At 38.7% G+C, this 135089-nt stretch overlaps 2 protein-coding genes across 5 annotated transcripts; one reads left to right on the forward strand and one right to left on the reverse strand.

Annotated features, from left to right (window-relative positions):
* Positions 1–28664: 28664 nt before the first annotated feature.
* On the reverse strand, positions 28665–87940 carry NHLRC2 (NHL repeat containing 2). 2 transcript variants are annotated; one of them, XM_028121802.2, is made up of 12 exons: positions 87515–87940; positions 84485–84637; positions 66795–67250; positions 64697–64818; positions 56503–56632; positions 45161–45260; positions 42441–42672; positions 41747–41869; positions 40427–40633; positions 39079–39298; positions 35978–36090; positions 28665–31910 (listed from the first exon to the last, which is right to left on the reverse strand). In XM_028121802.2, the coding sequence occupies exons 1-12, from the start codon at positions 87690–87692 to the stop codon at positions 31881–31883; spliced, it is 2064 nt and encodes a 687-aa protein (XP_027977603.2). In that variant the 5' UTR covers positions 87693–87940; the 3' UTR covers positions 28665–31880. The 2 variants fall into 2 exon arrangements, with proteins under 2 accessions (XP_027977603.2, XP_027977602.2); XM_028121801.2 differs by lacking the exon at positions 28665–31910 and having other exon boundaries at positions 35690–36090.
* Positions 87941–88181: 241 nt separating this feature from the next.
* Positions 88182–108048, forward strand: DCLRE1A (DNA cross-link repair 1A). Of its 3 annotated transcripts, none has more exons than XM_088019901.1 (10): positions 88182–88219; positions 88759–89874; positions 91857–93551; positions 95187–95320; positions 96422–96540; positions 99855–99995; positions 101507–101652; positions 102442–102596; positions 106273–106414; positions 107456–108048. In XM_088019901.1, exons 2-10 carry the CDS (start codon positions 89409–89411, stop codon positions 107614–107616), a joined length of 3159 nt encoding a protein of 1052 aa, XP_087876027.1. In that variant the 5' UTR covers positions 88182–88219; positions 88759–89408; the 3' UTR covers positions 107617–108048. The 3 variants fall into 3 exon arrangements, with proteins under 3 accessions (XP_087876027.1, XP_087876029.1, XP_087876028.1); XM_088019903.1 differs by lacking the exon at positions 88182–88219 and adding an exon at positions 88365–88429; XM_088019902.1 differs by lacking the exon at positions 88182–88219 and having other exon boundaries at positions 88447–89874.
* Positions 108049–135089: the final 27041 nt, after the last annotated feature.

Consider the following 135089-nt stretch of genomic DNA (forward strand, 5'->3'; position numbering starts at 1 on the left):
TAGATCCAAACCCTTGGTAAAAATATATTGCCATTTCCATGGTGCTGGGCTGGGGTGGGGGGTGCGGCGAGTGGAGAAGGAGTGTTAGGGGCTGGGGTGTGGCAGAAACAGAAGAGCAGCCACACAGGGAGGCCAGGAGCCAGAATGGAAGTAGGAGAGATGGTGAGAATGTGAGCCCCTGCAGTGCTGGGAAGTCTAGAGATGGTGCTGCATTTCACACCGGGAGGAGGATGTTATTTAAGGACAGGGTGGCTCAGAAAGGATAAAGGGGACACTGTTCCTGCCCCTAAAGCTGGCAACAACCTAGGTACGGGGAGAAGGCGTGGGTGCATGCACATGCGTACACACACACACACACACACACACACACACACACACGAAATGTACCTGGTAACTAAGGCAGCAAATAGTAAATGCCCGTTCATTGAGCAGGAAAGATAGGAAGCACTATGAGAGTTTAGAATTCAGAGGGATTACTTTGGCTGGAATCGGTGGTACTGCTGGTAAATGTTTAACCACCAGCTCCCGGGGAAGAAAATAGAAGCTTTACTTTATAGTATTTGCCACTTTCCACGGTGTAAATACGGTAATTCTACCCTGGTTAATTTCAAGTCACCAAGCTGATTTCACGAAGTGTGGTGCACAGGAGAACACCATTATAGAGTAGTTCCGCCACAAAGGTACAGTGGATGCAAAGATACTCAAGCATAGATTATTATCAAGTGTATGATAGTAATTCCGAGTTGATGAGTTCTGAGCATTTACTGCCTTTGTCTTTAATTTCTTTCATTGTAAATTTACATGATGTAATTTTTAATAGTGCCCATGTTCAATAACTGGCTTGCAAAATTCCTAAAAAATTACCAGTTAACTTTCGTGAGCTGATATGAGCCAGCTCTGAGACACTACTGGCTCAGGACAGGCTTTCTGGAGAAGGTGGGACTTAAGCTGGGCTTTGGAGGGCAAATAGGAGTTTGATAGGCCTGGCAGAAGGCATTCTAAGCATGGCAAAAGATGTGGCAAAGGTGTGGCCAGTAAAGCAGGTGGCATGAGTGATAATAATAGGGTTTCTCTTGGTTCTATAATGTTTCAAGGTTAAGACGTTACTTTTTTAGCAAATAAAAAATGATGGAAACACCCAGGAGGCATTGAACATTCATAATACACATAAAGCATACAAGGCACCAAATATTCATGGTATACTAAATATAGTCAGACCAGATACTGAATATTTATAAGGTCTTTTTGGTGTTACCCATTCTGGTCCCTTACGTTCCCTGCCAGATGAAATTCACAGCAGCGCAACAGGCTAATCAACAAGCTACAGCTGTGTGGGGCGCCTGGGTGGCTCAGTCGTTAAGCGTCTGCCTTCGGCTCAGGTCGTGATCCCAGGGTCCTGGGATCAAGCCCCACATCGGGCTTCCTGCTCGGCTGGAAGCCTGATTCTCCCTCTCCCATTCCCCTTGCTTGTGTTCCCTCTCTCGCTGTCTCTCTCTCCATCAAATAAATAAATAAAATCTTTACAAAAAAAAAAAAAAACAGGCTACAGCTGTGGCCGTGAGCACTTGCCCCTGCATTTCCCCCACGGAGCAAATGCGTTGTTATTGGCCCAGGTACCTTCTGCCCGTGGGTCCCTTTTGCTCAAACCTCAACTCTGGTCTTCTTAGTGAAACCATCAGTGGGGAAGGTTAATGTGGCCAAGAGAGACCAGAGAGCAAATACTGCATAATCCGGGCTCAGGTAGTGTGGTCCTTCACTTCTACACTACCCCAACTCTTTCCCCTTGTTTCTTGATTTTTAAATTGATTTAAACAACTGTATTAGTGTCTTAGTGAGGGCTGCTATTGCAGAATACCACAGATTGGGTGGGTCATAAACAACAGAAATTTATTCCTCCCAGTTTTGAATAGCTGGGAAGTCCAAGATCAAGGAGTTGCCACATTTGGTGTCTGGCCACATCCTGGTTCATAGATGGCTGTCATCTCTCTGTGCTCACCCCCCATGGTAGAAGGGGAGAGGAAGCTCTAAGGGGTCTCCTCTCTCTATAAGGGTACTAATCTCATTCATGAAGGCTCCACTCTTATGACGCAATCACCTCCCCAAAGCCCCACCTCCTAATATCCTCACACTGAGGATTAAGTTTCAACCTAAGGAGTGGGGTGGGGGAGTATCACACTCAGTCTATAGCAATTAGTCCTCTATGACTGTGTAAAAAACTATCCCACAACTAGAGGCTTAGAATAACAAACATTTATTCTCCTGATTTCTGTGGGTCAGGAATCTGGATGGGATCTTCTGGTCAGGGTCTCTTGCTGGCTATAATTAGGGCGTTGGCTGGGCTGTAGCCCTCTCAAGGTCCACTGGGGGTGGCTCTGCTTTTAAGCTGCTTAAGTGGTATTGGCAGGATCCTCCCGTTTCTTTGGGCTGTTGGTCAGAGGCCTCACTTCCTTGCCACGTGGGCCTCTCTACAGGGCAGTTACAGCATGCTGGCCATCACAGCGAGGGGGTGAGAATGCGAGGGAGGGTGAGTTCAGAGAGAAGTTGGAGTCTCGGGAGGGACAGCCCATCCCTTTTGCCGGATTCATTAGACCGTAAGTCACTAGGTGTCCAGTCAATACTCAAGGGGAAAGGATTATACAAGGATGTGGCTATCAGGACACAGGGATCATTGGGGGCCATCAGAGGCTGCCTGTCGCATACCGTTCTGTGACTTACAGCTTAGCCAGCCCAGTGGTGGACTTGGGGGCTGGCGTTGCATCAAAGTAATTCTCTACCCCAGTTGCCCAGGTTCTCACCCCTGTCTCACAGCAACCTTGAGATGTCGGTGGTGGTGGTCCCATTTTATAGCAAAGATACTGAGAGTTTAATGACTCAGTTGTGTCCACATAAGTAAGTAAAAGAGCCAGACCTTGAACCCAGGTCTCCTGAGTTCTAGGCTGCAGCCTTCACCCTTTGCTGTATGGCAGTAGAGTGACTAGGGTCCCCTCCCCATCCCTCACCCCCTCCAAAATCATGTCTACCCAGAACCTCAGAATGTGATCTGATCTGGAACTAGGGTCTTTGCAGATGCATTTAATTAAGATGAGGTCACACTGAATTTGGGTGGGCCCTAAGTCTAATGATGGTGTCTATAAGCAGGCCACGTGAAGACACAGAGACGCGGGGGTTGGGGGGAGGATGCCATATAAAGATGGAGGCAGAGACTGGAGTGATGTAGCTATAAGCCAAGGAAGGGCAAGGATTAGCAGCAGCCATCCGAAGCTGGGAAGAGGCAAGGAAGGATTCTTTCTTAGAGCCTACAGAGGCCCTTTCAACCCACCAACGCCTTCATTTCAGATTTCTAACCACCAGAACTGTGGGAGACTAAATGTGTTGTTTGAAGCTACCCAGGTGGCGGTCATCTGTTCTGGCAGGCCCCGGGAAAATCAATACGTGTATTGTCTCCTTCGGAAAAGATTCTAGCCACAAACTTCCCAATGTCTACAGCTTGTTGAGAGGGTTTGTTGATAGTGGTTCACAAAGCACAACTACTCTGGATTAACCTCCATCTAGAATTCATTCTCCTAGTTCCCTTCCTGGCCGGCATATCCTGTCTTCTAAGCCAGCAGCCGTAACCCAGGACGGGGCGGGGGGGGGTGAGGGGGGTGGAGAAAAGGGACACAGTATGTAGATTCACTGCCTGTGATCTAAGATGATAAACATTACAGGACAGAAGCGAGGGTATGTGAGAATTTCTTCTTCTGTGTGACAGGCCAAAGATTAGAATCCGTCTGCCCTTCTCCCCCTCATTCCTTTGAACTTGAAGGCCCTTGGAGCAATTGGCTCACGATAGCTGTGTGTGTGTGTATGGAGTTGCCGGTAGTCTCTGTTGCATTGTATGTGCTGACTTAGAATAAGAAGCAGAGGTCAGGGTTCAGCTGGAAAAGGGGTGGGTGTGGCAGGATGGCTGTGGGACACATACTCCTGTGCATCACGTAGGTTCACACAGAGGAACCAGCAGCCTTGGATCAAAGGAGAGGGAGGCTCAAAGGATGTTCTTCGGACTCAGTGCTAAGGCAAGGGGCTCCTGCTCCTTGTTTGCAGCTTTTGAAATGCAAGAATTTCCTCTTGTACGAGGAAAAATAGCTCATCATGTGAATTGTGATTAAGGTTTAAGGATTATCCTTAAAATAGCGCTAAAAAAAAAAAAAATGCCTGCCACCTTCCTGCTGACCTTCTGATGAAAGCAACTGTCCCACTTGTATTCTGCAGGGTCCAGTGACTAGTGACTCACAGTTTGTGATCCAAAAGCATCTCAGACTGGAAGCGACCTTAGAGATGGTCTAAACCTACTCCTTTGGCAGAAAGAGAAGCAAAGGCACAGGGACGCTCTCCAGCGCACCCAGAAGCTTCCTCATCCCACCGAGAGCCCAGCTGGACCAAGGGCTCTGCCCTCCATTTGTCTCCCTACTTGCGTTCTGGTGTCTTCTTCTTCTTTATTTATTTGAGAGAGAGAGGGAATGAGAGATAGAGAGCACGAGAGGGAAGAGGGTCAGAGGGAGAAGCAGACTCCTTGCTGAGCAGGGATCCTGATGTGGGACTCGATCCCGGGACTCCAGGATCATGACCTGAGCTGAAGGCAGTCGCTTAACCAACTGAGCGACCCAGGCGCCCTTGGTGTCTTCTTCTGACCTCCATATCTGCCTGTACAGCCTCTGTACCTACAGCATTTGTAGTTTACGTGGTGGGCTCCAGCAGGGTGTAGCCCTCCATTCATTCGTCCATCTACCCATCACATATTTATTGAGAAAATTGCTATGGGTCCACCACTATGTACTGTGGATATAGAGATTATTATGGCAAGATCCTTGCTGTCAAGGAGCTTACTGTCTAATCAGAGAGCAAACACTTGTACACAAGTAACTAGACCTCAAACCAGACTCCTCCAAGGGAGTATAGACTAGTTCCCATTTAGCAAACCATTTGAAGAATTGGAAAGTAATTGTCAGTAGTGGCCATAGTCTCACATCAACTGGCCTATATATTTTGAGAAGTTAGTGGAACATAACATCCCTACAGTGGCAACCCTACATCCTGAATTTTTCAAAATAGCTCCAATGTCAGATACTCTCTTTTCAGTTCATGTGTCCTAACTGTTGGTCAGGAAGAGCTGGATGTCACACAGTCAGGGTTTTCTGTATCCAATCCAACTTCTCTACCTCCTTCCTACTTTGCCTCTGACAGATTCATTCTTTGGTTCACAATCTTATAACGTATCTATTCTTAGAAGAGTAACACCCTAAGCCATAGATCAGCTATGTCTTCAGCTAGCACATGAAGCCCCACTTTGGACAGGGCACTGCTCATGTGATATAGACGTGCTTAAGCATATCCAGGAGCACTGGGCTGTTGAGCTGAATGAGATGGAATCTTGTGAATATCACGAAACAGGCATCAACAGGATGCTTAGGGGATATTATCAATGGGCCTTGGGGTAAGTATTCAGGGTGAATGGGTAGAACATGAGAGAAGGTCCTGGGCAGTGGGAGAGAATCTGATTCTTCCAGCCATTTTACCACTTTACCCAGGGCCAGTCCTGTTGGACAGGAGCTCACTGGCTGGGGGCCTGGAGATGCCAACCATAGCAAGCAGGAAGAGATTTAAAATCTTTGCATTTCAGTTTTATAGGCAAAGAAGACCAGCTCTTTCTTTTCCCAACAGCTTAGAGAGAAAATAAGTCAACATTGCTTTCTGGATTAGTGTGAATGCCTTTTCTCTCTGTATAAGGACAAATGGTTCCCCGTGAGGCAGATCTTCATTCAATCATGGATGACTTTAACCAGAAATTAGGGAGCATTCAGGGCTTCATCCACCCTGGTAGCCACATGTTCCTATGCTGTCACAGATGTCCTAATTCCTCCCAATGACTTTGTCTTGCTGGCGTTTCAACAACAATTATCAAGGAAATTAAGAGTATATTATATGATATGCATATTTGAAATAGGTATGTAAGTTTAGAATAGATTTGCTCTATTTTCCTTTGGTAAAACTTATTTTATTCATCCAAATATGTTTTAAGCACCAACTGAATACCAAACATGAATGGGACTGAAAAGGGAAGAGTCCCCGGGGTATGGCAAGGGGTAAAGTTTTCCCTCCTCCCTGCTGGGGAGTTTCCTCTTTAGCCCCGAAACCTGCTCCCCAAGCCAGGTCACGGTCATGAGCCTCACTGTGAGCTCCCTTACATCCCATGGCCCGGAACTCGAAGGCACTGTCCCAATGCTCTTCTTGATGGATTTTTGTCTGGAATACATTTCAGAAAACCTCTGTTTCACGAATGTTTTGACTTCAGTCATTTTGACCTATTGCTTTTTTGCAGTACTGCCTCAAGCACTTGGTGGGCTTATGTTGTCCCAGTCCTCAATCTTGTCTATGGATTACAGGAAAGACCTTGGAGCAAGGCCCAAAGAAGTTCAGGGACCTCTTCCAGGTTGGACAGTGAGTTAGGATGCCTGAACACAGCTCCCAACTTAACTCCAGTTTACCACGTGATGGGCTTACACCATCTTGGGCTGAGAAAGATCTTTGATGTCTATCTTGTGTCAGGACCCTCATCTTTCGGATAAGGAAACCGAGCCCCAGAGTGGGTCACTGGTTGTCCACAGCCAGGGATTCACAGACTCCTAGAGCTGGAAGGCACCTTGGGCCTTTTGTTATCTAGTTTCATTGCGAGGCCAAAGGAGCAACACTTTCCATACACTCTTTGCCAGTTGATTACCCAGGCTCTGCTTGAACGCTTCTGGAAACTGGGAGTGCATGATCTTTTCTAACCATTCCACTTACAGTCATGTCTCATTGTTGTCAAGCTCTTCTCTGTAATCAGAGGGAATCTGGTTTCCTGCCGTATCCACTGACAGCTAGTTGCAAAGCTATCACAACAAAGCCTCCAGCTTCTGTGTCCTGGGAGAGTTGTCCCCCAACTGGACCATTTCAGCTCACACTGCCTCAGTTTCCCGGCCCAGACTGCCTCTTTTTAGCATGTCTTAGTTCAGAATGTTTATTTATTTTGCTTTTATTTATTAGTGGTAACCACTACCTTCTGTAAGTCCCACCCATCTCCCCCTTTTCTGAGATGCAGAAGGCTCTCATTAGAACATCAGTGAGTTCACTGCATGCTTTAAAATCAGGACAACAACAAAAAACTTGAGTGTGCTTCCCCTGACAAGCCTCCTTAAATATAATCATAGATCTGTCACAAAATCTGCGGGCTTATGAGGGGTTGTCAAAGTCTTTCTTGAAGTGGAAGATGTTTAAGGGAAAAAAATTTCTTTTACATTAACTGAAAAGGAACAAAGTAGAAAAAAAAAAAACAAGGACCAAATGATTTTGTGAAGGTTTTACATAGCTACAATGTTGCAAGTTGCCTTGATTAATGATAATGCGGCAGATTCCAAAAAGAGAAAGATGGGGTTCTAAGCTGGAATTGTAATTCTGAGCATGTAATTGGTCTTGACATTTCTATTCTATGAAATAGAATCTTTAACTGAGTGAGGAAGCAGGTGAGGTAAAAGCAGTGAAGTCTTCTTTCCAGTCATCAGGTTCCCACCTCTGACTCTGATGGGGAGTAGACCAAAAGGCACCATAAATGCTCCGTTTTCTCTAAGCAACGTCCTGCTTAGTGATTCCCGTTATTAAGTTGCAGCCACACCATAACTCTGGAGGAAATGTTTAGGGACTCCAAAGCATTTGCCATTTTTAAAAAATTTCTTTTTTAAAGCCATTTGGCTTTATAGCCTAACACCAAGGAGAATTCAGATGTGTCTGGGTTCTACAGATGCGATCAGTGGAAGGTAGTTCTGGTTTTCTCTGTTTCTTGGGGCAGCCTCTGGAGGTCTGGTGGACATCTGCTTGTGCCACGGGTTCCTGAATGAATTCCTCACTGGCCTAAGCATCTGGTTGCCTCAAGGGCCAGCATAGATGTGTCCCCACAGTGCATGGCATTGGAGGAGTAATTACAAGGACAAACAATAAAGAGATCTGGTGCCCTGGCTCCTCGGGGACTCTCCAGCCATGATGTCTCTGTCCTCATCTGATGCCAAATCTCCCAAGCGGTGCAGGGATTTCTAAGCCTTCAGCAATTACTCAGCATAATAAGATTTTAGAGCTCTCCGTGGCTTAAAATGAGCTTTCCATTTTCTCACCAGCCCACTCCCCTCCCCCGGCCTTGCCCTGAATTAGAAGTACATCAGCAGAAAGATTCACAGCCCCCTGAGCTGCCCAGTGGCATATTTCTGTCTTCCATTTCTCCTGTGAGCATCTCCTTGCCCCTTCTCCTTTGCACACCGGGCTGGACGAGAGCATTACATCCAGACACACCTACAGTGCCCTGCCTGGAAGTAGGGCATTGTGAAAATCAGCTTTGCCTTTCCTCCAAATGAGAAAGCCATCCCCCCCACTTCTAAATTCCCAGTCATTGTGATGAGGATTATGACCAAGCACTGCAGAGATCAGTTTTCAAATGAAATGTAAGAATCCTTTCAAGTGCCTAACCCTAATTGTAGACTTTCAGCTGGAGTTGGTTTTGAAAACCACATTGATGATGCCCGAAATTAAGTTATGATGCACCTGCACACGCAAAGGAAGAGACATCAAAGGAAGACTCAATGCGGACGGTGAACAGAAACCAATGCCAGGCGCAGACATTGAAGACAGCTGGCTTTTCTGGAGCCTAATGTTTGTTTCTCAGGCAAGGACAATTAGTGACTTTAACGAGAGCTGGGTGTGGCTTTGTTCTGCCCTCAAACCTTACTGTGAGTCCATTTCTGAAGCTGCCTTATTTCCAGGCAGAAAGGATGTGTCGATTGTCTTCCTTGTTACTCTTTAAAACTTTTCCTTGCATGTTAATAAAGAAATGTAATCTTTTAGGTGAGAAGTCCATGTCGACCTGAACACGTGCAAAGTCAGGTTCAGGCTGTTGTAAAGGAAATGCAGCTTGCTTTCCCTCAACCTAGAGAAACAGCGCATTGCTTGGGAGACGGAGGTCTTCGGGAGATGTGCTGAGATGGAAAAATAACAAATATTTTTAATTAATGTCACTTGTCTTTTTTTATGGACGTTGACGCGTTTCAAATTTATTTTTTGCATGCAATTTTAACACTATCTCCTAAGATCTTTTTATACTTTATCTCTGAAATGTGTCAGATTCCAAACTGACACCATTTTAATAGAAAGGAAGTGGCGTTGGTGGCTCTCGAGTTGCGTGGGCCGGGGTTTGAATCCTGGGTGGGCAGCACGATCTGGGTGCCTCTGGGCATGTCGTTAACCTCAGGGGACGAGGACTGTCCCCGCTTCCTGGTGGCACGGTGGAGATGAGATGACCCCATCAATGGGCCTCGCCACTCACAGCAGGGCTGGGCACGGAAGGTGAAGAACGCTAGCCGATACCCGGGGGTTTCTGAGAACGGCATTGGGGATTTCGGATTCATCGGGCAAAGGCTGCATCTGCAAACGTCCCTGCTCCCCACCAGCCTTCCCAGGAGGGAGCCAGGCAGCCCCACCGCTCCCGCGGTGCCCAGGCTTAAGCCCTGAGCAAATAACAGATTTAATCTCAGGGGAAGCAAGTGCATTTTGTTATGGGTACGGAAACATTTTATCAGTCTTCAGACAAAGTAAACAGTAGATGAAAGAGCGTCATCTTCCCAGTTTTTCTGACGTGTGGGTGAGGAAACAGCAGCGTGAGCAGCTCGGCAGCCTTAGAGGCACCTGTTATTACAAATAAAACTGTGCTGTGGGCTAAGTGCCAAGTCAGGGCCCCACCCGGGCGTTTCTGGACGCCTGGCTTCTCCCGCCCGTTCTGCCGCTGTGTCCCAGGCACCAGCTCCGTGGGCCTGGCTCCTCCCGAGGCTACCATGGCTCCACCAGCTTGTCCCCCACGATTCTCTGACCTCCCCAGGCCTCTGACCAGCTCTCTCAGGCTGTCTTTACCCACTGCGGGCTGTTGGATCCCGGCAGTGATACAATCCCATCTAATAATACCGACCTTGCACAAAGGCCCCCAGGCAGGATGTGTTTGTCCTGCCAGATATCCATGTCCCCGGGGAAAGACACCCCCTCCCCACATACACACACCCGGCCGTCTCTGGGGCGACCCCAGGCAGGCCAGCCTGCCCCTGTCACGGGGATCCAGGCACTAGGGCCGATGTTATTTTCGGGGCCACCGCCCACTCTCAGGTGGATGGGCACTGGGCTTTCATGGGGGCTGCTCTGGAGAAGAAACACGTTTAACTAGAGCCTGTGGTGGTGATCCAGATGGCCGAGAAAACGTACCCAGTGCCCCATCCCGGGATGGAAGGTCTTTACAGGGAGTAGTCCCCAGCCGGCTGGCTCTCAGCGGGAGTGCTCGCTGCTGTGGGCTTACCTGACACGGTCGTGCTTGCTCCGTTGGAAAGCAGTGTTCACTCGCTCCAGCCAGAAGCACCTAGAAATCAGATGCGGGTCTCTGTTGCTCTCAGAGGACGAAGCTGCGTCCTGCTGGAAAATGGGCCGCCAGTTCAACTCCGGGCCTTGTAGTGGTCCAAGTAGAGAGATTCTTTCAAAATGCCACCACCGAGGCAGAATAAAAGCTTGGAAGCAAACCGCGAGAATGAACACGAAGAGTGCTTTATTTGCCAATAAGGTGCTCCCCAAGGAAGCCATTTCCCTTTCCTTAGCTCGCCGGTGACCGTGACATTGTGGTCAGGACACTGTGAAGTCCCAGGATTTGTTGTCGTGGTGGGCTTGCTTTCCACAAAATGAGTGACGCTCTTGCTATTTTCTTAATTGCTCTTATTTTTACTCTCTGACACTTGGGTTTATAGGAAGAAGGCCTTATTTAACCCCTTTTTTTTCTTTTTTTAAGCAAAGCCTGTTCTTGAGACCGAGTTGAATGTGTGGCTATGAGTGGTACACTTAGACACTGGGAGAGGGTGAATCTAGGATGGTGGTAAAAAAAAAAAAAAAATCAGTGAGCTTGGGAAACAGTGAAAAACCATCCATCAGTCAATGAGTACCTTCTGCCAGGCTTGGTGCCCTGGTGTGGAGCATATGGTCTGGCCTTTGGATTCCCCTTCCTGGCCTTTCCAAGGAGAGCCATTTTATACAGTAGGTTGATTTAAGCCACCAACACCTTTGCCGGGCTGAGACAGCAGAGGCTCTGGGGTCTGCTTTTCTTTTTTCTTTTTTTTCCTTCTCCCATTCCTCTTCCTCTTCTTTTTCAAAAATCACAACTTCCAACTTGTATTAGTTTTCGATGCAATGTTGTGACAAATGGCCACAAACCTAGTTTGTGGTTATTGTCTAACAGTTTATTGTCTTAACAGTTCTAGAGGTCAGAAGTCCAAAATGTCTCAGCGAGCAAAAAGCATGACTGCTTTCCTTCTGGAGGCTCTAGGAAAGATTGTTTCCTTGTCTTTTCCAGCTTGTGGAGGCTGCCCGCATTCCTTGGTGACAAAGTGACAGGTTCTGGGGACCAGGATGTGGGTACCTTTGGGCCATCGGTCTGCCCACCACACAACCAGATTCATGGAGCGCAGCGGCGGGGGCGGAGAGGGAGCGAGGTGCCTGCTCACGACAGGGATGCTCACGTCAGACTTGATTAGCTTCCTGAGTAAGCCAGGAGTCCAGAGCCTCTGGGATGGATTTAAATCAAGCCTATCATTCAGCATTCTTTCTTATAAAACCACAGAGCTCACTGTGCATTTTATCAAAACATTAACTCGACTTGTCAGTTATACACAGAGACCTGTGTAAATAGATAGAGAAGAGATTATCTATTATATTTTATAAGTCATCAGGCAGTGAGGAGGCAAATGGAAAAGAAGGATTTTTTTTGTTGAATGTTGAATGATTCAAGATTCTGAATCTTTTAGGTATAAGTTTAGGGAGGGAGACTGCCTGTAGTAGAAGACAGGAAAAATTCCAGAGTGTTTTGAAGGGAGTAAAGGGAGTTTTCACCAAACTACTGCATTTACTTAGGTCCTGCCTGTGTTCACCACTGTCTGTACCTATTCTTACCCTAAAGTAAATAAAATCTGAGAGCTTTCTTAAGCAGAGACTATTGCTGCGCTTCCCTCCAAAAAACAAATAACCACCACTGCTACCAAAAATAAGAGCAACAGAGATATACCTATGCCTTTGAGACAAGCCACAGTTTTATTTTATTTTATTTATTTTATTTTTTAATTTTATTTATTTTTCTTTTTTTTAAATTTTATTTTGTTGTGTTAGTCACCATACAGTACATCATTAGTTTTTGATGTAGTGTTCCATGATTCATTGTTTTTGTGTAAAACCCAGTGCTCCATGCAGTACGTGCCCTCCTTAATACCCATCACCGGGCTAACCCATCCCCCCTCCCCCCTCTCTCCAAAACCCTGTTTGTTTCTCCGAGTCCATAGTCTCTCATGGTTCATCTCTCCCTCCAGTCCACCCCCCCTTCATTTTTCCCTTCCTTCTCCTAATGTCCTCCATGCTCTTCCTTATGTTGCACAAATAAGTGAAACCATATGATAATTGACTTTCTCTGCTTGACTTATTTCACTTAGCATAATCTCCTCCAGTCCCATCCATGTTGATGTAAAAGTTGGGTATTCATCCTTTCTGATGGCTGAGTCATATTCCATTGTATATATGGGCCACATCTTCTTTATCCATTCATCTGTTGAAGGGCATCTCGGCTCTTTCCACAGTTTGGCTATTGTGGACATTGCTGCTATGAACATTGGGGTGCATATGGCCCTTCTTTTCACTACATCTGTGTCTTTGGGGTAAATACCCAGGAGTGCAATTGCTGGGTCATAGGGTAGCTCTATTTTTAAATTTTTGAGGAACCTCCACACTGTTTTCCAAAGTGGCTGCACCAGCTTGCATTCCCACCAACAGTGAATGAGGGTTCCCCTTTCTCCACAACCTCTCCAACATTTGTTGTTTCTTGCCCTGTCCATTTTTGCCATTCTAACTGGTGTAAGGTGGTATCTCAATGTGGTTTTGATTTGAATTTCCCTGATGGCTAATGATGAACATTTTTTCATGTGTCTGTTAGCCATTTGTATGTCTTCTTCAGAGAAGTGTCTTTTCATATCTTCTGCCCACTTTTTGACTTGATTATTTGTTTTTTGGGTGTTGAGTTTGAGAAGTTCTTTATAGATCTTGGATACCAGCCCTTTATCTGTGTGTCATTTGCAAATATCCTCTCCCATTCTGTGGGCTGCCTCTTTGTTTTGTTGACTGTTTCCTTTGCTGTGCAGAAGCTTTTTATCTTGATGAAGTCCCAAAAGTTCATTTTTGCTTTTGTTTCACTAGCTTTTGGAGATGTATCTTGAAAGAAATTGCTGTGGGCGATGTCAAAGAGGTTACTGCCTATGTTCTCCTCTAGGATTTTGATGGATTCCTGTCTCACACTGAGGTCTTTCATCCACTTTGAGTTTATCTTTGTGAATGGTGTTAGAGAATGGTCGAGTTTCATTCTTCTGCATGTGGCTGTCCAATTTTCCCAGCACCATTTATTGAAGAGACTGTCTTTTTTCCATCACATGTTTTTTCCTGCTTTGTCAAAGATTATTTGACCATAGAGTTGAGGGTTCATATCTGGGTTCTCTATTCTGTCCCATTGGTCTATATGTCTGTTTTTGTGCCAGTACCATGCCGTCTTGGTGATCACAGCTTTGTAATATAGCTTGAAATCGGGCAACGTGATGCCCCCAGCTTTGTTTTTCTTTTCAACATTTCCTTGGCGATTCAGGGTCTTTTCTGATTCCATACAAATTTTAGGCTTGTTTGTTCCAGCACTTTGAAAAACGTCATTGGAATTTTGATCAGGATGGCATTGAAGGTATAGTTTGCTCTGGGTAGCATAGACATTTTAACAACGTTTATTCTTCCGATCCATGAGCATGAAATATTTTTCCATCTTTTTGTGTCTTCTTCAATTTCTTTCATGAGTGTCTGTAGTTCCTAGAGTATAGATCCTTTACCTCTTTGGTTAGGTTTATTCCGAGGTATCTTATGGTTTTTGGTGCTATTGTAAATGGAATCGTTTCTCTAATTTCTCTTTCTACAGTTGCGTTGTTAGTGTATAAGAAAGCAACTGATTTCTGTGCATTGATTTTGTATCCTGCCACATTACTGAATTGCTGTATGAGTTCTAGTAATTTGGGGGTGGAGTCTTTTGGGTTTTCCACATAAAGTATTACTGAATTGCTGTATGAGTTCTAGTAATTTGGGGGTGGAGTCTTTTGGGTTTTCCACATAAAGTATCATGTCGTCTGGGAAAAGAGAGAGTTTGACTTCTTTGCAAATTTGAATACCTTTTATTTCTTTTTGTTGTCTGATTGCTGTTGCTAGGACTTCTAGTACTATGTTGAACAACAGTGGCGAGAGTGGGCATCCTTGACGTGTTCCTGATCTTAGGGGAAAGACTCTTGGCTTTTCCCCATTGAGGATGATATTCGCTGTGGGTTTTTCATAGATGGATTTTACGAACTTGAGGAATGTTCCCTCTATCCCTATACTCTGAAGAGTTTTAATCAGGAAAGGATGTTGTATTTTGTCAAATGCTTTTTCTGCGTCAATTGAGAGGACCATATCGCTTTCCTCCCTCCTCTTATTGTGTTCTATCACATTGATTGATTTGCGAATGTTGAACCACCCTTGCATCCCGGGGATAAATCCCACTTGGTCGTGGTGGATGATCCTTTTAATGTATTTTTTTTTTTTTAAAGATTTTATTTATTTGAGCACGAGAGGAAAGAGGGTCAGAGGGAGAAGCAGACTCCCCGCTGAGCAGGGAGCCCTATGTGGGACTCGATCCCGGGACTCCAGGATCATGACCTGAGGCGAAGGCAGTCGCTTAACCAACTGAGACACCCAGGCACCCGATCCTTTTAATGTATTGTTGGATCCTATTAGCTAGGATTTTGTTGAGGATTTTGGAATCCATATTCATTAGGGATATCGGTCTGAAATTCTCCTTTTTGATGGGGGTCTTTGCCTGGTTTGGGGATTAAGGTAATGCTGGCCTCACAGAATGGGTTTGGAAGTTTTCCTTCTGTTTCTATTTTTTGAAACAGCTTCAGTAGAATAGGTATTATTTCTTCTTTGAATGTTTGGTAGAATTCCCCAGGGAATCCATCAGGCCCTGGACTCTTGTTTTTTGGGAGGTTTTTGATCACTGCTTCAATCTCATTACTGGTTATTGGCCTATTCAGGTTGTCAATTTCTTCCTGTTTCAGTCTTGGCAGCTTATAGGTTTCCAGGAAGGCCTCCATTTCATCCAGATTGCTCAGTTTATTGTCATATAGTTGTTGATAATAATTTCTAATAATTGTTTCTATTTCCTTAGTGTTAGTCGTGATCTCTCTCCTTTCATTCATAATTTTATTAATTTGGGTCCTTTCTCTTTTCTTTTGGATAAGTCTGGCCATTGGTTTATCGATCTTATTCTTTCAAAGAACCAACTTCTAGTTTCGTTGATCTGATCTACTGTGTTTCTGGTTTCTAATTCATTGATTTCTGCTCTAATTTTAATTATTTCTCTTCTAATGCATGGCTTAGGCATCATTTGTTGCTTTTTCTCTAGTTCTTTAAGGTGTAGAGTTAGTTGGTGAATTCCGGATTTTTCTATTTTTTTGAATGAGGCTTAGATGGCTATGTATTTCCCCCTTAGGACCGCCTTTGCAGTATCCCATAGGTTTTGGACCGATGTGTTTTCGTTCTCATTGATTTCCATGAATTGTTTAAGTTCTTCTTTGATTTCCTGGTTGACCCAAACATTCTTGAGCAGAGTGGTCTTTAGCTTCCAAGTGTTTGAATTTCTGCCAAATTTTTTCTTGTGATTGAGTTCCAGTTTTAAAGCACTGTGGTCTGAGAATATGCAGGGAATAATCTCAATCTTTTGGTATTGGTTGAGACCTGATTTGTGACCCAGTATGTGGTCTAGTCTGGAGAAAGTTCCATGTGCGCTCGAGAAGAATGAGTATTCTGTTGTTTTAGGGTGAAATGTTCTGTAAATATCTATGAGGTCCATCTGGTCCAGTGTATCATTCAAAGCTCTCGTTTCCTTGTTGATTTTCTGCTTAGATGATCTGTCCATTGCTGAGAGTGGAGTATTGAGGTCTCCTACAGTTAATGTATTGTTATCAGTATGACTTCTTATTTTGGTGAAGAGTTGGCTTATGTAGATGGCTGCTCCCAGGCTGGGGGCATAGATATTTACAATTGTTAGATCTTCTTGTTGGATAGACCCTTTAAGAATGAAATAGTGTCCTTCTGTGTCTCTAATTACAGACTTTAGTTTAAAATCTAATTTGTCTGATATAAGAATTGCTACCCCAGCTTTCTTTTGAGGTCCGCTGGCATGGAAGATGGATCTCCTTCCCTTCACTTTCAGTCTGGATGTATCTTTAGGTTCAAAATGAGTCTCTTGTAAGGCCACAGTTTTAAAGAAAATCTTTTCCTTTGGGGGCCTAATGTGATCTTTAAAGGCTTCCTTCCCTTTCGGTCCCCCTTTCCCCCCAACAGAATCACAATCTCCAAAGGAAGATCTTTTTAAAAGGAGGTAGGCTCAATAAATGCTCAGGAAGCTTCCTTGCAGGTCAGTAGCCTGCTGTGGGTCACGAGATTCATTTGTGATAGTGTGAGGCTAGGAAAAGGCAAGCTAATAGTCCTTTGACAAAGACCAAGTCTCTGTCCCCATTTTAATCTTTAGTCTGGTTACCATATGTTGTTTCTGAAGGATTAGTTAATTAAAAGACCTTATTTTCAGAACAAGTTGAACTGGCAATATGCCAGAAAATAAGGAAAAAAAATTAAGTAAATTTGTCGACTGCAGAAATGTCTCAAAAAATGCTTCATAAGTTTTTGATAAAAATTTTGAAAAATTATTCTGGAATGGGAAGACAATATAGATTTTACTCCAAATTCATGAGCACTTAACTCCCAAGAAACGAATACTCACAATTCTTTCAGAGATCATACTTAAAGATCTACTGGTAATAATGAAGTCAGTGCCTGTGAGTTGGTCACCTCTAAATCCACTATATTTTGTTTAGGCAAAAGTTAAAACAGTAAGTGCATACTACCCAGTTAGAATTCAGTATTGCTTTGCTGGTATTTTTTTTTAAACAATAGTAAAATACTTGCAGAGTTTATTTCGATAGTTACTGCATAAATTTCCCAAGGGTGCTGTAGCAAAGTACCACAAACTTGGTGGCTTGAAATGACAGAAATATTTTCTCTCCCAGTTCTGGAGGCTGTAAGTCCAAGCTCACAGTGTTGACAGGGCCAAGCTCTCTCTGAGGGTCCAGAGAAGGAGCTGTTCTGTTCCTCTCTCCCTAACTCTGGAAATCCTTGATAGTCCCTGGCTTGTAGATGCATGACTGCATCTCTGACTCTGTCATTACATAGCCTTCTCCTTGTGCATCTCGTGGTCTCTGTGTCTTCACGTGGCCTTCCCTCTCTCCTGTGTCTGTGTCCAAATTTCCTTGTTTTATAAAAGTACTGGTCTTCGGATTAAGACCACTTTAACACATTATGACCTCATCTAAACTAACTGTATCGCAAAGATGCTATTTCCAAATTAGGTTATAATCTGAGGTTCCAGGTGGATGTTCCACTCTTCAAACTGGTATAGTTCCCATCTCCTTGGATCAGCTGCTCTGTCCATAAAATGGGGATACTGTTGCTTGTTCATGTTTGGTTTTAGTGTAATAAATATAAGACTCAGTCTTTTGAGTCTTACTCCTGAGATCTAGTGAGATCGGAAGCCAAACATCCTCTGGAATTATTTTTATGTAACCTAAAAATTACTAGGCGAGGATTTTTTTTCCTTCATGTCATCTAGCATTTCCCAGAACATACCGTGGGAAACATTAATGTCAAGTAGAAATAATACAACTAGAGCTGTAAGTAGTGTGATCTGAATGTTTGTGTTCTTTCCACCCCTTAAATTCATATGTTGAAATCCTAATCCCCAAGGTGATGCCTGGGAAGGTGCTTAGGTCGTAGGACAGTAAGTAAAACTCTTGCCTTCAAGTCCTAGTTCTCTCTCTCTCTCTCTCTCTCTCTCTCACACACACACACACACACACACGCATGCACACACACGCACACACCCCTACTTCAAACCCTTGAATGCCAGGTGAGATTTTGGCTTCAGGAGGCCTGTTTTGGAATTTCTGCTAGTGCAGCTTAACATTTTCATTAGTGGTTGGATGAAAGCCTTAGGCTTTGACATTAGATGATGCACGATGGCTTTGGAGATGGCTAACATCGAAGTCATGAAGGAAGAGTCTCATGAATGCAAGGCAGGGAATGATGGTTCTTGCCCAGAGGACAGCACATGAGGATATGGGAGAGAAGACTGATTTCTGGAATGACAGTGTGTGGAACTCTGCTGATCAGCTCCCCAGTGAAACTGGCAAAAATGCTTGAAAAAACCCCCCAAAACCATTTAAAGCCTCTGGAAATGGTCCTAAGTTCAAACAGTAAATGAAGAAATATCTGTTGAGAAAATCTATGCAAACTTGGTAAAATGTTGAGAGTCTGGCGTATCTGAAACAAGACTGCCCTCTCCCTTATCCCGCCAGCTCAGCAAAGTGAAGACCCCCACTCTGGACAGCTGTGGCCATGAACATGGGCTGCCTGGCCCCCAGCTCCCACGTGGAGGGCTCTCTTCCTGGGAGGAGCAGGAAATCAGTGTTTCCAACTCCCCAGCTACCAGTTGCTGAGGCTTTGTCTTGGCAAGTATGGTCAAAAGGTGGGGGCTTTCTTGTTTGGCCCAGCCCCTGTTTGGGGAATAGAGACTGGACCTTGGGAAAGGTGATTGATGAGAACACTGGAATCCGGACTGTCCTTATCCCTGCTCTTGAGGCCGTGGTCCCATGCCAGAAGAGGCAAGCCGAGAGAACCTCAGGCTGCTGCTGCCCCACCCCCCCATCCCTTGCAGGGAGTGCTCGGTCCCTCGAGCCAAAATGTCACTGAGAAAGCAGCTTGCCATCCTGGCATTCCCAGTTCCAGGGCCCTGGCTCTGAGGTTTTGCCCAGGGGAGAGAGGGGAGCAGCAATTGTAAAAACAGCTCATCTCTTCCCGGAGGAACTGATTTCATTTACAACAGAGAGTGAAAAAGTTCAAATATAAAGGCACTTTCAAGAGCAGTGGAGGTTGTGGTTAAAGGCAATTGACCCGTGATTCATCAATTTCATGAACAGCTAGACTACAGGCTGGCTAGTTTGCGGGACAGAACAGAGGAATATGAGCTCGGGAGGAGCCCTTCTGGGGTCCGAACAAACACCAAACACTGACCTCAGAAACTGTTCCTTCAAAGGAGCCACAATTTGACTGAGTTCATTTGTGCAGCAATTTACGCCCCAGTAAACTGTTGAAAACAATAGAGCAGTCAGCTGGAAATTGGAAGAGTTTAACAGCTGGGTGTGGTCAGTGAAAGAGAGGAAGGGGTCCCTAGAGATACTACAGTCACCCCAGGGTGACTGTAGTCCAGCCAGTCACTAAAACAGGCAAGTAACAATAACAACTGGGGGGCCCGTATCCAGAGTGGCTGCAGTACGTTATCTAAAGTGTTCACTTTCCAACAAAAAAAAAATTACGAGGCAAGCAATGAAACAGGAAAGTATGACCCACACAGCAGAAAAAAAGCAGGCGACAGAAGCTGCCTGTGAGAGACAAGATGTTGGATTTAACAGAAAGAGACTTCAAAATAGCCACTATAAATATGTCCACAAAACTAAAGGAAAGCGTGATTATCAAAGTAAAGGAAGGTATGACGACAGTGTTGCATTACATAGAGAACATAAGTGAGGAGATAAAAATTGTAAAAAAGTGAATGGAAGTCTTGGAGTTTAAAAATATAACTGAGGAATTCACTAAAGAGAATGAGAAGACAAGTCACAGACTGACATTCTGATAAAGGACAATTATCTAAGAAGTCAACAATAAGAAAATGAGAAATCTGATTTTTAAAAGGACCAAAGATGTGAACAGACACCTCACCAAAGAAGATATACTGATGGCAAATGAGTATATGAAAAGATGCTCATCATCACATGTCATGAGGGAAAGGCAAATTAAAGAAACGAGAGATACCGCTGCACCCCTATTAGAATGGCCAAAATCTAGCATGCCAACACCAAATGGTGATGGAGACATGGAGCCACAGGAACTCTCATTCATAGCTGGTGGGAATGCAAAGTGGTACAGCCACTTTGGAAGACAGTTTGGCAATTTCTTAGAAAACTAACCATATGTGTGTGTGTGTGTGTGTGTGTGTGTGTATTTTATCACATCCAGCAATTGTACTCCTTGGTATTTACCCAAATGAGTTGAAACCTTATGTCCACACAAAAGTCTGCACACAGATGTTTATATAGTAGCTTTATTCATAGTTGCCAGAACTTGGAAGCAACCAGGATGTCCTTCCAGTTAGATGAATGGATAAATAAACTGCGATACATCTAGATAATGGAATATTATTTGGCCCTAAAAGAAATGAGGTGTCAAGCCATGACACGATATGGTGGAATCTTAAATGCATACTACCTATTTGGGAGAAAGAAACCTAGCTGGAAAGGCTACATATTCTGATTCCGACCATATGACATTCTAGAAAAGGGAAAACCATGGAGATGGGGAAAAAATCTGTAGATGTCAAGGGATAGGTGGGATGGAAGGGTGAATAGGCAGAGGATATTTAGGGCAGTGAAACTATTCTATATGATACTATAATGGTGGATACGTATCACTATACATTTGTCAAACTATAGAATATATAACAGCAAGAGTGAAGCCTAGTGGAAGATATGGGCTTTGGGTAATAATGATGTATCAATGCAGATTCATCAATTATAACAAATGTACCACTCTAGTGTAGGATATTGTTAGTGGGGAAGGCTGTGCATGTGTGTGAGGGGTAGCAGATATATGGGAAATCTCTGTACTTTCTGCTCAATTTTGCTGTAAACCTAAAACTGCTGTAAAAAATCAAGTCCATTAAATTTGCCAGAGGCTCGACAGCATATTTGAACTAGCAGAAGAAAGAAGTTAGTGAACTTGAAGATAAATCAATAGAAATGATGCCAGCAGAAGAACAGAGAGCAAAAGGAATGAATAGAAATGAACAGTACCTCAGGGAAATGGGGACACCGTCAAGCACATCAACAGGATAACTGGAAAGAGAAGAGAGAGAAAGGAACAGAAAAATTATCAAAGAAATAAAAAATGTCCCAAATTTGTTGAAAAATAATATCCTGCACATCCAAGAGATTAAGCTCAAAATAGGATAGAAACAGAGGTGTATGAATAGATACATCATGGTAAAAATTATGAAAGTCAAAGATGACAGAAAAATCTTGAAAGCAGTAAGAGAAAAATAATGTGTTACATGCAAGAGAATCCCAATAAGCTTAGCAGAAAAGATAGAGGCCAGAGGCAAGGAGAATAACATATTCAAAGTGCTCAAAGACAAAAACTGTCAACCAAATAGAGTTAGTATAGAGCCCACAAGTTAAAGCTTTAGTAAAGCATTAGTAAAGGTCCACAACAAGACTGATCTCATGTCAGATCGACTTGCTACAAGCCTGGGAGTTTCCCATGAACTCCATGAGTTCACCAGAACAATTCACAGACCTCAGGAAAATATCTGAATGAAGAGACATGTAGGGTGAGGTCTGGGAGGATCCCAAACATAGGGCTTCTTTGCCTTCTCCCCATGGAATCAGCGTCTCTCACCCTCTTGGCACATTGATGTGTTCACCAACTAGGAGACTCCACCAGTTGTGTCCAGAGTTTTTATTAGGATTACATTACATAGGCATGATTTACTGAACATTGACCATGTGCTTGAACTCTAGCTCCAGCCCTGCCTTCTCCTCCTCGGAGGTCAGGAAATCAGATTGATGTCATGTAGCTCAAAGCTTCAACCCTCTAATCACATGGCTAGTCCTTCAAACTGTGATCAGCCCCCATCCTGAAGCTACCCAGGGGCTCACCAGGAGTCATCCTTAGCATAAACTTAGACATGACCCAAGAGGCTCATAAACAACAAAGACACTTCATCACTCAGGAGATTCCAAGGGTTTTAGAAGCTCCATGCCAGGAACCTTAGGCAATGTCCAGGCAAATTCTTTATTATACAACAGTCATGGCATGCCATTCTTTTGTTTTTTTAATTTTTTATTGTTATGTTAATATGCCATTCTTTTTATATGTTGCTAAATTCAGTGTGTTAGATTTTTTTTTCCAGTTAGATTTATTTTGTTGAGGATTTGTACATCTGTATTCATAAGAGATACTGGTTTGTAGTTTTCTTGTGACGTGTTTCTCTTGTTTGGGTACCAGCCTCATAGAATGAGTTGGGGAGTGTTTTGCTACTTTTTGGAAGAGTTTTGTGAAGAATTAGTATTCATCTTGAAACACTTAGCAGAATTTACCAGTGAAGCTATCTGTTCTTGGGAATATTTTTGTGGGAAGTTTTTAAATTACTAATTCAATCTATTAACTTGTATAGATCTTTGAATGTTTTCTATTTCTTCTTGAGTCAGTTTCAGTCAATGTCTTTGTGGGAATATGCTCATTTTATTAAAGTTATTAATATTTTTCATTTGTAATCCTTTGTACTTCTGTAAGATTGGTGGTAATGTTCCCCCTTTCATTTCTGCTGCTCTGTATCACTGTTCTGGAGATGGGAGTGGGGATAGAGGCCTGCTTTGGGGGAGTGACACCCGGGCTTTGTGAGGAGGGCACTGGGTGGGGTGATAGCCTCTGGTCTTTCTGGTTTGCATCTGGCGTGGAACCTCTGCCCTAAGTGAGGTGGGCTGAGAGTGTCCAGGGTCCCAGTATTCTTGGCTTGCCATGCCTAGAGTAGAGCCTCCACTATAGGAGTGGCCATGGGTGAAGGAAGGGAGACCCTGATTTCTTGCATGCACCTGGAATTTAGCTTTTTCAACACCCAGGTTGGGGAGATGAGAATATTGGCAGCCTGCCTTCCTGGGGGATCCTCTGCAGCCCTCTCCTGGGAACCAGGGAAGAGGGAGTCTGAACTTCTTGGTCACACCCACTGGGGTGGAGGTTCTGTCATACTGATCTGGGGAGGGGGGCGGGAGTGGGTCATGGCTCTAGTGTCACAGATTCTCAAGCTTTTTACCTAGATTTAGATTTTCTTGTATAAGTGTTTCTTCATTTGCTCTATGCCCTTGGAACAATTTATAGGAATTTTAGATGGTTATTTATAAACAATTTTTACCAGTTACGGTCGTTCAATGGAGAGAGGGTCCTCAGAACTCCTCATGTGATGTTCTGGAAGTATGCCTAATCTCTACTATTAGCTGTTCTTTTCATAGAATGCCCTGCTTAATTCTTGACTTATGGCTTCAGGTGGCCGTGAATGGCTCAGAGAGGTCTGACAGAAAACAGAAGGCTGAGGAAGAGAACCTAGGAGGCATATATGTGGGGAATTAGTATTGATTTGAAGACAATGCTAAAATATGAAATGATTAACTTTGAAAGGAGAAGGTTAAGGGTATGAAGAGCTAGTATATATGTTCATTGAGCAACAAACAAGTGGAATGCTTTATAATGCAGAGCAAGGTACTTAGACACAAGAAATCCTCTCCTTGCAAGGTTGTTAAATAATAGAATGTACTACCCATAAAGGTTGCAGAATTGCATTTTAAAACAGGCTAGACCCTTGTTTTTAGATCTCATGAGTGACTAAAATGCAACTTTTCTATCACCTCATTCATTACGATAAAATCTGACAGAGGCACTTTATTAACACAAATTATCAAAATAACTTTGGTGTTGTACCTCTCACCTACCACTCTGAACCACAGCGAAACACCCAAGAATATCTTACAGTTTGTAATAGCAAGGTGCAAGTAAACCAAATAAGGTTCTGGGCCACGTGGGTGATTATTTTTTCTTCCTCCAGGAAGTTAAACAAATAAAAGCAGCTGTCTTTTCTACTTGCTTCCCTGCAAGGCTGACTTAGGTGTGTTGCTGCCCAAAGACTGGGGGCACAGAGTAAACAGCCTCGTTAGATCCCTTGCAATGCTTGGATTCTTAGGTCATGTCAGCTTCCTGAACTTGGGTAAGCTATTGTTTTTTTTCCCCTCTCCAGGAATGGGGAGATAAACTACACTTCAAATATTTACCCTCCTTATCTTTCTTGTTCTAATAAGGGACTCGGTTGTGCTGCCGTTTCCAACGAAATGCCTAATATAGAACTAGTTGAATTTAAAGAGGTAGCTGTTATTTAACGAGATGATGCTTTTCAAATTAAAATCTTAAAAATATTAGGGTCAATGAATGCTCTCTTGTGTTGGCAGGATTGTGGAACTTGACCTTTCCACTCTAAGGGCAAATCAGTGTTTTCTTCAATAAGAGGAAGAACAAACAACAGACACAGTGATAATGTCTAGCAGTTTCTCTTAGCAATAAAATGAAATTAAAATATGCGGGGCATAGATTTAAATTGTAATTTGCAAAGTTTAACTTAACTACTTATTAAAGTTGTGCTCTAAGCTTGCCTGGAACTTGAGTTTGGGGTCAAAAAAGGGGACACTACAACTGGCCCAATATACACACCCACAAATGATACACACTAAATTATGTATGTAGGCCACAATTATATATATGTATATATATATTTATTTATATTATACATATATATCCATACATACACACACACACATATAGATAGTGATATATCCATAGTTATTATAACTAAACCATACCTAGATCTAGATAGATCTATATCAAGGAACTCGAATAACTGAAATGACAAGGAGATATATTTCCCAAGTTTGGCAAGCTGAACCTTGTCTTTTGGCACTGGGAGTAAGCCCTCGTCAGAATCCAGTGATGTGGCAGTGCTGCTGATTTGTGTTCAAGAAGGGGAGAAGCCCCTCAAGATAAAGAAACAGGATTGTTTCAAATCAGTTTTAAAATCATCAGGTGTTAGTGAAACTAGGATGAGAATTTTTTTTTCACATTAATGAATATTATAAAGTGCTAAGGCATAAGCATGGTTTGAAGGTCATGGGAAATGTCTTTAAGCTAAAAGTGAAACCCTACCTGAACATAAAAGAGGTCACTTAAAGTGCTTTGGCAAAGAGCAAAATGAAGTACAGTGTGCGTTCCTGTGAAAAATTGATGTCTTATCTTAGTTTCACTAAAACCTGATGATTGAAAAACTGATTTGAAGCAATCTGTTGATTTACTTTGAGGGGCTCACTGCCCTCCTGGACAGCAATCAGCCGCACTGACACGTCACTGGATGCCAATGAGGCTTGCTCTCTAGATGGACAGGCAATTTCAGACTGTGGGAGTTTGGAGATACATTTGCTTATCATGCCGGTCATCCAAGTTCCTTGATTCCTTAACAGCTGACAAGATAAGAATTGAGCACAAAATATCCTCAATGTCTAGATGTACTCCCTGTGTCATGAAAAAAAATCACGTAATAAAGAGCAATTTATTTTTTGGAAAGCTGTTAAGTTCAAGGTCATGAATCTGTAAAATAGCACAATGACTGTATGTTGGATAACCCATGATTTTTTAAATAAACCTCCATTTAAACAAATTTTAAAAATATTCTAAATGAGGTTTTATATACATAAAGAGTATTTCAAATATTTTTGTGGCATATTCATTAAGAAAAAAAAAGGGGATGAATATCCAATTTTCCCCCCCTTAAGATTCTTTTAAGTCTGGGTAATTTCTTACCCAGTTAGGAGTTCAAAAAACAATTGAATTAGCTAGAGAATGGAGTTGCACAACGTTATTTACACTAACAAGGTTGCCTTTGGTGAGATAAAAGTGTTCTGAATAATTTTCTCAGTCCTATTAAAACTCTGTGTATTTTTAAATGTACGAAAATTTATTTTTAAATAAACGAGTTGGTTTATAGGGATGGGTTTCACCCTAAAAAAATAAAGTCCCAGGGTGTCAATAACAAACTATTATTTTGAAGTAAAGCTAAACAAGCAGATTTTCCCCTGTGTATTCCAAACTGCATAATCTTCAAATGGCTCAGAACCGAAGTCTTTGGGTTGAGTTCCCCACGTAGGAAAAACACATCAACTGTCTTTGAGTCTCTATCTGAAGACAGACCTCTCTTCACGGGTGGAAAGGTCCATGTTCTCCATGGCACGAATGACTCCATGGAGTCATTGGAGTATTCACTGGTTGTGAGTCACTGGGCTAAGTGCTTTTCTAATGTTATACAATGATTCCGTGAGGTAATAATATCTGGTTTAACAGATGAGGAAACAATGTCAGTGGAGAGGAAGTAACTTGCTCATGATCATTCTGTGATTAAGTGATGGTGTGAGGTCAGCTGGTACAAGGTTGGTGTGTTCTAGACAAAATAATAAACCTTGTGACAGGTTTACTCTCGTTTGCATGATTTCTCTTCACAGAGTCTAAAATAACCAGTATAGGCTTTTTTCCCCCTCCCACAAATATTTCTGTATTCAATCCTGTTTCTCATATTACTCTTCATTACCCTTCTGCTTACATTTTTCAGGATGCACACACAGCAAGCAATGTGATTGTGGGAAACACAAGTAATCCTTTTCTCACTTCAGTTTACTTGAAAAACTTGTAATATTGTAAAATTCCAAACAGTAAAAAAAATATATAGGGTAAATAAATACGAATCCTTCCCTATCCCCCATATTCAACTCTATGCAGTTATTAGGGTTTGTCGTATCCTTCCATTTATCTATTCCTTTTTTTTTTTTTAAATCCCTATACATATGCAGGCAGTTCTTGCTCCAAATAATTCTGACGTGCCCAGCTTCAGTTCCAACAGTTTCAATAACACCACTCCCTCAAGAACACTGTTCTAATTTCAGCTGCAGGGATTATTGACTATAGTCATCTAAGTACAAACTTCACTGTTAGCTCTTCAGTCCACAAATCACTGTGTAATAACAGATGTGTCCCATGATCAGTGACCAATAAATGTCACTTCTTCTAAAGTCTGTTGGTGACTGGTCGCTGTGTGTGATTGATTGTACACAGACAGCAAAGCGTGTAGTTGTGGTGACTTCTTGTCGGATAACCAAAAGAGGGATTTGGCCATCAAGACAGGAAGTCCAGCAAAGAAACGAAACACGTACACACTGGAAGTGACATTTGAGTTGAATGTAGGTGGAGTGAGAGCTGGCCTTGGGAATGCTGTTGTTATCTGATAGACTCGATGTGTACCCAGGGACACTGATGGAGGGTGACTTGAAGTCCATGAGGAAGTAGCTGTGATGAGAAGGCTGATGTCCCAGAAGAAGTGATGATGGAAAAAAGCTTCACATTAAGGAAACCGTGGGAGATAGAGCACAGCATTGAAAACACGGATGAAAATTTTGGAAGCTGATCCAACCTTAGAAAGGCAAAAGATGATTTGCCTTTGAGAAAAATACTTGCTATTACAAATTTTATGATGAGGAGGAAGCAGGCACTGTTCAAATACTTTTGGTAAGTTTTCTTACAAAGAAAAGTTTAATTCTCAACATTCGTAAAGTACAGCGTGATAATATTAGCTTTATTTTTTCATTTTCTCATACTTTCATAATTCAGTGGGAGGCCTTTACTCTTATTTACCTTGTTTCAGCAATTACCCTTTTGGTTTATTTATTCATTCTTATCTCTCCTTTCAAGTACAATGCAAGCTCTATAGCAAGGACCTTGTCTGATGTGTTCATCACTGGACCTAGCGACATAAGAAATGCTCAGTAAATAGCTGAATGGATGGATTTGCATTTGATTTAGTGAAGTGAGCATCTTCTCATTGCTTTCTTTTATGAGCTGTATGCTCACATTCTCTGCCTATTTTCTAACGGGGGTATGTTTCATAGGATATATGATCTTCTGTTAACACACACACACTTGAAATATATATATAGTTCATATGAGCTCCTCATATGATTAATTTTATGTCCAATCTTATGTTTTGCAATACTTTTTCATTTTAACTTTTCATTTGTTCTCATTTGTTATACAGATGCCTAAAACTTTTATGTAGTCATACATATCAATCTTTCCCATTATTGCTTTTGGGTTTTAGGTCATACTTAGAAATGCCCTCCTCACCCCGACACTATATTCTCTTTCATTTCTTCTGGCATTTTGTATTCTTAAATTTATTGTCATTAATTCCTTTCAAATTCTGTAAATAGTGTTAAATGGAGATTTTTTTAAAAGATTTATTTATTTGAGAGACAGAGTGAGTAGAGGGACAAGGAGAGAATCTCAAGCAGACTCCCCACTGAGTGTGGAGCCTGATGTAGGGCTCAGTCTCACAACGCTGAGATCGTGACCTGAAATGAAATCAAGAGTTGGATGCTTAACCACCTGAGCCACTCAGGTGTCCCTAGAGATCTTTTTTCTTTTCAAATGTTCCCAAAACCATTTACTGAATAGATCGCCTTTCCTAAATGCAGTTTTTATACTTATGATTTTAATTACTGTAATTATGATTGCATGATTTTATTTGCTTGCAGGGTTTTTTTTTTTTAATTAAGTACCTACACTCATTTCCCCAAAAGTTCAAATACTAAATTGTGACTTAGATTTGTAAGCAGTAAAATTATCTCATGGTATATTTAAAACAGAAAGCATATTAAAAACAGAAACATGGCTTTAGAGAGAAAATATTTAATCTATTTCATGAAATAGTGCAAAGTTTTAGAAAAGAGGCATTAGGCATTAGTGTACAGTATAAATACATTCTTTTATAATCACACGTATTACACTTCTTTTGAGTTGGTAATGAAGGCTGGTGCACACATTCATTCTATATGATCTTCTGTTAACACATGTACTTGAAAAAGTCACTGAAAATAGTCTTGAAATATATGCAGAAATAGTGTTGTAAAAATATAGTAATCTGTCTACATGAAACACTTAAATATGCAGACCACATTAATTTTTAGAATTAGAGCATGAATGGAAATACCAGTATATGAAATTATAAATTGGATTTCATTGCATTTTTTTATCTTTGGAGGAAAAAATAAATGTAATCAAACCTTTGGAATGACAGATATGAAGTCAGCACAGCAGACCAACTCTATTCTCAAAAATAAATCAACTTTATCCACACAAAAGACAGCAGAGTCTGAGTCTCTAAATTTCACAAATTTATGAAATGTTACAATTTGGGAGTGTATTATACATACAGATCTCAAGCGCACAGAAAACTCTGATTTGTCTATAAACCACATGTAAAGTGATCACAGCAACGAAAACATTTCTAAGTTGGTTCTCAATGCGCCCTAACGGAACGTCAAATCTTTAAAAAAAATACTAACCTAAATATTCCTAAAATATTAGGAAGGTATATTGCAAATTAGAGAGAAATTAATCTTTAAATCACATGGAGTACTGTTCTCCTCTGGAAACTGAGATCTCATTAGGAAGTCTAGAAAAAAAATGTACTGCAACAAAACCATCTGCTCTGTTATTTGTGAAACCATAGTTCCTCACTGAAACTTCTACAGAAACTACTGTTGTTTTTAAAGAAAGGGAAGTCTAAGGTGTGGAGAGGAAGTGGTAATGTATGTTTTACAGGTAAATTTGGATGATGAATATCATAGGCATGCATGAACAGCACATTTCAACCCTATACAAGCAAAAACTCGTTAGTTTTGAATGGTATAATGAATGGCGCAGGCAGCCCATCCTGTAGATGCTCACAGCACGATTGTAATGACCACAAATTCTAACAAAAGATTGTTACATGGCAGAGTCCTTCTACATTTTCAGATAGGAACATGTCTATTTTTACCCTTCATTACCATACTTTATCAAACTGTTTTGCCCTGTATACTTTAGCATATATTTCTCATGAGCATAGCACGGTAGATAATCATAAAAAGACTGTCTAAACTGGGCATATTTAAATCTGAAGGCCGATTTTTTTTCCTACTTCTCAGCATTGAGGTCTCATGTCACTGTATTTCAAATCTTAGTATGTAACCAAGTATATTAAAACCAAAGGCAATAAATTGTCCATGTCATTCAGTCTCAAGTTTCAACATTAACAGATTTTGCTTCACTCTGTATTACTAAGAAACACCAGCTCTGTCAGTTGCTACTAAAAGAAGGAATTCGTACCATGCCCTGACAGTCACAAAAAGGCCTCAGTTTATGTTCGTTTAGTGTCTTTTAGGACACAGTTGCTGGTACAGGCAGGGAGGCCTATTTGGAAATACCTGTGATTCTTTCCTTTTGGTTGGGGGCTCTCAACACAACAAAACACCCCTTGGTGTACTTGAGAGCGACATGCCTCGAAGAGGGACACACCGGACAGTGGAGAACTCTAGGCAAACATTCCACAGCAAGGATGTAGAGTTCTCACTTTCCAGCTCTAACCTTTGAAAACAATTAAACCAAATCAGCACACGGAAAAATGGAAGGGTTGCAATCAGAAAAGCTGCCTAGCGCGGCCTCCTGGTCCACTGTACCCAGGCCCTCTGTGGTCAGACTGGCTGCCGGGAGGCCAGAAGCAGCCAGGGGAACCTGCAGGTCTGGTGGAGAAGGGCCAAGGTTTCCTGGTCACGGAACACATGCAGGCAGATCAGTAAGCCCCTACTGTGTAATACTGTTCTTTTAGATTATCCTATTGCAAGGAAATGGGGAAAACAAACTTCTAATTATTTAGGACAAAACAGTGACTTTTGGTTAGCGTGAATTCATTTAAATAAACTATGTATGTGCCCCAGGAGGAAGAGGAGTCTTGGTGATTAATAGTGAATTCTACTTCTGAAGTATGACACAATAGTTACTTTTTAAGTTGTACATTTCCTAATGGGTTTCAGGAATGGGATTTTATAACAATTAACACATTCTAATTAAATTAGCAGACTATCTAATGAAAAGATGTTTATAATCTTGTTCCTGGATGATCATGAACCACAGTGGTATATAAAATTTTGCTTCGTTCCCGTCAGTACCTAACTCTAGAATAGGCTGACCTGGTGAAAACTTTACTGTAATAGAATCACATATATTTGAGTCACTGGGGTGGAGGTTCTCATTCCAGTGTCATTTACGAAGCAAGTAGGCAGAGAACTTTATGTGCTTTATGTGTGTTAACAGGTTGGCCAAATATTATGCTTCTAGAACTCACTTTAGTTATTAAAAACAGAATGTTCTTAAATATGAAGATGTTTAGGGTCTGAGACAGCCTTGTGCTAAAAATTCAGTTATCCTTTATGACAAGGTCTTATAATTACCTTTTGAAGACCAATTAAAATAGCATTGTTGGAACTAACACTGAAAATCTACTTAATTCTTTAATACATCTGTCTGCCAAGAAAAATTCTGGATAATATTCGAATTTAAGAAAGAATGGTACATAAAATCTTTTGGGAAACAAAAGTATACAGACTGTTCCTAAGAGGGTAAAATGAAAAGTCCAAAGAGCTAATAGTTAAATGGATTTAACTTAAATTTAAAAAACAATCATCACTAGGACTTTTTGGATTCTTTGATTACTATTTACTATATATAGCTTTGAAAGACTGAGGTCTAAAAAACCCCGACTTTGGAGAGGCAGAGTAGTATGGTAGTGGAGCAGACTCATCCAGGCCCGGCCACTTCCTAAATGTGTGATCTCGAATCTATGTAACTGCTTAGAACTTTGTTGTTTCAGTTTCATCATCGGGGAGATAAGGAAAAACAGTATCTCTCTCAGAAGGCTGTTGTAAGGATTAAATGAGTTAATGCATAAAAAGCACTTAGAAAAGTGCCAGGCACATAGTAAGCACTCAATAAATTCAGCTATTTGTATTACTTTATTTAAATACTTAACAGAGGCTGAAGAAAGCATTCACAGAAGTACGTACTCTTTCTTAATTCTGCAGTTTGTTTTCACTCTCCATCTAGGAATAGAGGTAGGAATTAGGAGACCTATATTCAGATAAAACATAAGTCACTCACTATTCACCTTTTAGTCACTCCACGCAATTGGCTGAGCAACAGCCCACGCCAGGCCCCACTCCAGCATCAGGCATTATTCTGAGAACTTGAGTTATGTCACCCACATTTTCACATCTGTAAAATGGATGTAACATCTACTTGTCCGATTCATAGGTTACTTTGAAGCTCAAATGAGGCAAAATGCATGAAGGCACTTTGAAGACTTTGTAAAGCACCATCAGTGTGTTACAGGAATGGGGTGTAGGGTGAGTCTGTCTGGACCCTCTCAAAGGAAGTATATGACTTGTAATCCTGGGTCTGTTTAAGAAAATTTTCATAAAACTGTAGGTTTCTAACTATAACATCATTTATAAAGTAGTAATATACTTTATTATAAAACCGTTTCTCTTCCTGAATCCCAGCTCCATGGAGATTATTAACTTATCAAATAGTTGGCTGAGAAATATTTTCCTTTAGAAATTGTAGTTGCAAAGAAAATGTCAAGCTATGTGTTTATGGTCATAAATTATTATCATTATTAACTAAGTGAATAACTAGCAGTTCCATTAATTACTAAATACAAACACTATCGAAGCCTTACAGTGACCCCCATAAAACAGGTAGAAGAGCCCCACTGTATACGGTTAGAATCCTAGAGCCTGCAAAGCACATGCTCTCAACCACTATACCACATTACACTATAAAACCCCCAGAAGAAAAAGTCATGATCATTTCTGTCTTCACCAAATCACATAATTAAGAGAACCAACAGAACAAAGGGCTCCAAACTATGTTCTGATCCTTGGTAATAAGGATGACTTCAGAAAAGTTACATCAGTGCTTATAACTCAGTTCACTTTAGATCTTTAAAAATTGCTTCCAGTTTTCTTTTTCTGAAAATAACACATTGTTCACTGAAAAAAAATACAAGTAGAATTAAAATATTCATAATTTCATCACTCAGGAGAACCACTGTTGACATAATTCCTCTCCACATATTTTTATGCAATTGTGAACTATGGAATTTTCTGATAATTGTTCTTAAACATGCCAAATACAATGGTCAGACTGAAGTCTTTTTAATTGGCAGATATAATAAACTAATAAATTTTGTGCAGGCAGAAAATTATTACTGATATATATTTTCAATATTTTCCTAAATTTTCCAACATGGAAAAACAAGCAGAGAGTAGGTTATTTCAGTGATATTAACTCAAAACTATCCTGCCTGTGAGAGAAACTTAGGTGGGGATTCTTGATCTGTGTTACTCTCATCCACACATGGGAATTTTTTTTGGCTGTGTTAAGATTATAGCTTTCTGCAGACCCAATAATACCAGAACTATAGTGTATTAGAACAGTTAAGGAGAAATAATGTAATGTATGGGGATTAACATAACATAAAAAAAAAACTTTTGTTCAGAACCCGCCCCCCCCCCCCAAAAACACAGGTAAGGAGAAAATTGTTTGGTAGTCATTGAACTTTATCAAAGTTACACTTACGGGTGATTAAACTGTTAAGTTTTTCCTTGTGAATAGATTAAATATTTGCTTGAGGCAGCATATTTAAGATAAGCAAAATTCTTTTCAGGGATCATACTAATCCTGAGTATAAATTCAGGGAAAGAAAGTTCTACCACTTGTGAAAGGACATCACAAAGAGTGGTGGAAAAAGTGACAAAGCAGCACAATAATTTAGGTCCAAGATTCTAGGAATGATGTCAAAGTGTGTGTGATGCCACATTACTGGCACTTTAAGATGACTTATACTTACTCTTTTTAAACTATCACTGGGCATAATTTATACAAGAAGAGAAGCAAAAGTTAAAAAAACAATATGGAAGTCCTTATAGAAAGCAGAAGCCAGCCAAGGATCAAGTTTTTAAAAATAAACTTTCTAGTGCTTCCTCTTATGTAAGGGGTTTATGTTAGTCATAAGTTCTAGGAACCTATTTATACTGCTTTAGTAGGATTTACAAAAAATCATACTAAATCCATAGAAATAATATTTTTAATGTAAAATGGCGCAGACTGGTGACTGGGTAAGAATAAGAATGTTTAATAACCCATACTTTGCAAAGAGAAGTATAAGCTTAATACTAACTGAAAACTGTCTAGACAAAAAGAATATTACTAGATTCTGAGAAACATAATACAAAACTATATGTGTGCTTGCATATTATATTGAAAAATTAATTATCAGGTATTTCTGAATTAGATTAAAACTGCATATACTTCTTTCCCAGGGAGTGAAAATATTCTCATCATGTCCAACTGGAAATGAGAAGTATATTTCAAATGAGATTAAAACATGACTTCAGCCTATTCTCTGTAAAAGAGAGTATTAATGTTATACATCCCTTTATTACAGAATTCTTTTGTGGGAAGAAAAGGTTTATGAGGTTAATTATATATAATTTTAAACAAGATTCTTTTTAACTTTACATTTATACAACTCTTTAAAAATAGCCTTAGCAGGTTACAAATTGAATCAAAGTCAGTACTACATACTTCCTTACTTCAGAGGTTTAGGTAACCTGAGTAAATAAAGCTAGTATGTTCAAAACAATATTTCAAAAAGAAAAAGGGGCAGATGATGGTCCTCCAGAGATCACACTTCTAATTTGCTTTTGAAGGGAAAGACATATTATGCCATCTTGTCTATAAATATTTATTGGATAAATATAGTTTACCTGACATTTTCAAAATTCTATAAGCTGCTTAAATCACAAACATATTGAATCAATTATAGTAAAACCAAGAATAGGCTTTTAAATAGTTATAAAGGGAAATGATAAAGAAAAAACTTTCAGTATCTTCTAGTGACAATTTCTTTATGGGTTAAAAATAACCCCAGTGTCATTAAATCCCTGTATGTTTCAGCCCTAATATTTTAAAGAGTAATAAATATATATACATATTAATAGCACGAAAGTGCTTCACACTAAAATTTTCTTTGAAGGCTTAAAAGTGATTTTTAAAAACATCACAATAAATGATCATAATTTAAGTTCTGAATACAGGAATCAAAAAACCCAAACCCCAACCAATCTGCATATCTTAGTGCTTCTAAGTGAAATTTAAACCTCTAAGATAGCATATATACCCATTGACTCAGATTCAGCTGTCACAATTGATTTTTTATCGTAAATAGTATCACAGACAGTAATAGGTCTCAAAGTCCTTTTCTCTGTGAAAACTATAGTATCTCTGGGGACTCAAAGGAGTCTGTACATCCTCTGACATACTTTTTCTGAATAGAGTTATAAGGCATTAATCATGGTATGTTAAAATAGCAATTTATAATAAAAGTAGAAATTCTCTTTTAAATCACTCTCAACTGAGAGAATCACAGAAGAGAACAAAGAACATATTTACCACCCAGATATTCTGTTTCTACTGTGATGTAAAGACTTTTTTTTTTTTTGTGGCTTAAACAGACCTTAGGCTTTGAATGGCAGGTGTCCTGGATCTTGGGTTCTGTTTAAAGTTATTGTGAAATGTGTATATTCAAATGTGCTCCTTGATACTAATAAAGGTAGAAAAAGTTAGTTAAAATATTTGGTTTCATTATCAGTATTCACTGCGAATTATGTTCATGATAATATTCTAGACTACAGTGTGGATTTAAGTTTTGTGCCAAATAGCAGCAGGGATTACAAAATCATGGTTCAAATGATGGTCAGTGATTTAACTGGTACACAGCCAGAATGAAGGAATTTGTTTATACTAGATAAGTAAATATGGAGCATAGCTTTATTTTAAAACCAGTTGCTAGAACTGAGCAGTGGGTTCCTTGGTATCCAGAGGCAGAAATAAAGCTGCTTTTCCTAAGTTACAGTGATGATGAGGATGGAGGACAGTGGCTGGGTGGCTAACTGGCTTGTTAAAATCCATACTTGAGCTCCACTGGAGCGATGCACCCTTGGTGTGCACGGCTTATCTGTAAAGGCTGACTGAACAAAATTCCCTTCATCATACAGGCATTGCTGTCTGCGCTACAGTAATAAAGGAACACGCTGATAGATACCACGGCTTCAAGGGACAAGCAATCTCCAGGAATCTGCAGTGAGATCGCTGGTTGACTGGAAATGCTCTCTATTTCTCCAGAGGGTATCTGTCCTTGAAGAAGCCATTCATTGCCTAGAAAATAAAAAGGTAAATTACTAAGACTGTATAAGAAGACAAGTAGGTAATTAGACAAACCTTCTGAAGACTAAATTCATTCAATCAACGGATATTTACTGAAAGCCTCTAAGTGCCAGGCATTATGCTCTGTGTGAAGGACACTGACGGGATACAATGACCACCCAGGAGGAGTTCCCAGGCTAATGGTCTTGATAGCAAACTATCAAAATTCTTCCTTTGAACACTGTAAATTGCAAATGTCTACTGAAACCAAACTGAATAATGCAAATATGTCTATAGATCCTTAATCCTTGAAATTAAAAATGAAACCTACTAAGTTCTATAAATAAACAAATAGGTCATTTTTACCAGATAAAGTGTTTAGGAATGCCTATGACAACTACAGAATAACCCAGGGTATACAGACTACGTACAACTCTGCGGTCAAAGTCAAGATAATGATGAATTATTAAATATCCAAAGGTAAAAACCAAAAAATACATTTTTTAGAGACAAGTAACACCGCATATATTATTCAGATCGGCTCAACAATGTAAATACTAAGATTTTTGTCTGCCTCATTTTAATACATAACTCTTCTTAGATTTAAATATGTAGATTATAACACAAGTGTAGTAAACCATTAGAATTCTTTAAGCTTCTGGTATCAGAATTTTAAAAATTTCTTTATTCATGCAGTGCCTCCTCTCAGAAGGGACGTCTGAGTCATATTGAGGAAGGACATGTTTACACGGATATTCAGCTTAAAGAGGGGTTAGAAATCAAGAGCCAGCATCTGGAAAACACAGGACATGCTTTCCTGCCATCTTAAAAAGAAGACATGGAGCACAGTCTCATGACTTCTCAATGACTTTGGTCATCTGTACAAAACCTACTGAGTGGTAATGAAATTCTATATCTACTTTTTGGCTTTTTTCTTTCTTTTCACCTCAGGATGAGTCAACAGACTCGGAGCACCTGCTTCTTCTTAGGCCTCTCCATCTCCCTTCCACTATATTGCTTCTAGTTCTCTGTTGATTCAAAACTCAAATTTGAGAAAAATATGTCAAGTCAGAGTAAGGAGAAAGTGAAAGGTGAAAATCTAAGGAGTTAAGTGAAGAGCTTTTAAACCATTATTTAAAAATTCTCTTTAAAATTCTTTGGCCTTCTTTGCTTCTGTATTGGGGAATATGTTTTATTTCATGTTTGGCTTTGCTACATAACAGATTAGTGGGAGACTTATATTTTAAATCAAAACAGGAAAACAATTGTGCTATTTTAATGTCCAATTCTAGAAATAAAGTCTTTTTAGATATTTTTCAGGTATATCACATGCAGGATTTGTGAAGTTATAATATGCCAGTGGGGCTTTTACAACTGTCTTTTTGGAGGGGGGACTTCAAATCTTCACGTGCTGACAACTTTATATAGACCAAAATTTAGTTAAAAATAGATGTTTTAAGTTCTTTAAATAATTGGCCAAGAAGAAAAACTTTCCTTTAATCATGGATGTAACAAATGTACCCTATAAAATAATTTTCAAAAACCTTAAATTATTAGGACTCTTGTCTGCAAGCTTATTTGCCCATGTACAAAAATGGAACCACTATTTTGGACAAGTGCTTTTTCTCTACAGACTCCTTCACCTTAATATTACCTGTATTTTGTATTCCAGTGGCTCATTATTAATCTGTGTGTTGGACCAAATAGACTTGAACATGTTAATTTGTCAATATCGTATTTTAAAAGTCAATCCACTGCTCTTTAGTTACAACAGAGAGATGAAATTAACAGTGATCGCCAATCGATGCAGTCCCTGCAGACTAAGAGACATGGCACAACAGTTAAGCCGACAGTTGAGGACTGAAGAAGAATGGCCAGGGTTTGAGTACTCTCCTGTCCACAGAGCTGGCTCCGAACGTCTTCCTCCTCCTCACCTGCAGAGCTCAGCCCTCTCCCTTGTGGTGGGCGGGGGTGGTTTCAGTCACCCCAGGGCCAGCCTCCCCAACTCTGAACCAGCAGTTCCTCCTGGCTACACGACCAAGATCTCTGGGTTCTCTTGGTGTGGATGCCCAGCGGGTAGCTGCAGGACAGCAGCGGCTGCCCTGAGAAAGTAGCAAGGTAGGAAGGCACAGAGCCTGGGACTGGGGAAGGCACAAAAGAAGTGTGTGAGAGGGTAGGAGGGGGGAGGCGGGAGGAAATGGAAGACTGAGAACATGTGAAAGAGCGTGGGAGACCAGGACAGAGGAAGGTCATTAGAGACAAGAAGTCAGCACTTAGTTCTGGACCGCTAATATTTTACTTTACAGTTGTCCACTCTATTAGAGGGGCTGCGAAGCACTGCTATCAAGCAAGCGGCAGGCTGATTCCTTCTTACACATTAATCAAGAGCACACAGCGCTTCAAATACACATTCAAATCTTTACACAATTTACAGTCACTGAATACTTTGAGAATAGACTCGAACAGGAAGTGCTCTTAGCTTAAATGACTACAAATTAGTAAGGACAAAGGCTCTGCCTGCATTCTGATCATAGTGATTCATTTGTATTCAATTACATATCCTTCAACAATGGTTTGTTCTTCTACTTCGATGGCATGCTTTTAAGATACTTTTTTCGCATCCATTTTCTTATAGCAAGCAAGTAATGGGGCTCAGGTTCTACCTCTGGCATCTCTAAAGAAGAAAATGCAGCTTCAGGCTTAACTGGTAAATCAAGTCCTCCTTTTGAAATAAGATGAACAGCAACTGAAAGTTCTAAAGCACTTGACAGATGCAGATCTGGAAAAGTAAAAGTAGTAAAACCACCAAAAAACTGATTTGGAAAAAGCCTAAATCAAGTTACTTCAGTTAAAAGAGTACGTTTTTAAAAATACCCTACTCAAAGGAAAAATTAATTTCCTTCTTTAGAATGGACTCTGAGATTTAGATCACTGTATTACTGGAAGGTAGACTGGTAAATGCAATTTCATACTGGAACGTTTGCAAGATTATTCTCGTACCTTCAGCTGTTAGAAACCAACAACTGGGTACCCCTTCGGTCAGCTCTGCTCCTGATGGGAGGTCTAATCTTAGTCTGAACTGGAGAGTCTGGCCTGGTGATGCAGCCACTGGAGAAAGTCTAATGTTTGGAGCAGATTTAGGCAGTTTGGGCAATGTCTTTCGTTTCTCGACCAGGAATGGGCCATCTACCACAGCATTGTCAGGTCTGAAGACTGGGAGCTAGGAAGTAAGAAAATCTGTTAATTAAAACATAAGTACTTCATAGTAATTGTTAAGAGCTTATTTTTGAACCTCTGTCGATAAAACTTTATTGCCATTTTAGTCTGAATTAGAATTAGAAATGTGCTTACTTAGACATCCTTATAATTATAGGTTCAGAAACATATTTCACCCTAGCAAAAAGATTACTAATATTAATGAAACAGAACTAAGTTCATTGTCTAGGATGTTTACAGATGGTAGGAAATTAAAGTAAAACTTTATTAATTTAAATGTAGGGCGTATAATTCCACTTACAATTTTCACTGCCAACTATAAGATGATCTATGTCAAGAGAAATGACAGTTATGATGGCAGTCAGTATTTTTATTTTAAAATATATCTTGGGGGCGCCTGGGTGGCTCAGTTGGTTAAGCGTCTGCCTTCGGATCAGGTCATGATCCTGGGGTCCTGGGATCCAGCCCCATGTCGGGGCTTCTCCCTCTGCCTGCCGCTCCCCCTGTTTGTGCTCTCCCTCTCTCTCTCTCAAATAAATAAATAAAATCTTAAAAAAAATGTATCTTGGGAATTCCTAGAATTTTAGAAAAAAAAACTCGTCTTTTTCCCCAGCCAAATGTGACAATATCAAGAGGTAGCGTGAATGTTTTTGGAAACTATATCCTTATCTTTAAAAAACTGATTAGAACTCATTTAAGTTTCTTCCAATCTTATTTTCAACGTGTTGAGAAATGTGGCTCCTAGGGTTTCCTTTGGGAGGTTACCTGGTAAGAGGTTAATGTGTTATCTTTGTTTCCTATGGTGAAGCCAAGAATCCTTAAAAAAAAACACACACAAAACACCTGGACAACCCAACCCGTGTAGTACGTACGTATGTCTACACCCATACTTTTTTTTTTGACAAACACAGATGAAAGTTCAAATTCTCTCCAACTTCCAGTATCTTAAACATTCTCATCACAAAGGGAATTTTTATTTTAACAAGAACAGGGCATTCTGGAAGGAGCATTCACTACCTACGTGTTTTACGTCCAACACTGGAGATGGTTTAATCAAAAGTGCCTCTGTGCTGTGAGGACTTTAGTATCATTCTTAAAATAATACTCTTCAACTTACACTTTGATTGCTTACCACAGAAATCGTTTTTGTTTCTAAATCCATCACTTTAATCTGATGATTATTGGTGTCTGCTACATATAACTGGCCATTCTCTCCAATACACAAGCCTCCTGGTTCATTAAAAGTTGACTCGGTAAAGCTGGAAGTGATAACGTTACTTGCGTCTCCGGTTCCTGCTAATGTTGAGCAGTTTTTTGTTTTTGGATCCACAACTTTAATCTAAAAGGAAAGAATAATGCAGTATATAGCTGAAGGTCAAGCTCTTGTTCGTAGTATAGAAAAGTGTAGTGAAAAGCAAACCAGAGAACTTGACTGCCGTTAGCATTCTTACTAAATCTCAGAAAAATAGGCATTTCCAGCACACCTGAGTGGCTCATTGGTTAAGGGTCTGACTCTTGATCTCGGATCAGGCAGTGACCTCAGGGCTGTGAGATCGCGCCCTGCATCAGGCTCCATGCCCAGCTTAAGATTTTCTGCCTCTCCCTTCGTTCCTCCTCCCACTCATGAGGATGCTCTCTCTAATAAATAAATCTTAAAAAAAAAAAATTGGCATTTCCATATTTTCTTGAAAAGCCAAACATTCAAATTATAGTCTCAGGGGAGACACTCCATTCTGAGAGCTAAAAATGACATAAAACACCCAATTACATCTTATCTTCCAGCAGCAATCTTTGATGAAATTCTGGAATCAAAAAAAAATTTTAAATGTTATTCTTTTTCCTCACAATAAGACCCAGTTGAACTTTCTTCTTTTTCACGAGCATCTAACACTGGCTGAGAATTGGCTGCTTCTGTTAAACCTAATGATTTCCAATTGTGCCTCAATTATGTTAATTTATGGTGTCATCACAAGGTATTAACATTTTCCACTAGTTTTTATAGAAAAGAAAAATGCAATAAAAATGGCAACAATTGAATAATCCATGCAATAGAGACAAAAATGGAAATGCTACTGAAAATGGAATTATTTGCTAGCAGGCACTGCAACTATGCAACAGCTCGAAACGTTCCTTTGTTAGTTGACATACTAATTTTCCCGACACCTGCCGCCTTATTTACCCTGTCACTAGGCAGCTTTGATGGATCGCAATTCACGATTTTTTGCTGTAGTCACGGGGAACTGATTTAGTCCCTTCTCCAGCTCCGAGTGCCACTGTATCCTCTTTGCAAAGAAAGGACTAAGAAAAGAACAGCAAAGGCCTGTACATCGTTGTCAAAGACTGTTACTCCTCTCTATTTTAAAGTGGCAGTTGGAGGAGGCTCACAGAGCTTTCAGCTTTTTAAATGCCACAGATGAAAAGCAGGATAATCTAGAATTCTATTAAGACTCACCTTGTGATTATAAGAGTCTGCCACATAAAGTAGATTCCTTTTCTTGTCCCAAGTTACTCCAAGTGGGTGCTGAAGCTTCGCATTGATTCCTTCTCCATCAACATCACCAAAAGCAAATAAATTCTTTTTTTTTTTTTAAAGAAAGAAATAGCATGTATTAAAATTTTTCCAGTGCTACAGCATAGGATATAAAGTAAAAAGAAGACTATATATGCTACTTAAGTTAAAGGGGAAATGGGTCTGATTTCATATAAATAGACCTGGGTATTCAATTCAGACAAGAAAAAAAAATGACAGAATTTTGAACCTGTGTTAATTTGCGGCACTTGGTACTTTTATTCACAGTAATCACACATCTGGTCAGGAACAGGTCAAGTCTACTAATCTGGTGCTCTTTCTACCCTCCTGCCAAGTATCTAATTTACATTTTCCTCTTTCCTCTGTAATCAACATTTGATCCTTCCATTCTTCCTGAAGCCTCGACATCTGTGTAATCAAGGAGAGTCAACTGACTTTTCTTAGATGGTTTTGTTACTCGCGTTTTATATTCACACTTCCTTTGGCCTGACTTCCACTTTAATTTATGGATAGGCCAAGAACTTGCTCTCCTGAAATTTAATAACTTCACAATTCGAAACATGCAAGTGGGGTTAGGGTCTGGGCATAGCATGCAGAAGCGATCTTCACGCATTACCATGGGATCTCTTTCTCCTCCCACGAGGTGCTTCACGGCTCCGTCTCTCAGCGAGACCGTTCTCACCGTGCTGCTCTCACTGTCTGCGACAAACAGGCAGCTCCAGGGATCTCCGGGGGCCAGAGAGAGACCTGAAGGCTGGGCAAAGCCTGCCTTGTGAGGATATGCATTATTTCGGTTCTCTTCATTTCCGCTTCCAGCAAACCGAAGGCAGGTTCCTTTTTTCAGCTCACTAAAAAAAAACCCAAGTTCATAGGTGGAATCGACATCGCCATGTTGTGTCCAATTTAGTCATCAAATAAATGTAAGTAATGAAATCAGTGGTGATAAACACTGTTAAAAAACAGACTCATGATCTTGGCCTCAAGTGTGCAAGTCAGCTTTACTTTCCCTAGAGTTCTTCTAAATCATTAACTTACTCACTGTGCAGGGACCTTTATTATTTTTTTTTTTTGACATACACAAAATTGAAACTATTCTCAATGATCATATTATTGACTGGATAGTTGTGTGTGGGTTTTTTTTTTTTTTCTCCTACAAACAGCCAGAGATAGGTACATCTGGATCCCAGCTTAACTTCTTACAGGACAATTATGCTGCTTTAATCAACTATAAAATCAATTTCTTATATACAATAGAGAAATTTCTATTTAAAGGACTTTGCAATGATTCTTTTTGTAATAGAAAGCTTTACACTTTGGCTTCTAGGTTTATGCTGCAGGAACTGGAAGGAAGACACGGTGGCATGCTGCGTCGAGGGAGGGGAAGAAGCTGACTCAGGACGCAAAGTAATGAGACGACATGTACATCATCTCCAGATGTGGCCCAGCAGGCAGAAGTCTAAGATGACCACCAATCACTTATTCACTGATATGTTCCCAATGGGGGATAGAGGCAAAGGGATACAGAATGTATAAAATACAGCCACTTATTTAAGAAACTTAAAGAAAAATGTAGTCAGAGAAATACATGTGATAACTAATATGCCAAACAAATAAATTAAAAGGTAATTAATAGGAATCTTAATTTCAAATAGGAGTTTCCTTAATTAAAAGAAAGAGTGGGGAGAAAGGGTAACTTCTAAAACATCAGAAATCTTTACCACTGGAAGATCAGTAAAAAAGATCAAGCATCCTTAAAATTATGATACAGGTCCATGTGATCTGACTGGACATTTTCCTATTATGAACGAGAGTGACAAAACTCTACTTATTTGGAAATTTAGCCCACTCTTAACCATATGGGTCGAAAACAGCCATCTAGAACAGTGCATTCTGGCCATGTCTGTTACTTCTACTGTTTATAATTATGCTTCGCGTTAATGTTTCTGGTCACCACACTGTTCAGGCTACTATCTTCTCTTGCCTGGAGATGATCACAGTCCCCTCACTGCTATCTCTGTCTCTAGTTTTGTCCCAGTCCAAATGCTGCCAGCGTTTTTTCAAAAACACAGATCAAATCATGTCACTAGCCAGCTCAAAACTTTCCATAAAGGCATGCAGAATAATGTTCACATTTCTTCAAAGGACACAGAAGGTGCTTCACGATCTGGCTTTTACTCACATCACTGGTGTCATTTCTTGCCTGGAAACCTCCACTCTCCCTAACTCCTGCTCCTCTATCAGGTTTTAATTTAGCAGCTTCTTTCAGGAAGCCTTCCTTGATACCTCATATTTTATTGATATTGGGTATTCCTCTTATTTACGTAAGGGACAATTTTACTTTAAGGGACAGTCTAGTAGGAGGAAATAGTTATGGAAACCAGCAAATGCAACCAGAAACAGGGCAGGGGGAGAGAAGAAAAAAGAGGGAGGGAGGGAGGAGGGGAAGAGAGAAGGAACTTATCAGTACAGTAATGTAACTACACAGGGAGTGTAGGGGGGGTCACAGAGAAGAGTATGGTCAGTTCTACCTGGAGTGTGAGGGAGAAGAGACAAGGCTCTACAGAAGGATATAAGAAACTGTGCAGAGACACTGCTTTTTCATCTTTATATCCCCAACGGTGGTAGCGAAACTCCTACATTTACTGTATAAACCAGGCACCAGGCTGAGCTCTTCATACCTACTATTAATTTTCAAAACAAGCCTACAAAGTTAAGATATAAAGAGACCGAAGCATAGAAAGTTAAATTGGCTCTCCTAAGCTCCCAAACTAGTAAGTGGCAGAGCCAGGATTTGATCTCAGGCAGGACTACAAAACCTGAGCCATTAAGCACTCTGCCACATAGTACTCAAACATTTGCATTCCTGAGCAGGGATGTGTGGACTGCATGTTAAGAGATGAGTGGCCACCAAACATTTCCAGTTCTCTCTCTGGAGGCTCGATAGGATGATCTTCTCACGTTCCCGGAAGTTAGCAATGGTGGTCACAAGACTTACTTGGGCTGATGAAATTTAAGTAAAAGTGAGTAGAAGCTTTAAGAGCCACTGAGCGACTCACCACCTCTCTCTCTGCCAGGATGACTGGCAAAGCTCCAGATGAAGCAGGTGGCTGCTTCATCAGCCTGGTCAACAGCCCGACAGAGGAGCGCTCCCCAGTGAACCTATGTGAGTGGGCAAGAAACGAACCTTGTCTTATGCTCCTGAGAATCTGGGTTGTTTGTTATGGTGCTGTAGCCCAGCACATCCCAACTAGCATAGAGGCGTTGCAAGAACAGAGACTTGGGGAGAGGGAATTCTGTGAACTCATAGTTTACCCAAAGAGAGATACTCTCACTTACTTTTTCTTTGGTAGTCTGCCACAGTCCAGTAGCAGTGCCCATATCTGATGAGTCCCTGCCATGGCTATCCACAGAATGTCATCTGTTTGGACCTCTGAACCTTTATAAAAATAAGCAGTAATTAATATATACGTGTCTTGTTAATACAAACACTCCATGTGTTTCAGAAATTTAAAGATGACAGCAGTATGTTTATAAATCATCTGAAGAAGAAAAAAGTTTTACAGTTTTAAGTTGCTTTTGAAATTTTTCCATTTTCCTCGTGAAAGGTTTCTTTCTTTAGATTTATAAATTTACCTGTAAATTCACAGAAATCCAAAGTATTCTTAATAGCAGGATGTCCCTCTGCATCTCTGGGCACAATGCTTTTAAATATTTGATTTCTTATTTGATAAAATGAGTTGACATATACTCTCCAAAGAAACTCTGCCAAATACCTAGCACTAACCACTGAAATCATATGCTTTAACAACAGGTTCTTTGAACAATTTCTCATGAAAAAACTATCTTTTAATAGTGTAAGAAATAGGTATTTCCACTGGGGCACCTAGCTGGCTCAGTCGGTAGAGCATGTGACTCTTGGTCTCGGGCTCATGAGTTTGAGCCCCACGTTGGGCACGGAGCCTACTTAAAAGTAAAATAAAGTATTTTTAAAAAATGTACTTCCACCACAGGATTAGCTAGACTTAGATACACATCACAGTTGCTATTTAAAAATCCATTGTATTAATTAATTGGCTATGAGGCTTTTTCCAAAAAATAGCTGATATGCAAAAAAGCTATGACTACATTACAATATAGAATATATTACAATTGTTTACTAAAACTCGTAATTTTCTACTTTCTTAGACTGATGTTACAAGTTACTACAATGTGACAAGGCTCTCTTTCTCTAATTAATTCTACTGTTAAAATATTTAATTTAGGGGTGCCTGGCTGGCTCAGTCAGTGGAGCATGTGACTCTTAGATCTCAGTCGTGAGTTCGAGCCCCACACTGGGTGTGGGGCCTAAAAAAATATATCTAAAACTGCATCCTGAGGTGACTTTTATATGTAGTTGAGAATTTTTAACTAAAATAATTTGGTCAGATATTCCTTATGCTAAAAGAAGTATCTTGGTAGGGCCATTTTATTTGTATTTTCTTTAACTTCAAGGAGCATGTGTCCAGAAGGAACCTGTTTTCCTTCACTTGTATTACCTTCAAGTGTCTTTCAATTGAATAACAAAAATAATATTGATGGTTCTCAATAAATTGTGGTAGCTATGTGCCAAGCACTTTATAAAGATTATCACTTACATTTTCTCAAATGCCCCAAGGGACAGGTAGTGTTATTCGGCCCTTTTTACAGATGAAGGAACTGAGACCTTAGAGAGGTGAGGTAATTTGCCAGGATCCCAGTGCTAGTAAATGAACTGGAATCTGACACGAGACAGTCCAACAGAAAAATCTATATCACGTGTTGCCTCTTTTTCTGTGTTCTTAACTGCTATCCTATGAAATCTAAAGGAAAGCATTTCAATTTAATTTTTTATAGTCAAATATTTTTATGAACAAAAATTACATTAAAAGTGACAAGGGCATCCGTTTGTTCTGGGGACTCAGTCTCTGCTTAATCACCTTTAGAGTAGATCAAAAGCTTTTCATAATTATTTTATTTTGCTTCTGCCATGTGAGGACAAAGTACAAAGGTGACCATCCATAAGCCAGAAGAGAGCTCTCACCAGAAACCAATCATGCTGGCACCTTGACCTTGGACTTCTAGCCTTCAGAACTATTAGAAAATAAGTTTCTGTTGTTTAAGCCACCCCATCTGTGGTATTTTGTTATGGCAGCCCAAGGTGACTAAGACATTCTCCCTGAGAATAGAAATGAGACAAGGATATCTGCTAGTCAGCACTTTTATTTAGCATCATTTGAAGGCCCTAATTTGTGCAACAAGAAGAAGCAAAAAGCATAAAGATTAGAAATAAAACTGTAACTATTAGAAGATGACATGCTTTTAAAGCCTCTACCTTGCCAAAGGAGAGCTGTGTTGGTATCTAGCTGAGTGAAAGACCAAATCAGTTCTCCAAACAGACCAGCCTAGTTCAACCAGGGTCTACTATATGAAGGCCAAACTTCATAGTAGTAAAGTGCAAACAGGTTGTTTGGTTTTGCTCTCTGTGTACTTACTTCCTTTAGAAGCCTGAGGAATGAGAAAAAGTATAGAAGCAAAGGCTGTGCCAGATCAGGATTTCGGCGTCTTGGGATTCCCCTTGACAACTGATGGTGATGATGATGTTGACAGTGGGGACAGGGAGAGGGAGGATGATGACCATCCAGAACATTTCCTATGTTTAAGGCACTGAGCTAATGAATAAGCACCTTACGGGGATTATTTCCTTAACAACTTCAGTAAGTCTTATTCTTATCATCTCCATTTTACAAAGAAACTGAAATTGAAAAGGGTTAATTTGTTGAAATTCACACAGCTAAACCTGGAATAATAATTGGTGAGTCTGACTCCAGATTATTAGTGTTCTGATCAGAATGAAGGAAATACAGAAGTGAGCTTTGGCCCTTCTGGCCAAGTCCTGCTTGGTTCATTGACGTCTCCCTCCCTCCTGCCTCTGCCCCATGGACTTAGCTCAGGCTTGAAGTACACAAGAGCATTTTCTGTGTGATCAGAAGCAGAGATCTGGTCAAATGTAATCATGGCTATCTGTTCCAGGATGTGTGCCTGGTTTCACGCCTGTCCTTCCCTCCCTGTAGCTTGTGGAATAGCCTATAGCTGAATAATCTCTTACCAGGATTTTTTCCAATCCCTTGCCTTTCCATTTTTGGGTTGTTTCAGCTTATCAGCAACTCTTTGTGACTCACAGGATGAAACTCTATGTTATAGCAAACACTTCTGCAGTACTTTGTATGAGGCCAGGCACTGTTCTAAGTGTTTCATGTATATTAACCCTCATAATTCTTGCAATAAGCTTTTGAGCTAGATCCTATTATTATCTTTAATTTAGATGAGGAAATTGAGGCATAAAGAGACTAGGTAACTCGTCCAAAGTCACATAACTACTGAGATGTAAAACTAATTAGAACCTAAGCAGTCTGGCTCCAGTCCATGCAACGCTGCCTCTCAGAAAGTTTTTACCCAGCCTGATAATTTCCCTGAGGGCTGAAGAGTTTGTTCTTGCAGATAAAATGAGAGTTTAAAAAAATAAGAAAAAAAAAGGTAGTCTGGCATTTATAATGCTTATCAAACCAACAAGAATCATATTAATAATTTATACTGTTCACCCTGGATTTTGAAATCTGAAGCACACAGTTTTATCACCAAGTATGGGTATTAGTTTTGTTCCTCCTAATAAGAACGTGACAATCATGAACATTTCAATTTTAAATTAAGAGTGCACTTAGTATTATTGATTTTCAACAGTCACTTTAAAAAAAAAAAAAAAGACAATGCCAAAGGCTGAAAAAGGTTTTGCGAGTATTTTAAAAGGCAAACTCTCTCATGATTGTAAGGATTAGTGAAATAATTTCAGAAGACAGGAATAAAATCAGCAAATGAAATATGAAAATAAAATTACCTGCCAATGAGCTTTTAAAAATTCAGTGTTATTTTAAGCAGCCATGATCAAAAATAGATCCCAATCATTAGAACCCTCTAAATAGCAACTGTGAAATAGTCCATTTATATAAACAGTTTTTTCTACACAGTCTCTAAACCTCCTAGGAAGCAAAACCTCACGCCATTAGAGAAAGAAGTAAAGCCTAGCACCCCCATGGCACAGGAAAACACCAATCACAGCTGGAGAAGGGAAAACACACACACACACACACACACACACACACACACACACACCAACACACACACACACACACCCCAAACACACACACACACACACACACACACACCCCCAAACCCTTTCTATCTCTGAGGGAGGGGCAGAGAACTATCTTTGGCCAAAGACCCCATACTGACACCAATACAGGTTTCCCACTGCTGGGGGAGCAGCAGCAGATTCCTCTAAACCACTCAGAGTTTAGCTGCCAGAGAGAAAAAGAACAGCAACAATGAAAAAGCTCCCTACCTCCTTTCATGGAGGTCCAGGCATACAGGGTCTCCCCGAGACTGAGGCTGACCAGAACAACAGAACACCCCATAGCCCCCGTGCAGCCCAGGACAGAATAACAGCAGCAATCTATCTCTCCGGATGCTGCAGGAGTGCAATGCAACAAGCCCTCTGTGGTCAGCTGTGCAGGAAACCCCTCCAGCATGTAGGCCCCACGCTAAGGCAAGGGCAGCCCACTGCTAGAGGAGTTCAAGAGCTATGATAAACTGACAGTAGCCACAGCAATAATAAAACCCAGACCCAGCCTAGGTTCTGATTAGATTGACTCAAACTTCCCTTACAATGGCATAAATATACTGATCTCATCAGCCTTTACAGTTCTATTCAAAATTACTGGAATATAATAAAAAATGAGAAGACACACATAAAAGCAAAGCAGAACAAAACAACCCCAAAACCAAAACCCCATTTTCAAGAAACAATCAACAGAAACAGACTCAGAGATGACCTGAAATTTAGAACTGTATGACATGGGGTTTGAAAGAACTATACTTTCTATGTTAAAGAATCTAGAGAAAAAGGTGGCCAACATACCTAAATAGAATTTAAGCAGGTAGATGGAATCTATTAAGAAACAGTAAAACAGAAATGCTATATCAAAAAGAATCTGTGATAAAAATTCCTTCAATAGACTCATTAGTTGATTAAACACAGCTGAGGAAACAATATAACTAAATACAAATTATCTGAACTGAAACACAAAAAAGAGAATAAAGGGTGAAATAAAAAAAAAACATGATACGTAAGAGTTGCTGGATAGAACGTATCAGAGTCTAACATATAAGTAACTGAAATCCCAGAAAGAAGAGAAAGGAGCAGAAAACACATTTGAAGAGATGATAGGTGAGAATTTTTCCACAAATAACGAAGGACACAAAACTACAGACTCAAGAATTCTAAGCAGGATAACTCCTATACATATCAGTCAAACTACTGAAAACCAAAGAGGGGATGGCAGCCATGAAGGAACTAGGAAAATAATCAGACCTCTTGTTTAAAACTATATAAGTTATAAGGCAGTGGAATGACATCATATATATATACATATATATATATATGTATATTAAAAAAAAGTCAATCCAGACTTGCATATGGAGTAAAAAAATCTTTCAAAAATGAAGGTATATACTTTTTCAGACATCCCAACTCCAATCCCCCACTTAAAAAAGAAAGGCCAAGAGAAATTAATGTCAGCAGACATGTGCCTCAAGAAATGTTACAGAAGTTCTCCAGGCTAAAGCAATATTATTCCAGACGGACACTTGGGACTCCAAGAAAACAGTTTGAAAACAGTTTGGCAGTTTCTTATAAAACTACACATACACTTACCATATAACCCAACAATTTCAATTCCTAAGCATCTACCCAAGAAAATAAATATGTCCACATAAAAACCTGTACGCAAGTTTATAGAGGTTTTAGTCATAATTGCCATAAACTAGAGATATCCAAAATGTCTATCAACTAGTAAATAATAAACTGTGATACAGCCATACAAATGGAATACTACTGAAAAAAAGAACTGCTGATAGAAACAACAGGGATGAATGTCAAAAGCACTAAGCTAAATTGAAGAAGCCAGAGATAAAGAATATAATGAGCAACAAGAAATAGATGATTGTTGCCAGCAGCTGGAGTGGGTGGTAGAGGTGGTAGGAGGGAGACTGAACAAAGGATCATGAGAATTTTTTGAGGTGATGGAAATATCCTATATCTTAATTGTAGTAATGGTTATAAGACTGTATATGTTTGTCAAAATACATAGAACTATACCTAATGAGGGTGAGTTTCACTTTCTATTAAATTATACCTCATTAACCTAAAACTTTTTATTAAAAAAATCTTATAAATACAAAGTCAATGTGATAAGATAATAAAAGCATCTTCTCTCAAATTTTAAATATAAAACTATTAACAAAATAAAAACACAGTAGTCACATTGTATAAATTCTATTCCTCAAAAAAACCTATCATCTGATTATCTTAGAGGATTTTTTTATGGTATTTTATAGCATATTAATGGAAGTCAAAGAAGCATATTATCTAAGTACCCAAGTACCAACACTAGATTTTTAGACTAGCATACTAAACAGCTAGATTTCAATCATTTAAAGTTGTATCAGAACAGCTAAATTATAAAATGCTGATTAAAGGGCCAAGGAAGGTTAATGGAATTCGGGCACATTGTCCTTTCCATAAATTATTCTAAATCAGGTAACGTCTAAAATACTTAGAGACTAGCAGGGGTTTTGACCTTTATGATAAAAAAGCTCTTAGAAACATGGCAAAGATTCTGAAAAACTATAAATTTATTGTAGCTAGTAATTATTTTTAGTGCATTATGAAGCTCTGACCATATTCACAGTGATAATAAAAAACAAAGATGAAACAATCTCTTTTATAAAAATCATTTTATGTTAATTATTTTTATGCTTTTATTACTGTGATGGCATGGGTTTGGGCTATTCAGTCAGCATTTAAAATACATACATACATCTTCACATTACATGTATACTTAAAACAATCAGAGGTATTCAAGTACCTTTCCCTAATCTCCTGAAGTATGTTATTTATTAAATGGATCCCTTGATAAGATATACATTCAGTTGTATATTTGTCCCCACTATTTTTCATTCTCTTTACCTAAGCTATTGCTTTTTCTAAAAGTTCAATTTTTAATTAAACATACATACAAATGGATACATGTTATACATATAAAGTTTAATAACTAAAAATCTATGTGCACACCACCAAGCTGAAGAAGGATATTATTTGAAAACCTCATGCATCCCTCCATGATCATACCCTCTCTTTTTCCCACAAGGAACCACTGGTCTAAAAATTTGTGTTTTTCGTTTTCTTCTTTTCTTATTTTACCATGTCTGGATGGATCTCTCAATGTACAGCTGACCCTTGAAAACAGGTCTGAACTACATGGGTCCACTTATGCACAGATTTTTTTAAATCAATACAGTACAGTACTGTAATTATATTTTCTCTTACGATTTTCTTAACATTTTCTTTTCTCCAGCTTACTTTTTTTTGTAAGAATACAGTATATAGGGGTGCTAGGGGCTCAGTCGGTTAAGCGTCTTTTGGCTCAGGTCATGATCCCAGGGTCCTGGGATGGAATCCTGCATTGGGCTCCCTGCTCCGTGGGGAGCCTGCTTCTCCCTCTCCCTCTGCCGCTCCCCCTGCTTGTGTGCTCGCTCGCTGACAAATAAATAAAATCTTAAAAAAAAATACAGTATATATACATATAATATACAAAGTATGCATCAGTTGACTGTTTCTGTTGTCGGTACAGCAGGCTATCAACAGTTAAGTTTTGGGGGAGTCAAAGTTACATGAAGGTTTTTTCCTGCAGGGTCAACTTTCTGTAAAAGAAATCATCTTGTAGGTCTCTTCTGCAACTTGATTTCTTACTCAGATGCCTGCGACTTGTCTGCGGCTGCCAGCTCTAGCTGTGGGCCGTTACTGGTGCTGCAGGACAGCCTAATGGATGAAGATACCACAACCCCGAATCTAGTTTTCCATGTTTTCCTCCTGATAATTCCGTCCTCTCTCAAATTCACAACTATGGTAGAATTTCAGGAATATTCTCTTAAAGTGTCAAAAAACCTAAGTTTTTATATGAACAATTTTTCTCAGCCAGTCCCCTTCAAGTTGCGTTTAATTCCACATCTGTTTAAACCAGTTGTACGATTACATAATTTATATATACAGTGACCAATTCAATATGAATGCAAATGGAAAGTTGTTTTTATGAAAACAAAGTTGAATACTTTGGAAAGACTCAATAAAGGCAAGTAGCCAAGTCAAATTGTTGAACTAAGTGTGGAAAGACAATTGAAAGAATAAGTTAAAAACACTGCAGCCCTCAGACTTCCTTGCAAGTGTTTGAAAATTCTCATCACATTTAAGGAAATCCAAATAGTTTATTTGGAGTGGTACAAGACTGTCAGGGGCTACATGAAGAAAAGGCTTTGGTCCTACATCAGAAGATTGGTTTAATAATGTACACTTATAGTTCTTAGAAGAAAGTATTTTTACTTTTATGATCCTCAGATTTAAAAGATTTTCTTTTCTAACTGGACCAGTTATCATAGTCAGTCACATTAGTAATGGGTTCTACTCCATTTACTTCTACTTTTATTTCCACAAAGGATTCAGGTAGCTTACAAAGAAATACTGATAAAAAAATTTAAAATAAAAAACTGAAGCAATAAGTAAATAGGGTAGAAAAGAGAGATGAAGCTGTACTCACACCAAAGAAGGAAGGCCGTGTTTCCATTATACTTTGCTAAAGATAATGTGTCTCTAAGTTTTCTGGCAATCAGTACAACAAAACAAATACAATCAGTTATGATATTCAAATTATCAAAGAGCTTAAATCAAACTTGATACTTAGGGAAAAAAGTATTATCCATAATATAGAGATCAGAAAAAAATTTCTCCAGCAGAGAAATTTATTTATAAGGTAATGATTGAACTACCAACAGATCCCTATAGTAAAAATCGTAACAAGTCCCATAGGACTGTGTTTTGATGAAATACATATCAAACACACATGCATACATACAGATATAAATGTGGTGACACATTTTTTAATGAATGACAGGATGCCAAACTACTATTTAGTAAAAACAATTCTAAGAATATTCTGTAATCCAATTTCCCTATACTCTGACAATATACATTAATCCAGGATTAGATTTTAGAGTAATTGAAAGCAGTGGCGCTCTTAAAATAATTTTGGGTAATGTACTCTAAAATTCTGATGAAAATCTGACCAATTCCCCCAAATCTTATATAGAATTTCTGAGAAGTTTAAGTACCTCAGAAAGCCTAACCAGGAATGCCTGGGGTATATGACTCAAGGTTAAAAACTCTTGGACTAGAGTTGTCATTGTGATTATAGGTCCTTCATATAGTGCTTGAAAACCATTTTCTCTGAGAATTTTGAAAGGTGTTAAGCTTAAGTGCATTCAAGATTACTCCTTTTGCCAAGTACCTGGAGTGAAGCTATTCTAAGCTCTAAGTGAAATGCAGAGCCATATGCTCTTAATGATCTGTTGAGCTAAGGTAGGACTCACTTCCTTTCCTGAGAACTGAGCTTAATAAAGACATAAGTCTCAGCACATTATTCAGTTGGAAGCTGAGAGGGTACTTGTCTATAGACCCAAGATTTTCCTTAGAAAGCAATCTGGGTACATTCTCAATAGGAAATAAACAACCAGAGATTCCATGCTATAAAGTATGAAAAACTTTTAGCCTAGAAAAAAATATGTAAATAAATCCAACTAAATAAAAGTATCCAGTAAAGTACACCCTGTTTTTAAGCAATGTAATTTCTGATTTATGTGACAGACTTAATTACTAGTCTTAATTCTTTACTCCTCTGTTGTACTATTACACATTCATACCCTTACCAGAGCCTCACTGTAGGCAAAGTGTGTATCCCTGCCCCATGACTTTGGGCTTAGTCATGTGACATGCTTAATAACAGTAGGTAAGCAGTTACGACATGAGCAAAGGCTTCAAATGTGTTTAACTGGGCTTACTCTCTTGTGCTCCTGCCTTCTGACAAAAGAATATGCTTCAGACAGCTATCGGTTCAAGGAGGTTGAGAAACAAACAGGGCAGATCTAGACCCAAGAAACAGCCTGGAACCAAGCCCAGGCTTAGCCTTGATCAGCTGAACCCCAATCCTATATATGAGTAAGAAATAAAGGTTTAGGTTCGTATGAGTTTTGGGATGATTTCTTATGAACTGTTATTGTGGCAATTACTAACAAATAGAGTAAATACAAGTTGTAGGTTGCAAAATGTAAATACCTATAAATGAATTGCTATATGCACTATTAGCTTTAAGTTCCCGGGGGCTTACATGCTAAGGGGAGAAAAAATTTCTTTTTCCCATGAGGGAGGGTGACAGCATACCAAAGTAACAATTCCCATCCACTCTTGACTATTTTACCGAGAGAGATGTTTCAGACTATTTTTCTGTCTATAAGGTTTATGTTCAAATAGCTCAGTGTATCAAAGGCAAGGAGGCAGGACGGACAGATAAGTCCTGGGGGGGGATGAGTATTTTTAACCCTGAAATTATTTAGAATTGGCCGTGCATGGTGACAAAAAGAAGACTGAACTGTAGCTGGTTTTACTACTGTTTTAAAATTTTCTGCATATATCCCCTTATTGATTGAGTGTGCCTGGGACACACTGCTCCCCTCCCTTCCCAACTCCTTCTCCCTGTGAGCCACTAAAACAACTCATGATTATCAGGACACAGAATTCCAAAAATAAAAGTCTCAAAAGTAACTTATGCAAAATACCTAAGTTATTATTAAGTGCGGTAGTACCAGAAGTTCATTCAATTATTTTATGAATATTAAAAGCTTTACAAAGTTAATCACAATGGAAAAAATTAAGGTCTTTGAATTATAACCAGATTAACATCACAATAGGAAATTATCTCAAATGTAAAGCCATTAAACTAACCTGGTGCTTATTCACTCTATAAATATAATTCAGATCATACAAACCACTTAGTACAAAATTCCATTTTCAATGTATTCTACTAACTTTCTTTATTCATTACTCTGGTTTTAGATGTGTAGATGTGTAACTATCTCAGAATCACTGAGGGCCAATGAAAAATAAGAGTACTAATGCTCCAAGATGATTTCTAGTCAAATTAATACAGGTAATAAAGATTATAAAGATATCAATACCTATATAATTCAGTAAAGTTTTTTTTTAATTACCCAAATGGAGCTATCACATTTCAATACAAATTTTAATAATCTAAAAAAAGCAGCTATCATTTCTGGATTTCAAATTAAATAAAAAGGCACTGTTAAACAGCATAGTTCATGAATAATCATTTGAAGTTCCAAAACTACAATCTTTCCAATTTAAGAATATTCAGAACTATATTAATTGGAAACTACAGAAGACAAAATTCTTTAACATTAGAGTTAAATATATAGTCTACTTGTGTATAAAATATAATATGTAATGTTATATATAACAATATATACTGTAAGTTATATATATTACTGCCGGCTTTATTTTTACACAATGAATCCCACCATAGGTAATAAAATTATAAAATAACTAGCAATTAGAATTAATCCAAATGAACCCCAGAATATTTTAAAAATCTTACATTTGTTAAGCAAAGTTTACTTATATTTAGTATTAAAAGTTTACATACCTGACGTTCCAAAAACTACATCCCAAGGAGAGCTAATGGGTTGTTCTTCTCCCTGAGCTCCACCTTCTTTATCTGTACCTTGAATTCCAATGCCAGCTACAGTGCTCACCATCTCAGCTTCTAGATCAATCTATAAAAATTAACAAGTTTTATGCAATGCATGTTACTTTTGTTTTTTTCCTTTTGGTACATGAAGATTTCCAATAGAACATATAGAAAGTTTTTGCAACACAAATACTCTTAAAAAAAAAAAGGCTAAAAAAAGGGGGGGCTAATCAAGTATAGGGCGAGCTTGTTATTCAAATGCACAAAACTAGTCCTTTTCATTTCCCCACCCACCCCCCTTCCTCATCACTGGCCTCTACCAGGATTGGTGTTGATGTCATCTTAACTATAAAATATGTTAAAGTGAAATTTGAAATTTCAAAGCAAAATCTAGAAAGATGCAAGTTTCTTAAAATTAAATGTATGTATTTCAATTATGCTTGACTAGTAATTGACAAATAATAGAGCTTAATATGTGCTAGGCACTGATCCAATAATCATCCATCCATCCATCCTCATAATAACCTATGATTATGATTTTGATTAATATTGAGGAAACTGAGGCACAGATCATAAAGCAGCTTTCCCAAGATCCCACAGCTAGTAAGTCAAAGATCTGGGATTTAAACCCAGGCAGTTCTAGCTCTACCCCATTACACTGCCTCTACTTTATAAACTGAAACAATGAAGTCTACTGAAAAAAAGATGCTTTGGTTTCATCTCCTGAGATCCTTCCGCCAAATTTATCATGAAAATTACCAAACATAAAAGTTGAAAGAATTTTGCAGCAAACATCCATACGCCCACGACCTCATATCAACATTTCACGTACTTGCTTTATCACATATCTTACTGAGCTATCAATCCCTCAATCCATTTACACTTTTGGATGCATTTCAAAGTAAACTGTAAACATCAGTACGCTGACCTTAAGTATCTCAGCATGCTTATAATTAACAAGAGTTCCATATTTTTTCAGGTCCATTTTCTTTTCCGGAGCCAAAACTTACAATGAAATGCACATACCTTAAATGCTCCATTCAATGAATTCTCATAAATGCATTAATCTATGTAGCCTCAACTTACATAAAGATATCAAATGTTACCTTCATTCTAGTAAGTCCCCTTAAGCCTCCTTCCAATCACTCCTACCCCCAGAGGCAAAGAGTATTGTTTTTCCATCATAGGTCAGTTGTATCTCTTCCAGAATTTCAGATAAACAGAATTGAACAATATGGACTCTTGTGCGTGAGGCTTCTTTCACTTAACAGGTTTCTGAGATTTATTCATATATAAGTAGTTCGTTCCTTTTTCCTGCTGAGCAATATTCCATGATAGGAATATTCCACAGTTTATTTACTTATTTTCCTACCGATGGATACCTGGACTATTTCCAGTTTGGGGGGTTCAAATAGAGTTGCTCTCAATATTCTTGTAGAAGTCTTTTGTTGAAGGTATCTTTTCACTTCTCTTGTGTACATACCCAGGGCTATAACTGCCGTGTTATAGGGCAGTTATAGGATTAGTTTGATTAAAAAAAAAAAAAAACTGCCAGAAGGTTTTTTCTCAGTGGTCTATCATTTCCGTATTTTCTCCAACGATCTGTGCAAGTTCCAATTGCTCCACATCCTTGCCTTGCCAAACTATGGTGTTGTCGGTTGTTTTTTCTTTCTTTTCTTTTCTTTCTTTTCTTTCTCTCTCTCTCTCTCTCTCTCTTTCTTGTCAGTCTTTTTAATTTTAACCATTATGGTGGATGTATTTCATTATGCTTTCACTTTGCATTTCCTTTTTAACCTGTGATGTCGATTACTTTATGGGTTTGTGGTCATTCCTACATCTTTTGAAAAAGGTCTGTTCAAATCTTTGCCCATTTTTTATTTGTAGGAAACTATATTTCATGGATCTTTGTCCCTTCAGATATGTTTTGTAAATTTTTGTGACTAATTTCTGACAGCCTGTAGCTTCTCTTCATTTTCTTAACAGTAAATTTTAATGAGTTTTAAATTTTGATAAATTCAAATTTATCATTTTTTTCTTTTATAATTGTTTCTATGTCCTGTCTTTGAGAAACCTTTGCCTACTTGCAAGTCACAAAGATTCTCATGTTTTCTTCTAAAAACTTTATGGTTTTAACATTTACATTTAGGGCTGTGATGCATATTGAATTGATGTTTGTAATATGATGTGTGAGGTAGAGATCATGTTTCTTTTTTTTCCCCATATGAGTATGTAGTTGTTCAAGCACAATATGCAGAAATGACTTTCCTTTCTCCCTTGATTACTTTGATGCTTTTTGAAAAATCAAATAACTGTGTAGGTATGAGGTTACTTCTAGACATTCCACTCCTTTTTATTGAAATACACATCTATCCTTATAAAAGTATCACACTGTCTTGACTACTGTAGCATTATAGTAAGTCTTTAAATCACATAGTGTGTCTTTTAACTTTGTTTTTCCAAGATTGCTTTAGGGCTACTAAATTCTTTGTTTTGCAACCTCCATGTAAAATATTGGAGTCCGCTTGTCAAGCCTGATGGACTTTTGATTGAGATTGCATTGAATCCACAGATCAATTTGGAGAGAACGGATATCTTAATATTGAGCCTTCCAATCCAATTATTGGATTAATTTTTCTCAGCAATGTTAAATTTATTCTATGTATTTTTTTATTACTGTAAATAAAATTTTAAAATTCTAACCTATTACTAGTATATAAAAATATACTTTGTTGATCTTTTTATACTGACATTGTATTCTGCAACCTTCCTAAATTCATTTATCAAGTAGCTTTTCTCATAGATTTCTTAAAATTTTTTATGTATGTGACATGCAATTGGCAAATAAAGACAGTTCTTTTTCAGCCTATATGCCTTTTCCCTTTCTTGCCTTATTACAATGGCTAGTACTTCCAGTATAAATTTTTTTTTAAAGATTTTATTTATTTATTTGAGAGAGAGGGTGAGAGACAGAGAACACGAGAGGGAAGAGGGTCAGAGGGAGAAGCAGACTCCCCACTGAGCAGGGAGCCCAATGTGGGACTCGATCCTGGGACTCCAGGATCATGACCTGAGCCGAAGGCAGTCGCTTAACCAACTGAGCCACCCAGGCGCCCTCCAGTATAATTTTTAACAGGTATGGTGAGAATGGGGATCCTTGCCTGGTTCCCAATCTTGGAGGAAAAACATTCAATAATTTGCATTAAGCATAGCTATAAGCTTCTTGCAGATGCCCTTTATCATATTGAAGATGTTCATTTACATTTCAAGTTTACTAATTTTATCATAAATAGAAAAACATTTAAAAACATTTAATACCTAGTCTAGCAATCATATGGTTATTATCTTTTATTCTGTTACTATGGTGAATTATATTGATTTAGTTATGCAGTATCCTCTTGCATTTTTAGTGGCTGTTCTATAATCTCCTGAAATTGTAAAGAATATTCATCAATGTAACCTTATTTGTATTTTACTGAACCCAATCTGCAAAAATACAATAGGCAGCTAGGGATGGGTCCTTGAAATACATCTTGATTTAAGAAATGTATCAAAGACTTGTTATGATAATTCCTCTTGCAAAAAGCCAAAGGCCCAGGTGATGTTTCAGGGGAGTTTTATGAATATTCAAAATCCATTAATCCCTATGTTAGACAAATTATTCCAAAAAAACAGAAAAAGAGTGAAAACTAATTAGCTTATTTGATGAAGTTGGTGTGACCTTGATTCCAAATCAGGTGAGAACAGTATAAGAAAATATAGAGCCATTTAATTTGTGAACATGAATTTTAAAATATTTAATTTGGGATAATCAAATCCAACTTGACTTTTAAAAAAAAATCATGATTAGGTAAGATTTATCCCAGGAATAAAAAGGTGACTGAACAACAAAAATCTATTAACTCATTACATCAAGGCACCAAGGGCAAAAAAACTATACAGTTATTTCAATAAATGTAGAAAAGGCATTTAATAAAATTATATAATAAAATAATTCTTAGTAACCAGGAAAGTTTAACCTCATGAATAATTTTATTTCCCAAAGTTATAAAAAAAAATATTACACTTCTGGAGAAAATCTATTCCCTTTAAGATTATGAGCATGACAAGATATCCACTATTACTGCTAATGTTTAAAGGCATTTGAGGTTCTTGCCAACAATAAAAGAAAAGAAGATGTGTAAAAATAAGAAGGGAAAGATAAAATTCCCATTTGTTTTGGCAGACAATATAATTATTTATATGAGAAACAAACAGGATTTTACAGGAATGGATGGGCTAATCCTAAAATTTATATGGAATTGCAAGGGACTCAGAACAGTCACAACAATGTTGAAAAAGAAGAAAGTGAGAGGATTCCTACTTCCTGATTTCAAAACTTATTAAAAGTTACTGCTATCAAAACAGTGTGGTAGAGGCATAAGAACTGATATATATGTCAATGGAATAGACTTGAAAATCCAGAAACAAACCCATGGAGGTATGAATAATTATTTTCCACAAGGTTGCCAAGACTACTCAATGGAGAAAAAACAGTCTCTTCAATACACGATTCCGGGATAACTGGATATCCATATTCAAAAGAATGAAGTTGGACCCCTACCTCACATCATATAAAAAAAATAATAAATTCAAAATGAAGCAAAGACTGAACTGTAAGAGCCAATAACTATCAAACTCTCAGAAGAAAACATAGGAGTAAATCTTCATGATCTTGCATTTGGCAATGTAATATCTTACGTAGGACACCAAAAGCATAAGCAATGAAAGAAAAAAATTGGGAATCCTCAAGATTTAAAACTCTGTACATCAAAAGATATGATTAAGAAAGTGAAAATGACAACCCACAGAATGTGACAAAGTATTTGAAAAATCACATATCCCATAAGGGATTTGTATCTAGAATGTATAAAGAACTCTTACAACTCAATAACAAGAAATGCAACCAAGTTAAAAAACAGGTAAAGAATCTGAACAGACACTTTTCAAAGGAAGATATACAAGCGGTCCATTAAGGATGGGAACAGATGCTTGACATCTTTACTCATTAGGGAAATTATTATCAAAACCACACTGAGAGGCCAAGTCATACCTAGTAGGAGGGCTAGAACTTAAAAAATGGAAAATAACAAATAATGGTGAAGATATGGAGAAAATGGAACCCACAAATATTGCAGGTAGAAATGTAAAACGGTACCACCACTGTGGAAAAGTTTAGCAGTTTCTTAACAAGTTAAACATAAAATAGAAAACATATAACTCAACAATTCCTTTACTTAGGTATCTACCAATAGAAATGAAAATGTATGTTTACACAAAATTCTTATATGAATTCATTACAACCAAAAATTGTAAACACACTAAATCTATCAACTGGTGGAAAACGTGGTATATCTATACAGTGGAATGCTATTCAGCAATACAAAAGAATAAACTACTGATATGCTACCATCATAGTTGAACTTCAAAAACATTGCTCAGAATAAAAGAAGACAGACACAAAAGGCCATATATTATATGATCCTATATCTATGACATGTTCAAAAGAGGCAAATTTATAGACAGAGAGTAGGTTAGGGCTGGGCGTGAAAATAGGGATTAACTGTAATTGGGCATGAGGGTTCTTACAGGGGACTGAAAATGTTCTAAAAACAATTTATGGCTATGGTTGTACAACTTGCTAAATTTCCTAAAAATTCTTGGATTACATACTTGAAATGAGTGCTATGTAAAATATATCACAATAAAGTTGTTAGGAAAACACACGTAAGCATTACATATACAAATAGAAAGATTTGAATTAAATGTGCCAGAATGGCTGCCTACAAGTTATGTTTATGTAGGGGAATAGCAGGGGGAATGAGAGTGGGGCTAAAAAGGAATTTATAAATTACTAAAGAAATTATTCTAAACAAAAGTCAGGTCTGCATGAAACAATGACATTTGTGAAATATGAACATATGATCAATCCTCTGCAAATAAGGTCTTAAACAAAAGTAAACAATAAATATTTTTATATATTTAAAAAGAGAAGAAGAAATAATTCCATCTCACTTTTTTTTGTAGACATTAAACTAAGTCATATAATTTAAAAATAAGTTCATGTAACCTAAATTTTTGTGATTATGCTACTTAAAAAGTATTTGAAATGCAATGAATACTCTAAAACCCATTAAGTTTTTTTTTCTTAGTTAGATTTTTTTTTTATTATGTTATGTTAATCACCATACATCATTAGTTTTTGATGTAGTGTTCCATGATTCATTGTTTGCATATAACACCCAGTGCTCCATGCAGAACGTGCCCTCCTTAATACCCATCACCAGGCTAACCCATCCTCCCACCCCCCTCCCCTCTAGAACCCTCATAAAACCCATTAAGTTCTAAAGCAAGAGAAAAACATAGAATTAAAAAAAGACAAGTATACCATGAATGTTGTGGGCTAAATATCTTACTACTTCAACACCTTGTTAGATATCCATGACACTATGATGAATTATGGAAAAGATAATGATAAAGAAACACTGACCTTTAAGGACTTGGTAACAACAGAAAGGCATTTTTTCCCAAAGTGGGAAATCATGACATACCATAAAATCATTAGTCCTACAAAAAGTTCTGCCTAAAAAGGGCTCTTTTGTCAAATAAATTTAGAAATACTGCACATATATCCCCCCACTAATGTATTCACAATATATTAACATATTAAAGTCTCTAAGAACAAAGTCTCCAAGACTTTTAAAGAATAAATCTGCTTTAATTAACAAATCCACAAAATCCTTGCCTCATATAACATGTTTTCATATTAAGAGGAATATACACTTTAGAAAATATTTCACTAAATAGGTTATTTGCTCAAAAATTCATTCAACACATACCTACTGAACACTTATAATGGGCCAGCCCCTATTCTAGGTGCTTAAGATTTCAGCAGTAAAAACAATTTCATGACCTCATTGAAATTTACCTTACAGTGGTATCACAAGTTCTACATGTTTTTTCCTATTATTTTACATGATAACATTGCCAAATGGGCATAAATATTAATACAGAAAAAAATTGAGAAAAGCAAGGAAGTACCTGCAATAATGTGTTTTGGCAGGATGGGTGAGATGAACTTAATTATTTTCTAAATAGACAGCAACTTAAAGGCCAATGGATTATAGCCAAAATATTCATTCATATGAAATGTTTAAAATAACTAAGTACTTCTACAATGGGATACTATGCAGTCATATCATTCATGTGACTAATATGGAAAACAAATTTAAAAGAACTGCAGAAGATTACGTATGTACAATATGATTTCATTTGTTTAAAAAAGGATTCTCTAGAGACAGTCTTTTAAATATAAATTTATTTGATAGGAATAGAAAATTACTGAAAAGACAAAAATTTTAACAATGGTTAGTTATCTCTAAGGAGCTAGAATAGATGGTATGAGCCTTTTTTACCTTTATGTATTAATTCATGCTTAATAAAAAAGATCATATATAACTTTTATAATGAGGTAAAACAAGGGGCACCTGGGTGGCTCAGTTGGTTAAGCATCTGCCTTTGGCTTAGGTCATGATCTCAGGGTCCTGGGATTGAGTCCCGCATCTGGCTCCTTGCTCAGGGGGAAGTCTGCTTCTCCCTTTCCCTCTGCCTCCTCCGCCCTGCTCATGCTCTGTCTCTGTCTCTCTCTCAAATAAATAAATTAAATCTTTAAAAATTTTAAAAAATGAGGTAAAACAAATTTTAAGACTGACTGGGTAAGTATTTCCAGGCAAAGCATTAGAGCTGAAGGGAGGTGGGAGTGGTATGATTTTTTTCCTAGGTTTGAGAAAATTTAACTGAAAAAGGACAAAACATTACTCTGTAAACAGTGGTTAGGAAAATACTGCAAAATGAGGAGCTTTGGGGTGATTAGGCACTTTGAAACAAAGGATTAAAAAAAAGACTTGATTGATAGGTTTGTCTTCTGTGACTACTACAGGAAAACAAGATACCTAAGAATAAAACTAAAGCAGTTACCTCTGAAAAAAGCTGAATAAGGAGGATTTGAAGTGTTTAAGGATCACCCTCTCATTCCAAAAATTTAATGTAGCAAGTAAATACCATTTTTTTTCTGATTAGAAGTATTAAAACTGTACTTAAAATTGAAAATTACCTTCCTTATAAGGTGGTTTTCAGTATCTGCTACGTAGATGATATTATTCCTTATGGCTACACCCTGTGGTGAATTAAAAGTTGACTCTGAAAATATTCCATCTTTTCTTCCAGGGTTGGGTCCTAAAAGAAAGAAAGCCACAAGACAATTTTTTTCCACTTAAAAAGTTATCTCATAGTAAACCCCCCCAAATATTTTTTTTCCTTTATTTTCTTTTTATTGTATCTATAGGGGAAGATGGATGTCAGCTGAACCTCTTGTGGTAATCATTTTACGACATAAATAAATCAAACCAAAATAAATAAATAAAATTTGTATTTAAAGCTGGGATTTTAATATAAATAGCATGATACTTTCACCTAAAAACAATTTCCCAAGATATGTTTTTCTCAAGAGTAAGGTTTGCTAATGAAAGGGCTTACTGGATAATGGTTACTTTAGGAGTATATATCAGAAGAGAATATATTTTTTAAACTATCTTAATTATCTATTACATAGACTAGAAAGAGTTAAAAATAATTTTAATTTTTTCACATCTAGATGAATGATTTTTAACAATTTTGGAAGATATACTCCTTTGATAATACATTGAAAATTATGAACACTTTCCTTAGAAAAATATATATACCCATAAGATGTCACAAACAATTTCAAGGGGTTCCTAGATCCTGAGGGCCATTCAAGCATTTCATAGTAGTCTACGTACCCCAGGTTAAGAAACCTTCATATTTACTATTTCACTTTGCCACAAAGTTCTATAATATCCTATAGACACTTGGAGAGACAAAGAGAGATTCTGGTCTAATGGCCTACTTCTCAGCTTCTCTAATACATGCAGAGTTTCAAGGGTGGAGAGTACACGACATAAAAACATAACTGTTATTTCTATGACCAGACAATAAACCATTCAAAGCCTCTAAGTCAGCACTCCCAAACTATGCTTTGCAGAACTCTGCTGTCCTAGATGTTAGAGAAGTAGTATGATGTAGTGGCTAGGAACATGAACTCAAGAATCCAAGTGACTTAGTTTAAGCTCTACCTTTTCCTAGCTGATGATCTAAACAAGTTCTTTATATCTCAGTTTCTCTTCTGTAAAATGGAACTAATAATATACCTACCTCATAGCATTGTGAGGACTAAATTAATACAGGTAAAGTGCTTAGAATAATGCCAGGCATATATATGTTTGCTATTATTACTATTATTAATACTATTATTGTTGTTAATGGGAGTTCCCTATGGGAAAAAAGGGAGAGTATCATGGTCCCTTTAGATTGGAATACATTGTATAGTATAACCTCTCTTGAATATTCATGAGGTATACAAGCAGAGTAAAAGATGGAGGAGTACAGTGACACCACCACCAACAAATGTCTCTTAAACAGATCTAACCAATATTTCCTAATTGTATCTGACCATAGAGTTTTTAAAAATTATTGTAGAATAACTTTTAATTTATCACAAGATACCACTATCCCTAAAAACATGATTGGGAAAGGTAGCTTGCTGCTGGTTTTTCTGTTTAACAAAGGAAAATATTCATTTACAGCATTCTGAAAGCTATACCATTAAAAACCTTTTAACCATTTAAATCAACCTACTACAACGGGTAATTTTTAAGCAACAATTCTTAAAACTGCCTGTCATCAACCCAAACATCAAGTTGCTGAAACAAAAGAAACATAAAACACATACTCTAACAAAAACGAAAAAGAAATGTGAAAAATTCAAGAGCTAGGGGAACAATATGTAGGCATCCTAAGAATAGCACCAGGGCTTAGGAATGAGACTAGTTTATTTGCATTAGGAATGCAGATACCCCTACTTTATGTACTAATGCTGCATACGTTACTAAAGCAGGATTGCAAAGAGATGAATTACTCTTCTCTTTGACTATTATGTTACTAGATGTCAATTCAGTCTGAGTAATCAGGATTAAGAAGAATGTACTTAACAGATTTTATTGACTATGTAGATGTCAATAAGAGCCTGTTTTAGATCTAAAACCAGGGTGATAAATTTCAATTTTTAACACATTTCCTTGAGCTATTTTTTTTTTTACTATAAATTATGTATCATAGTTAGAAGCAAACTTTACCTCCAATGCTGTACTGAATTTGTCCATTCTTCCAGACGACCAAAATTCTATGATGTCCAGTGTCTGCTATTACCAATCTATTAGAAACATGGTCTACTGTTACTTTGCCAGGGAACAGCAATGGTGAAGGTGGCAAAGAATCTTTATAGAGTTTTACTTCAATTTTATTATCTCTGATCTGTCCCTTGTCTTTGTAATACTTTAAAGCTATGGAAGTATATAAAAATAATTTATCTTTGTGTCCCTCTCCAATCAAAGAAAATAACATATTTCCACGGGGTCCAAGTATGACCAGAGTTGGCCAGCAGGAAATTTCTAGTTCTTGCCAAAGACTGGCATCTGCATCATTAACCACAGGGTGGGTGATGTTGTATCGAAGAACAGCGCTCTTAATGTTATCCAGGACTTTTTCATTTGGAAACTTAGCCGAGTGAACACCAACAATCAGAAGACCATCTAAATGGGAAAAATTATAAGTTAAACGTTATAAAGTATTAAAGTTTGAATGTCACCATCCACACATTAGGTTATGGGTCATTAATAAACATTTCAGAGTTTTTATTTTTTTAAAGGGCAGAACTAAAATAGTGTTTTCAACTGCATTTAAACACACGTATAAAAAAATTAACATCTAAATCTCATGACAATCTTGATAACTACATAAAAATACATATGATCAAAGTCATGTGGCTATTTCAGGACTGAACCTCTTTGTGTCCTTTATCTAGACAAATTTTTTAAAAATGCATTAACTTCTTACAGAGATATTGAAATACTGTTATTATTTCCCCACCTATTATAAGCCCCTTTGAAATTCATAGTGACTATGACTGCTTTTTGCTAGTCTTTATTGTCATATTATCCTCTTAGATTTTTCTGACCTACCTACATTACAGAATAACAGAACAAATATAAGCAAGATGTTTCTATAATATAAGGTCTTTGATTTATTTAAAATTCCTATTATATGGTTCTTAAAACAAGCCTTAATTATAGATAACAGAACTACTAAAAACTAAGAACAACATATTTCTTTTACCTAATCAACACAGTATGTCAAAAAGATGATACAGGGAAAAAGAAAAAGCTTTGGCTGGATTCAGAGAAAGAACTCAATATTGACTACCAAGGTAACAGAGGTAATAATGGCTATGTAAATGACAATTTCAAAAACTATGCACATCAGCATGAAGAAAGAAAACCCAAATTAGGGGATGTAATTTCCTGATAGCCCATCCTTCCATTTGTAACTATTAACTCCCAACACATACATCACACACATACACATACAGCCCCCCTAAGGACCCAGAAAAGTACACAAAAGCAGGTACATTGTTAGCAGGGGGTCAAAACTTGGAGATGCCAACCCTGAAGGGGAGTTTCCAGTTTTCTTTTCTCCTTCATGGCTTTGCACTGAAGGTGGGCCCCAGTTTGTAAGCAATGCAGGTGGCAAAAACAATGGAAACCCCTTCCTGGCCCAAGGAGCCAGGGAGACTGGAGGGTGTTGGGGAAACTCCAAGGGGAAGAGAGCCAGAGAAGGGGACTCCCCATTTCTGAGTATGAACACTCACAAGTCTTGGCTTAACTCCTAAACTATACATGTGTGAGGCAGGCCTACAACAGTACCACCAAGGCTTAAAGAACCAAGAATTGAATTGCTGAGCTGATGAAAGGAGAGCAGAGCTGACAGAAGATGAGACAGAACTTAAGAGTCTGAACCAAGAAAGTTGAATATCTATGAAAACAAGTGACAGATACCAGCACAAAATAAAGCAGAAGTATAAATTAGTAGACAAAGACTTTAAAGGAACTATAACCATGCTCCAGGAGGTAAAGAAAAACATGCTTGAAATGAATGAAATGATAGGAAATACAAACAGAAATAGAAACTATAAAAAAGAACTAAATGAAAATTTTAGAACTCAAAAATCCTATATTTAAAATAAATTCCCTGGATGAGCTCAATGGTACAAAAGAGATGACAGAGAGAAGAGTCAATAAACCTAAAAATAGCTCAATGGAAATTATCCAATATAAGGAACACAAAGAAAGAAGACTGGAAAACAAAAATGGACAGAACCTCAGGGACCTGTGGAACAGCTTAAATGATATAATGAATGTAGATTTGGAATCACAGAAGAGAACAAAGATTCGGCAGAAAAAAAATATTTGAATAATACCAAAACTTCCAAAATTCGACTGAAGATATAAATTTACAGAATTCAAGAAATTCAAGAATTCAAGAAATTCACTCCAAATAGGATAAATTAAAAGAAAATCATGTTTAGGACTCACCATAAACTCCAAAAACCAAAGATTAAAAATCAAACCCCACCAACATTTTTAAAGAAGATACACACAAAATTGACACCGATCAGTGGTTGTTTAGGCACTGGGAAGAAGGGTGGTGGGGAGGAGTGGGAAGGATTATACACTTAAAATATGTGCAGTTTACTGGGTGTCAATTATGCAACAATAAAGTTTTTCAAAAAAAAAATCATTAGCTCTGGAGTCATACTCCCTGTAATCAAATTCTGGCTTTTACCACTTGCTGAGTTACTTTGGGCAAGTTACTTAACCTCTCTGGGCATCAGTTTTCTTATTCATAAAATTGGGAAAATAATAGTAACTGCCTCATAGGTCAGTTTTGAGGATTAAAAGAGATAATCTGTATAAGACATTTAGCATAGTACCTAGTATACTGTAAAAGCTCAACGAATGTTACCTATCTTTTTTAAATTTGTAAGTACAAAGATAACCAATAAAAGAAAAATACTTTTTCTAACTAAAGCAATTAGTAAAATAAAATAGCAAAGAAAATACATCGTTTGAAGAAACACAACAAATAAAAGCTAATACATATAATGATTATCCATAATAATCATAAGTAAATACGAATGGACTTAACTATTAAAAGAAAAAAACTTGGATACATTCTGTATATCAGAAATACAACTAAAACAAAGTTAACCAGAAAAGCTAAAAATAAAGGGGTAGGCAAATGTGCACCGGGCAAACAAAAGCAATACAAGGTCATGATCCTAATATTAGACAAGGTAGATTTTAAGCCCAAAAGCATTAAACATGACATATTTTAATGCAAAAAGCATTCACAACATGGATAAAATAATAGGATAAAACAGTAATGAATATCCATGTACCAAGTAATAAAAGCAACTTAATAAAACAGAAAACACACTGCTCTCAGTGTGAACCACATCAAGCCAACACAAAATAAGATAAAGCCTAATTAACATAATCAGTGAGGTAGACCTTATTGATACGTATCAAACCGTACTGTGATAATATACTTTCCTCTGAAGTATACATGGAGCATTTATAAATACTGATCACGCCAAGAAAGCATTATAAAGAATACACTCTAACCACAATACAAAATATTAATAACAAAAAACAAAAGGTCCTTTTTTTTTTTTTTTAAGTAGCCTCCACACCCAGTGTAGAGCCCAATGCGGGGCTTGAACTCAAGACCAACCCTGAGATCGAGACCTGAGCTGAAATCAACAGTCAGACACTCAACCGAGCCACATATGCACCCCAAGAGGCCTTTTGTTTAGGAAAAACACACTATTTCTGTGTGTTTCTCCTTTACTCTCACAATATGACCACACTCAGAACACTTGAGACACCAGAAATATGGTTTTTTTTTTCCCCACATTAGGCAACTGTCTGTGACACTAAGTGGGTGTCCCATGATTCAATTCTGATTCTAACCAGAGTTAGCGCAGGCACCATAGGTTAAGGGCTCAATCCCACAAGCCTGCCACTTTAGATGCTAATCACAAGTAATAGGGCCCCAGGTTATCCTCAACTTCTATTGGACTTGTCTACAAATGAGAGATTCCTTTGACTCTTCTCTTGGATTCAATTATTTGCTAGAACAGCTCACAAAACTCAAGGCAACAGTTAGGTTTATCAGTTTATTATAAAAAGATATGATAAAGGATACAGATGAACATCCAAATGATAGAGATGCACAGGACAGGTTGTGGGAATGGGGGTGGAGCTTCCATGCTCTCACCAAGGCCTCCACTCTCCCAGCACCCTCACGTGTTTACCAACTTGGAGGCTCTCTGAACTCCATACCTTGGAATTTTTATGAAGGCTTCATCACATAAGCATTATAGATCATTGACTCCATTTCCAGCCCCTTTCCCTCTCTGGTAAATGGGGAGTGGGACTGAAAATCCCAAGCTTCTAATCATGGCTTATTCTTTCCTTCCGGTGATCAGTTCCCAACCAGAAGCCCACCAAAGGTCACCTCAGAATAAAACACAGTTAATCTCCCAGGAAATTCCACAGGATTCAGGAACGCTGTCAAGAATTGGGGTCAAAAACCAAACATTAAAACAAATGATGCCCTAGTGCTCTTATCACTTAGGAAGTCACAAGAATTTCAGGACCTCTGTGCCAGGAACCCAGGGCAGAAACCAATATATATATTTTCTATCATCTCACACCTTTCCACTAAGAAATTTAAAAACTATCAACTTGACAGAAAGGTGAAACAGAAGTCAAAATTACAGAATTTCTAAAAAATGATAATGAAAATACTAGAAGAAAATTCATAGTCTTCAATTCAGAGCCTTAAATATTTATATCAAAAATTAAAATAGATAACTACCCTGCTATAAAAATCTAGGAAAACACACAAAAGACCTCGAATAACCAAAGTAGTCTTGAAAAAGAAAAACAGGGGTGCCTAGGTGGCTCAGTTGGTTAAGCATCTGCCTTCAGCTCAGGTCATGATCCCGGGGTCCTGGGATTGAGCCTCACATCAGGCTCTCTGCTCAGTGGGGAGCCTGCTTCTCCATCTCCCTCTGCCTGCTGCTCTGCCTACTTGTGCTTGCTCTCTGTCAAATAAATAAATAAAATCTTAAAAAAAAAAACTAAACTGGAGGTATCACAATTCCAGACTTCAAGTTATACTACAAAGTGGTAGCAATTAAAACAGTATGGTACTGGCATAAAAACAGACACAAAGACCAATGGAATAAAAAACCCAGAAATAAACCCATAATTACATGGTTAATTAATCTTCGACAAAGGAGGAATGAATTGACAATGGGAAAAAGACAGTGTCTTCAACAAATGCTGTTGGGAAAACTGAACAGCTACCTGCAAAAGAATGAAAGTGGACCAATTTCTTTCACCATACACAAAAATAAACTCAAAATGGATTGAAGACCTAAATGTGAGATCTGAAACCATAAAAATCCTTGAAGAGAACATAGGCAGTAATTTCTCTAACATCAGCCATAGCAATGTTTTTCTAGATATGTCTCCTGAGGCAAGAGAAATAAAAGCAAAAACAAACTACTGGGTCAACATCAAAATAAAAAGTTTCTGCACAGCAAAGGAAACAATCAACAAAACTAAAAGGCAACCTGCCGAATGGGAGAAGATATTTGCAATGACACATCCGATAGAGTTAGTATCCAAAATATATAAAGAACAGATACAACTCAACACCCGAAAAGCAAACAGCCCAATTTAAAAGTGGGCAGAAGATATGAACATTTTTCCAAAGAAGACACCAGATGGCTAACAGACACATGAAAAGATGCTCAACATCACTCATCATCAGCAAAATGCAAATCAAAACCTCAATGAGGTATCACCTCACACCTGCCAGAATGACTAAAATCAAAAACACAAGAAACAAATGTTGGTGAGGATGTGGAGAAAAAGGAACCCTCTTGCACTGTTGGTGGGAATGCAAACTGGTGCAGCCACCATGGAAAACAGTATGGAGGTTCCTCAAAAAATTAAAAATAGAACTACCCTACAATCCAGTAATCACATTACTTGGTATTTACCCAAAAAATACAAAAACACTAATTCAAAGGGATACATGCATTCCTATATTTATTGCAGCATTATTTACAATAGCCAAACTATGGAAGCAGCCCAAGTGTCCATCCATAAATGAACAGATAAACGTGTGGGACAAAGGACGTTAAAAAAAAAAAAGTAACACACACACACACACACACACACACACACACACAATGCAATATTATTCAGCCATAAAAAAGAATGAAATCTTAACATTTGCAACAACATGGATAGAGAGTATAATGCTAAGTGAAATAAGTCAGAGAAAGACAAATACCATATAATCTCACTCATATGTGGAAGTTAAGAAACAAATGAGTAAAGGGGGGAAAAAAAGAGAAGCAAACCAAGAAATAGATTCGTAACAATAGAGAACAAATTGATGGTTATCAGAGGGGAGGTGGGTGGGGAGATGGGTGAAATAGGTGATGGGGATTAAAGAGTACACTTATGATGAAAATTAAAAAAAATAAAAATCTAGGAAAACAAAATAAATCAAAAGCACAGAGAAAGAAATGAAAATAAAACCAGGAATTAATGAAGTACAAAACAAAATCCAACATCTATTCCTGATTAAGAATAATAAATAAAGAGAAACACAAAATAGGAATTGTTGGATTTTTTCTTTCCAGAGGAGAGGGTAAACTTATTGACATTTATTGATACAACTGGTATGTCTGATCTAAATTCTTTCATATTTTCCTCTATTGTAATTTCCGTATATATTATATTTGTCTGGGTTTCTCTATATGGTGTGTCCTTTTTTGTAAGAAAAGTTTCTTTGGGTATAAAGAAGATGTGATATATATATATATACACACATATATGTATACATATTATCCAGTCATAAAAATGAATGAAATCTTGCCATTTGCAACAACATGGATGGAGCTACAGAGTACAATGTTAAGTGAAATAAGTTAGAGAAAGACAAACACCACATGATCTCACTCATATGTGGAATTTTAAGAAACAAACGAGCAAAGGAAAAAAGAGAGAAAGAGACAAACCAAGAAACAGACTCTTAACTACAGAGAACAAACTGATGGTTACCAGAGGGGAAGAGAGTGGGGGGATGGATGAAATAGGGAAGGGGGATTAAGAGTATACTTGTCATGATGAGCACTAGGTATAGAATTTTTGAAACATTATATTGTACACCTGAAACTAATGTAACACTGTATCTTAACTATACTGTAATTAAAATAAAAACTTAAAAAAAATGTCCTTTGGATTTTAGGAAGGTTTGTATTTTTATTCCAGTGGTTACCTTTGTAATAATTACTTTTTATCATTTTACAAAGTATTAATCCCCATTTTTCATAATCTTTTATTATCTGGTCATTTTTTAAAATTATTTATTTATTTATTTATTTGAAAGAGAGCGCGCGAACATGCAGGGGGAGGAACAGAAGGGGGGAGGGGGGGAGAGAGAGAGAGAGAGAGAGAGAGAGAGAGAGAGAGAGAGAGAATTTCAAGGAGACTCTATGCTGAGTGTGGAGCCCGATGCCAGGCTTGATCTCACAACCCTGAGATCCTGACCTGAGCAGAAGCCCAAGAGTCAGACACAACCGACTGAGACATCCAGGCACCCCTGGTTACTCATTTTTAAATGGCATCCTTTAATTCCCACCTATTACCTATACAATAATCAATAGTTTTCTGTTTTCCATTCTCTCCCTCTCTTTTTCCCTTTCTTTAGTTGTATTCTTTCTACCTCTATATGATTTTACATTATTCTTCTACCCACAGGTGACAGGGTTATATTTTATCAATTTAGCTAAAGTGGAACTATTTCCCAGTACTCTATTCCCTGCCCAGTTCTTATCCTCTACTGTAAGAGATATTTTGTGAGCGAACCGGAAGGTGCAAAGGCGGTGGCAGCCATATTCTCTTTTCCTTGGAAGACTGGTGCAGGGCCCCGCGTGATAGCATATCTCACACACTCTGTAGCTTATCTGCTGTCTCACCTTGCTGGCTGGCCGGTTGTGCGTGAGCAGCTAAGCCCCATAGCTGTACCACAGGTCCTGCCAGATCTCCTCCCTCAGCTTCTCCAACTCCTGGGTCAGACGAGTGTATAACTCCACAACAAAGGACACCAACTTACTCTGTTGGTCACCTCACTATTTAGGTTGGAAGTCTGCATGGGTTCCAGTTCATGCCTGCAGGTGGCAGTTTCCTTTTGCTCTCCCTTATTTCATTTCCATCTTTCGTTTTCAACTGCCTGACCTGCTGACTTCAAGTTGAGGCGCCAGATACACAAGTTAACCGTCATAAGCAGACTAGGTAAGCAGCTCCCACAACCATATAAGGTCAAGTGCCTATAATAAACTCTTTATTATTTCTCATCATAAGTACACATATGAAATCTTCAGCCATACATCTGGCAGTTTCCTTAGTCACCCCTGGTTAGAAGAAGCCATCTATCTCTCAAGTAGATTGACCAGAAAGTGCATCTATTCACAGGTGATTCTCTGAGTTCTTGGGACATTCAAAACTGGTTTTCTATATCCCTGACTGACTCTTTAAAGATAGCTGGTTAGCTATAATATCCTTGGTTTGTAGTTTCTCTATATAAGATTCTTAAAAATGTACTGTTGCTTTGCTTTGTATGTTTTTTGTGTAAAGTCTGTCCTGTATAATCTACATGCTTCTGAAAGTCATCATTTTTCCTGGAGGTCCTGAAGATATTTTTTAAACATCTTTAAAGTGTAATAGTTTAAAACAGGATACTTCTTGGGCTGTTGCTCTGTGTCAATTTTCCCTGGTATCTGGTAGTGCCTTTCAATATGCAGACTCAAGGTTTCTTTTATTTTCAGAGCATTTTTTGGATTCTAATTTTACATGTTAGTTTTGGTCAGTTGTTTTGATTTTTGTCTTCAGCCTCCAAGCAGTCTTATGTTGGACCTTTTCTGCCTTTCTATTCAATCATTTCCTTTGTTTTTACTTCTTTTTAGCTTATTTTCATTCTCTAAGTTTGTTCTACCCCCGCTTTACTTCAGTGCCATTACATTTTTATATGAATTTACTGCCCTTAGGCACCTTGTAATTTAGTCTATTTCTAACATAATTCTGATATTTTTCTTATTACTTTGCTGAGTTCAATTACCATTCATTTCTTACATCTTTGGGGCATTTCCATTCTTAGCTTTTGAATTTCTGATTCAAGATCCTTTTTCATTATTCCTAAATGCCGTTTGAGGATCTACCTATCTATCCATCTATAATTCAATATGGATTGTGTTGCAGTTTTTGTCAATTTTGTGATCATTTTTAAGAATGTTCATCAGCATTTCAACTCTGAATCACATTTTCAGCTTTTTACAGTTTTATGTGGATGTGATCTGCTTTTTAATATTACCATCCATTTTGTGGACAGGGCTACTAGGTGGAGAGCGTGCTTTTCCAATAGTTCCCTTTTTCTGTGCAGTTTCATTTTTGGATAGCATTGTTGGAAGGAGGCACTGATGTGTACTTTTTTTTTTTTCCTGCAAGATCCTTAACTTTTCCCTCTTATTTTTTTTAAGTAGACTATCTTCAAAGGAAACTACACCTCTATACCTGATTCCCTCCAAGAAGCAATGCTTCTCTCAGACTTCTGTTCTTAGTCCCACACTCTTTCAAGAGCTGGTGCTATGATCCAAACCTGTGTTCGGTATTTGGCACTGAGTGTTGGAGTTTCTCTTTCTACTGGTAAGGTGGTCACTCTGTGCCTCGCCCAAGACCTGTGAACCACTCTCCCTTTTCTCATGGAGTCTTGTAAGCCTCTCCCATTCCTGTTCCAGCACCTGCAGGCTTGCAAGAAGAGGACCTTTAATGGAATTCAGTTTATTTCTCAACTTACAGGTAATTTGAAGACCATGATATTCTCTGTCTCCTAGTATTGCTGAATGAATGATCAAGTGTGGTTTTAGTTACTCTCCTTTTTGTTTTTACGTTTGAGGAAGAGGAAAAGATAAATGAGGAGATTCAAAATCAGGTGGCCTTAATTCTCCAAACCCAGAAATAGGAGAGATAGATTCCTGTTTTTAACATGTTATATTGAGATATAATTTACTTAGAAAAGTTTGTCCCTCAATACTTTGTTAACTGATTAAATATAACTAAATCCTAAAACCAGCCTCTTAACGGAGAAAAATGAGAAGTATTTCCAATAAGATAAGAACAAGGCAAAGGTGCCCACTGTCTGTACTACTACCGAATAATTAACTGGGAGGGGATTTTTAGCCAACAAAATTAGATAAATCAATTACAGAAATAAGATTTGGAAAATTTCTTTGCAGATAATATACCATGTTAGGGAAACCACAGAGAAACAATTATAAAACCAAACCAAGTAATAAAAGTTCAGGAAGCAGAATACAAAATTAACAGATAAAAATCAATAGTTTTTATATACCTATACAATAACCAGCTAGAGTATATAATGGTAGACAAAACTCCAGTTAAAATAAATACCCACAAATAAATGAAAAGATTTCCAACCACATTCTAAAATGCAATTTAAAACTACATCAAGGGGCACCTGGCTGACTCAGAACAGCATGCAACTTTTGATCTCGGGATCTTAAGTTTGAGTCCCATGTTGGGTGTAGCGCTTACTTAAAAAATAATACTGCACCAAGATACCATTTCTCACCTATTTAATCAGTACAAATTAAAAAACATGTCAATACATTTTACTGGAGCAGCAGTGGGGAAAGAAGCACCTTCATACTCTCTTAGCAGGAACACAAACTAGTACAACCCTCCTGGTGCAGAATATGGCAATACCTAACAAAACTATACTTATATGTATTTAACTTTGACCCAGCAATCCTCCTTCTGGGAACTTACCCTTAAGATATGCCACCAGCAATATAAAAACATATTCAGAGAGTTAGTAACTGTTTGTAACTGCTAAGTATTGAAAACAACCTAAAGGCTGAAAGATAGGCTAGGACAGTGACTGAGTTATTATAAATTACACACACACACACACAGAATGGGGTGCTGTGTACTATTAAAAATAATCAGGAAGTTCTCTATATGGAGTGGCTACCAGGATACACTGCTACATTAAAAAAGCAAAATGCACAAAAACGTCTAGAATAGGTCACCAGTAATATTTTTTTAAAAAAGAGAAAATAGAAAGAATGGAAGAATGGGATGGAAAGAATGGGAAGACAGAAACAGGGAGAAGAGATAGGTAGATAGAACTATACTTTCTGTATAGTTCTGACTTTCAGAACCATGGTTAAATTTTATAGCCTCAAAAACAAACAAAACCAACTAAAAATACAAACAAATGAATCTAACTGTATTTCAAATGAATAACATAACCTCATAGGGAGTGAGGAGGACTAGTCTAAGTAAATTTCGAGTTAGTTGAGAGGGACTAGAAGCAAAGACACCGCAGTAGCAATGAGCACAGGTAGTGCCCAGATCTTGGTTTCTCAAAACCATTGCCAATATTCAATACTATAAGGAATCAGAACTCCCTGAAGAAATGGCTGATTCGGGGAAGGGGCTGGGAAAGTACAAGAGGAACCCTTAAATATTTTGTTGTGCCGAGTGAGAAAGTGCTCAAAGAATGATAAGGACATGTCAAAAGGACACGGGTGATAGCCTGAAGAGAATTCCATTCGTCAAACAGGGACAATATGAACATCTAAATAATGATGGCAATGATTATAACCCAATGAATTAAATAAGAATTCATTAGTCAAATCTCTACATATTTTACATGTGTAATATACATACACACTATATATATATATATATATATATATATATATATATATATATATATAGCATAACATACATTACATCAAAATATACATACATGTATTCTTTCTGGTGAATATACCCAACACTTCTTTGAAGAAGTAAAGATTAGGGAGAGATGGGAACCCTGAGAAAGTGTTAACTAGGTGAAGAGCATAAGGAAGGAGATTCAGGGAGAGAAAACAACACACGTAAAACAGAGTGCTTGAAAGATAGAAGAGACTGAAGAGAGTAAAGTGACTAAGGGTAGAGAACGAAAGAGAGCATGGGACAAAACGAGAATAAACCTATAGATAGGATCGACCTTGTAAGTCATTTAAAGGATGTTTTAGATTGTTATCCTTAGGAGCAATGGCAGTCATATGGAGAATGAAGTGCAAGTCTCAAAGACCATTTAAACTAAACTCACGACCTTCCTCTCCAAAGCTGTCCTTTCTATAGTGTGTCCTTTCACTGAATGGCACCAGCATCTGTCCAATTAATTATACAAGCTAAAAACCTACCTAGGATATCTCTGTAATAACCAAAGAGCCCTCTCTCATCATCCATATTTAATCCATGACCAAATCCTATTAATCTTATCCCTCTATAACTAGTTTCAAGCTATTATCATGTCCCATCCGGAGCACAAGAGTCTTGTCACAGATCTCTCACATCCATTCCTGAACACTAATTAGTTACCCACCCAGGAGTGGGACTAATCTTTAAATAAACACAAATCTCATCATGTCACTCTCCTCCAGAAAACCTTTCATTGTCCTTTGTATAAAAACCAAATTTCATCTCCCCAGTAAGTTTTCCACTCCTTCTCCCCCTCCCCTCAGGGTGTTATAGCAACCTGGCCTTCCTTCAGTTCCTCCAGAATATCATTACTCCTCTTGCTTTGATGTCTTAACACACAATACTCCGTAAGCCTGGAATGTTCTTCACCCTCTCTCACGTAGCAAAGCCACACTTTTCTTCTAGATAGCAAGCTCAATTTTTACTCTTAAGAAAGCTTTAAATTCCTCCAGATTAAACTCCATTATTTGTTTTCATAGCACCCCATAATTTTCCTTCTTAGCACTAATCAGAAATTATAAAACTATTTGTGAGTATTTGATTATAAGTCTTGCCCCTGTTAACAAGACTATAATTCATATTAACTATTTAGAGATCATGCATGTTTTATTATTCACTAGCACAGTGCTCAGTACATAGTAGGAAATAAAACGATGAATAGATGGGACATGAACCCTGAAGAAATTTATATATTTAGACACTATATAAACCATAGCATATGGTCTAAATAGAATATCTATATTAATCTACAAAGACCACTGCTAAGTAACGATGCCTCACATTTTTTCAGTGTCAATAATCTTAGAGATTTTTTAAAAAATATTTTGCTTTTTCTGTTAATCATACACAATAAAAAACAATGTAAAAGATTCTTCATTTTATGAATCTTCTGCCAGCACAGGGATCAAAACTACTCCATTAAAATAAAATATGGAAGGAAAGGAAGGTGAGGGAGATGGAGGAGGGAAGAGAGGGAGGGAAGAGGGAAGGAGAAGCCATATAAAAATAACTGCTTCTAAAATATTAGTAATAAAATAACTTCAAAAAAATCATTTTAAAAGCTTCAAAGGTCTTATTTTTCAGACACATATAGAATTGTACTAGACTATAATTGTATATAGCAATATATATGACATTATTATATTTACATAATACATAGTAGCACAGTTTAATCACAAACACTGTAATAACCTAGTTAAATGCAAGGATTAAAAACAGTTGAGTTTTACATGTTACAAAATTGTAAATGGAGACAGTTTGAGAGCTAAACGACAAGGATGACACTTTACTAGGCAAAAAACGATAAGGGTATTCCAGCAGAGTGAACACTAAGTGTCAGGGCCTTAAAGCACGAACAACCGAAGAACCATGACACTGAAGAACTAAAGGCAGGCCAGGGAGGCTAGAACACCCTGAGGGAAGAAGAGTAGGGTGGGGACAGGTAGGATTTTAGGTTTCATACTAAAAGCAATGGAAACATGAACTGAAAAGATCAAAATCACTGAACACTAAAGCACAGAGCTGATACAAATTTGAAAATTTTTTTTAGAATTTCAAAAACTAATGCTGCCCTGTGTCTCTCTTGAAACATCCTAGAAGTTTGCCATAAATTGACCAATATTTCCATCACACTTCATTTTTTAAAAACAGAATAATATATGGACTGCTGCAAAAAGAAAATATAAAGTGTGTGCAGAGAAGAGTTAACATAGCATGCCTGACTGGTATTCTTTCGAAGGCCTGCTTATAAGGCTGGCCCTTGCCTGGATTTCAGGAGGGTGCCTGCCATTCCCAGAACGAGTAAGAGTGTCTCGCTATGCCTAAACTGGCCGTACAAATAATATGGTTTATGCTGAACACTTGCTTTCTTTCTGGGACTCTAGAATTTTCCTACATGCTGCCAGGCAGAAAGAAGCTGCCTATTTGGCCAGCTCCCAATAAAAACCTTGGTTGCTGGGTCTCTAATGAGAGGCCCTGGTAGGTAACATCTCAAATGTGCTCTTACAACTCCTTGCTGGGGAATTAAGTTGTCTTGTATGACTCCACTAAGAGAGGAGGAAGCCTGTGTTTTGATTCCTCTGGACTTAGCCTCACCAGAGCACCTTTTCCCTTTGCTGCTTTCACTCTGTATCCTTTAGCTGTAACAAATGACAGCTGTGAGTCCTCCTAAATAATTATGGAACCTGGTGATGGTATTGGGAACCCTGACACACCATCAAATTATATATGGAGTCACTGAAAGGTTTAGTTTCATTATAAAATTAGAACTCCATTCTTCTAATTTTTAATAAAGTATAAAACAGAAAAGTAGTGTCTACTACATAATGAGAACACCAGCATTTACCCAGTAGTACCCTGGCATTTAGGTTGGTAAGTTTGATTTAATTATGCATCAACATATACCTAGCAGTCACATTTAAAAATATGTCAAATGTTCCTAATATTCTTTTTTTTATGAAACAAGAACACTTTTCCTGAATAGCCATTGTGCTAAATTTGGGTATTATATAACATATCATTAATGCATCCAGCATAAAAAGGCAAAAAAATTTTATAAACTCTCAAGCAGAAACAGAAAAAAAAAAAACCCAAAACATGAGATACCTACCAGTTTCATGTGAACATGTGCTAAATCATTATGAACTAATAACAAGCTTAGAGTGCAGCTATGTTCGTAAACGTCTGAAGATCAAAACCACCCATTACTGTTAAATATCTTTTTACTTTAGACTCGGGCATTTATAATGCCTCATGCTATTGTGAAAATGATACTGGTCACCATTACAAACTTGATTTTAAAAGCCGTTTTACAGAGGAAGGAGACTGGGTATTAATTTGGACCCTTTTCAGGCTGTTTTTTGAATAAGCACTTCCTCACTTAGCTGAGCATTTCTGGCTTACTGATGAAATGAACTGAATATTCCATGGAATTTAAAATAGGCTGCTGAATGTCACTTCAAGAACTATTAGCATTGCTGCAAATATGTTCAGAAACATAGCAGATAGTAATGAGACAAGATACATCGCTGTAAGAAAGCAAATTAATTTAGTGACAGCTTATTGAACTTCCATGTGATAATCTCTGGGTACACCTGCTTTTGTGATTATGAACTGAATGTATATTTTGAGCAATATAAAAATATTTTGAAGTTACCAGCATTTTCACAAAGCAGCATATTACTAAAGTACTATTTCTTTGAAATTATAGTGTTGGGATCTTCAAGTATTTTTACTTCTCAGAAGTGTATTTGTATGTAAAAAGTTTTTATTTTGTGTCAATGTGCTATAAAAATGATGTTTCCAGTAAACCGATAAAGAAGTTACACGCACCCATTCCAAGAAGTTCTTGAATTTGCTTCAGGTGTGGGGTAACCAACTAAGGTAACCAAATACACTCTTTTAGGGATTATCTTAAGTTAACTTTGGCATTCTTAACCCAGTCTTTCATCCTCCTATCAAACAAACAAGGACGCCTGCGTGGTTCAGGCCCTTAAGCAGTTAAGGATCTGCCTTGGGCTCAGGTCATGGTCCCAGGGTCCTGGGATCCAGCCCCACATCGGGCTCCCTGCTCAGTGGGGAGCCTGCTTCTCCCTCTGCCTGCCGCTCCCCCGTTTGTGTACATGCGCGCTCTCTCTCTAGCAAATAAAATCTTTTAAACAAAAAAATAAATAAAAAGCAACCTTAAACATCTCTGTATCTTCAGTGGAAGACAAAGGCTAAGCTATTAAGAATGTTAATTCTTTTTTTTTTTTTTTTAATTTTATTTATTTATTCATGAGAGACAGAGAGAGAGGCAGAGGGAGAAGCAGGCTCCCAAGGAGCAGGGAACCCGATGCGGGACTCAGATCCCGCATAATAATAGTAATAAATACTTAATAACAAAACTTTTCACAACTGGTCTGAACCTAACCCACCTTCCTCTCCGTTCATCTCTCCCAGAAGCCCCCACACTCCTGCCACATTAAACTACCGGCCTCTCCCCCACGAAGCTCACTCTTCCATGCTCCCCGCGTATCCCCTGCCACTCCCTCAGCCAGCTTCCTCCTGCCCGCTTTGCATCTGCAGCTGTACTCCCGCTTATTTTTCAAGCTCCAGCTTAACTGTCTCCCCCTCTGAGGTATCTTTTCCAAGCTTCTAGGCGAAGTGAATTACTCCTTTCCTCAGGTTCCATGATGCTTTTTATTTAACTGTTACATATGTCCTCAGCAGCTAGCAGACTACCCTGCATATACTACATATTCAATAAATACACTTACACTTACGTGAGCTTGACCAAGACACAGAGGCACCCAAAACTAGCAGATAATGAGATACTCTTATTTCTTAAATCAATACAAATTTTTGAAAACATGATTTAGCTACCAGGAATACCTGAGTTCTTCATAAATCTCACCGACTGGCAATTTCAAGATACGATGTTTTACAACTTATAAGCATCCGAGGTTTCCCTTGCAGTGAAGACTTTAATCTACCCTTTTTTAAAATCACTTTTTTAAAACTAAGTTATCTTTCAATTCTGTACTATAGTCTCACTTTTACTCTACGATCAGTGACCCTCTCTCCTTTATATCACTTCAACTGTGGAGCTTCAATTAATTTAAGCCGAATTATTATTTTTTTTCAAAGATTTTATTTATTTGACAGAGAGACACAGCGAGAGAGGGAACACAAGCAGGGGAAGTGGGAGAGGGAGAAGCAGGTCTCCCGCTGAGCAAGGAGCCCGATGTGGGGCTCAATCCCAGGACCCTGGGATCCTGACCTAACCCAAAGGCAGATGCTTAACGACTGAGCCACCCAGGCGCCCCAATTTAAGCCTAATTAAATGGAACCTTTAATTAGTTGCATTCACCCCATATGTTCTCTTTTTTAGAAAGAAGTAAACAAGAGAAAAAAGATCTGAAAAAATGTCAAAGTTCTAAAGCAAATACTAAGTATAATCTCCTACATCTTCAGAATTTGTAATACCATAAAAGAGGATTTCCTAGTGTGCTTTGGAAAACATTAACCTTTATAAATCGTTTTTTAATAACGCAGGGTCAAAGAAAAAGTATCTGCTATAATATTTGGCATTCCACTGTAATTCATGTCATCTGAAATTAAAGGAAGTCTAATCACATTTCCTAATAAGAACTTTAAACCTTTATATCTTAGTGAGAAGAATATAAGATTAGAGTCACAAGTTTCATTTTCTCATAGGACAAATTTAAGTCTAAATATACAAAATGAACTTTTAAAAATACTTGATCATAAAAAAGTAAATCATGTCCTTAACCTCAGAGGAAAAAAATATACTAAATGCTGGTTCTTTAGGAAGGCAAACCATTATCACTAAACTTAACTCTTCATGAGAAGGTACGTGGGGTCCTTAAATCATGTATTAGAAATTACTTTTAGAATCATTGAAGTCTTGCCAAATGTTCATTTTCCAATGAGCAAATGAGTCAGCTACTCCCCCAGTGCCTATGCCAGGACAGTCTGTTAGAAACCAATTAAAGGGCAGATACCTTTATCAGAGTATGTGTGTTCTAATGCATGAAGATCAGGCAATAGATGAATACAGTTTATGCAGCAGTAGGTGAAGAAATCAAGGATGACTACTTTTCCACACAGATCCTTGTAGACAGAAATAGGCTCTTCTGTGTTCAGCCATTCTAATCCTGAAATTTACACAAAATAGATTATCATGATTAAAGGAAAAGGCAGAGATAATTTATCTAAAATTTTCCATTAAAATGTAAACCATTATTTCTAAGGAAGGGATGAGGGGGTGGGGTAAGATGGGAAAGATGCTATTATGCAGCAGTATGCAAATATAGTAAGAAAAAGCTACTAAACTCTTTCAGAAATAGAATAGTCTGTGTGAAAGAAAGCAAGACCAACACATTTAGGTAAAAACAAGAGTAAATATCAAATATTAAGAGGACCTAAGTACACAATCAGGTTCAAATGAGCTTTTGAGAATGAAGCAATCTTAAGAATAGCGAGACAGGACTAAATTCAAAACGGAGCAAGGTGTGAAAATATAAACATACAAAATGCCCAAGCCAATTTCATAAGAACTAAAGTGCTCTGGATTTGAATGAGACCTTAAATACAAAATATTTTAAATGCAAAGTTAAGCAAAATACACTTATAGATTTCATGGAAGCAACATTAATATTGATGAAGAAAGTGTTCCCTTCCCTCCAAAGAAAAATGGAATCTCATTAATCTGTACTTTTATAAATCAGAATTTATAATTACTTGAGCATGACTTACAAAGCATGACTTACAATTTTAACTATGCACTATAAAGACTTTGTTAAATATTAAAAGTACAGCATCTCTACTTATCCAATTTAGAAAAACAAAGATAATGAGTTTATTGTTTATAAGTAAATGCAGCCACTAACACTATTAATTACATCTCGAAGCAGGTATTCAGAAATATTTTATAGAACCTGAAAGCCAAAGTTGGGTGGAATTAAGTGAATAACAATAGCTAATGACTAATAACAGTAACTGGAGTGACTCAATTAAAATTCTAAAAAACAAATAAATAATCTGCAAATCAAACTAGCCTTTTCGCCTTAGTTAGTCCAACCTAGTGAGGTTTTAGGGTAGAGAAAGCTCTTAATGATGCATTTTAATAAAGGGTTAATTGTATACCAGATCAAATAAACATATAAAACTTCAAACTTATGTATGTTTCATAAGTTTGATAATTTGTATGTTGTATGTTCAATAAGTTTCATCTTAATTGCAAAATATTTATGAATCAGTCTTTTAAATTTATTTTCTGTAAATAGTCAAGAGTGACTTAGATTGGAGGGTTAAGAAAGTACTATTACATGTCAGTTATTGTGCTTACCAGGCTTAATAATAAATTTTACAATAACAGTAATTACAATATAATTTAAAAAAACTGTCAACATTTATTGAGCTGTCCTATGAACTAAGAACTTTAGATATATTACCTCTAATCCACATAATTAACCTGAAAGCTAAATACTGGTTTTATTTTATGAGGGAGTAAAGTAAGGCTTGGAGAAATCAAGAAACTTGCTCAAAATGATGCAATTAACAAATGAAATAACTCAGATTTAATCCCAAATCTGTCTGAATCCATCCGTTACACCACAGTTTCCCATAAACACATCTCTTTTAAGAAATGAACAAAGCATGCTGTTTCTGAGATAAGTTATGTTTATGACTTCTTGATTATAGCTTACTGATAAAGAAACCAAGAAAACCTGTTATCTAGTATTCTGAGCTCAATAATCTGATCCCGCAGAAAATTTGACTAGGTCACATATGAAGCCTGAATATTTTGTTATTTATGAGTCACTAACGTCAAATCTCATGGTAATAAAATACACCCACTGTAAATATAAACACGACTAGAAAATAAAAACACAGGCCCAAAACGCAGCTGGTGGCCTGCTTGTTTATAACACTATACTATGTACCTACTTACAAAGTTTTTTAAAAATATACATATGTATCTAATCTCTTAAAGTTCTTTTGATGGGAGAAGCAGTCATGAACCCAATTCTTCCCTAATAACTCCACAATATTTCATATTCAGCAGAGGATTAGTAATGGAAAAAAATAAGCATTTTTGAAGGTGGGAGCAAAAGGCTTGAAAAGACACATGACTCTTGTCAAAGGCAAGGTTCTGATGTATCTCCCATGAGATACTGAACCCTGCCATATCCAACCAATTAACTATACATGTGGTTTCAGTGTCACGCCAGGAGACATGCCAACACCAACAAAACAATGCCAGTCCCAACCAAAGAAGGGAAAGTACGGTTTCATTTATCACAGCAAGATGTGCTTCCCAAATAGCCCTACTGGGAATATCTGTTCCCCGGTGTTCCAAACACTCACAGAGCTGGGATTCAAACCCTGGAGATGGGCCGTAATTGATTCAGGTTTTAAAAATTACAGATTTCAAGCCTTTGAACACCTAAGTGTGGCACAGCTAAGATACCTGCCAATCTGGGGTCTGCATAATCCGGCTCTGGCAGTTATGAGTTGTGAAGCGTTGAGGAAATTACTTAGCCTTCTTGTGCCTCAGTTTCCTCAACTATAAAACAGGTCTTTAAGCGGTCTCAACGAGTTGTAGGATTAACTAAAATAGTCCCCTGACGCGTTTACAACTGTGTGTGGCCCAGAAGGGATCGATAAATGTTAGCATTATGCGCAGTGGATGACAGTGACGATGCTGGGCAACCAGACTGAAAGGAGAGGGTGGCACGGACACTTCAATCCTTGCCAACCGGGGCCACTAAACATTCATGGAATGTCTACTTAGTTCACACTAGGCCCCCGCAGGGACGGACTCGAGATACAGAGGCGAATGTGCACGTCTCCGCGCTCCAGAAAACCACCCTTTTCCGCCGCTTGGGGACCCAGGGAAGCCGCAGAGCTGGCGAACCGCCCGGGCGCGGTCGCACAACCCCGCCTCGCCCCCCGCTTCAGGGGAGGGCGTCGTCCCCGAGGAAGGGGAGGTTCCGGGAGGGGTCCCCACCCCGAAGCCTGCCCCTCACCTTCCGGAAACTCGGGCACTGACAAGTCCTGCTCCCAGCCGTCCACCTTCTGTAGATACTGGTAGACCAGGCTGTCCTTCTCCTCCTGGGTGACGGCGTCGAGCAGGGCGTACTCCAGCGAGGTCAGCGCCGGGAGCAGGCCCGCGAGGCTGCAGCCCCGGGCTCCGGGGGCCGCCATCTTCTCTCCGGACAGTCCAGAGGCGGCCGCCGGGCCCGCGGGAGGGTCTCGAATGGGGAGAGAGGAAGCGCTTACTGTCCTTTGGTTTCAAAACGGCACATTCACCTCACTCTCCACCAGCCCCCACTCCATGTAAACGACACCTTTTTCCTTTGTAATCATGCATGCCAATGCTAAGATACAAACAGTTGAATTCCCGGGCCTGTAATTTAGCCGCCAGCCCAAACCACCCCGCCCCTTCCAGAGCGTCCCGGCACAACTGAGCCTGGACATTCACAGCGCCAGATTCAGCATGGGGAAAGTCTCCGGGTTCGCGTTCCTGAAGCTCTGAGAACCATCCCCCCCCCAACACTTCACTTCGGAAATTAGCGGGTTTTAGAACAAAAATAAGATAAAATAAAATAAATCGGTAGGACCTAAAAGGATACAAACTTTTTCAAAGTCCCGCCCATAGACCAGCGTCAGCCGATTCGACACAGCACTGGCTAGGGGAAGCTGTTCCCGCCAAGACGCCACTGGTGAAGCGGGTAGGGATATCCTCATGGGATAGGTTTTTTGTTTTTTTTTTTAAGTTGGGAGTGACTGGCAATGGCTTTGGCTTGTACACAAATACAGTATTTTGTCGCTCCGCAGTGCTGAAAGTGCGAGCGCGAACAGACTGTCAGCGGAGCAGGGGAGGGGGGAGCCGAGGGGAGCGGACGCAGCTGGAGCTACTCCGGAGGGTGTGCGGGTGGCAGGTGGGCTGCGGCGAGGATCCGGGTGGGCTGGGCCTCCGACTTCGGAAGCGGAGGGCTCTGATAGCTTTTATGGAACCGGCTGTGCTCGCAGCTCACTCTCTCCCTGCCCTGGAAGGGATAAGGCCCCACTCAGTGGCCTTGCAGCCTCCTGAGTTCAAAGAGAAGGCAGAGAAGGTGGGAGGCATCAGGCAGGTGAATCTTGGTTTTGAGGCCGGGGAGAGAGGGCTGGCCACCTCTAGGGCAGACCACTTATGCAGTCTGGAGTTAGGAGTGTGGGTGGCCTCAGTGCAGGCACAACTTCACTTGAATTTTTTTTGTCCATTGTTCAGTGTTTGTTCGTTGCTGCTGGAAGAAGATACTGGGCTGACCCAGGAAACTGAAGTGGTTGAATATCCGAGTCAAGGATAAGGGCAATTATTACTCCCCCGATTCACACACCTCTTTGATTATGGCGTGATTATGGAGGTACCAGCAAGCTGAGATAGGCATTTAATGTTTGGAAACCCTGCTAAGCCAACTGCCCAGGGACTGTGGTTTTATTTGTGAATTATTTGGACAATTGTCCAGTTGAAAGGGAACTGACAGGAGCTTTATAACAATTTTACAAAGCTCATTCTAAGATTAAGCTATTGAACCTATACTTCCTATTAGTGCTTAATTTTCCAAGTATTACTGATTCTTATTTTTATGAATCAAGTCCTTGGAAAGACCGACACACTTGAATGAAATAGTGGTCACAATGGGAAAATTCTCAGATGCTACCCCTGTGGTAGGTTCTCTTAATTTTATTGTGGTATAAATGGAATAGCAGGTGTTCTCAGGTATAAGGCTTGTAGTTTGCCAATACATTCATTACCAAAACTTTAGATTCCCATCAAGTTAGTGGGGGTTTTGTTACTTTTTTTTTCAGGAAAATATTTCCATTTGAAATTTTTGTAACAAGAAATAGATTCTCCATTTACTTAAAAATCATTTTGCCATGTTAGAAGATGCTTTTTTGGAAGAAGACATCTGGGAATACAAATCTAAAAGAAAACCAAAACCAGTACATACAAATAATTGCTCTGAGACTAGCCCAAAATCTGTTGAAAAAGCAACGGATGGAAAATACCAGTCGAAACGAAACAGAAATAAAAAAAGAACCGCAGAAGCTGAAGAGAAGACAAAGGACCCCGAAATGTGCCTTGGAGAAACAGCTAGTCAGACTTCTGTAGCTTCTAGTCAGAATTCTAGTTGCGGAGATGGTATTCCCCAGTCCCAAGACAAGGAGATGGCTTCAGGAAAGCATTGCAGGACTCGCAAAAACAAACAAGTATCTCCAAAGATACGTCCAGTTTATGATGGATACTGCCCAAACTGCCAGATGCCTTTCTCCTCATTGCTAGGTCAAACACCTCGATGGCATGTTTTTGAGTGTTTGGATTCTCCATCAGTCTCTGAAACAGGTAAGATGACAAAAAACGAAGTGGTCTTTAAATAGTCTAAAAAGCCTGCATTAGGCCAGACGAATCAGTCCGATCAGTAAAATGAAAGGGAGATGAGACACCGAAGTATAAATGTCTTACCCTAGAAGGAAACAAAGAAACCATTCTTGAGAAGGGTAAAGAGATCATAGTCAATGGTATAATTGTAAAGAATGTTGCAAACTTGAAAACAGTTGAAATGCATTTTATTATTTCATAGAAGTTCCTAAACATCGCAATGATTTTTCATAAATGTTAATTGAGCACATACTATGCTAGATACTTTCTGTTTACTTACTTGACTCTCAATGACAGCAAAAGATAAGTGGTATTGACGTTTTACAGATGAGCATTCTTAAAAGTTAAACTGCCCAATTGTTATCTTTTGCGAAACAGAAATTTAGGGAATTATGCGTATAGTTGAGTCTAATAAATGTTGGATTTATCATGCTATTGTACAGGAAGATCTGGGAAGGAGTCTTAGGTTTTTAAGATTCGAATTAAAAATGTGCCAAATGATAACTGAAGTAATATTATGCTTTATTATCTTTTAAGATATATAATGTCATGTTTAACGTGTAGGTAGTCCTACCTGGAGTATATGAAAAATGGGTTGTTATGATGATTTCTGTATTTCAAAGTTATAAATACCATATGGATTTTTAAATCTCAAAGAATTAAAATTCAGCAAAATAAAAATACTACTCAGTATGGCTTTCATGTTATGTATGATTCAGAAGACATTATTATTAACCTCTAGTTATTTTAAAGTACTGCATAAAGATGCAAAAGAACTTTAAAAAAATTTTGGGATTAGCTTTTTTTTTTATAAAGCGAAAATCTCATCAAAGGCTGCTAATTTGCTTTTAAGTGGCTTGAAAATCAGAAATGGAAGTTGGAGTCTCATGGTGAGCAGCTCAGGGTGAAATGTCTTCTGCTGAAGCCACCTCAAAGAGATTTTTCTTTTGGTTTTTCACTAAACACCTTTGAATAGAATTTCATATAGACTCCTCTTGAGTTGAATTCTGTGCCACAACAAATACTTTTATGAGGTGGTTTTAAATTACATTAAGCAACGAGGCCTTCTAATTTCTTGTAACATCTTTTTTAGGAGGGAGAGTGGGTCATTTTTTGATAAAGCTGGAAATTGGGGCACCTGGCTGGCTCAGCCGGAAGAGCATGCGACTCTTGATCTTGGGGTCATGAGTTCGAGCCCCACATTGGGCGTAGAGATTGCTTAAATAAAACTTAAAAAAAAAAAAACACCTGGAAATTAACATACAAGGGTATATGCCAAGATAGTTTACAGACTGTTTCTTAATTATAATGTATGACGGGGAATAGTTTCCAGATTATTATTAAAGCCTTATTATTAACCAGTTTATCAAATTGAATTTCAAATCTTAGAATTTAAACTATGCATGAACAGCTATAACTAATTAAGCTTGTTATTGCTCTTATTGTATACAGTGTAAATATTAAATAATGGACCCTAACTGGGTACTCTAATTGTCACAAATCCGTATTACTTAATAAGATAAAAATTGGGGTAGAACTTTGGTTCTCAGAGAGACACACTAGTCTTTTTCACTCTATTGCCAGAGCAATAGTGAACTAGTGAACACCTATAAATACCTTGTGTAAACATGAACTGTAGTTTGAAGGGACTCATTTGTGAGAGTTCCTTAGGGGGGAAAGGTTTTAGTCTTACAAAAATTTTGGAAAATAAGATTATTTGAAAAGAAATTTAAAGTTTCTTTAAATTAAATTTAAAGAAATTTGACTTAAAAATAGTAACTAGCCCATTGCAAAACCATACTGGATTATTATTATTTTATGCTGGATCTTTTGATTGTGTAAAGATAGTTATGGTCCTAAGGCCTCAAAGTAGGACTGATGACTTTCCACTTAGGTTTTAACGCTGTCTGTGCTTTGATCCTGCATTACTTTTTAAAAATTTTCAGAGTGTCCTGATGGTCTTCTGTGCACCTCAACAATTCCTTCTCACTTCAAGAGATACACTCACCTCCTGCTTGCTCAGAGCAGGGCGGGCAATAGTCCTTTCAGCAGCCCACCACGTGGGCCAGGGGATTGCTTCAGTGAGACTAATTCGGTCTTTCTCTGTGGCCTTGAGGAAAGATGGTCTCTGCATCAGAAGCCAATGGAAAACTTAATTGTTTCAACTTACCCCTCGTTTGTGACACCGTATCTAAAGAAATCTCAGTCTCCAACTGAAACCAATAAAAAGATTTCTTCTTCTTCTTCAACAAATATCCAACCGTCCCAACAAAACGTACAATTTCCAGAATGTGTTAATGATGACAAACTGGTGGGAGTCAGTTTGCCTCTTGCTGAAGAACTAGACAGCCAAAGCAACTCAGAACACATACACTCTCCATTGCCAGAAAATGACTTTAGTAGCTGTGAAATCTCTTATTCTCCACTTCAAACTGATGAGGAAACTTACAGTATGGATGAAAAGCTGGGTGATTTGCAGCAGGAGCTATTCTTTACGGAGAGCTCTAAAGATGGCAGCCTGGAAGATGACAACAGCTCCACTTTGTTTCAAAAACTCCATGGTCCGTTCCTGAAGGACCAGCAGGAGAATGGCCCCCACGTGGATGGCTTCTTAACTCAGGATAAATACCAAGAAGTATTGTATAAATACAATGCTCTCACTGGTTCATCTCAACTTTTTTTCCAAAATAAGGGTGTTACTCTGTGTGATGATCCAGCACATAGTGGTAATGATTTTGCGCTGTTTCCATCTGCATCAGCACAAGGGCTTATTTCTAGTTATCAGGCCACTAAAGCGAAACCTGGTAAGCCAGAATGTCACCCATCTCAATCAAATAAACAGAAACAGGCAATTGAAGAATCAGCTGTTTGCAATCAGATTTCTCTTCCGTCACTTACTAGTGAGATGCCAAGAGCTTTCCCAAGGCAAGGAGAAGGGGATCTTTCTTTCCGTCCAACCCAAAGTAAAATTGGAAAATCATCAAATAAGAACTTCAATGCAAAGGACAATGCTAATTCAGCATGTGTCTGCAGAAAGGCATTAGGTGGTCGACTAGACAGTAAAGCTACAGTTCCCAAAACAGAGAACTCTTCCAGTGCACTTAATGCTGCCGAGTCACTGAAAATGTCGCCATCTGGTCCCAAGTGTCCTGCAACACAGCCTTCTTCCAAAGTAATGAAGCAAATGGATATAGGTGTTTATTTTGGACTACCACCCAAAAGAAAAGAAGAGAAATTGCTAGAGGGAAGTGCGGTGGAAGGGATGAACTTAAATCCAGTTGTAAGTCCTAATGAAAAGAGGTCACGGCAGCGCAAGAGGAAAGCAGAAAAATCTTTAAGTGATTTAGAACTCGATGCCAAGAATTTAAGTGAGAGTCAGCCCTCTGTGGAACTTTCTAGTGAGAGGTCACAGCATCAAAGAAAGAGACTTAAAAAGTCAGTTTCACTACAGGAAGGAGCACATCAGAAGAGGTCACATCACCTTAACAGGACAGAATCTGGAAGAGTCAATTTAAGGAAAGACAAAGTCTTCATAAAATCACCTTGTGGCAGGCTGCAGAGAGGGAACACGAAAATCCCGGAGTCACCTCATGCAGGACAATTAAGAACAAGGACATGTCCATTCTATAAGAAAATACCTGGTAAGTTGAAAAACCAACGCTTAATATATCTACAAAGAATTGACTTTTAAAAATTTCATGTTTATTGCCCATGTTGTGTGTGTTTGTACAGAGTAATTTTTTGGTATGTATTTCCATTGTTTTTTATACTTCATTGACGTGTAACATAGATTTTTTTTTGCCTATTTAAATGTTTTTGCCCCATTCAATTCAGCAAACTTTTATTAAATATATTTTGTGTACAAGATACTATACTAGTAGGTAGATTTTACAGATTTGACCCAGATGAGTAAAGGTCAGCTTAATAGGGAAGGAAGAGAGGCTCTCTGTTAAGTAGTTATAATAAAGACTTATATACAAATTATGAAATTTAATTAAAATAAGAGTCTCTAAGCCTTTAAGAGAAATACAAAGTGCTAAATAGCTTCAAAGAAGGAAAATTAACAGATTGTATAGGTCATAATAAATGCCAAACATTTTTAACCCCATCATAACTTAGTTTCTCGGCCTTTTTTGTATTTTGTAATTTCACATGCCTTCATAGATGAGTTAGAAAAATGTGTCGTAAAATGAATTTTATTATTAAAGAAACCAATAATTCTTCTTTTGAAAAGAATATAAAATCTGCCAAAATATACCTGGTTTCAGAAAGATTGTTTAAAGTGCTTTGATAGTCGTAATCCATAATTTGCTCAAAATGATTATCATTTATGTACATCATAGCATCAGTTATATTTTTTAATACTTATGGTGGTGAATTTTCTATATTTTAAGTGAGCCTGAGACTAGTATGCCATATATGGGGATAAGCCTCAGTGAGATTGTGAAGGTGTGCTTATTGACTTGCACATCACAATTCACACACTTGGTTGTTTCTTTCATGAACACTTTTCAGAACAGCTCAGCCATTTTTTTTTTCTTTATTGCTCCTCTAGGTAGCCTTTTTTGGGCATTTATTTTCTTGTTTCCCTTCTTCCTCCCCCACCTCCCATCCCCCACAATGAAATTCAAATACTGCAGATATGCTGTCCTCTGTTATTGTACTGTGACCTGGTGGAGGGCCACAACCACTGTAATATGTATGATTATTTGGGCCTTCAATCATTTGTGCCCCCAGTATCAATTGCCACAATAGAATAAAATAAGAAAGTTAGCATTTTCCTTTTGCTGTTTTGCAGAAGTAAAGGATTTTAGGTCAGTAAAACAAAGAAATAATTGGTTTGTAGCTTAGTATTTTAATTTTTTTGGTACAGTTATTCATTAAAAAAAAAAAAAGCCAATGCGTGCCTGGGTGCTTCAGTTGGTTAAGCTTTGGACACTTGGTCTCAGCTCAGGTCTTAATCTCAGGGTCATGAGTTCAAGCCCTGAGTTGGGCTCCACGCTGGGCATGGAGCCTACTTAACAAAACAAACAAAACATTAAAAAAAAGTTTTTTTTAAAGCCAATACTGGGATGTTTAGTAGAAACTTAAGATCTTCTCTAATATGCCCTTTTGCTGAATTTATGTGGCATAAGTTTTTAAATTATGAAGCTCAGTTGGAATTGAGACGTAAAGACGTCAATAGGGGGTTTACTATTTACATTCAAATCGGACATCTTTCACTCTTTCACTCCCTTGGCTCTTGCTCAAGCAGCCGTGTGCTCTTCTCATTGCAGGGACTGGCTTTACAGTTGATGCCTTCCAGTACGGACTGGTTGAAGGGTGCACAGCCTATTTTCTCACACATTTTCATTCTGATCACTATGCTGGACTATCTAAAAACTTCACATTTCCAATTTATTGTAGTGAGGTAAGTTTTAGCCTTTTAAATTCTAAATGTATGGAATACAGTGAATTTCTAAGCAATTTGGTTAAAAAAGAATAACACTGTAAGATCTATATTCTACCAGAAAAGATATGAGAAAACAGATTCCACATTAAGAGTCTAAAATTAAATGAGTTATTGTCAATAGTTACAAAACATTTTTTTTTTAATGCTTTAGTATATGGAAACAGTAAACTACTTCACAGTGTAACTGAAACACCTAAGTTCCATTCAGTAAACATTTATGGATGCCCAAAAAGACATTCAAGGTGAAATACCTAACTTCAAGGAGCTCACAGCCTTCAGGGGACACATTCACGAATACACTGCGATGGAATTGGTATTGTGACCGAAAACTGAACAGAACACCAGCAAGTAGAAAAAGAAAGTGCTTTATTCTGGCCCAGGCCAAGGTTAGAGAAAGTCTCATGGTGGAAGAGATACCTTGAATTAATTATTAAACAGTGATTCTTCTAATGCCTACTACCAAGGGCTTCCGCTAGAATTCAGTTTAATCCTCAAGCATTCTTGAATTATTTTTATTGAAATAAAATGAATCTCTTTTTATTAATGAAGCAGCTGAGGCTGGGAGAGATTAGGTGATGTGCCCTAAGTCACGGAGCCAGTAATGGCAGAGTCAGAATCGGAACACAGGTCTGTCCGAACCAGGCGGAGGAAAGAGGAGAGGGCATCCTAGGGAGAGGGCAGAGTTTGCATACAGGTGTAGACAACAGAGAAATCTACCCATTGCAGGCTCTTCAGATAATTCCGAATGGCTAACCGTGAGATAGGGAATAACAGAAGATAAACCCGCAGAAATGAGCAGGGGCCCCATCATGAAGGGTTTTGTAGGTCATCTGGGGACGAGGGACTTTTCCCAGGTGAGGGAGATCCAGTGAACCATGTTTAAGCAGAGTTGTGACATAGTCATGGTAGAAAGTTCTTCCTGGCATTCTGGAGGGTTTCCATGAATGTAAGTAAGTGGGAGAACAGAGAGACTAAGATACTTGGTTCTAAACTAGATCTGAAGTAAAAGATTTATTTAGTGTTTTACTGTATCAGCAATAAGCACATTCTGTTTTGCAGATAACTGGCAATTTGTTGAAGAGCAAACTTCACATACAAAAACAATACATCCATCCATTGCCGATGGACACGGAATGTATAATAAATGGTGTAAAAGTTGTTTTGCTTGATGCCAATCAGTAAGTATTAAAGTTACCTTCAGACTAGCCTCGTTTTAAAAACTATTTAGAATAAAAACATATTAGTATGGCTATTTAAGAACTTTCTTGTGTTGGAATTAATATGGTTGATATTTTTAAAACTTTGAGTAAGACATGTTTCTCCTTTTGAAAAAAATAATGTACCCAATTACAGAATCAGAGATTAAATGTACTGAGAGATCCTTTAAATATTATCTAATTCATTTTTAATGCAGTTTAAATTACTATCCTTGACATATGAGACTCCATCTTATTTTTAAAAAAAAATACTTTAACATGTTGCTGCTTTTTTGAAGAGCTAACCTTTTGCCTTTTTTTTTTTTTGCCATTTCTTTAATATCGCTTATGTAAGTTAACAGCTTGCACTCCATTCAGATAGCAGAGGATTCCCCCCCCCGCTTTTAAGAAATCCTTCAGGCTTTTGATAGTAAAGACTTGGAAGATTTTTTTTTCTTCGAAGTGGCTTCCCTTTTTCCCCTCATTTTTTTCTCTGTAATGTAAAACACTGTCAGTATCCTGTTACCAAAATGCAACTGTCAACTGCACTTCTTCCTACTTTTTGTAGGATTTTAGCCATCACGGATGCTTTGAGAATTAAAATTCACACTAGGTCTCTGAAAATCCAGACCCATGCTCTGTCTTCAGGTTGCTTTTAACTTTTTGTCTGCTAACTTTGCTGCTGATTTTTTTTTCTTTTTTCCTTTTTTTTTCTAAGAGGGAGTGGGGGGCAGCGGGAGAGGGAGAGAATCCCAAGCAGACTCCCCACTGAGCACAGAGCCTGATGTAGGGCTTGACTCAGGGCTCGATCTCACTACCTGGAGATCATGACCTGAGCCTAAACCAAGAGTCAGACACTCAACTGAGTGAGCCACCCAGGCACCCCTGCTGCTGCTTTTTTTAGTCAATGCTTATAAGAGCTCAAGTTCTGATTTTTTAGTCAACTTTATTAGGTACAATTTACATAAATAAAATAGACCTATTTTAAGTGTTTGCTGAATTTTGACAAAAATACACACTCATGTAATACCCACTACAGAAAAATATAGGAAATTTTCCCCACCCCAAAAGGTTTCCTTGGGCTCCTTCCCAGTCAATCCCCAAGCCCGACTCTAGCCCAGGGGACCATTGATCTATATCCTATCACCATGCATTAGATTTGTCTTTCCTAGGGATTCAGTGAAATGAAATCCCATAGTATCTACTCTTTTGCATCCAGCTTCTGTCACTCATCGTGTTTTTGAGATTCATCCATGCTGATGTGTATATCAATAGTTTGTGTCTTTATTGCTGAGTAGTATCTAGTGTATGGGCACACCATGATGTCCTCATCTATTCACCTCCTGATGGACAACTGATTTTTGTTTATTGACCTTGTATCCTGAGACCTTGCTAAACTTGCACATTAGTTGGAGTAGGTTTTTTATAGATTTCTGAAAATTTTCCACATGTACTGTCATGTCATCTGCAAATATAGACAATTTTGTTTTACTTCTTACTTTCCATTCAGAGTGCTTTTTTCCCCTCTTGTTTATGGTCCTCGCTCAGACCTCCAGTACAGTGTTGAATGGGAGTGGTGAGAGCAGATACTGCCTTGTTCCTGACCCTAAGAGGAAGGCTTTCAGTCTTGCTCCCTTTAGCTTGATGTTAGCAATAGGTTTTTCATAGATGCCTTTTATCAGGTTGAGGAAAATCCCTCCATTCCTAGTCTGCTGAGAGTTTGTAATCATGAATGGGTGATGACTTTTGTCAAATGCTTCTTCAGCATCTACTGAGGGATCATATGATTTTTCTCCTCTATAATGTTAACAGGGTAAATGATAATGATGGACATTTTGAATGTTAAACCAACCTTGCTTCACTGGGATAAACTCCATTTAGCCTTCGTGGATTATCCTTTAAAAAAAAAATATATATATATATATCTATATATATATTGCTGGATTTGATATGCTAAATATTTTGTTAAGGACTTCTTTGTTTTCATAATGGATATTGGTCAGTAGTTTTTTTTTTTTAGATTTTGTTTATTTATTTGAGAGAGAGAGAATGAGAGATAGAGAGCACGAGAGGGGGGAGGGTCAGAGGGAGAAGCAGACTCCCTGCTGAGCAGGGAGCCCGATGCGGGACTCGATCCCGGGACTCCAGGATCATGACCTGAGCCGAAGGCAGTTGCTTAACCAACTGAGCCACCCAGGTGCCCAGTCAGTAGTTTTTTTTTTTATAATGCTTTTGTCTGGTTTCGACATTAGGGTAATACTGGCCTCACGAACTATTCCCTCCTACTCCATTCTGAAGGATGTTCTATAGTACTGGGGCTATTTCTTCCTTAGGTGTTTGATAGAATTCCCCAGTAAAGTCATTGCAGTCTGAAGTTTTGGGGTGGGGCGGTAAGGGTAAGTTTTTAATTAAAAAGTAATTATTTCCGATGTTTTCCCAGAATTCAAAATGAAAGCTCCATGTGTTTTGGCAGTAATTTCCAAGCTCCAGTGTGTCAGGCATCCCCAACACCACCCTGAGGCTCAGTGGTTCACTTGAAGGACCCACGGGACTCAGAAGGGCTATTGTACTCATGGTTACAGTGACAGGATGCAAATTAAAATCAGCAAAGGGAAAAGTCAAATGGGGGCACAGTGCAGAAGAAAGCAGGCACAAATTCTGAGGGATGCTCTTCTCCTGAATAGCACAGAAGCACTGGTTCTCCCAGCAGCGGTGTTCACCACACATGCCAAGAATGGCCAGGCAGGGAAGCTCATTGGAGCCTTGAGTCCAGTCGGGCTTTTACTGAGGGTCAGGCATGCACACATGCAACTCCCATGTGACTTGCCTCAGCTCCTCAGACTCCAGTCCCCTAGAGCAAAACAGATAGTTGATGCTAACGATGTTATCTATGGTGACTATCTGGTCAACCTAGTAACACACAGACCCACGCGTCAGGCATACAAAGCACTCTTATTGGGCAGAATATTCTAAGAGTTCAACTCCTCTCTCGAGGACCAGCCAAGGACTAGTCCTAAAGACAGGCCTTAGGTGGGGAAGTGTGGAGTTCGAACAAACCTGGCCTGGTGAATTAATCTTTCCTGCACGCCACTTTTTTTTTTTTGTTACGATGTAAACTTCCTACAATGCTACATTTCCTCTGTAGTGCAGTGCTACGTCATGTGGTTGTAGTGAGTGTATTACCTTGCTGACAGCAAAGAAGTCCTCTTCCTTCAGCTGCCTCACATGTGTTAAAACTATTCCTTAGAAAAAAAAGTAAAAAAAAAAGACTATTCCTTAGAAATGTTTGTGTTCAGCTGTCCAGGTGCTGTCATGATCCTGTTTTATCTTCCTAACGGTAACGTCCTATTACACACCGGCGACTTCCGAGCAGATCCCACCATGGAACGTTCTCGTCTTGCAGGCCAGAAAGTCCACACGCTTTACTTAGATACAACGTAAGAGAGGCTTTGTTTGTATGCTTCCTTTTCCCACTGACAATATTTGCCCTGCTTATTATGAACAATTTGCACAGTTGCTTAGGTAAATCGAAATGATGGCTTATTGTCAATTACCATTTTAAGATCATTCATCAGAGAACTGCTGTTTGGAAAAACACATACTTGCTTAAGAACAAATTTGGGATGACGTGTCTTAACTACAACTAAATTTTTTCTTTTCTGTGATTCCCTTTGGTTTATGTGAGAATCCTGTTACTGAAACAAGGAAGAAAAACTGGGGAGCAAACTTTGGGAAAACACCCCTTTAGGTTACCTTTTCAAAGTACCTTTGTAACTCTTAAGTATAATTGTGAAGAAGAAACAGAGGCCAAAATGTGATTCTGTTTCTAAATATTTAAAATTACTTTGTTCCTTTCTTCAAAAGGTAATTCCTAAGTGACAACTTTGAATTTCTAAATGTTATAAACACAATGGTACCAGCCATTTTTTATTATATATTAAAATACTTCATCAATTTGTTAGAAATGAATTATGTCAACTATTTCAACCTGTTTTAAGAAGTGAATTTGGATGGCATATTTTAGTAAAAGATGGGCTTTCCACATTCAGTTTTCTAACACTATAGCTAATTTTTCCATTCTTTTATATGTACTTTAAATACTAAATAAATAAAGAAAATAACAAGTAAGCCCCCCCGTCCCTTTTTTTGCCTCGTTTTCTCTACATAGAATTCTGAATTTCTTTGTGGGTTTTTCATCAGAGAAAAGACACGTGTTTTCTCTATTCTTATGGCTGACCAGCAAAAACAATCTTAAAAATGGGGAAAAATATGTTTCTTTGATGTTTGTACTTTATGACTTCTTTTTTAGTGAAAAAATGCTTAATTTTCATCCCAGATAGAGCTAGGTAGCTAGTAGTCTTAGGGTTAATTTTTCACTGGGTGTTACTGTATTGAGATGGACCCAACTGGGGATCTGTTGTATCATTGTAATACTGCATATATTTCTGTATCTCCTCAGAAGAGCAGATAACCATGTGACTATTAACTGTTTGATTTCAAACTGCTTCATTAAATTCGTGTTTGTTTTCATTATTTTAAGAATTTTTTAAACTAAATCAGAATTCTTTAGTTCAAAGATCATCCCTGTCACTAGTATTTTCTTTGATGGTGTTAAAGTTAAAACGAAAAGATGCCGAGGTATACAATTCACAGCTAAAATAGCTAGCTAGAACTGTTCTTGAAGAAAAAGAGGCAATTTCTTTATATGAGGGCAATAAAGGAAATACACTGTAAAAAACATATTGGAAATGTAGAATTCCATCATAAATTATCCATAGCTTGTAACAAATATTTTAACCATAGGCAGTGGAATAACCGCAGTGGGGTTAATATATCACACTACCACTGTATGTAAGTTTGCTAAAGCTTGGCTTCTAAAATAGCATCTACCTTCATGCTATGGCTTTCTTGTTGCTCATTTAATAAGTACCATATTACCGTATTACAGATATTGCAGCCCAGAATACTCCTTTCCGTCTCAGCAAGAGGTTATCCAGTTTGCCATCAACATTGCCTTTGAGGCAGTAACTCTAAACCCACGTGTTCTCGTTGTCTGTGGCACTTATTCTATTGGAAAAGAGAAAGTCTTCCTAGGTGGGTGGTAGCTGTATCTAATTTACATTAATATATTATAAAGATCAGATTCTCTTTTGCATAAAGCCCTTTCAGTCTGGATGCTTGCACTTGATACTTATTTCCTGAAATGGTGCAGTATTACCTTTGAAGAAAAATTTGATAGAGTTGGATTCATTTAAACTTGGAAAGGCCTAACTTAATGGAAACACTTGATAAGTGTGTTTATGGTAGCCTTTACACCTGCAGAATGTTTACAGAGCAAATGTCTGCGCTACACTAGTATTTCAGTGAACTTTGAAAAATGACGAATGCATAGTCGTATTGCTGTCTTCTTTGAGGATAACCATCAATTAATTATTTTAGAGAACAGTTTTGGTTTTTGTACATAAATGATTTTGGATATGTAATTGTAGTTTGTCTAGATGGCATTATACTGTTTCACAAAATACTTTCCATTTCTTCCTAATTGTGGTCACATCATGTCAAACATTAAGATATGAAGTGACAAAGCCAGGGTTTTAACTTCTTCAAATTTGGTTGCTGCTTTTCTTCTACCCCTTTCTATATATCTTTTGCAGTTTTTAAACACTAGGTCTTTAAAAAGAAATTCTTTGAATTTCTCATTATTTCCTTCATACAGTTAACCAACAAAAGTTATTTAGCCTTTTTGAAATATAGCAGAAGTGTGAATGTTTTGAATTTCTTTGTTGTTGTTGGTACATTCTTAAGTTTTGATTTAGTTGTAACTTTATTATTTTTTTCATAAGCTGCAGCTTTACTATTTTTAAACTTCTCCTTGGCCTGTAGCCATTGCTGATGTTTTAGGTTCAAAAGTGGGCATGTCCCAAGAAAAATATAAAACCTTACAGTGCCTCAACATACCAGAACTTAATTCCTTCATCACCACGGACATGTGCAGTTCACTGGTTCACCTTCTCCCAATGATGCAAATTAACTTTAAGGTAAGCGTTCATGAGATACGTATTTTTAGGATGGACTAGAAAAGGTAATACAACGATTATAAACTGGAATCCTATCTTACCTGCATTTAACACCGAGGAATTCAGTTATAGTGGGGTCATAGTAAACCTTGCCCTAGAAGATCTTTTAAGTGGAATTTAAAATATATTTTTATTTGTTGTGTGTGTGCAGCTGTATAGAGGAATTCATAGGCCCATCGGAACTAGAGAATTGTCATAAAAGAAACAAAAATAGAAAGGTGTGCAACTATCTGGTCATTCAAATCTTCTGTATTTAAGATTGTCTTCCATTTCTTTCTATTGAGCGGGGAAATGAGCAGAGAACTCAAGGAGTTCTTAGTTTTCTTCAGCTCTTTTCTGTATTAATATTAATCCCCAATAACATTGATGTATGTTGGAAATTTACTTGTTGTGAGGATTAAGTGAAATAGTGGAAGTGTATCCTAAGAGCAAGTTCTCATATCAGTTCTGAGGTATAGATTAAGATACAGAGAGGTTGGGGCACTCGGCTGGCTCAGTCGGTAGAGAATGAGACTCTTGATCTCAGGGTCGTGAGTTCAAGCCCCACGTTGGGCATGGAGCCTACTTAAAAACAAATAAGAAAAAGATATATGTTAGGACCTCACTGTGATTTGGGGGACTTCTCTGTCAGATTTATTCATATACTAACTAAGATTCATTCCATTTACTAAATTTGGATACCTAGCAATAGAATACATCAGACCTGTGTATTAAAAACAAATCAGAACATAATGCACACCAAAGAATGTATTTTCACTTTTGCTATAATCATGAACTAACTTTTATGGAACTTTTTGAAATAGCATAGGATGTCGATTACTGTGTGTGTCTTATAAATAATAATACTCTGTATTAATAAAATGAGTATTTTAGCTCTCTCCCTGGAGTTATAAGGAAATTGTAACTGGTAGAACTCCTTTCTTCATGAGATTAAGGCGAAGTTTTTATGGCCTAGTTTCCTGAGTATACACTTCATAAAAATTTCAGGGATAATCAAGGCAGAATTTTGTCCTTTTAAAGCCATCTTTGGAAACATATTTTAAATTTGGGAGGTATCTAATTTGTGTGGAGGCTAATGAGGTGTTAATTATAAAATGAACATTGATATCTTGAGGGTATAGCATATTTTTAATGAGTTTTATCTTACAGTTTTATTTCCTACTAACTTAGTTTGTTCCATTTGAACAAATGATGTATTTAGGAGGATAATGGGGATGGAAGAGTCAGAGTTTTATAGAAATGAAGGACTAGAACTTTTCATGAAAGAGTTTTTAAAGGTGCCCAATGCTGCAGAGAGGTCATATAAGGAAATAATGGCAATTTGGCAATCAGAATATCTTTGTTGACCTGTGCAAGAAATGTTTCAGTGAAGTGATATTGGAAGGAGCCAGATGGCAGAAGGCTAAGGAGTGAATGAGAAGGTCTAAATGGCCTAAAAACATGAAAAAGGAGAATCAACATCGTTGGAGCACCTGGGTGGCTCAGTCGGTTAAGCATCTGCCTTCGGCTCAGGTCACGATCCCAGGGTCCTGGAATTGAGTCCTGCCCGCATCGGGCTCCCTGCTCAGCAGGGAGTCTGCTTCTCCCTCTCCCTCTGCCCTTCCTCCCCTCTCGTGCACTTTCTCAAATAAACAAATAAAATCTTAAAAAAAAAAAAAATAGAAAGAGGGACCCCTGGGTGGCTCATTCAGTTAAGTGGCTGCCTTTGGCTCAGGTCTTGATCCTGGGGTCCTGGGATCAAGCCCCACATCGGTCTCCCTGCTCAGTGGGGAGCCTGCTTCTCCCTCTTCCTCTGCCTGTTGCTCCCCCTGCTTGTGCTCTCTCTCTCTCTCTCTCTGTCAGGTAAATAAATAAAATCTTTAAAAATAAATAAATGGTAGGTATTTAAATTAATAAGAGATCATTGACACAAAGGAGAAATCAGAAGATTGTTATTAATTCACCAGTGAAATACAAATATCTGATAAACACAAACGTTTAGCCTCTAGTAATCAAACATAAAACTAACAAGAATATGTTTGTCTCCTACCGAACTGGCATACTTTTTTAAAAGGTAATATTTCTGTGCTGTGATTTAGAGAAATTAGCTCTCTCATCCACTTGGACAGAAGTAGAAGTTAGGGGTAAATCCTTTAACTCAACAATCCCATTTCTAGAAATTTCTACTGAAAATGAGTCCTTTGTGAAAAGGTCAATCTGCAAGGCTTCTAGTTGCTGATGGTATAATAGATGAGAATTAGAAAAAGTTAAGAAAGGGCATATGGTTTCCATTAAAAAAAAAAAAAAGAAGAACTAGAAGAAAGTGGGTTTTATTGACCATCTCCCTGCTAGGCTCTAAGCTTCCAGAAGGTTGAAGGGCTGTGTCTCATATCCACTACTCTGACACCACCAACATGGCCTAATCCTGGAACAGACATGTATTAGATGAGGACTGAGTAGTCAGATGCATGGATTTGTCTTTGGTTTCTTCAGAACTTTGTACCAGCATCTTCTACAACACTTTAATAGTTCAGAGTATGGATGATGAAGGAAGAGAAAGAGACCTTTGGAAATCTAAGATGATACCATGTGCAGTTTAGATTTTTTTTTATTATTTTAAATAAAACTAGAACTTTATTATAAATTTACACTAAGCCCTTGACACTGTGGCTTTTGCCTGAAGACCAAAAAAAGTATTAGACTTTTGGTATCTCTTGTGCCATTACTGTCTTTATTTGGACTTTTCTTATCTTTCAAAGTTTGAACTTTGGTCGTTGATTTTCGGATTTCGTCAAATGTTATCACTTTTGATGACTTTAGTTTGGGAAGTTCTACTCAAGATTTATTACGGAAGCATAGTACTCCCAATTGTAGCAGCATGAAAAGTTTTGCAAGTATTCTAGTTCATGTTTAAAGAGTGAAAAGGAGTAAGACCCTGAGAAGAGTGCTAGTGTGAATCTTTGAAATGTACGTGCATGTTGAGTGTAATGCCGTTCATAGAATTATTGACATCTTTCTATCCACCTGTCAGTCCTCTGTTGTACATATACATGTGGATACGTTTGGGCTGCTGTTCACCAGTGTTAATATTGGTATCGTTAACATCCTAACAGTATATTCAATATCCTAATAGTAGTAGGATTTGGAGAGTTTTCTTTTCTTTTCTTTTCTTTTCTTTTCTTTTCTTTTCTTTTCTTTTCTTTTCTTTTCTTTCTTTCTTTCTTTTCTTTCTTTCTTTCCTTTCTTTCTTTCTTTCTTTTTCTTTTTTTTTCTTTCTTTCTTTTCTTTCTTTCTTTCTTTTCCTTCCTTCCTTCCTTCCTCCTGCCCTTCCTTCTTTCTTATTTTTCCTTTTCCTTTTCCTTTTTCCTTTTCCGATAGCTATCTGAATTGTAATCTTTCAATTCATAATTTTTATGTTTAAAGTTGCCTCACCTTGCTTTTTTTCAAACTGGAGTTAAGCTTGTTTCACTTTAGATAAGAGGAAAAATTGTTTTTTTCTGTGATTTTATTTTTTCTGGAAGTACGACTCTAGGTTATTGCAAATTAATGTTTACCAACTGCATATTCCCTGAGACTATACCAGTGTGATCATTCTGTTTTATTCCACATAACACACCTTCACTGACTGCTAAATAAATATCCTATTTTTACTGAACAGGCTTTACAGAATCATTTGAAGAAATGTGGTGGAAAATATGATCAGATTTTGGCTTTTCGACCTACAGGATGGACGCATTCTAGCAAGTTAATGACTATAGCAGACATTATTCCCCAGACCAAAGGAAACATTTCAATATATGGTATAATTATGAAATTTTTTCACTTTTAATGTTTGTTATGACATTTTTTAAAAAGAGCTTTTGTAAAAATAAGATCCAAGAAAAACAGGCACCAAAGAATCTTTAAAAATCGAGTTTCAGATTGCTCTACATACTCTAAAGCTGTATCTTTAGTACATCATAAACTGATAGAGAGGAGCGTGACAGGAGGAAAAAGACATTGGCTAATACGATGGTTTCGTTTACATGTTTGGTGCTATGTGAAGGAACCCACAGAGGAGGGGCGGGCAGTGCAGTTGGGTCTGGAAGCTCAAGTGCCACGGTCAGACTGCCAGTGGGAAGGAAGACGGGATTAAATGCCATGACAGCAAGAGGTACAGCCTTGACTCCTTTTTCTCGTTTCTCGGAGGAGGTTTACCTTTGTCCTCAGAAATTGCTTACTGTAATCATGGCTGATGGAAACGTTTTTTCTATGTCCCTAGACTAGTGACTTAATTTCAGCCCCTAAAGATCCCAGTTAAAACAGGACCCCTTCTCCCTTTCTCTGTGGCACTTGATCTTTAGGGAAGATAAAGGGATTTTTAAGATTTTATTTTTTTAATTTTTGGTCCTATTTTTTTATGTGTGCAAAGCTCAGGGACTGGACTCTGCTTACTTGCTCTGGAAACCAAGAGTCTCTTGCTAGTCACTCTTCACATTTTACTCATATTTTTTCCAGGATATTCCTGAAATCCATAGCTGAGTGAAGTGCCTAAAGAGAAAAGCCTAATTTAAAAAGAAAGCCTAATTAAAAATAAGAATCTGTAGAAATACATATGAAGTGTCTACATAGAAAAGCAGTAGAATTATTTAATGTTCAAAGTTTCAGTATGGTTTTAATGTTTTAATCTTTATTCTCCATAAAAATTATTAACATTTTTTTTATCAGAAATAAAATACTGAGGAGTTTTTGACAGCGGTACTCTGGATTGCTTTCCTTTCTTATTTTATTTTGGGCTTGTGTATTTTTTTAAAAATAATTTGATCTTTTTTGTCTGCAGTATCTTCTCTTTTGTGTTGCAGGAATCCCTTATAGTGAACACAGCAGCTACCTAGAAATGAAGCGGTTTGTTCAGTGGCTGAAGCCCCAGAAAATCATACCTACCGTGAATGTTGGCACCTTGAAATCTAGGAGGACAATGGAGAAATATTTTAAAGAGTGGAAATTGGAAGCTGGATATTGATGTTACCTGAAAGGACTCAGAACTAGTTAAGTAACTTAGGTATAGCTCATTACTAGTTAAATCTTTAGTGATATGAAATGTGCTGTATGGGGAAAGCCTCGTGAAGGCTGCTCGGATAGCTTGTTTTCTCATTTATGTTTGAATAGCATGTTCATGGTGCCAGGCATCTCTCAGCATCATCAGTAATGATGGAGACTGGTCCCCCAAGCGCCCTTGATTCTTGCTCTTCCCTCGGGAGCAGGTATACTCTGCATCTGGCCACGGGAGAGGCAGAAAAGGCAGCCTTAGGGACCAAAGGATTCATGATAATAGATAAATGACATTGAAAGCATTATATTATAAGTAATTATGTATCTTTAAAATTATTTAATATGGAGCATATTTTTATGAAATAACTTTTATATAATACTTAAATAAAAAATTAATCTTAAATTCGCCATAGTGTCTTTTGGTTTTTAGGATTTATAACTGTGCTGTTCATGCAGTTTTAAAAAATTTCAATGAAAATAATTCAACACTTGACACTAAGGAAGAGGATTCAAAGAGCCTAGGTAATCACCCAATAAAGGATGGTGAAAAGTTTGCCTGAACTGATGTTTATCTGAACTGTTTACTCAAGACATCAGATAAGTAGAACTTCAGATTGCAACATTGTTTTTTTTAAGTGAGATTATATAATTTATTTATGTATCTTGATGTCTCCAACACAAAGTAGCTGATCCAAAATGAAAATTTGGGGAGGCCAATGCATATTAAAATGTTTTTATGGGATTTAAATAAGAAAACAAGTATAATGCATGTATGCATGTGTGCGTATGTATATTCTTGCATTACCTCTAGCAATGAAATTATGTGGGGAGTTTCTTAATAAATGTTTTCATGGAAAATTATTTCCAGTAATGATTTCAGTAAGGATAGTATTCTCCATGAATATTTTCACAAGATTGAATTTTACATTGCTGTGGAGGTAGGAGTTATAGGGATCACATTTAAGGGAGGAAAAGCTTTTAGGGGCACAGTGGTAGTAAATCCAGTTTAACTGTACTCTCAGTTGACTTCAATTACACACTTAAAATATTTTAACTTGTTTGGGTTTTTGATGTTTTGAACTTTTCGTAACTTGTAAGTTGTTACACGTTACAATTAGAAAAAGTCTGTGTAGTCCACAAAAACAGGCATTTTGGGGAGATGGTCAAGTCATTTATGGTCATTTTAGTTTATTATTTGAGTAATGGTCTTTTCTTAGAGTTGTCCTTTTTCATTGGTAAAAAGATTTTTCATGATTTTGGAGGTTTGACTTTGAAAATCCAAGCATCTTATTTAAAGGCAACCTCAGCCTTTGTATTATCCAATGCAGAAAACCTCTTTCTACACAAACAGCACTATTTACAGCAGCTCGGAATGGTGTCGTTTGCTGCCATTGCCGCAGAATACGCAGAACCTCATTTAGGGACCACCCCAAAGAGTTTTAAATATAAGTCACAATCACAGCCAAACTTTCCGAGGCTCAGGCGAGAGCTATATATGAAATTCTTAGTTCCAATACTTCACGCGTCGGTAGATAAAAAATTTCAATTTTAAAGTGAAATGAAAGAAGAAGAAATCTACCATCAACCCAAAATAAATGGATGACAGCTCTTGAACATCTTAAACACTTGTAGGGAAGAAATAGAATTAAGCCAGACCAGAGAAAAATGTTTTACTCTATCTGTATTTGGAACTTTTCAGAAAGCTGCTTCACCTTACCTGACACTGTACATTGAATTCCCAGAGGCAGTGACACTTGACGGGCTGGTTCTAAGTTGTCATGACTTCAGTGTCATGGGAAAATCTTTTCTACTTGATGTCAATGCCCTTTTAAATCTAAATCACTTATCCCTGATTCTGTATTAATTAATGTACCTAAATATGAAACGGGTTTTCAGAACAACAAATTTAAGTTCACAGTGTGTTCAGTTACTGAGTTATAGTCCTGTAAACCAAATGAATTCAGAATTTCCTTATTTGGTCCTTATAAATAACCATCAATAACTAGACTAAGGAACTAAGAAGGGAATTATCTTCAAGTACTAATCCTCGAAATACTCTCTCTTGAAAAGATATTAATATTGGCTTGTAACCTTCCTGGTGGTTTTATTACCGTTCATTCAGTTCACTTGATATTGATCTTAGAAAAATTCCAATAAAAAAGTTATTTGAGGGGCGCCTGGGTGGTGCAGTTGGTTGAACGTCTGGCTCTTGGTTTCGGCTCAGGTCATGATCTCCGGGTCCTAAGATCCAGCTGCTCACTGGGTGGGGAGTCTGCTTGAGATTCTTTCTCCCTCTCCCTCTCCCCCTCCTCTCCCCGCCCCCCGACCCTGCGCTTCCATTCTCTCAGGTAAATCTTTAAAAAAAAAAAAAAAAGTTATTTGAAGCCAGCAAAACCATAAGTTAATGGTTATAGATAATAGCAGAGCAGTTTAGGTATAAGAATTACTTCTAATCTGAATAGTTGGAAGCTTTTAACTTGGCAAGCATTTTACTGTGCTAATTATGTTGCCTCTTTCCCTTAGTATCTACCCCTTTCTCCAAAAAGTAGACCTACTCTTTGCATAGGTCTCATTCCCTCCATGATTTCACAGTTCCATTTTTGGTAAGCCAGAAATAATTTGTAAAACATTTGTTATAGAGTGTACCAAGTGTACAAAACTGAGTATAACACAAAATGGTTATTTTCTTAAATATTCGTAGCCGGGCCAGAACTAGGGTGAGGCAGGAGAGGTTAGGGTGCGTGATTTAAAGGGGGCACTGGTTCTCAGGGCTGACCCTGCACTTGCGTGACCTGGAGAGGGAGAGCCTCCCTACATTTTACACTAGGAAACTCTCTTGCCTTACCCTATTCCCAAGCCCTGCTTCATAGCATCTGATTATGTGTTTTGCTGTCTTGAAGAATCCAAAGTGGCTTTCTAAATAAAATACTGTTAGGGCGCCTGCGTGGCTCAGTTGGTTAAGCGACTGCCTTCGGCTCAGGTCATGATCCTGGAGTCCCGGGATCGAGTCCCACATCGGGCTCCCTGCTCAGCAGGGAATCTGCTTCTCCCTCTGACCCTCTTCCCTCTCATGCTCTCTATCTCTCATTCTCTCTCAAATAAATAAATCTTTAAAAAAAAAATAAAAAATAAAATACTGTTATAGCTTTGTTTTTAATATACATTGAAACATAAATATTATAATCTGAATTGAACAGTGTCCATTTTAAAGAACTTCCAGATTCATCAGCATAGAGCTAATTAGTCCTGGTTTTTCTAGGGCACCAAAACCCAGATTTCTCTGAGACTTGTCCTCCAGGATATGTAAACACCTTCAGGGCAGGCTTTATCTTATTCATTTTATGACCTAGTACCTTTTTCAGTGTTCGGTCCAGAGACATTTCTAATAAACGGTAAGTGCTTGAGTGAATCTTGAATAGACAGTGAAAAATCCATCCACCTTCTAAGAATTTGACTTCCAAAATTCTTTCACGTGTTTTCCTCAGGTAAAAATAGTTTCACTCCAGAAGAACCACTCAAAATAAAAATATATTGAAACTACTCAGTTGATTGTTTTTGGTACATTAAAACTTATCTGTTACTTAGGTCCAATTCAGTGCAGGAACAATTTAGAGAATAAACTTTTCTTTGTCAAGATGTATCGCTTGAGTTTGTCACTAAAATCAGTCACTGAGCATTTAAATCCTCCTTCTAAGAACTTTTATCAATCAATATTATTTGTTGATTAACTGTTATGTTCTCCACACTATTTTTGGTGTTGTATGGAAATTAGGATAAGAACTATTTAATCTAGGGGCACCCCGGTGGCTCAGTCAGTTAAGCGTCTGCCTTCAGCTCACGTCATGATCCTGGGGTCCTGGGATTGAGCCCCGAGTTGGGCTCCCTCGGCAGGGATTCTGCTTTCTCCCTCTCCCTTGGCCCCTTCTCCCTGCTCATGCTCTCTCTCACTCTCAAATAAATAAATAAAATCTTAAAAAAAACCAAACCAATTCAACCTAACAAGCATATTTTGAGCGGTTATTCTGTGTAGGGTGACGGGGTTATAAACCTGCTCCACTAGGGGACTTAATGCATGAATAAAATAGTCTCAAACATCAAGGAACATTAGGAAGAAAGACATGCCCCTAAGCACTGTAAAAGGCAAGCTGTGAGAAGTGGTGTAACACCAACGTGCGTGGGAGCACTTAAAAAGGAAAAATAAATTCTCATAAGGAAGAGGCCATAGAGAAGATGACTTCTTACATGGTCCTTAAAAGATTGACAGACTGCTCGTAGACTGGAGAGCCGTCCAAGAGACCACGAAGTGCTGGAGGGGTGAAACGTAGAGAGTGTGGGCAGGTGGGGGAGGACTTGGAGCATTGGTGTGTTGGGGGTGGTGTGTGAAGCTCAGGCTGGAGCGGTAGGTGAGGGAAGATGGCAAAGAGCTTCGAGAGCCATACTAAGTTGTTTGGAAGTCATTCTGAAGAAAATCAAGAGTTCTTGAAGATTTGGGGGCAGTCAACACAAATTTATGTGAAATGAAAAAGTGAGTTAGATGTCGATACACACACCATGTATTGAACAGTATGTAAGTATATGAATTAGAGCTTAACAGGAGAACTAGGCCAAGCCTTGAACCTTGACGAACACATTGTAATTATGGGGTCTCTGTAAGGTGTTGGTGTTTAAGACCAGGTCCTTGCCTTGGAGAAGCTTAGAATTTCCTTAGGGGACTGAGTAAAACTAATATCCGTAAAATACTTAAGAGATAAGATCTGTGCAGTTTTGTATCTTGAGGAAGGAGAGATTGTGGTCGGTTGGAGTTGTATGAGCTACTTGGTGAAAGAGGATACATGAGAAACTAATTTAGCGGGGCGCCTGGGTGGCTCAGTCGTTAAGCGTCTGCCTTCGGCTCAGGTCATGATCCCAGGGTCCTGGGATCGAGCTCCCTGCTCGGCGGGAGGCCTGCTTCTCCCTCTCCCACTCCCCCGCTTGTGTTCCCTCTCTTGCTGTGTCTCTCTCTGGCAAGTAAAAAATAAATAAATAAATAAATAAAATAATAAAAAAAAAACTAGCAACACAAAATACAGTATGTAAATAATTCACGAGTGATCAATTGAACTGCTCTTTAAAAAGCTCATTTAATTTAAATGAAACTTGGTTATGTAAGTGCTGCTCTTACGTTTGGGACTGCATTCTATGGCTTAACTCCCTATAGAGCTATTGTAGATTACACACGGATTTAAAAACACCTAAGAACACTGGTTCGTCCTAAATATGAGAGATGTTTTCTTCAATGAGAAAGAGTTGTGTAAAGTCAAATTACATTATCCGTATAAGCCCCTCTGTTATTTCAAAGTGGAAAGCAAGAGCTTAAGATCCTAAAATGGCATCAAAGCTTTGCTTTAGTACACTATCAGATGTTATTAAACTTTTTTTTTAAGTGGTTTGTGTGTGTGTGTGTGTGTGTGTGTGTGTGTGTGTTTTGTTTTTTAAGTTTGTTTGAAAGAACGGTTACGGACTTCCTGTCGAGGCTCTGAGCTCTGATTACATATCACATGGGATAAGTAGATAAAATTGTAAATGAACTAAAAGCAACAGTATCTGAAAGGAGAATAAAAGCCAAATACTCTGGTTTTGCTAAATCAGCCCATTTCTTTTTATGAGGGTCTTTTATCCATGGAAAGAGTGCTCATCTCTGTTATGTTTTGGGGTTTTTAAAATAGGTTTATTGAGAGATAGTCACATACCAAATAATCCACTCATTTAAAGTGTGGTTTTTAGTATATTTACAGAGTTGTGCAACCATCACCACAACCAACTTTAGATTATTTTTATCACCCAAAAAAGAAACCCCATATCTGTTAGCAGTCACTCCCCAGTCCTCCCCCTGCTGCCCATCACCCCACCCCACCCCCATCCTAGGCAGCAACTAATCTCTTTGGCTCCTATAGATTTACCTATTCTGGACATTTCACATAAAAGGAATAGGGTATGTGTTCTTTTGTGATTAGCTGTTTTGACTTCATGTTTTCAAGTTTCATCCATGTTGTAGCATGTATCAATACTTTATTCCTTTTTACGGCCAAAATAGTCCATTGTTAGGAAATACCACCTTTTGTTCATCCATTCATCTGTTGGTGGACATCCTGTGGGTTATTTCCACTTTTCGGCTATTATGAATTATGCTGCTATTAACATTTTGTACAGGTTCGTGTGTGGACATATACTTCCACTTCTCTTGGGTATATACCTAGAGATGGAATTGCTGGGTCATATGGTCACTGTGTCTAAACTTTTTGAGGAACTGCCAAATTGTTTTCCAGGGTGCTGCATCACTTTACATTCCCATTAGCAATGCGAGCCTCTCCACATCCTCTCCAACAAGTGTTATGGTCTTTTTTATTACAGCCATTTTGGCGAGTGCGACGTGGTATCTCATTGTGGTTTTTATTTGCATTTCCCTAATGACAACTTATACTGAGCATCTTTTCACTATTTTGAAAGAAGACACCATACGGAAAGCTCAGTTCAGTGAAAGTTCTAAAATGTATTTTTTTTTTCAAAAATGTGTTATTAAGCCTAAGCAAAATAATCAGTTTTATAGACTTTGGCTTTGATTTGCTAGAAAATGATGGTGTTTAAAAATTACATGCCTACGATTTTGGTTCAGTGAGAATTTTAAGGACAAATTTAAAATGTGTAGCAGCATTCCACGAATCATGAAGTGGTTATATGCAGTGTAGGTAAGACAGACTGGCTGCCTCAGCTTACAGAAAGGAAGCAAAAACGATCATAATTGTAAGTTAGAAAGGAGGATTTAAGATAGGAGGGTTTTAAATATCAGGTTGGATAACACCAGCTGACCTTGAATAAGCAAAGCCATTTATAAAAATGGCCCACAATGTTGATGTGATAAATAACCGTACATCTTTACCCAGATTCTAAATTTTTAAAATTACAGCGTGCTATTTAAGATCTTCTCTGAAAGCTAGATAATGAAATAAATAACTTATCTGGGTCCCGTTTAGCCCCAAATCCTATAATTATATAATTCCTGGCTAACATCAAGTTTTCCTTTAAGTACATAATAAAAGCATACTGGTTTAAACAACTCAGCTATTCATATGTCATGAGAATAATCAGCCAAGAAACTTATCTTTTTTGTTTCAAAGCTGTTGACTTTTATGTAAGAACTCTATACTTCTTCCAGGTTGTGCTCTAGAAATTTATTCATCTGTTTTAAAATTTTTAACAAGTTTCTGACAAAGAACAGGTGACATAAGTTGGAAGTCATTAGAAGTTCAGCATAAAGTTCTTTTTGTCACCATTCAAAATCCCTGGACAAGAGGAAACAGATGGGTTTGGTTACATTAGCTTTGCAGTGCCAAATAAACAGTCTAAGAAAACGTTAACTATCCTTTTGTTTGCATGTCTGCATCTAGGCTAGGAATGGTGCTTGATGTTAACCATGCTAGCTTGTCAGCTGCTAAATATTTAACGATAGAAGCTGGAAATTTTAAAAATACACAATATTAAAAAGTGTATTTGAATCCTCATTGGATGACTTCATTTATTTATGAAGTCATCATAAAATGGTTGCTAATTAAGGGTGAAACGCTGACCACACTGAGTAGAGGAAGGGGTTCGGATTCCTTAGGGAAGTCCTCAGGGGCCAGGTAGCTTTGCAAAGTGGGCTTTTAAACATGAGTAAAATTGGGATTCTCAGAGGGAAGATAAAGCTAAGAGCGGCATTTACATCTCAAAAAAAAAATCAAACATAGTTATGATCCTTCCTCTCGAGTAAGAGGTGGATAGCATCCACACATCCAAGAAATAGGTAAGTGTCCACCAAAGTCGTTCAGGCAATAAGCCGAGCAGTTCAAAAACAACAAGACAGAGATGCCTGCCTTTACAGGGCTAGAGGAATACACAAAGCAAACGATAAATTATAATACATTATACTGGAAGTGGGATGGTGTGGGCAGAGGCAGTGTGCAAGCTGGGGGTCAAAAGACAAAGGAGTGTAGCGGATGAAAGCCAAGCCAGCTCATCGAGCTCGAGCTCATCGAGCTCATCGTCCCCTTCCGGCATTCAGTCACATTCAAAGGAACAACTTGACAAAGATCAGAAGCCTTTTGAATCTTTCCTGCGGTGTCACAAAAATGTCAGAAGGGGAGTCTCATTTTCAATGTATTTTACCAAGTTCAAAGTTATTGCAAAGGAGAGAGTTCCTAAGCTAAAATGTTAATGGAATTTCAATTAAATTGGTGGCTAGATCATGCTTATTCTTTTCTTCTCTCTCTATCCCAAGATTCCTTCACAGGGTAGTGAAGATACTAAAAAGAAACCGATTCACAAGAATAATCTCCTGGGTGGATGAGAGATTCCAACAAGAAATGTCCGGGAGACAGAAAAAAGTAAACCGGACCGAATAGACAATAGATAGTCTGATAGAGGATCTGGAATGAATTGAAGCTGTGTATTTGTGTGCATTGTGTATGTATAATGATATAAGTGAAAAACCAATGATGTTGTTAACTTGAGGAAAACTAAAAGCTGTACAAGAAAGGAAATGGAACCTTAGTATACTGCGTGGTTCTGCAATGAACAATATTTACATACTCATGATGATGTAAATAGTGATGAGTGATTCAATCAAAATCAGTGTTAGGATGCTATTAAGGAATGGGGAAAGGGGAAGGTGTGAGAGAGAATGTCTCCATCAGTTCCCCGCTGAAAACTCTCCCATTGCTTCCGGTAGAATAAAAGTGAAATTCCTGCTGTTGGTTTGAAATCCCCACACCATCGGGCCCCTGTCTGCCTCCCTGATCTTATATCCTCCAAATCTCCGTTTTGCAAACACCAGGGCGTGGCACTGGCTTCTTTCTCTTCTTTAAACAAGTCAGGGTCTTTGTCTCCTCAAGGCCTTTGTCCTTGATCTTCTCTCTGTGTGAAGTGCTCTTTTGGCAGAGAATAAGTCAGCCCCTGATACCCATTCTGTTCTTCCATAGTAATAGAACTTTGGCTCAGCTCACAGCTGCCCAGAATAGAAACCACATTTCAAGTTTCTCTTGCAGCAGGTATGTCTATGTGACTACATTCTAGCCAAAAGTATATAGGCAGAAGAGGTGGGAAATTGCTGAATTGTGCCCTTATAGAGAGGAGATGTGCCCTTCTCCTTCCCGCATCTTACTATTTGGAACATAAATGTGGTGCAGCCGTCTTGGACCATACAGATGTGGAGCAAGAAACCAGAAGGAGGCTGGACCCCTGGAAGGCCTACCTTCAGGCTGTTATTTAAGACAAAAAAATAGATTTCTCTCATTTAAACCACTGTTACAGGGTCTGTGACATGGACCCAACCCATATCCTAATTAATACAGCTCTTGCTGTAGATCTTCACAATGCAACTCAACTCAGATGCCATCTCAGAGGAAGGTTTCTTGACCACCCTAACTGAAGTCAGTCTTTTAAATCTCCATTACCATGTTTTATTTTCTTTATAACACGTAACAGTATACTAAATTGTTTTACTTAGTTATTTGCTTTGTAATTGCCTTTCTCCTAGAATATAAGTTTCATGAATGTAATGATCTTGTTTGTTTTGCTCATTGCCTGGAACAGTGCCTGGCACTGTGAATAAAAAATATTTGTTGAATGACTGACTACATCACACAGCAAGCTGATAGGTAAAACAGATGAGTCAATTAAAAAAAAAAGTGTCAGGGCGCCTGGGGTGGCAGAGTCGGTTAACCAACCGTCCGACTCTTGGTTTCAGCTCAGGTTGTGATCTTGGGGTCGTGCGACTGAGCCCTGTGTCAGGCTTTATGCTCAGTGCAGGTTCTGCTCCAGATTCTTTCTTCCTCTCCCTCTGCCTCTCCCCCCACTCATGCTCTCTTTCTCTAAAATAAATAAATAAATCCTTTTTTTTTTTTTTTTAAAGAGTTGTCGGGGCGCCTGGGTGGCTTAGTCGTTAAGCGTCTGCCTTCAGCTCAGGTCGTGAGCCCGGGGTCCTGGGATCGAGCCCCACGTCGGGCTCCCTGCTCCATGGGAAGCCTGCTTCTCTCTTTCCCACTCTCCCTGCTTGTGTTCCCTCTCTCGTTGTCTCTCTCTCTCAAATAAATAAAATCTTTAAAAAAAAATAGTGTCATACCCATATTATTTGGAAATACAGAGGTAAATTTGGAGAAACAGCAGCTAAAATATTCTTAATGGCTGCTTCTAGAAACCAGGACTGAAATGGGTACAGGTGGCACAGGGTGCTGTTGCTTTTTATTATAAATGCTTTAATACTATTTGATTTTTTTTTAATTGGGCATATATCAGTTTGGAAAAGGTCAAATTTAAAAATAAATAAATCGATAAAACACTGTGGAGTCATCAAATGATGTGGTAGAAGAATGTCTAATGACATGGAAAGACATCCACGACATGAAAATAAAACGAGTAGGTTACATAACATATCAGTATGTAGAGCAGGATCCAGTTTTGCATATGTGTAAAGCACATATGCATAAAAAATACCATGTTATAGTCAATGCATATGGCAAATGCCGAACTTTAGATGGAAGTGGATATTCAATTTTTTATTAATAGAATCAGATTTTCCTGATTAACAACGTTGAATGAATACTTAAAGACTTCAGGTTTGAAGGGATACCGTGTTCCCACAGGCCTTGGCCAAGCCCTTGCTTCTAGCCATCTAATGAGGAGTTTTACCTTATTCTAAGAGCAGTGAGGAGCCACTGCAGTATATAAGCAGAGCTAGCATGAAAAAAATTGGTTTTGGGCAGATTTCTCTCCCCTGTATTGTGGAAGTGGTTTGGAAAGGCAAGCCTTGACTCACAGAAATGAGTTAGGAAGCAGTTGAGGCAATCAGGGCAAAAATTGAGGGATACCTAACCTTATCATAGGAGAGTAGCAGTCCGGTAGAGAGAAGGGGGCTGTCTCAAGAACAATAGGAAGGTGTTAGCACGATAGGCGGGAAATGACTGAGGCTGTAAACTCCCCAAGGGCAAGGACCATTCTGACCTCATCTACTACTCCATCCCGGGCCCACCTAGCATGGTACATACTGACATCAGTAAATATTTGTGATCTAAAGAAGAGGAAAGACTCAAAGATGAGGCTCAAAAGTCTGACGAGGTTACCTGGGTGAGGGAAGGGGTGTTCGCTGAGCAGGAACACGAGGGCCAGTGTGGGTAGAAGGACACCAGGGAAGAGCTTGGACTTGTAGCGTTATAATTCTCGGTGCTCATTCATGTGAAGGCAGCCAGTGAACAGCTCGGCCTCCAGGGCTGTAAGATCTTGGCTCCAGATAGGTTTTGAGAGTCAACAGCATAAAGATGGTACCTCGAGTCAGAGAAGGGAATAATACTTCATTAGAAGAGTATATCGGGTGAGAGAATATAGGACAGATCCTCTGAGCAGCTCCCAAATCAAAGGACAGCTGGCCAAGGAGGGAAATCAAAAGGAGCGACCCGAGAGGTAGGAGGGGAAATCTGGTGTCACAAAAGAAGGGGAGAGCCAACAGCGAGGAATGTTGTCAATAGAGCTTCAAGATCCATGGTGGAAAACACCTGCTGTGTTTAGAACAAAGGGGTTGTTGGTGACATCGAGCGGGGCTTTTAGGATGCACAGGGCAATTGGAGATTGGGAACCGGTTTACTGTGTTCAGGAGACTGATGGAATGATCTACCACCTTTCCTCCTTTTTAGTTTCTCCCCCTTTATTTTGAACGTGTCTCTGAACTTGAACCCACCGCTGCACTGTCACCCTCTTATCAACGTTCCAATGACGAGTTTGGCAGCAGGGAGGTTTTTCCACTTGGTCACACTGGTAATCTGTGCACTATCAGGAGGCTGACAGGGACTTGTTTGTGGTGGTTCCGAATGTGGTGCCAGAAAACCAGGCCTCCAAGTACTTGCCTCTCCCTGCTGCATGATTATACCATAGTTCCTGTGCATCCTTCCTATCTTTCCCAGGATAAAGACACCCACACACATGCACAAATCCAAAAAAGGATAATCGACTTTGTGACATTAAAAATCACACTGCCACCAGATTCTAGATTATTGATTGACATTTGCATTGTGTATTTTCCCAACTTTCTTGGCCAAGGATATTCTCAGCCCATGGCTATTTTCTGAATATAGCCTTTTCCCCTTCTTCTTTCATCTCTCAAGTCATTATTTCTTTTTCTATCCTAGCTCCATAATATTATTACTTTTCCTTTATAATCAACCTGTCCTGTCTCTTGCATCGTCTCGAACAACATGAAATCTTTCTCTGTCATCTTTCTCATCTTTCCTTTCATGATTTTCTCTTTGTAATAACTCTTGGAAGCAGTAAGTGATTTGGAAAATGACATAGGAATATTAAGGGCATGATGGTTTTGTGGTAGAGTGTACTGTGTTCAAACTAAATGCTTCTAATTACATACTACCTGCCTTATCATCAAAATATGCATTTAAAAAACACTTTCCTGAGCACCTTCTGGATGGTGGGTCCCACATATGTGCTGTAAATACCAATAGCAAATACAAACCCCAGCAACTATGCAATAAATTTGTGAATGAATGAGAAACCTCAAGCAGCCACTGACAGGAGGTTTGGGGCACAGGATGAGATGAGATTAGTCTTCACACTTGGAAAATCCTGGAGATAAAGCCATGGCGGCATTCCACAGGGGGAGTGGTGGTCTCTGTTACAGCAGCCCAGATAAGAGCAGCTGAAGCGATGAATGGCAGGTCTTGGGTACCTTTTAGTGATGAACATAAGTGGATGAAGCACCCCACACTCCACCATGGCTCTCTGACAATGAACATCTCTTGATTGGAATGACCACCAACCAAAAGAAGAGGGGGATTTTTTTCAGTTCCAATTAAGCCTGGCAAAATTAGCCAGATGAGCTGGGAATGCTAACACCATCTCTTGATGATCTGAGGGGCCAGGGGTTAGCTCTGCAAAAATCATCATCATACAACCTGTAATTAATGTAGGGCTCTTTGAGAAGAACTATTGCTTATGCATCAGATGTAGTAATGAAAACTTTTGGCTTTGTGTCCAGATACTATAATTTAGGCCTGGTTCTGCCACTAATTTTGTGACTTTTAGCAAATTAATTCACTTCTCTGAATTAATGAACCCCGGTCTCAGTTTCCTCCACTACAGTTGAGAGACCTGATTGTTCTCTAGATCACATGCCCTTACAATTCTGTGAGTCTTTTAGCCCAGTTTTCTTTTTTTTTTTTTTCAGAGTGTTTCATGCTTTTCCGGGGCTTAGACATAATGGTATTTATCAAGCTAATTATTACAACGAATCTGTTCTACAGTTTTAAAATATGTCAGATGAGAAAATGTTTTGTGTATGTCTCACTTAATATTTACCTTTCTTGTACATAAACAGCAGAACTTCCCCAGCTTAGATATGGGACCACGGAGGTGGAGCAATGAGAAATCAGTCCCCTCTAATGGTATTAATGTAATACAGTTGTATTAATTCTAAAATAGGGCCAGGTGCCCACAGCAACAGAACAGCCTGCCAGTAAGTGGTGGAAAGAGAGAGCAGAGGACATTCATTCTTTAGTATTCTCGGGGTATAGTGAACACACCGGAATAGAACAAACCCACAGATGCAGATTACTCATTTTGATAAATAAGATGTTGCTACAGATAATTGGTAAGACCTATGTATTATATCAATTGCCAAATGATGACTTATGGTTCAGAACTGCAATTTCCAGAATCACTTAGTGATGCATTGCATTAACAGGTTTCTATAGCACTATGGAACCTCTTTGATGATTCCACGGGGGGATAACACATTGCAGTATCTGCTCCTCCCCTGCACATAGACTAAGTGATGGTCCAAGAGGCAGCAAAGAAAAGGATGTATTTAAAGGCTTGAGGTGGCTATGGGGAGAATCAGAAATTGAATATAGAAGTTGAATGGCCCTGAGTAAGAACTGCTCATTTTTACTCGTAGGAGAGAACTTTTGCATCTCATTCTCTTCCGTGCATCCAGGATTCCCTCTATAGGCTTAAGAGAGCCAGGTTTCCAGAGGGAAAATGTGTCTATTCCCAGTCAGGAAAGGCAAGACCGGGGCAATGGCCCCTAGTGGGGGGTACAAGGAGACAGAGCTCTTCTGCTTTTGAAAAGAAGAGTAGTTTTTTAAAGTTCCATTTCTCTTTCTCTCTCTGTCTCCCTCTGTCTCCCTCTGTCTCCCTCTCTTTCTTTTCCTTCTCCCAATTATTCTCTGGAGGCAGCTCTTCAACCACAAAAAGTACAGCTACAAACAGTGCCAGGGTTCAAACCCCACTGTGAATGTTCACCCATTCTTGCAACTCCTTTCTTCCCAACCACATAGCTAAATGTTCAAGAAATAATAAGCATTTCCTTCTGTTTATCCCTAAAGGGTCCATGGAGACATTTTTTCATCATTTCCTGGCTTGGTGAGAGAGGATGTTGTTAACCAACTGCCATTTTACTGGTGAGATTACAGTGTCAAGCCTGAAGGGCAGCTGGTTTGTTTCACCGATAAAAGAATGAAAGCCCTTGATTGTAAATAGCTTTGTCTGTGTTAGCAACCTCTTAAATCATCCTGCTACCCTCACATTCCCCAACTGCTACTTCCAAAGCTCTGCTCCATTCCTAGGCTATGTTACCCTGGTGACTAATCTTGATAATCAGCTCTTGGAGGTTTCCATGGAGGCCGTCTTAGCACCTGTGTGTGATGGCTTTGAATGTGATGGAACAGGTGACTGTGGCCTGTGGCAGGCGTGCCTGTGCCTGGTAATGGTGGTGATGGGGTAGGGTGGGGTTTGGAGTTTGAGTGGAGTTGAGGGGGAGATGCTCCCTTGCTAGGATCTAAGCAAGGTGTGCTACTGAATTTTGCTGCCACTTTGCATCACACGTATCATGGTTATCTTAAACATAAGAAAGGGGATTTATTCCCAGCCAATACCAAGCTGCTGGCGAGGGTGGTCTCTTGGCTTTTCAGAAGTTCTGAATCTCACCTCCAAGTTCTGCTAGGAGTTGATACTGACCTACTAAGTCTTCTAAAAATGGTCGCGTGACAGAGTTTGCAACAGTTTCTGGAAAAAGAATTTGGGTGAGAGGAGAAAAGAATATAGTGCCTTAAATGAGCCAAAAAAGGAGGAGTAAGAAAAGGAGGGGATGAGAGGAAGAAAGAGAAGAGAAAGAGGAGGAAGGAAGCGAGAGGAGGAAAAGGGGGGGAAGGGGGGGAGTGGGGAGAACATGAAGGGGAAGGAAGCGAGAGGAGGAAAAGGCGGGGAGTGGGGAGAACAGGAAGGGGAAGGAAGCGAGAGGAGGAAAAGGGGGGGAATGGGGAGAACAGGAAGGGGAAGGAAGCGAGAGGAGGAAAAGGGGGGGAAGGGGGGAGTGGGGAGAACACGAAGGGGAAGGAAGCGAGAGGAGGAAAAGGGGGGAGTGGGGAGAACAGGAAGGGGAAGGAAGCGAGAGGAGGAAAAGGGGGGGAATGGGGAGAACAGGAAGGGGAAGGAAGCGAGAGGAGGAAAAGGGGGGGAAGGGGGGAGTGGGGAGAACACGAAGGGGAAGGAAGCGAGAGGAGGAAAAGGGGGGGAATGGGGAGAACAGGAAGGGGAAGGAAGCGAGAGGAGGAAAAGGGGGGGAAGGGGGGAGTGGGGAGAACAGGAAGGGGAAGGAAGCGAGAGGAGGAAAAGGGGGGAGTGGGGAGAACAGGAAGGGGAAGGAAGCTAGAGGAAAAGCGGGGGAGGGGGAGTGGGGAGAACAGGAAGGGGAAGGAAGCGAGAGGAGGAAAAGTGGGGGAGGGGGGAGTAGGGAGAACAGGAAGGGGAAGAAGGAGAGGGAGGAGGGGAAAGTTACCAGATGATGAAATGAGGCCAGTTTTTGAAAAAAAAAAGCATTTGCCATTATCTCTTCCCAAGGCTTCCAGAAACTTCCCACTGCGTAATGCTTAGTTCACTCATGAAAGGGTTTTTAACTCCTCATGGGTTTCTTTCTGAGCTTAGACAGAAATTACTCCAGATGGCAGCTTAGTAAGTGGGTGGGAAGAGCTAAACCAGCTCTCCCTCATTCTAGGCTTTCTCAGAGCATGGTCTGTGGGCCTTTCCCAGGGTCACCTAGGGCTCTAGTTTAAAAAAAAAAAAAGGACACATTCCTGGACCTAAATCACATCTTCAGGAGTTGATTCTGGGAATTTGCAATCTTCAGGCATTTTTGTTTTTGTATTTAAGGAGGAAGGACCTCAGATGCTTCTTAATGCCAATAAAAATTCACGAACCCCCACTGCTTTAATCCATAGGACTCAGAGCTCTGTTTTTCTCTCCGTAAAAGATAGCATTTAACAGTTTTTTAGCATTTGAATCATCAGCCAAGACACGTGGGCATTGCTTAGCTCGGAGCATCCTGAAGCATTAAAGAAATATGTGTGACAAATACTGAAAGAGAAAACAGTGGTTGCATCTCTATGACATGGAGTCAGAGAGCATAGAAGATACCCGCGTATTAGGTCACGTATCCGGAGAAAGACGATGCACCTGAAAACCAGGCTCCAATAAGGAAGTGGTTTTGCTAGGGATCCCTTCACAGGCTGCACTGCAGTGAATTTCTAGCACATGGAAGCACTCTTCACTGCCTCTTGGAGGGCACACGGCTCAGCACCCACAGTCTGTAGGCTGTAGGGCCAGCTACTGTAATCTAAGGCAGAAACACATCACGATCTAGTGCCTAGCCAGTTGGCTGGCTTATCCCCATCCTACAAACCCATGCTGCCACGTTTTCTCTGGTGGGCTCCAGGTGCAGGAGCTTCCAGGAGATACTCGTGAATGACCCACAAAGCAGAGGGAAGTAAGGATCATGAAGAGGGGCCCAGATTGCCAATGGTGTGGTGAAAAAACATTGAGTGCATCTGAAAACCTGGTGTCGTAGAATACCCAAGGCAACAAACAAAACAACAGCATAGAAGCCCCTATGAAGACTTCATTTTTCATGGGTCGGAATTGAACGAAGAAATTCCTGTATGCATTTAAACTTAAACCAAACTAAGGCTATCAAAGATAGGATCATTAAACAAACAATGAGATTAAAGAATCAAACATTCTGAGAAGAAAACAGTCAATGGTAGTTTACTTTTGGTCTTTAGTATTAAAGATTTTTGGCGGTCAATAATTCACTTTGAGTGGATTAAGTGAACATTTTGTGAAGTGATGAATAGGAAACAATTCTGGGGGTAGCTGGCTGACTCAGTTGGTGGAGCGTGTAGCTCTTGATCTTGGGGTTGTGAGTTCGAGCCCCACATTGGGGGTAGAGATTACTTAAAAATAAAATCTTGTTTAAAAAAAGAAAGAAAACAATTCTGTTTTTTATTTATAAAGGTTTATGTTGACTCTCTGGTTTCACATAATCCTAATAGGTTTTGATAAATACTGCTTACCTACTGAACCTACATCCTTTTTTGCGGGGAGGGGTTCTAAAGAGATCAGTGACTAGAAAGATGCAGCCAGCAAGGGCAGAGGAAGAAAAAGCTGGTTAGAAAGCTGGAACAACAATGTGCAAACACCTTGCAGCTGGGAAGAACTTCGAGCCTTTCAGGTGCAAAATGGAAACCAGCGGTTGGAGTGTGGGGAGCTCAGGGACAGTGACTGTGATGGTGGGAGTGCCATCGCGTGGGGCCTGGGTGATGGTGACAGGGAAACTGGATTCCATGTGGGTGATGGAATGCTGTCAGAGGGCACTGGGAGTGACCTGATCCACATGTTCAAAAGATGTGAATTTGTTTCTCAAAATTTGCAATAAATAAAGGGAGACTAAGAGGAAAATATAATAGTCCGTATTTTGTTGTTATCCTTATTTATTTATTTATTTTTTTGGCTGGTCAACTACGTGTTGCTGACAATTAATTGATTAGACTTTGTATTATTTTTAAAAAAATTTTTTAAAGATTTTATTTATTTTATTTGACAGAGAGATTGAGAGAGCACAAGTGGGGGGAAGCAGCAGAAGGAGAGGGAGAAGCAGGCTCCCCGAGGAGCAGGGAGCCTGAGGCAGGGCTCGATCCCAGGACCCTGGGATCATGACCTGAGCCGAAGGCAGACGCTTAACTGACTGAGCCACCCAGGCGCCCCTAGACTTTGTATTATTTTAAAAAGCAGTAAATACAGGTACCCCCCCACTTTTCGAAAACTCACATTCCACCACTTTGCTTTTCCAAAGGACCTACATGAGTACCTGCTTTCACTAACTGTAAGAAATCCAGAGAGGATTTTTGCTTTTGGGAAAAAAAGATGGAAAGAGGAAACAGCGGTCAGCGTTTGTTTGGTGTTTGTTTGTTGCAAGCCCTTACAGGAGCGGCACACCCGAGCAGTGAGGGTGGCGCCGCCAACCTCCTTCGAACGACACTCAGCATCTCAGCATGAAGCCTCCTGAGCTCTGAACTGTGTCTGTGAGCACCTGGGCCTTGTCTCCATTTATCTTGCTCATCTGTTAGCAAGATGTGTTCTGTCCTAAGGTATCAGAAAACCCTAAGGGGCACCTGGGTGGCTCAGTCAGTTAAGCGTCCGACTCTTGATTTTGGCTCAGGTCATGATCTGAAGGTCGTGAGATCAAGCCTCCTGTCGGGCTCCACACTGGGCAGGGAGCCTACTTAAGATTCACCCTTTCCCTCCCCTTCTGCCCCTCCCCCACTCTCCCTCTCTTAAAAAAAGAAAAAGAAAAGCTTAAGAGAGGTTATCTTTTGAGTCTTGAAAAGCTCAAAAATTTTCCATATAAATGAACAGTAATTACCTCCTCAGTTTACAACACTGGCTCACGAAGAGTTTCACAGAAGCATTCTACTTTCGGATAGCGGGGGCAACCTGTACTTAAAGCAATTATCACACTTTGGGGATAACTAAACATCCGTAGCCAGCAACCAGCACAGGACCCCAAGTCATGATAGATGCCCGATGATTTCTTCTTGCTAATGTTGCTCACTCTACTTCTGTCTGGGAAGGAAAAGACACAGATAAGGAATATAAATCAATGATGTCTGTAAAATATTATCAAAGGCAATAGAAAAGGAGGCTATGAACGCAATGAATAGAAACAACAGAAAACTTTGTCATGAGATAGGTGTTGAGCTTCTGAGTTAACTACATACATGAAGTCACTGCTTATGATTTGTAATATTCCTCACTACATAAGCTTTTTATCTGTTTACTTTTAAATTTTCCTGTGTTTTCAGGCTCCATAAAGATTACTGACCAGGGCTCCTGGGTGCCTCAGTCAGTTAAGCGTCTGCCTTCGGCTCAGGTCATGATCCTGGGATCTTGGGATTGAGCCCTGAGTTGGGCTCCCAACTCAGTGGGGAGCCGGCTTCTCCCTCTCCCTCTGCCCCCTCCCCTGCGCTCATGCTTCTCTCTCACTCCCGCTCTCTATCTCAAATAAATAAATAAAATCTTAAAAAAAATAAATAAAACAAAGATTACTGATCTTTCCTCACTTAACGTATTTTGAAAGAAAAATCCATCATATTTCCAAATATCATCACTTTTGTCGCCACTTCTTGCCATTTCTGTATTTATTGTTGCTTTGGTAATCAGTCCATTCATCAATTTTTCAGAAGCCCAGCTTCAAAACTCCCCTCCCCCGTACTCTCCCAAATAAAAGTGTTGACACTCAGAAACTTAAAGAAACTTAGGTAAAAATTTTCCAGGTCGATGTGACCCTAATTCATCCAGTGTAAAAATGACCTTTGAAAGTAAAAATGAGAGGAAAAAAATCACTTTTGAGAGGGGATGTGATTTCAATGCTGTACCATTTCCAAAGGAGTAGATATGTCCCTCAGACATTCCCAGTGTCCTTTAATAATCCATTGGGTATATCATTCAGGAACTTACTTTAACTCTTGTTGAGCTCGTTTATGCTTTTAACCTGTGCCTCTTGGTGGGGTGAGGAATTCCTTGATTTTATAGGTGTTTGGAAATGCGGTTATCTTAGATTCACTTCCTTAAATTATACTTTCAAAATGTCACTCGTGCTCTATGCTCAGTCTCTACCCAAGCTTGTGTCCCCCTCCTCCTGGGGTGACGTTGCAAGGAGAGGGACAACACCACTCCCAGAAGAGGGGTTGATGAGGAGGACACCCAGGGGAGGGGGACACCACCCAGACACAATCAAAAAGGAGCCACGACTCCTTAGGAGAAAGGAAATTAAAGCTTGATGGAAAGCCTAAGCACAGGAGGTTACGGTAGTCATCGGGTGGGGAATCAGGCAGCCTGGGGTGCAATACTTACCCCTTACTAGCATGTTGTTTAATGTCTCTAAGCCTCATCCCTTCTTCAGCAAAGTAGGCTAATAATTAGTCCTCACTTCATGGGGTGCCTGTATATAACAAATGAGAAGCTGGGTGTGTGCGAGGCACTCAGCACAGAGCTGGTACGTCAGCGGTCTAGAACATTCGTCCTGGGCTCCACCTGGCTCTGACTTTACAGAGGGTCATCACCACGGCAAGCTTGCATCTGTAGGACTCCAGACATGGCAGCCCCCAGGCCCTTCCCATGCAGCTCTGACCCCTCTCCAAACGTGGGAGCCCATGCTTTCTGAATACTCCATTACGACTTTGCAGGAGTCAAAGTGATAGCTGGATCCCATGATTATTGAAGCATGGTTGCCTACCTTGAAACTTTCTATTTTCAGTCTGGCCACTCTTAGAACTCAGCAAAGCCCTTCTACCATTTATCCTTATCTGCTTGGCATTCAGCTTCTGGAAAAACTTAGCATGATGCACAAACTCAGAGATTCCAATTCTGGGTCATTTGTAAAAATTTAGGACTAATTCTAGCACACATTCCTAAGAAGCCACTAATATTGGCAGTTTCTATTTAGAGAAGAATCATCCATCTGTCCCTAATCTTTGATTGAGTTCCCAGTTCTTCTGGTCTGGATTTATTTTATTTTAGGACTAAAGCCATGGGCCCAAGCTAATTTGCATGTTAACTTCAGATGGCTATTCCATCTGTATTTGAGATTTGACTCTTTACACAATTAGCTTTTAGCTCCTGAGAACCATTCTTGAGAATAAGGGCAGACCTCAGATTGGAGACACCGTCTTCTCTGACCCCTAGGTACACAGCCGTATTAGCTCTTCTGCTAACTCTCCTCTGCTGGGCATTGCGCCAACTTGCGCACTCGATCTTCACTAGGGACACAAGTTGCAATCCTAATTGTCTTAATGTCTTTATACCCCAGAGACTTCTTGTCACGAATTAAGTAACATAGCTGAAATTGATATTTAACTTCATAAACTTCAAGTGCTGGAATGCCTGAAATCACCAAAGTACGTGGGAATCACTCGCAAAGCCCTCCTTCTGTTATTGTGTTTTTTCAGCCTTGAAATATTAGCCAGGTGTGGATTTCAATCCAATGAAAGATATGTGCTTCCCACATACATTAGAGTGAGGAAATGGTGAGGGACCTTCCCTGCGAGCAGTTGGGCCTTTCCCCTGATGACAGGAACAAGTGTGGTCACTCTGCATTTTAAAGATTTTATTTACTTATTTATTTGAGAGAGAGAGAAAGAGAGGGCATGGGGGGGCAGGCAGAGGGAGAAGGAGAGAAACTCGCCATGGGGCTCAATCTCACGACCCTGAGATCCTGAGATCATGACCTCAGCTAAAATGAAGAGTCAGACGCTTAACCCACTGAGCTACCCAGGCGCCCTGCCACTCTTCATTTTAAAAGCCAAGAGTGAATCCTGCATCCTTGATACTTTTTTGTTCTGGCTCCAAATTCCAACAATATAAATAAAAACCAAGCCTCTCTTGCATTAAAATGCATGATGGGCAGCAATCTCCCTCTTGCTTGTCTGGTGCACTGTTATTTACGAATCCCTGTCCCATTCCCTCGGCTTCCTAAATCCAGAACAGTATGGGCAGTTATCCTGAGAGCCTTGACTCAGGGCTTTGGTAAATCAGTTCGTTCTCTTTCAAGAACCAGGTCTGGACAAGGTGGGAAAGTTCCTGGAGGCTGGCTGGGGTAGAAGAACTCACCTACTTTTGGGGCGTCTGGGTGGCTCAGTCGTTAAGCGTCTGGCTTTGGCTCAGGTCATGATCCCAGGGTCCTGGGATCGAGCCCCACATCGGGCTCCCTGCTCCGCGGGAAGCCTGCTTCTCCTTCTTCCACTCCCCCTGCTTGTGTTCCCTCTCTTACTATGTCTCTCTCTGTCAAAAAAATAAATAAAATCTTAAAAAAAAAAAAAACTCACCTACTTTTTTTCTATATCCTTATATCCTCCTGAGTGCCACCAATGCTGCTTTCATGTATTCTGCTCAGATTTGTAACCTAGCGTCCTTCCATCATAGGGGACCAGCAGGGTGCTGGGGGAATAGGGCGACTCCACACCTCTCACTCCTTCTCAGTGTCAGCCTTGCCAAATCATTGAGTCTTCTGTGAGCTTTTCAGTGCTTCTTGTTAATTCATCCAACGAATCTGGGAGTTAGGAGTCCTAGGTTCAAGTTCTCATTTTGCTACTAACTGAGTTACCTTGGGCAAGTCATTCGACTTCCCCCTCTCCCAACTTTCAACCTCAGTATGGAGATGAGAATGTTAGATTTGATGGCATCCCCCACTCCCTTTAGCTCCAGGACTCCAAGGAGGAAGTAGCTTTGAGTGTCGGCTCTGAAGGAGACATATAACAGGCCTGGAGCCTGCCCATCAGTAGCTGTGGTGTAGTCAGGGAGAGCAGGCATACAAACAAGAGTCAAGTTTATCAGTCTCAGGCTATGTGTTATGAAATGCCCGAGCAGCTGACTTCTGAGGCTCACAATTTTGATTGCAAAGCTTGAAAATAATACTGATTATAGTTTGTAAACAAATCTGTGAGCTCTGGGGAGGCCAAATATCATCAACAGTCTTTTGCAATTTGTTGGCATAGGGACAGACATCTGCAAATTGTAGCTATTTACATAGATGAAATACAATACTCTAAGGGGATTAGACTACATTTCAGTAAAAATGAAATGTCCAGTCACCATATTATAAATTTAATTCCAACCAGAATCTTTATTAAGCCTTTTGGGGCAGGAGGACATGGGGATATAAACATTTTAAAACTCGGCTGCTCTCCAGAAGCCTGTAGTCTAAAATGCAGCAATGTTCTTTCCAGTTGCTGAGAAGAGAATGTCCTATTTTAGTCACATTAAGTAACTTTAATTGAACCATTAACTCCTTATTAGCTAGTTCTTGAGCACTGAGAAAAAGTCAAGGCATGTACAGGTATTTTTTTAAAAAGGCTACATTTTGGGATGTGTATTCTCAGCCATACTTGACAATGGGTCAGGATCTTCATTAGACCGCAGCCCTTAGGTAAAGCTGTACACATGAGAGAGAGGCTCGCGAAAAATGATTGCTGGTGGAATGACCTTGAAATTCCAATATGCCCGAAAACCAATTTTAATGAAAGAAAATAGCACGTGTACACTTGAAAATTGTATAAATGGATTGGATCTCCCTTATTTTTCTACCTAAACCCCATTTTACAAATAAAGAACCTGAGGCTCGCAGAGATTAACTCGCCCAAGATCACATTGTCAGAGCATCAAGATTCCCCTACCTTTAATTTTAAATTCCATAGTTCTTTCCAAAGTCCTGATGGCTGAAGCCATACATGAATACAGACATAAATATGGATAGAGGTCTTTCTCCCAAAAACTTTGCATGTTTGGGAGGTAAGGAAGTCCTTGAGAAAGAATAGGTTTTTGTTCTTGCTTTCTTTCCCTTTTCCCCTCCCCCATCTTCCAGGCTTTCATCTATACCTTGCCTTGGTTCACATGTTGAATTTTTGAAATACCGTACCCAGGTAAAAGTTTCAAAAAAGGCCAAAAAACACAACCTTGAAAATATTTTTTTTAAAAAAGATTTATTTATTTGAGAGAGAGAGAGAACATGAGTGTGTGTGTCGGGGGGTAGGGCAGAGGGAGAGGGAATGAATCCTCAAGCAGACTCCCCGCTGAGCTGGGAGATGGACATGGGGCTCCATCCCAGGACCCTGAGATCAGCTTGAGCTGAAATCAAGAGTCCAACGCTTAACTGACTGAGCCACCCAGGCACCCTGAGAATAATTTTTAAGTTCTTCAGTCTTTAAAGATTCCTTTTGGTGCCCAGGGTGCATTGGCCGAGGTTTTTTTTTTTTTTTTAAGATTTTATTTATTTATTTGACAGAGAGAGACAAAGCGAGAGAGGGAACACAAGCAGGGGGAGCGGGAGAGGGAGAAGCAGGCTTCCCGCGGAGCAGGGAGCCCGATGCGGGGCTCGATCCCAGGACACTGGGATCATGACCCGAGCCAAAGGCAGACGCTCAACGACTGAGTCACCCAGGTGCCCCTTGGCCGAACTTCTTAACCAGGGCTGGCATCTGTCCCGGTTTTTTTACTTCCCTCTACTGCTACCTGCTGGTGTAGGTTTGCAATGGCATCTTTCAGAACATAGACCAAGTGATCATTCACGTTTCTAGGGTCAGTTTCTCCATTAATACCTAAATCAGTGATTCTCAACTCTGCTTGCATATTAGAATCATAAGGGATGTTTCCAAAAATACTGACGCCCAAGGCCCCCCTTCCCCCACCTAGGGATTCTGATTCAATTTGGTCTGGGAGGGGGCTCATGCTTTGGTATTTTTTGAAACGCTCTCCAGAGAATTCTAATATGTAGCCAGAATTGAGAACCACCGACCTTATTTATAAATGTCACTTTAGTACAGAGATAATTAGGAAGGTTAATGTAACCATGAAAAATATGCATTTGATTTTGTCATATCTAGACCAGTTTTCTAATTTATTTCATACCCTTAATATAATTCGTTTCAACTCTATGTGACTTTTATTAATTAAGAAAAATTGAAATCAATTGTTTTCTCTGTAAACTTTTAGGATTTTCCTCATGACTAAACAGGAGTCCAGCCTAAAATGAGTCCACTTTATTATTTGTCACATTTCATATTTATAACCTATGATATAAACAAATGCTAAAAATAAAATGAATTATGAAAAATGTATGATTCAGAGAGGTAGGCTTACATTTCAAATTAATGTTCCCATAAAGTTAGCATTCCTTTACCACATAAGTCCATGTTAGACTAAGAAATCAGAGGCTTTCTTACTACTTTACACAGGCAGATTGAAAAGGCAATTTTTCTGCGATTGAATTTCTGTTCGTCATGAAGAAAACTGAAATTTGCAGAAGGAGAAAATAATGTATGGTTTAAACACACACACACTCACACACACACCATACACCCATCATGTATAGATCTTATGTACTTTCACAAATTGCAAATGAGTGGGAATAAGGGTTTGATCTTCTTGGAAGTGAATTTAACAAATGATTCACAGAACATATGTTAGAATAAGTAAATATTTATCCTGTGTTCCCAGGAGATGTTCCATAGGAACAGGTTAGGAAGTGTCTCCACACCATAGCCAACCCCAATCCCAAACCCAAAGGAAAACATGGCGTGCTTATTCTATTAATGTCAGAATCTTTAATCATCACCTGTACCTGCAAGGCCTTGACCCTTTGACTAAGTCACACACTTACCAGGTGTGACTCCCTGGTATCAGGGAAACTGCACCGGGGGCATTTTCTCCTTCACTGTATAAAGTTTCTAGAAAAAAAAAAAAAACAAAACAAAACCTAAAACTGAACCAAAACCCAAAAATCCCACCCAGTATCTTTCAGCTTCTAGGCCTCTTCTTAGCTTAAAAAATTTTAAGAACACACAAAAGATTCACAATCTTGTTAGGGAGTGTTTTCTCAGTCTAATGGGGGAGAATTGTTACTGTTAGCCTCAAACGCAATTTGTACTGGAAAAAAAAGTTATATAATACAACTCATTCCTCAGTAAAATTAATCTGAAATTTCCACTGAACTTAAAAGATTTCCAATAAATACAGCGCTTACGAAAAATAAGGAAATGGGGAAGAGAGGCAGAGTAAATTCAGTTGGTTTTAGTCTTATTGCCTGATTTCAACCTGATTTAAGTTCTGAAAATATTGTGCAATTATTTATTTCCATGGCTGAAGAAATGAGTTGCAAAACTAGGGAAATAGAATCTTGAAATAATCTGAAAACAAGCCACCAGCCCAGTCTCGTCCTTGCATTATCTATAGGATTAGGTTGTAGTTCTGTGAATTTCCTAATGTTATAATTTTGGACTGGGCAAGATCTAATTCTGATCCCTCGGAACAGACCTCGGGGAAGTAAAGTGACTTTTTGAACTTCTGTTAAAATCATTTTGCACATGGGAGGAAATAATTTCAGTGCCCTTTGGTACCGAAAAGTAGACAGCCAGCCCTAAGTTCCTGAGATTCGTGTCAATATAGCAACCAAAATGCTGTCACTCAGATGGACTGTTCCACCTGGTTCTATTTAAAACTAAATGGGATTACTCACTGAGATTCAATCTACTTGACTTAAACATCAATTTGTTTGAGAGGGGAGGTTCATTATGTGGAGTCCAGATGTAGGTTTAAAATGGAACAGGTAGGGAACCAGAGAGCTTGTCACTTATCTAGGGTTGTTAAAGTGTTGGAGCTCAGACTAAATCCTGATGTTCTGCTGTGCACCAACACCCCGCTGCCTTGGGAACCCTACTGTTGAGTTCATTGGCAACATTACCCTCTTTTTGGTTCTTTTGAGAAATGCCAACCTCTGCAAGTTTTTAACCAATTCCTTCCTTCCTTCCCTCCTTTCTTTCTTTTTCTTTCTTTCTTTCTTTCTTTCTTTCTTTCTTTCTTTCTTTCTTTCTTTCTTTCTTTCTTTCTTTCTTTCTTTCTTTCTTTCTTTTTTCTTTCTTTCTTTTCTTTTCTTTCTTCTGAATGGTGCACTGTATCATTTGAATGTTAAATTCAGAGCTCTGTATAATCCAAAAGAGGTTGCTAGGAAATGTCTGGTCCATTCCAGCTACCTTGCAGAAATGCAGCAAAATTATGAGGCGAAAAATACTTGAAGTCTTTACAAGGATACACATGTGGGATTACTATTTCTCAGGACAAAAACAAATTATTCAAGAGATTACATTTGTCAGGCAGGGAAAACCAAGATTAGACTGACAGCAGAAACCAAAATCCAGCAAGACCCAAGATTTTAGGAATAACAGAACATTTATGGAAGTGTTTTGATATTGTCAGCATGTTAAGTATATTTAATATCTTTAAACACTTAAAAAGATATGTATTTAATCAATAGCATAGTTATACTTAATTTTAGGGTAAGTACGTTATTAATTTTTAAAATATGGATATAATTAAGTAATAACCAGTATGCATATTCTTTAGAAGAGTTTATTTTCAGATGTCAGTTCTAAGAGAAAAATTTGTAGAAAATATATAGTCTCTGTCAACCTTGTATGGAAAACACATCTATCATTATGATTTCTATGCTGGCGGTGATGATTTTACCAAAATGTAAGCTCCAAGAGAGCA

The sequence above is a fragment of the Eumetopias jubatus genome, unplaced genomic scaffold, assembly GCF_037043125.1.
Source record: "Eumetopias jubatus isolate StellerSeaLion01/CBP00866 unplaced genomic scaffold, mEumJub1_p1.0 scaffold_17, whole genome shotgun sequence".
Lineage (NCBI taxonomy): Eukaryota > Metazoa > Chordata > Mammalia > Carnivora > Otariidae > Eumetopias > Eumetopias jubatus.

Coding starts and splice junctions, on each gene's coding strand:
- NHLRC2 (XM_028121801.2), bottom strand. CDS start 87,692: ATGGCGGCCCCCGGAGCCCGGGGCTGCAGCCTCGCGGGCCTGCTCCCG. Junction 45,261..56,502: donor TGTAGTTTTTGGAACGTCAG/GTATGTAAACTT, acceptor ATTTTTATAAAG/GTTCAGAGGTCCAAACAGAT. Junction 39,299..40,426: donor AAACAAAAACGATTTCTGTG/GTAAGCAATCAA, acceptor CTTACTTCCTAG/CTCCCAGTCTTCAGACCTGA.
- DCLRE1A (XM_088019901.1), top strand. CDS start 89,409: ATGTTAGAAGATGCTTTTTTGGAAGAAGACATCTGGGAATACAAATCT. Junction 95,321..96,421: donor TTCCAATTTATTGTAGTGAG/GTAAGTTTTAGC, acceptor TCTGTTTTGCAG/ATAACTGGCAATTTGTTGAA. Junction 102,597..106,272: donor TGATGCAAATTAACTTTAAG/GTAAGCGTTCAT, acceptor TTTACTGAACAG/GCTTTACAGAATCATTTGAA.